We start from the raw sequence: 144,179 nt of genomic DNA, 5'->3' as shown, positions 1-144,179 counted from the left end.
ACACTGGTTTAATTTTACAGTTTAATAATGCCTCTAAACAAAAAACAGCTATAAAGCACAGTAATTTAATGGATCTTCTTGTAGACTCAGCAATTGAATCTGAAACTGCAGATTTAAGTGATTAAAGTTGTTCTGATGATTATGACGTATTGAATGAAATCAAACACAATGAAGTTTCCCACAAGAATTATGATTATGTTCAAGGTATGATTGTTATTTCTTACCCTTTATTATGAAATCATTTGCAAAGACTACTTTTACAATGTAGTAGTGACAAACACTTTTTTTTACTTTCTCCTGTAAAAGGCAATGGCAACAATGAAAATTTGCCAATACTGCCTACTACGCCACGAACATCACGCCCCAGGCAAAGACTCGTATTGAATCCAATTGGTCAGTCAGTAAGAAGAGATATGTACGTTATATGGACAGCTAATATGAGACGCGATAATAAGGTAGGTTCGTTTCAATGTATGATCATTAATCCTTTATAATTCTTTATATTTTACATTTTTAATTTTCTTGTAGGATATGAATGTTGAAATGATACATCTTGGAAAGGGAGTGTCAATATCGTTGGAAAAGTGGGAACATATCAAAATTATTTCGAATACAAGAAAGGGCTTTGTAAAAAATCTTCTCCGAAATATATACCGCACAGACCAAATTGCTAACAGATGCATGCGGGATACTGGAAAATTACAAAAATGCACGGCGCGTGCATCACCTCGAAAAATAGTGACTCCTAAGAAGTTATGGGTACTCAGGGGTAAGAAAATTGAACTATAATATTATTAACTGCTTCATCATTCTAATCTTATCTAATCTTGATACAATATGTTTTTATATGATTACAGAATCCCTTAAATTATATTTAACAAGATATAAAACATCTTTAGTCAAAAAACATCAGGATGTATTAAGTTGTCTTAAAGATGTTAATGCAGCAATATCAGAAGAAACCAACTTTCAAAATCAACAATATAAAAATGGGATTAATGAGGAGCCAGAAGATCCCATCTGCATTGAAGAAGACATCAATCTTTATGAACTCTAAAAAATAACAAATTATATTAGATTGTTAAATTCATTTTGTTTTGATAGTTTGAAAATACAAGCATAATCATTTATTAGTAAATTACAATATAGCTTAAGTAATACAAAGTTGTGACAAAGATAAATATTTATGAAAACAAAGACTATTAGATAGTTAACTTGATTTTTGCATTGAAAGTTTGAAATGCTATTTTATAGATTAAAAGTTAAGAAACTTAAGCAACACAATCTTGTGATAAAGATTACTATCTATAAAATCAAACAGTATTGAGATGTAAACTTAATTAAGGGTTTGAAAATACAAACCGAATCATAAACCAATGTGATAAAAAATAACCCAATTGATACAATTTTGTTGTAAATATAAATTTGATAAAATTTGAATTTATTATTGCATTCTGTATCAAGGTATACTAAACATTTTCAGAAGTTTGAATAAAAACTTGATGATTGATAAGGGAGTATAACAGAATTTGTATCAATGAGTTATTTTATAGATTAAAAAAAGTTAAAAGACCAAATGGTATTGGATTGTTTACTTACTTCGTTTGTCGTAAGTTTGAAAAGTTGGCAAAGTTTAATAATAATATTGACCAATTCAAATGTTCTTGTTTGTTTTTGAATAAAGATTAATAATCGATCATTGTTTTATTATCAACATTTTATTTTATGAGTTCCTATGCAGTATCCTCCATAAATGTAACGCGAATTAAAATATTCTGAAGATGAATTGTTGAATTTTAGATATAAATTTCACACTATTTTTACGTACATTTTACGTAAAAAACTTTTCAACGGATTTTTCTCGAAAAATTGTTCGGTACTTGTATACAAAATTTTTGTAAAATCCATATATATTTTATATGAAATATATGCATACTTGACGTCAATTGCATGTGCATTTCATATAAATTTTGCGCTAATTTCATGATATTTTTATGTAAAAATTTTTTCACCAAATTTTGATCTACATTAAAAAAATAGTTTTACATGGAATTTATATAAAATATAAATAAAATTTGCGTGCATTTCATGAAATATGGATGCCTATCACATATAAATTTTGCGTGAATTTTAAAAAAATTTCACATAAATTTCTCGAAAAAATAATGGTCACTGAATTCTTCTTGTAAAATCTTACACTTATTTTACATGTAATATACGTAAAATACACGTATATTTCATATACAATTTATATATACTTTACGTAAATTTCACATTCATTTCATATAAATTTTGCTCACATTTTACGTCAATTTCACGCAAAAAATTTTTTATTCAATTCCCCACGAGATATTTAGCTTTCGATAGACGTGAAATTCACATGAATTTTATATGAACTCTTCATGAAATCTATATAAAATTCACGTAACGAAATTGGACAATCTTCATGTGAATTTTACATACATTTCATGAAAAATCCTTGTATATTTCACGTACATTTCACGTAAATCGTTCATGTGAAATTCACGTGGATTTCATATGGATCCTTTCAGTAGGGCGTGCTCCAGAGCTCCATAGATCCTGTAGCAGAGAAAATACACGTCAGTGCTATCCGAAAAGGGAACTCGGGATCCATTTTTGTGGAAACCAAGACCCAGGTTGACCTCGATAAGCTCATGAGTAACGAGGAACTCAGGAAAAAGGGAATCCTGATGCAGAGGCAAGCAGGTCGCCTCCCGCGGATGGTAATATACGATGTCTCTGCCAAGCACACTCCGCAGCAGCTGGTCCAGGTAATCAAGCAGCAAAATGATGAGGTCTCATCGGCAGAATGCGACTTTGAGCCTAAGTTTAAGATAGGTAAAAAGGAACCAGAGGGAGATTTTGTCAACTGGGTGTGTGAGGTCTCGCCGCAGTTCAGAAATGCAGTCGACAGAACCAAAAGGCTCTACATAGACTGGAACAGGTGCAAGGTACGCGACCTCACGTCCATCAGCAGGTGTTTTAAGTGCCAGGAGTTTGATCACATTGCAAAGTTCTGCAAGTCGCAGGTGAACACTTGCGGTAAATGTGGGGAAGATGGTCACTCGTATAAGGAGTGCCAGCAACCGAATGAGCTGAATATCTGTGCGCCATGCAGGCGTGCGGGCACGCCCCATGAGCACAGGACAGACAATAAATGTCCACTATACGCCCTAGCACTAAAAAGACTAATTGATAACACAGATTATGGCGAGCTGTGAACTGAAATTTCTGCAATTGAATTGTCAGCGTTCTGCCAGTGTGATGCACGATCTGGGGGCGATGATTGTTGAGCGGGGTGTAGACTTTGCTCTCCTTCAGGAGCCCTGGCCGTACGGCTCTGTTCCCGTGGGTCTTCCTAGTTCACTGAGAAAATTTAGTAGCATAAGTGGAAAAGCGGCAGTGATTGTAGCCAACGATAAAATTGACTGCATGATAATTTAGCATTTGACCTCTGAGAACGGAGTTTGCGTCTGGATTGGCTGTGAATGGGGATCATTCTACGTGGTGTCACTGTATCGTCAGTTTGGTAGAGAGATCGAGGTAGATGTTGAGTATTTGGACGGTGTCCTGGATAGCACAAGTGACAGTAATCTGATTATAGCAACGGATGCTAATGCATGTTCCCGAATGTGGTTTTCGAAGAGTTCCCGCGGGCACTTTAGAGGTGTGGCCGGGAAGAGAAGAGCTGTGCTCGAGGAGTTCATTCTCATAAGGGATCTGGAAATTTTGAACCAGCCTTCTCGGGTCTTCACATTCTCTGGCCCTCGGGGGAAGAGTGATATAGACCTGACCATGGTTAGAGGTTGGGGCTCAGCGGTCTGGCATTGGGAGGTGAGGGACGATTGTGGTCTGTCGGACCATAATCCTATTTTCGTTAGCGCTACCCTCCAAGGACCAAGTGTTAAGAAGGCCATGGAATGCAGCTCTGCTTTCGTCATGAAAGCGAGCCGTATGAAGAGTGTTGCATCCTATGTGGGCTTTAAGGCCGAGTGGCTGGGATTTGGAGCTTTCTGGTCCCTGACTGCTGATGAGAAGGTTGAGGCCATGGAGGGCTGGATTAATGAGGGATGCCGAGAGTTCCTTGAACTGCGTAGGAAAAGAGGCACGAGCATAAAATGGTGGAGTCCAAAGCTGCAGAGACTCAAGAAGTCCGCTGGCCAAAGCAGAAGAGCATATCAAAAAGCGAGGAAACTGGCAGTCCCGGACTTGCCAGATAAGCTGGCAAGTTTTAAAAGATGCGCAAAAGCATACAAGGCTGAGCTCTCTAAGGCAAAGACTCTTGATTGGCACAAATGCCGGAGAGCCCTGGAGTATGGTGTACAGTATATGCAGTGGCAAAAAGGGCTCAGCAGATATAGCTCGCATTCGGCAGGCAGATAAGCAGGCATCAAACTGGCTGGACAGCGCGACGTTCTTGCTGGAGGAATTCTTTCCGGAGGACCGCCCAGTGGGAGCAACAGTGCGCTTCAGCCATGCGGATTATGATCCCGTGTGGTTGTGGTCCGAGGTCAATCGAGCGGTTGGGTCCCTGAAGTCGGGTAAGGCTCCGGGCCCCGATAGATTCCCGAGTGAGCTCATTAAGGAGATTTGGAAGACCCTGCCACATTACTTCAAGGAGCTTATGGACTACAGCTTGAGGACTGGAGTGTTTCCGTCCAGATGGAAAATGGCACGTATAGTGGTGTTGTTCAAGGGGGGCAATAAGGATCCCTCAAAGGCAAGGTCCTACAGGCCAATCAGTCTTTTGAATACCATGGCAAAGGTGTTAGAGTGTATGCTTGTGAGGCGATTGAACATCATGATGGATAATGAGTGGTGCGATGCACAGTACGGCTTTAGACAAGGACGCAGCACAGAGGATCTTCTCTGTAGGCTCCGGAACTTGGTGGATCATAGCTCGTCAAAGTTGGTCGCTGGGGTCCTTGTTGACTTCAAGGGAGCCTTCGACTTCTTGAGCTGGCACAGCATACTGGATAGGCTTGATATGGTCGGTCTTGGCAGTGAGGAGATGGGTCTTTGGAGCAGCTACTTTGCTGACCGATCTGTCTTCCTTATGAACAGGAGGGGCGATCAAATCGCCAGACGAGGCTTGGAGAGAGGGTGCCCGCAGGGCTCGATTGGGGGGCCAACTGTCTGGAATCTTGCCTTGGACGAGCTCCTATGGCAGCTTGAACGAGCGGGAGTTCCAGTTGTTGCCTACGCTGATGATACAACGTGTTTGGCAGAGGGTGAGTCGAGAGCTCAACTAGAGGCCAGTGTGGAGCGAGCGTTCGGGCTCATCTATGACTGGTGTGACAAGTATGGTGTGAGTGTCTCCGAGGAAAAGACCCAAATAATACTCCTAAGGGGTAAATTAGATACGAGTGGTAGAAGAGTCAAGGTGGTAAGAGGCAACGATACTAGGAAAATCTCCTATGTGAATGAAGCCAAGATACTGGGCTGCACCATCAGCGTGCGCTTCAACTACGCGTGCCATGTTAACGCACTCAGGGAAAAAGTTATATCCAGGTTGGGTGGCCTCAAAAGGGTCCTGAAAAAAAGAGTGGGGAGTCAAGGTTTGCGTCTGCAACACCTGGAAAAGGGCATCTTTGAGGCGACTGCTCTATATGGAGCAGGTGCTTGGGGGGATGCTCTGAGGTATTCCACGCTGTGTGAGGAAATTGTAAGGTGCCAGCAAGCCGTGCTCTCTGCATGCCTTCGGGTATGCAGGACGGTTCCCACTGAGGCAATGCAAGTGCTAGCAGGATCGCCGCCATGGGATTTAGAATGTCTAAGAAGAAGATCGGTTTATAAAATTAAAAAAGGACTGGACCTAGATGAATGGGACTTTGTGAGTCGAGACGGCAGCTCAAATGAAGCCCTTATAAACCGATGTAACCAAGAACTCCTTGTTAGATGGCAAGACAGATGGGATACCTCGCAGAAGGGTAGAGTAACCTACGGGTTCCTTCCCAATGTTTCTAGGGCGTTGATAGTAAGAGAGAGCATAGATATTGGTTGGTTGGAAGGTTACATCGTTACTGGTCCTGGTGCATTCAGAGGTTACTTAAAGAAACATGGGAAACAAATTAGACACAACTGTAGTTGTGGTGCAGTGGAAGATTGGGAGCATGTCCTGGTCGAGTGCAATATCTATGAAGACCTGAGAGAGGCCTGTGGCCTTAAATTTAACTTGAGCCTGAGCGGCAGCGAGAGATACTCTGCGCTCTTTAATGATGAAGGAAATATGAGGTTCTTAGAGCTTTTCTACTGCTCGCATTTGAGCGTAGAAAAGAGTTCGATTTAGCAGCTTAACCAGTTATGACCATAAACGCAGGGGGCAACAACATCGCCTTCGGCCTAGCGCACCCACGTACCCGAGCTGGCCAACCATGTGCCGGGGAGACAAGCCCCCAAACATGGGAGAGGCCCTTCGGGGTCTCGAACGCCGACCGGGCTTTAAACGGTACCGCGGGGTCGGGGAGCCCCCACGGAGGTTACACTCCGTGGCCCCGACACTGGGAACGGGCTCGCGGGGGCAGTGGTTACCACCCTACATCGCTTGGGGTAGTGAACGGGCAGAGTGAAAGAGCTGTGGGCGTAACAGCCCGACACAGCTCTGGATCTCTGCTTGTCCACGACGTGTGAGTTGCGGTCTCAACTCGGGTGCCGGCCTGCATAGCCCATAGGGGTAGAATAGGCCCCGCCCCCCACCGAGGGGTCCACGGGAGGTTTGTCTCCCCCGTGGACCCCTAGGAGTCTCGTGAGTCGGTAGGCTCAAAACAATGTGACACTACTAGTTAGACCAGGACAAAGACTTGTGTTGTATGCAAGTGAGCAGGGAAGTCGCACGAACACTATATGGATGATAGATGTCCAACTTATATCACCATACTCAAGAGATTTGCAACCAACACTAACTATGGAGAATAGCGCGTCAGGTCACTGGAGTTGCCTGCAGGCCAACCTAGGTAGAAGCGCAAAAGTTGCCCCGGAGCTCCTGCAGGCTGCCGCCAGGGACAGCATTCCAATCCTGCTGGTGCAGGAACCTTACACAAGAGGCGATGAAGTGGTAGGATTTGGAAAACTAACAAAATCCTGACAGGCAACAAAAAAGGTGAGACACCATGGGCCTGCATCGTCGTGACTGATAAGAGGTACGACGCGGTCAGGCTCACTAATATAAGCACTAGCCACTTTGTGTGTGCGCACGTTTCGGGACCGCAGGGGTGCTTTTATGTCGCCTCCCTGTACTGTCAGTTTTCAGATCCTATAGAGCCTTACATGGTCATGGTCACTAGAGCCTGCAGAGCAATAGGAAACAAACATTTGTTAGTAGCCGCTGACCTAAATGCGATATCGCCACTCTAGAACGACCACTCAAACGTCACCGATGATAGAGGTTCCGTGGTTGAGGACACTGCCGCGCTGCTAGACTTGACTTTTGCGAACAAGCCTAATGAACTCCCAACCTTCAGAAGGGGAAGGAAAACCATCGATGCTACGCTTATAAGCCAGAGCTGGGAAGAAAGCCTTCGCGAGTGGACTGTTCTTGACGACTGCATCACAAGCGACCATAGAGCTATACGCATAGTGATTCACTCCGAGGAGAGAGTTACAACGGTTCGGGAACCGAGATTCTGTATTAGGAGAGCTAACTGGGCTAAATATCAGCGTATAATTTCAGAGGCTAATCTTAGCCACATAGAAGCCACCAATAAGCACGAAGTTGACGAGCTAGTTACGACTCTCACTACCACAGTCTGCGATGCGGCAAACAGGTCAATCCCAAAGAAGAAGACACGCATTAGGCTGGTCCCCTGGTGGAACCAAGCTCTCACCTTGGAGAAAAGGCGCAGCCACAGAGCCAGGAAGATCTGGCAGCGAGAGCAGGACCCAACAAGAAAACTCGAGCTGGGCTTAGCATATAGGCGGTGTCTCAGAAAGTATACAAAGGGTATCCACGACGCTAAGAAGCAGAGCTGGCAGCGGTTTGTCATTGATACGTGCAATGAAAATCCGTACGGCCTGGTTTACAAGATGTTTAATAACAAGATGACCCTAGATAAGGCGGTTCACGGTCATTTCTCCGACTCCATTCTTCCGACGTGACCTTTTTTCCGATGTGGAAATTTTCCGAAAAAAAAAATTCCGACACCAATTTTCCGACGAGTACAAATTCCGAATAATAAATAAATACATGGTAATAAAGATAGATATAAAATTAAGTAGCAATGACACGTTTATTGAATAAATTAAAGGGTTAACGTATTGGCAAAATGTTTTATAAACTGTAACTCTTCCTGACGTTCCTGAGGTTGCTCTGGGTGTTCTGTAGCTTTTCTTTTTAAACTGGTCTTCACTTTTTCAGCTTCGCACAAACAACAAGCTGTTCTCCGGGGCCTGGGTTATTCGTTGTCGCTCTTGAGGTACACGTCTTGTCATTACGCAATTTTATGCACTCCCAGTGACGTTTTTCCCCAATAATTTTGGAATGGTAAAATTGATACCCGCGAACAATTAATTTATTATTTACGACTTTAAGCTCCATTGCTAGGCTAAATAGCTGAACTTAGATGAGAGACTAACGAAGTGTCTCTTTGTCGTCCTTCGCAGCAGCTAGCGATAGTCAAACCATAATATTATTGTTTCGGCGATATTTGAATTATTATGTTTGAAATTTTATACAATCGGAAAATAGGTACACTGAAAGAAATTTCGAAGCATATCTCTCTCTCACAAAGACCATAGCGCTCCAGACAAGCTGGTAGAAGAACTTTATGAGTTAGGGAACGTTACTGGCCAAGACTGGGAGCGTTTTGATCCCTAATGTAAGAGACCGTACTCGTCTTACATGTCGGTAGAAAAATGATACCAAGATTTTTTTTCACAGAGAAGGTTTATCATTTACCTTCCTTATATTACCTCCTGACAAATCAGTAGAGTGAACAGTAGTATTGACTGTTATATAACTAAGTAAGTGCATGCAAGTATATTATTTATTTTTATAGACTAATGATATAATTTTTTTTTATAAAAATGATGAATATGTGGGATATAATAAAAAATGTTGTACATTACAAGTACTTTATTTCGATCACAATGAATGTTTGAATGCTACGAATGTACAGTTCTTAATTTCAACTTTTACACCGGGTACAATACCAAACAAATTTTTTACATTAAAAAGTCTATCTTTTTGTTCATTTCGATCTACCCAATACGCCATGTAATGATCATCGAATGTGATTTCGTCATATATTTTCATTTTTATGAATACATCATTATTGTCATGGACAATGTCAACTATTTCTCCGAATTCAAATTCACTTAAAGACATATTAATTACGTATGTTTCTCCAACTCGATAGTGGTTTCCATTGACTTCTAACCACTTTAAGTCTGTATCATCATCCGTACGTATTTCTGTAGTATTAAAATCTAGCATCTTATATTCATTGTCCGTACTATTTGTTAGGCGACACATACTGAGGATCTGTTTGATGGCAATCGTGTACGGTAGGTCTTTCCAGCTACTTGTAGCTACAGCATTTGCCTTCACTCTTCTGTGGCGAGATTCGTATCTCGATGTATCACAATTTTTACACGGACCAAAATTTCTTAACAATTTTCCGTAATGCAAAAGATAGTGAAATTTAGGCTGCATTTTCCCATTTAACTTTATATACATTTGATGATGTTTTTCAATGTAAACGCATAGTCTTGTCGAATCTGTTTTTGTAATTTTTGGAGAACACAGAATGCCTAAAATTTTGCGTAAAACGGTATACATCTTCCAATGTTCATCGTTTTCAGGAATGAATTCACCAATAACGAGTCCTAAGTAACGAGTGAAACACAGAGATTCGGATGCAGACATTTTTTGCGGCAATTTTTCAATCAAACGCTGATAACTTATGAGTGGAGGCTTGTCAGACTTATTGGAAAACCCAAAATCAAAAGATTTCAATTTCATGTTCAATTTCTCAACAGAAAAATATTTTTTATCAACGACAAATGCATATAATAATGATTGTAATTCATATGTGCACACGCCTTCTAATACGTCATGGAGCATGTCTAAAGAAAAATTATCGACAACGTGAAAATTAGAAACTGAATTAAATACACAACACTCTTGAATTCCAGTTTGGCGAAAATCATCGATTTCAATATCCAATTCATAATTTTCCTTCGTACGAAATTTACTTTCATCTTCCACTATCATATATGATGATTCTTCTGACGTAACTTTACATATTCGACAAGAAAAATTACAGTTGAACGATGATACAAATCCTAACATAGTATTAAGTCCTTAATTATCACCAACAATTTAAACCAACTGGAATTTCACCAAAATATTTTCAGAATTATAATTTATAACTATACCTGTATCGCGAAGAAAATTAAGTTCGTCAATAAGGTGCTTGAAAATTTCGTAATTACCAACTTTTTTAGCTACTTCAGAACGAACTAGAAAAACGAAGAAAATTGAATTCAGTTGAGATGCAATGATAGGGGGTAAGCAGCCTAGAGAAGCATAAGTGCAGCCGAATTTGTTGGTTCCTGCATGAGGTCCAAGAGCGTTTCCGACTTCCAAGTCGTCATGATAAACATAAAGAGGTAAAATAAGCTCGTTCAGAGGTTCAACGAATTTTTTCCAAAATTCGGCTTGCATAACGTTCGATATAAAATTATTTTCTAATCAAAGTTCTGAAATATAGTTTAAAATGCTATTGAACATGTTTGGAATTTCTAAAAATGATTTTATAGTTTTTTTCAACGGTTCATACCACCCAAATAGGTGTATCTGTAGGATTTAGTTTATTGTGATAACCATCACTAATGGTTTCTAATTTAGTGGCAAAGTCAATTTTATCTGGTTCATAAAAACCTTTATATGCTTTAAGTAAATCAAATATTTTATACTCTGAATCGACGAAAGAAAAAATTGTACCATATGAATATAAAATATCATCACATTTTGATAGAATTTTGGATTCGATTTGATTATTATCAAGCGCGTTTCGAATACATTCAACCGCTGCTACTGGAACATCATTCGATTTCAGGCTTTTTAAAATATCATTGATGATATCGTTTCTTGAACTTTGAATTTGATGTTTCAACATTTCGATTAAATCTAATTTGAGATTTTCCAGAAAAATTTCCCTAATGAAATGGTCTAAATTTGTGATAATTGTCTCGACTATATTTCTTGGCAATGAGGGATTACCATAGAAAATAAGTATGAAATTAAGTAAATAATTCAATATTGATTTTTGGTCCATTGTTATTTATTTATTCAACAAAATATTAATTTTTCTCGTCTAGTAATTTTGATGAAATCATTTAAGATTTTAAGGGGATATTACGTTAGAAGACTTTAATATCTCTGATATACAAAGTGAAACTAAATTAATATCACAACATTGCGTATACGCAAAATATACATTCTTATAAAATATTTAAAACATTTAACATGTTACATCGATAAGTCGATTACTACTTAAATTATAATTAAGTAGGAATATAAAGAACTAATATACTACATTGATTTTCATAGAAAATAGCATATTTTTCAACTATGATTCATTGTAGGTCGACAACATTGAATATGTTGATAAAAATAATAGAAATACGATCTATTTTAATTTCAATAGAGTAGGAATAATTTCAAACCTGGAAGTATTAAAAAACCAAAACATTGAACACGTTACCTCTATATCGGGTTTTAAGAGAGTAAATTTATGGACTAACTTTGCTGTACTACTTTATAATTTTTTACTTTGTTCCAAAATAACCTAACGTTGTTGCAACTTTTAATGCAAAATGAGGGCGATTTTGCTGGTTGGATATTATAAATTGCTAGTTGAATGAAGAGGTAAACGTAACTGCATATGTCTGGCCAAGTGCGCAAAACGGCACAACACTTAAAACATGCTTCAAAAGCTTTCAATGGGTCTGAATATTCATATTCCTGATCATTCAATATGACAACTGCTTTTTTTATATTATGTAAGGTGCCACAGTATATTATGTAGCATAAGCTTTTTGTGGAATATCTATTATTTATACTACTTATTTCTGTTTTAATTTGTTGAAATTCTTTTTCATCCTACAAAAAAAAACATTTACATTTCTTTTCTATTATAATTATTCATGACTTTATAATTATATAGATTATTACCTTTGCTATTGGGAAAAAAAATTTCTGTTTTTGCTGTTTCTTGATTACAATAGTTTCGCCGTTGTTCTCCTTTAAAATTTTTGAATTTGTAATCATTAGTGGTAATATGCTTAACGCAATAAGACAACGGTTAGAATCTGTCGAGAAGAAAATTTTGTTATTGAAAATAAATAATGAAATAATCATTAAAAAAAAAATGAACTATAAAATACCGTTAATCTTATCTTCATTATCCCATATATTTTCTATGATTTCAGACATATATCCTTTGCTTAACTCTAAAATTATTGGAGCTAATTTTAGCCACTTAACACAAAACAATGTTTTGTATGATTTTACATCAGCAGCTGGTATAATTTTAGGTGATAATGAATGAACGATGCGCATAAAATCACTTTCCAGCTGAAACATTTACAAATGTATTATGTAATAAAATGAAAACATTAATTGCAAATTCAGTTTAGAAAAATTTAATTTACCAAGTTTATGCCATGGGGTGGAGTGATACAAGGGAAACTTCTAAGGTAATCTTCAACATTCAACGTATATATTCGTTTTCTTTTACGATAAAATTCTCCGNTCACGTTTTTACACGTTCGTCGCTGTATTTCATTGAGTAATTATCAAAAGTACGCTCTGAAAACTTGCATATCGATAGAAAATTTCCTCAGCTTTCGATTGGCACTATTTAAAAAAATCTTAAAAATGCCGTTTTTGAGATATTTGAGTTTGAAAGTTTGTGTCAAGTTTTTCCGGAGAAAATGGAAAATTTTTGAAAATCTGACCTCATCATCGGAAAACTGAGGAGATTTCCTATCAAAATCATATGGCACATATTTTTTCTGATTGCATTTAGGTGCTTTTCTAGCGAGTTACAAATTGAACAATTTCGATTAATAATGCCGCGCGGGCGCCGCGCTAGGAGACTTGACGTGAAATGACTCATATATCCTTTGCTTAACTCTAAAATTATTGGAGCTAACTTTAGCCACTTAACACAAAACAATGTTTTGTATGATTTTACATTAGCAGCTGGTATAATTTTAGGTGATAATGAATGAACGATGCGCATAAAATCACTTTCCAGCTGAAACATTTACAAATGTATTATGTAATAAAATGAAAACATTAATTGCAAATTCAGTTTAGAAAAATTTAATTTACCAAGTTTATGCCATGGGGTGGAGTGATACAAGGGAAACTTCTAAGGTAATCTTCAACATTCAACGTATATAATCGTTTTCTTTTACGATAAAATTCTCCGTGTCTATCATCAAACGTTTTTTGCCAGTCTCCGATGATTTCAATTATGTCTGGGTAGTTTTCCCTTACGGGGTCCAACAATGATGCAAACTTATTATATTGCAAACCTAAAACATAAGTTATTGATTATTTTATATCAAATCATATTACATGGTGTAAAGATTTTGTAATAATATTTTACCAGCAAATCTATTAGAAATATCTAGTGAATTTTCTGCAGTATCAGGTTTTTTATTTTTCAAGACTATAATGTCTGCGAGGCCTAGTTGTTTTCTAATTTTTTTGTACGTCGAGTACAAGTATCCTTTAGGTCCACTACCGATGCCTTGGTCATTAGTTACAGACGACTCATATAAAAGTTTAGGGTCTTCTGTAGGAAAAAGCTCAACTATTGAAGATTGTAGCTTTACAAAAACATCTTTGCAAATGCTAAAATATGAAAAATATGAAAAAATAATACATAACAGATTACAAAATAAATTTATTTAATATTAATTGTTTGGATATATTTTATAGTCTACCTATAATTCACTGTATTGAATTTCAATTTATCATAAATAACAATGGATGCCAATTTACTTCTATCAATGGTTCTATCTTTTCGGTATTTTCCTAGAACAATTTGCCCTGGAATCGATTCTTGTAATAAAAAATATAGGCCATTTTTACGAAAAGTGAATCTTGAATCTGCAATAAAATACCGGAGAGATTTTTCTGCTTAGTTAACACAAATGGAATTCTCCCATTTATTTATCAATGCATGATTATACACTCGGTAGCAAAATTAACGCAACAAAAAATAGCACAGAAATTTTGTCGATTTTTAATTGATTCACAACACTAAAAATTACTGAAAAAATTGATTGTTTAAACGTGTACCAGTACTACATTAAGTTTTTAATCGAAAGATAGAAGCATTTGAAAATCGACAAAATTTCGATGCAATTTTTTGTTGCGTTAATTTTGTTGCCAAGTGTATATACAAGAGTAAAAATTAAATTAAGGAAACCTATATACCGACCTAGTTTCCTTGGAGGGCCACCACTTTCATCTTTATCCGAAATTAAATCTTGATTATTCTCGTAACGAGCTTTTTTTCGTACAGGACTACAGTCTTCAACCTCATTCATAACTATGTCTTGTTCTGTTTCATCCCGAGGTTCAGAATGACATTTGGTTTTATGAGTTGTATCACCCGAACGTAAAGCTACCTCTAAATTAAAATTAGTTATAAAAGTGTTCATTTCAATTTTACTGAACTGACTGAGAAGCAAATTGCGAAGGTCGGGATTCATGCCGAAAAAACTTTCATCGTCAATTCCACATCCTAAGAATATAAATATCAAGTAATATACATTTATGCGGGAGATGAAAGTAAAAAAAAAGATGTATGAGCAAAATGAATAAGCTTCTAAAGAAAGAATTGAAAATATTTTCAAAATAACAGAACTTATTTTATAGTACTGTCCTACTACTTTAAACTTTAACAACTAGAACAGTTTGCCATAATAAAACCATCATGAATTGTCAAAAGCAGTATCTAGTGTGAAAGAAGTAGGTTGACAACTTTTTTGGTGTATTTAACTACTTCAAACGTAAAGACAAAATTTGATTCCATATAAGAATACTTGAAATGTCTAAAAATGACATTTCAAAAATTTAATTCATAGCGAGAAAACCAGTTTCATTCTCCGACAGTTAAACTATTCTTTTTTGAACTATATTTTAAAATTGTAAATAAACAAAGAAAATTTATCAACTTCTTTCTTCAACACTAGATACTACTTTTGAGAAATGCTTGTGTTTGTGACACAGCAAACTTGTTTGGTCTCTAGAATTCTATGTTTGGAATTTCATTTTCAGACAATTGAACTGTTCTTATTGAACCAAATTTTGTTTGTATCTTGTTGTACGTTGAAAATAATTAATTAAACAAAGGAAAGTTGGGGACCTATTTCCATCCCACTAAATAGTAGTTTTGAAAATTATTCAATGCATGTATTCTTATGTGCAGATGTAACTATCTCTGAGTAATTTATTTTGTAAAATTCATTTCAGAATAACTGATCTAAATCTTAATGGGCCCGAACTTTATATGAATAGTAACAGTAAAATTACGATAGAAAATCAATGTTAAATCATCGATAAATTTGCCTTGGCACATTCATATTTCCGTTAGTTTTAAAATATTCTAGGTTAAGTGTCTTTGTACTACAAATACAAATCCAAAAACTGTACTAAAAATTGTTATATATGTAATTATTATTGCGTACTTACTCAAGAATGAGTCTATGATGTTCTGTGGAGTACCGTATTTTTCAAAAAATGCATGCATTTTCACTTTTCACTGTTGTAAATTTTGATCTTAAAAGCAGTGTCTTGATGGTGCTAGGATATGGGCAATAATAATACCGGTAAGTTCGTATCAAAGTCATCTCACTAGAGAAGAGAGTGCGCTTGTTATGGGAGCAAAACGCTCCCTAGTGAGATTAGATTTAACCAAAAATGAGGAATGAAAATAGTCCGGCATTTTGCTGCGTAATGTGACATCGTAAGACGAAAAAGATCCGAAATTTCTTTCAGTGTAGGTACTGACGATCGACCATGGGCCTGTCTAGTATCTCTGAATGAAGATTACACGCTCACTATGATAAAACAAGTTTGCACGGTCCATTGTGTCTGTGCGCATGTTATTGGACCGACAGGGGAATTCTATGTTGTGTCGGTGTATTGTCAGTTCTCTCGAAGGAAAGAGGACTTTCTGGTGCAGTTGAGGAGCGTGCTTGTTGTGACGAGAGGTAAAAAGACAATTATAGGCATGGATGCCAACGCCATATCTGCCCTGTGGAACTTTGAAGGTCCTGTCTCAGAGAGTGGAACCAACTATGCGAATGGTCAACTATTGGAGGAGTTCATTATGGAGCATTGCCTGGTGCCCCTGAACGCACCATGGAACCCTAGCACCTTTACTAAGGGAAGATATAGTATCGATGTGAGTTTGGTTACAAGTGACATGGCCGCGAACCTGTGGCTGTGGAAAGTCTGGGACGCGAGGATACTCAGCGACCACAGACCCATAAAGTTCTCCCTGACGGGTGAGGAAGGTCTGGACGTCTTCAAATCAAGGCGCTTTAATACTGCAAAGGCAAACTGGCGTAAGTTCAGTAAAATTGTTGACCGCTCGACGCGCAGTCTTGTGGGCTGTGCGCTTGATGATAGAAGTGATATTGAGGCGTTTGTTGACCTGCTCACAAATGTTGTAGTTAAGGCCTCTGACTCGTCCATGCCTGTGGAGAAAATGCACAAAAAGTTGGTCCCCTGGTGGTCTAGGGAGCTGACTGACATGAAAAAAAGGGTGAATCGACTCCGGAGGAAGTAACAGAGGGAGGTTATCCCTGAGCTGCGGCAGAATAAGTAAGCATCCTACTTGCGCGAGAGAAAGGCATACACTAGGAAAGCGAGCTCAGCAAGACAAAGTAGCTGGAGAGCCTTCATTGAGAAAGAAAGCGTAAACGAGGCCTATGATCTGGTCTACCAAATTGCTACTGAAAGGGTCAGTGCTAGGAAGGCTCTTGAAACGGTTGTATTGAATGGTGTGGCCACTGTGGACTGGCAAGAAACTGCGAAAGGAATGTGGGATGGCCTACACTGAAAGAAATTTAGAAGCATATCTCTCTCTCACAGAGACCACAGCGCTCCAGGCACACTGGTAGAAGAACTCTATGTTTTAGGAAACGTTACTGGCCAAGATTGGGAGCGTTTTGATCCCTAACGTAAATGACCGTACTCGTCTTGCGTGTGCTTGACAATATTAGGTGAGTGACAATTACAATACCGATGCGGTGGTATCGAAATTATCTCATAAGAGACAAGCGCGCTCTTGTCATGGGATCAAAACGCTCCCTAGTGAGATTAAAATCAACCGAGAATAAGGAATGATAATGGTCCGCCACTTTGTAGCGTAATGTGACATCGTTAGACAAAAACAATCCAAAATTTTTTTCAGTGTATTCGGAAGCCAGGAGCGCGCCAGCGTTCAAGTGAGACCTCTTGCTCGGCCGGTATTGGAATACTTGGAGTGGGGACAGAGGGAGACTGAAATGGCCAAACGTAAGATGAAGAAAGGAAAGGCTCCTAGAGAAGATAGAATCGAGGTTGAGCATTTGCGGTATATTACCAAGAGTAGGTTGTTTGGTCAGGTAGTAAGGCTCTTTAATGCCTGTTTCAGGCTAGGCGTCTTCCCATCACAATGGAAATGTGGCTCCGTGCGTGTACTCTTGAAGTCTAGGGATAAGGATCCCGCGCTGGTGAAGTCCTACAGACCAATATGTTTACTGTCTGTAATGAGTAAAGTTCTGGAAAGGCTGATGAGCGAGTCTCTCAGATCTGTGATTATGGATCAGCGCTTCGCATCTGAACATCAATATGCGTACAGGAAAGGTAGGGGTACGGTAAATGCCATTGAGAGACTTCGAAATATTATAAGTGGGATGAACGATGCAATTGTGCTGGCGGTCTTCTTCGATATCTCGGGGGCCTTTGACAACCTTCGGTGGAAGGACGTTATGGATGAGTTGACCCTGAGAGGCTGCCCGGCGCAGCTGTGCAATTTAGTACAGGACTACCTGTCTGAGAGAAAGGTTGCCATTAATGAGAGGCACTGCAGGATTGTAAAAGAGCTGGACAAAGGCTGCCCTCAAGGATCGATTTTGGGACCTGAGTTCTGGAATATATGTAGCGAACGTCGTTTGTTCGTAACCACGTTCAGAGCCTGGGAGCGACGGTTCAAGAAATTATTATTGATTGCATTCATTAGACTCGTTGATATAGAGACGAGAGTATCTCAATAAACTCAAATAGAAAATATTAATATTCTATTTTATTATTTTCTATATTGGTGACCTCGACTACTACGAATACTTCGATTTGGCCTTGAAGAATTTTTCCTGCCGATTCCTGATTCTTTTACCGGCATCGTCTCAACATGTTTCGAAATCCGGCTGTCCTCCGTGAGCGCAACGAACAACTTCTCCAAGAATTGGAAGTTTTACGACAAGAAGCTGAGGATCTGCGAAATAATCGCGCAGCTATTCCAAATAATGCACCGGATGCTGCTGCCCTCGCTGCCGTCGCTGCTGCCCCTGCTGCCCCTGCTGCTCCGGCCGCCATTCATCGTGTAGCAGTTAAGCTACCCGCTTTCTGGCCCGATCGACCGAGTCTCTGGTTTGCTCAAGCTGATTCCCAGTTCATTCTCTCAGACATAACAGTCGAGTCAACGAAATTCCATTATGTTGTCTCGCAACTAGATGCACGCGTTGCATTGGAAGTAGAGGATATAATTACTAATCCTCCAGCTGTGAATCCTTACACCTTTTTACGATTGAAGCTTATCGAGCGCCTTTCAGCTTCCGAGGAGCAAAGAGTTCGTCAGCTCATCAGCGAAGAGGAGCTTGGTGATAGAAAGCCTTCACAGTTTTTGCGACATCTTCGCTCGCTTGCTGGAGCAACTATCGTGCAGGACAACCTGATGCGTCAATTATGGCTTCACCGCTTGCCGTCTTCAGTGCGAGCCATTCTTGCGACTCAAACGGATGCAGCCTTAGACAAACTTGCGGAGCTCGCCGATAAAATCATCGAGATTTCTCCGTGCACGCCGACTCTCAACGTGAATGCTGCGTCGACCGTACCGAGAACCAGTACTTTCGAGGACACGTTACTCAAAGCTATTACAGACTTGCAACGTCAGGTAGATTTTTTATCTTCATCTCGCTCTCGCCCTGGATCTCGTGATAATTCTCGTGACTCTCGTAATAATTCTCGTTACTCTCGTGATGATTCTCGTGACTCTCGTGAAAATTCTCGCTCTCGACAACGTAACACTTTTTCTTCGCAATCGAGAAATTCAAATTCATCCTCGCGTGTTTGCTGGTATCATACCCGTTACCCAAACAATCCGAAACGATGCATTTCTCCTTGTGCTATGTCGGAAAACACAAAGAGCGGTCAATAAGGACGGCTTCTGACTGCTCTACGTCTTCGAATAGCCGTCTATTTGTCGTTGACAAAATTTCGAAACAAAAATTTCTTATTGACACGGGATCGGATCTTTGTTGCTTTCCTTTTCGCTCTCTTCGGGAGCGCCGATCTCCAGTAAATTTTGATTTGTTAGCTGCAAATGGGAGTAAAATTAAAACATACGGTTTTGTTACTTTCAATCTGAATCTTGGCTTGCGACGTGAATTTATTTGGCGATTTGTCGTGGCTGATGTTGATATTCCGATACTTGGTTCTGATTTTCTTGCCCATTATCATCTTTTACCAGACTGCCGTACGAAGACAATTGTTGACGGTATTACACGACTGCGATCACCTGGATTACTGCAGCCGTCTTCAAGCTNAGTTAATTAAACAAAGGAAAGTTGGGGACCTATTTCCATCCCACTAAATAGTAGTTTTGAAAATTATTCAATGCATGTATTCTTATGTGCAGATGTAACTATCTCTGAGTAATTTATTTTGTAAAATTCATTTCAGAATAACTGATCTAAATCTTAATGGGCCCGAACTTTATATGAATAGTAACAGTAAAATTAAGATAGAAAATCAATGTTAAATCATCGATAAATTTGCCTTGGCACATTCATATTTCCGTTAGTTTTAAAATATTCTAGGTTAAGTGTCTTTGTACTACAAGTACAAATCCAAAAACTGTACTAAAAATTGGTATATATGGAATTATTATTGCGTACTTACCCAAGAATGAGTCTATGATGTTCTGTGGAGTACCGTATTTTTCAAAAAATGCATGCATTTTCACTTTTCACTGTTGTAAATTTTGATCTTAAAAGCAGTGTCTTGATGGTGCTAGGATATGGACAATAATAATACCGGTAAGTTCGTATCAAAGTCATCTCACTAGAGAAGAGAGCGCGCTTCTTATGGGAGCAAAACGCTCCCTAGTGAGATTAGATTTAACCGAAAATGAGGAATGAAAATAGTCCGGCATTTTGCTGCGTAATGTGACATCGTAAGACGAAAAAGATCCGAAATTTCTTTCAGTGTGGTAGATGGTTAGTTGGTTAAATGGTGGGTGGTTGAATGGTGGGTGCTTAGTTGGTTGGGTGGTTGGATGGTTGGTGGTTAGTTAGTTGGGTGGTTGAATGGTAGTCGGTTGAATGGTGAGCGGTTAGTTGGTTGGGTGGTTAAAAGGTGGGTGGGTTGTTAGTTGGTTGGGTGATTGAATGGTGGGTGGGTGGTTGGTTGGATGGTTAAAAGGTGGGTGGGTTGTTAGTTGGTTGGGTGATTGAATGGTGGGTGGGTGGTTGGTTGGGTGGTTAAAAGGTGGGTGGTTAAAAGGTGGGTGGTTAGTTGGTTGGGTGGATGGATGGTTGGTGGTTAGTTGGTTGGGTGGTTGAATGGTGGGTGGTTGAATTGTGGGTGGTTAGTTGGTTGGGTGGTTAAAAGGGTGGTGGATTGTTAAATGGTGGGTAGTTAGTTAATGGGTGGTAAGTTGGTGGGTGGTTAGTTGGTTAGTTGGTTAAATGGTGGGTGGTTGAATGATGGTTGGTTACTCGGTTGGGTGGTTGAATGGTGCAAGAATATTGAACCTTTTCGCATAAGCGCGCGTACGCGGCGTAATCCCCCTTTTTGTCGCAGAGTGCCAGGTTCAATATTTCTTGTAATTTTATATTTCTTGATACCCAATGATAAAATTTAAACGGGGTTCTTAAACACACTGTTAGAATGATTATAGGAAATTTTATCTTTATTTATTTTATCTTTGGAACTGTGCAAAATTATTAATTGGGTTGAAATTTCTAATTTGACGGTCTTTCCTGCTTCGAGCTGGTGATATGTCCTCACTTCAATTTGCGCTTATAGTACTATTGTCATGAATTAAGTTCGATTAACAATAGTTTTCTATAAGGACTTCGTTCCTGTGTAAAAGAATATCGGAGTCGCGAGTTTCACGGTTTCCCCCATATAGCAGCCGGTACGCGTACCTCCCGCGTAGTTGTCTACTACGCAGTTACTGCTCTGTACGGTGCGCGCAAAAAGGAGGGGAGGGCGCGCTCGCGTCTCTTTGTTCTCTCGTGTCTGTACGATGCCTTGTCCGCTAAAGATGCGCACGTATGTGTAACATGCGTGCACGCACGTGCTTATCTTACACACAAAAGGTTAGTCACGAGTGTATGCTGTAAAATCTCTCGACTGGTATCATATTGTCCAATATCACACGAGAGAATGTAGCAGGACGTATGCGTTTACGGTCCGACAGAATTTATGAAACAGATTTTAAATAAACAAGAAAAAAAACTTGCATTATATGCGCTGCTCCGTTGTGAACGGGGGTTGATATTGGCCTCTCGATTGCCGTGATCGTTGCCGATGCTGCCGATTCGTTGTACAGTCGCACTGCGGAAATAAATCACGTTGCTTGAAACGTCAACACTTCCTATTACTCCTCACGCTGATGCAGGCTTTTCGCTCGCATCTTTGTGTGATGGTATGTCGAGTTGAGAACAGAAAAAGCCGGAGAACCGACTTACTATTAACTTTCAATGCTTGTAAAGCATGTGCAAGTCTTATAGCTGTTCTCGACTCGTGCGACACTTATCTTCTGTCTGAATTAAATCAGATTCACCTTCTCCGGCCATTGAGGCATGGGCAGGTGTTTGACGGTCGATTAGAGTCGCCGAAAAATTACTTAAACTAAATAGCGAGCCCGCATGGGGTTAGCTTACCAAATATCTCGGGTTTTTGGTTTTTTTGTAGGCAAAATTAAGTGAGTTCCTCTCTTTGCGGCAGCTCCTTTTATACTGTCGCTGGGGCTGCCCCTTCCTTACCGTTACGCTCTCGGCGGCCCTATGTGGAGGAATTTTACGTGTGCCAGTGCGTGCACTTGACAAGGATGGTATAAGGCCCGTGGCACGGTGGGTGGTCTCCGGGGCAGGGGACGTATTTCGGCGCTGCTCGCGTGTGTCGTCGTAGCTCGCGCACGCGTGTCTACACTGTTCGTGCTTGACTCGCGAGATAAGCCCGCGCGCAAGCTCGCGTCTTTATCATTCGTTGAGAAATTAGGGAAATACCTTGCATAGCCCCCCTGAATCCTTACATAATTATAGCGATAATTGAGGAAGGATTCACTCAAGGTAAAATAAAGAGAGAGGTTGCCTTTTTTTTTCTTTAAACAAAATAAAAATCTTCATGTCAAACAAAAAACAAAATTTATCCTTTTTCCTCCTTTTTTTTAAAATTTATGCAAAATAACAGCTCTGACTTGTGGCGACTTGATCTGTCGCCGATGAGCAAACGAAAATAAATTTAAAAAAATATGAAACAAACTAAAAAAAATTTGACTAGTCAGTCTAAATAAAAATTTGCCTTTCATGGCTTGTCAAGTATGACAAAGTAATAATAAAAACAAAAAAACATGTTGGGCTCTTTTTTTTTTTCTTGTTCTCTTTCACTCTTCCTCGCTCGTTGCCGTCCAGTACCCGTGGTCCAAGTAGTCAGCCTCCCACACACGCTGCGCCATAACCAACGCGACCTCATGGTCGATCTCGTCGTCCTGGAGCCGCAGCTGTGCGTGGAGGCACTCGAGGTTGACCGGGGGAGCCGAGTCTTCCGATGCGTCATCGCTGCCGTAGTACCACTCGCTTGGCACTGACGATACGGGTGTGTACGAAGGTGGCGGTGTTGGCGTAAAACGCAGCGGAGATGGTGGGCGACTCTCCAGAGAGATGGGCTCGGATATGATCGAGGGCGATGCCGGCGACTCGACGGGAGGTGGTGTTGGTCGGCGGACGATTGTGAACCACGGATGGTATCGTGACGCTGGTGGTGTTGGTTGCGTCACGTGTTCAAAAACAACCCTTATTTCGTCCGTCGAGTCGTCGTCCTCGTGTTCCAACACTAGGTCGATCCTCGGACAGGGGCGAGGGCTCATTGTGGCAGCTGGTTGCGAGGATGGTTACATCCTATTTGCTGGATGGCTATGGGCGATGTTGGGCCGTACCGTGGCAATTTGTGGACGCAGTTCGCGCGAACTTACGTCGTCGGCTCGATGGTGGATTGGCGAACTGCGTCTCACTTGTTCCAACCACTCCTCGAGACTCTGCTGCTTCCTCATCTTTGCTCGGAGTTCCCCTTCGTCGTCACGGGCGTCGTGCTTCCTCTTACCTGCATAGGGCGGTAGAGGTACACTCCGTCCGTGATCGCCTTCCGGGTCTCTTCGTGACGTTTTTGTTTTTGCTCGTCATCTGTAAAGTATGGTCGCATATTCGATATGTGATGAGTTCCCCTTACTTTACCCGTTCGCGGATTTTTAATTTCATAGGTAGCTTCGGCCGCCTTTTTCGCGATTGCGTAGGGACCCTCGTACACCTTCAGTAATTTCGCGACTCGTTGGGCAGAGCTTGAGGGAACGCGCAGAGCTTTCACAAGGACTAAGTCGCCGATATCGAAAGTAGTTATACGGTGTTTCTCGTTCCATTTTTCGGCGCGTCTATTGCCCTCTCTCTCAATATTCGCTCGCGCTTCTTCACAAATTTGTTCGTGTGCTTTATGGGGCGGTCGTGTTGGTACATATTTCGTCCAGAAACGCTCGGGTTTCTTTCCGGTGTGAACTTCTAAAGGACAAAACCTGGTGGTTTGATTTACGGTGGTATTCATAATTTCCGCGATCGTACTACACCAGTATGCCCAAGAAGGATGGTCGTCTCCCGCGAGCGTGCGCAGAAATCGTCCGATTTCTTTGTTATATCTTTCTACCAAATTGGATTGTGGGTGTCGTATTGAAGAGAAAATGATTTTAATGTTTTGTCGATTCATGCAGAATGTCCATGGTTTCGATGTAAATTGCGATCCATGGTCGCTTTGAATAGTTTTCACGTGACCGTATTTCGGAAAATAATCCTCGACTAAACACTTCACAGTCGCTTGGCATGTTGCCCGTGGTATCGGATAGATTTGTGTAAATCGCGAGAAAGCGTACACCGTGATCAATGCGAAGCGCGCCTCGTTTTTCGACGGCGGAAATGGCCCGATGAAATCTATGGATAGTAAATCGTTCGGTTGTTTCACAAGTATTGGCTGTGAAATGCCCTGTATTTCAACAGTGTAAGTCTAAAAGATTGTCTAAATCGACACGGTGTTGCTCGATCGTCGGCGACGCAATTAACCAATCGTCGACAAACGCAATGACTTCATTTTTCATATTTCTTAGTATCGTTTCGGCTGCTCGATTTAGCGTGGCGCTACTTATTTTCAATCCAAATGGCACGGATGTGTACTGGTATGTGTAGCCCTGATGTGTAAAACCGGTGTATTTTCTTGAATTAATTGCCAAAGGTACTTGCCAAAACGATGCCCTAAGGTCGAGACTTGACATAACGTCGATTTCCTGGCAGCGTCGTAGAACCTGATCAATTTCCTCTGGGCCGTCGTGGTCTTTCTGCATGCGGTCGTTAATTTGGCGCGCATCCAAGCAGAGTCTTACCAACCCATCTTTCTTTGGTACGACTACCAATGGACTGATGTACGGTGTCGTCGATCTCTCGATGATTCCTTGTCGCAACATTTTGGCCACTTCCTGGCTTACTTGCTCACGGTATTTGTCTGGGATAGGATACGATTTCAAAAAGAACGGCTCGTCGTTCTTCATGATGATCGTATGTTCATAAGAACGGAAACGACCGGGCACTTTACGAAAACAGTCGCTATGTTTCACACACAAATTTTTTAATTGTATGCGCGTCTTGTCGTCTGCTTCGATACCCTGTACCTTTTGTTCTATCTCCTCCATTGAAATACCTTGATAGTACGGTTCGTCACGATCGTCCGTTATTACTTGTAGGCTCTCAAATGCAATTTTCTGTTGCGGTACGTTAATGATTGTACCATAGGAGTTTAATGCATCGACACCAAGTATGTAGGTTTTTGCTAATCTTGGAATTACGAGAAAATTGATTTCCGCGCTGATGCCTTGGATCGTCGTTGGTATTCTAATCTGTTGCTTAATACGTACAGATTTCTCTCCACGGAATCCTGTTACGACTGTATTTACAAGAGGAAGTATTGGTAAATTCTTGAAATTTTCTTTATTCGCCTCAAAAAATTCCTCTTGGAGGCAAGTTACAGTTGCGCCTGTGTCCACGAAAGCCTGTATTTCGACTTGCGAATTTAAAATGATTTCGACATGTGGGCATCTTATTTTCTCTGCCCCCCTCGCCTCGTCTCCGGGGTTTTCTTGCGTCTCGAACTCTTCGTACAGCGTCGCGATGTTCTCGGCTACGTGCGTCGCTTGCTCGCACGCACCCATTATTCGTTTCCCTGCTCGGGTTGTGGGAGTTCGGTCTCTGTCTCGTTACTCTCGGTTTCGCGGCAGTCGATCTCATGAACATGTGCGGGCCGATTCGGTGGATTATTTCTCCCGTTATCGCGCGTATAATCACGCTGATAATCTTCGCGTCGCGGGTATGTCGGTCTTGACATGATTCGATTCGGCCCGTGATTCTCCGGTAGACGTGTCCAGTACGGTTCGCGTCGAACGAAAGAAGTTCTTTCGGGGGCTTTTTCTATGTTCAATTTACCGGCATTGTCCAGACGATCGAGAAATTCGATTAATTCGTTTACGCTTGTTTCAGTCCGTATAGGCTTCGTTTCAACTTGCAGAAGAGTTGTGTTATCACGAAACCCCTCTGGCTGATACATATAAACATCCTCGCTTAAAACGCCGTTTAGAAAAGCACACTTTACATCAAATTGTTTAAATTTCATACGTTCACTTGCTGCTATTGATAAGAACATTCTTACAGAATTATGATGAGCTACGGGGCTAAAAGTTTCGTTATAATTAATACCTGGACGTTGTTGATATCCCTTTACAACGAGTCTAGCTCGGTAAAAAGTTTTATTATTATTATTTTTGGTTTTAAAAACCCACCTGTTTTTTAATATAATTGTGACACGGCGTACTTTTCTCGGCTCCCCGGCCGTGTACACCAGATAGGTCGCAGGCTCGTGATGGGGAGATGGGTTCGCGAATGGATTAGAAACAAAGAACAAGGCAATGAATGATAAAACGCAGGTTTTAATAATGAAATAGATTTATTTATTATAGTTCACGGCGCAATTTTCTGTCACACTCACCCACACTCACTCTTTACACGTCGCTATCACTTACACTTACTTTACTCTCCCAGCTCTTTCTCTCCGTACCTCGCCTTTCACAATGGTGCTCGCACTCGCTTTTTAACTCACAAACTTTATCTATATATTTCACACTCTCCGCTCACACTCGACTCTCCTCTACAACACGTTATTCTCTTTCTCTCTACTCGCTCTTTTTCACACTCTTCTCTCTCTTCAAAATTGATCGTAGATCACGCTCTCGTGAAGGGCAATCAATCACTGCCGCTCTCGCCGTTGCTTCCCGGCTCCCGCGCGCCTCTCCACGCGAGCAGTCTCGATATGTCGGCGCGGCGCGACGGTCAGTTGCGCGCGACATTCAAAGTCGTCGATATCGGCGGCGGCGATGTATGACCTAAAATAAAAAGAAAAAAATGTGATTACTCGTTCCATACTCCACTTGATGGTCTCGCCCAGTGATGATAGGTCTACACCACTTGTTCACCATGTCACAGACCTCCCTCCTAGGCTGAACTTCGGCAACGCAAATTCAGCCTACATATACACGCACACTTACCATTGTACCACATGACATTGACATGGTGGCTTTTCCTGACGCTATTTGATGTATCTGGCGCAAAATTATATCTTGACTCCGTTTTTCTCGCGACGCGATAATAACCTTCCCCTTTTATCTACTCCGTCCGGCGCTATTATATCTTGCTCCACTTATTGACGTGGATCTCGGGGAGGAACCCCGAAGAATCGGCGCAATACTGCGTCTCGGACATCTGGTTCCAAGTCCTTCGTCTCCTCCAAAATCCTGGCAATAAGTCCGGTGTCATCGTCGTTTGATGCGCCGGCGTTACGCGAAGTAGTATTCTCACTCGAATTGATCATGCTATGATGAGGAGGGGTGGTAGTAGATCTGGCAGCAGTACGCTTGGCTCCTTGGCTGTCGTCTTGGCGCGATGGGGAGGCTCTTTTACGGCTCTCAGTGGTATTCCAGCCTTCGCCGTAGCGTTGCGTCATGTAATCGTTGTGAGCGACCTTGCATCGGGGACAATCGATTAAGTCTACTCCTCTTCGCCCACAGTTGGAGCAGAATCTCCGCCTTGGCTCACGGCACCACGACTTATTGTGTCCTTCTCCCCAGCAGTTGAAGCACGCAAACGGAGGCGGATCCAAGGTCGGATCGGTGACGATCGGAGTCAGTCCGCCAAACTGTACTCCTCGGAGTTTTATCGGGAGTGCACTCCGCGGCGCGGTTACAGGGGCGTGAGTGGGCGCCAATCTGGAGCTAAATTTTGAGCGCAATCCTGGTGTTTCCGTCGGCTGGCGGCGATACAAATCTTGAGGCCCCAACAATCCAGGTGACGTTGGTCGGGGACGTAGGACTAAAGGCTCGTAGTCGTCCACAGTCCATTGGCGGCGTGATGAACGAACCGGCTGTTCGAGTTGACGTTTGGCCTGCTTGTCTTGGGATTCGGGCGTTTTGTCTACCATGGCACTGGCGGTTTCACCATCTTCGTCCCAGTTTTCTCGTCCGCGGTTCAAGGTGTTCACTGGAACTGGTAACCAGCGAGGGTCGGTTCGCTCACGCACTAGCGAGTGGCGTCGTGGCTTCTGTGAGTCGTCTACAATCAGCCGTAGCGTGGGTGTTACCTCCGATAGTGACGGTGTTGGCGATTGCTCCACAGTCCTTGGTTGTCTTAGCGGGGTCGTGTTGATTACCACTGGCTCACTTGACTTCGACGAGGCGGCGCAATTCAGTTCGACGTCTTCGTCGCTGAGGTCAATCTGCAGACAGGGCATTGTCTCGTCTCGTTCTTGTTGTTTTGGCAAATCGATCGCAAAAGTAAGTCGTTGATCTGAGCGGATCTTCGGGCGCGCTCCTTGTCGGCGATACATCTCTTCGACTGACTCCGATTGTTCCACAGAGTCTTCTCCGTGAGACCGTAACATCCTTAGCTCTGCCGCAGCAACACATCGTGCTCTTCTCAACGACTGTAATGCTTCTTCACGTAGGGTGTCGACACAGTCCTCTTCACCTCGTGGTTGAGTCGAATCATCGTTGTTATCGGCTACAGCAATTGGTAACGCCTCGATTGGCGCTGAAACAATGTCTCGGGCTGACGACGCATTCTCTGCCTGTCGTTCCGGCGGCGCGATCATACTTTCTTCAGCAGTATTATTCATCGGCGCAGTCATTGACCCGGTCAAAGCCCGTCGTACTCCTTCCATCACTGCGAGGATACTATCTGAGAACTCCGGCGTCTTGTTTTCGTCTCCGTCACGTGGGGACGACATGTCCTCGTCGAACAGGCGTTATCCAAATTCCTCGTCACTCTCGATTCCCAAGGGCTGTAACAGAAAATATATTAGTGCGTGTACTAAAGTTCTTACCTTTAATCGTTCCGTGTCGTTCGGCGCTCGACGTAACGTTTAAGTTCGCTCGCTGCGGCTTTCGATATTTTACGCGTCGTTCCTTCGCACGGACTAAGAATATACGTCGTTGGCGCTATCACACGTGAGATCAGATATGGCCCATCATACTTGGGCCCTAACTTTGAATTAAACTTTTTGCTCGCATCCGACTGTAAGTGCGTTTTACGCCACACTTTATCGCCGACGAAAAACTTCGCTTCTTTACGGCCTCTGTTAAATTGAGCGGCTTGTTTCGCCTGGGCCTGATCGATGTGCTTCGACACCAGGTCTCTTAATGCATCTAGTCGTCGCAAGCGGTCCAACCAATCTTCCGGGTTGATTTTCTCTATTGTGCACCCATCATCCATTTCTCGGCGCAAACTTTTTACAGGCGTGGGGTGGCGGCCAAAGTTTAAAAATGCCGGGGACACGCGCGTCGTGGCCTGCACGGCCGTGTTAACGGCATGTCGGAATTCATGCACGTGGACATCCCAGTCCCTGTGGTCATTTTTGACGAAGGCGGCGATCATCGGCTTGAGCGTTCGGTTGGTCCTCTCGACAGGATTGCTCCGAGGATTATATGGCGCTGTGGTGACGTGTTTAACCCCATAAGTTTCCAAAACATCTTTCAGCAACGCATTGTCAAATTCCTTGCCGTTGTCTGACAGGAAATACCTAGGCGCTTCCCAGCGGAAGAGTATCAACTCTTCAAGGGCTTGCGCGATGCTCTTCCCGTTGGCTTTTCGAATCGGCTTTACCTCAATCCATCTGGTAAATAGATCTTGAAAGACAATTAGGTACTTGTTTTGTCGCTTGCTTGGAGGAAATTCCATCAGGTCGGCGGCAATGATGATCCATGGGCGCTCGACGATACGACTGCTCATAAGGCCAGACTGTCCACTTTGTATTGACTTGTATTGTTGGCACGATTCGCAAGACTGTATGAAAGCTAAAACGTCATAGTAAAATCCTCTCCAGTAATAGTCCCTGGCAATGCGATCGTAGGTTTTATCTACTCCCAAGTGTCCACTAGACGGGGCGCAATGGGCGTCGGCCATGACGCGTTGACGTTGTTCGGCTGGCACAACTATTTTCCACCGCTCTTCCCTCGTCAGGATCGGATCCAATAAAGGATCTTTGCGCAATCGGTATAATCTCTCGTCGACGACCTTCCAATTCTGATACTTGTCCGGATACTTCTGTACGTCTTCTCGCATCTTACGATACCACGGGTCTGCAATTTCACCAAAAGTATCGGCAACTTCGGTGATCGACGCGATCATGTGTGTCTCAGCTCCTTGTAAGCGTGAAAGCGCGTCTGCGACGTACATCAATTTTCCCTTTCGATGGATGACTTTGAAGTTCCACTGTTGCATTTCGAGTGACCATCTGGCAAGTCGTCCCGTGGGGTCCTTCAGGTTTCTCAGCCAGGTCAAGGCGCTATGATCTGTTATGACTACAAACTCGTACCCCTCTACGTAAGGTCTTAATTTCTTGATTGACCACAAAATCGCTAAACATTCCTTTTCTGAGGTACTGTAATTGCGTTCGGCGGGGGTGAGGACTCGGCTCAAGTAAATTATCGGATGCTCGCCATCCACGTCTTCTTGTACCAATACGGCGCCGAGGGCCGTACCGCTGGCGTCGCACTGAATTATGAAAGGTTTTGTAAAATCCGGGCGCGCTAGTACCGGCGCTACCGTCAAGGCTCGTTTGAGTTGCTGAAAAGCTTGTTCTTGTTCCTCCCTCCAAGTCCAAGGTTGGTCTCGGCGCAACAGGCGCAATAGGGGGATTTTCATCTCTGAATCCTTCTCGATGAATCTAGCATACCAGCCAATGATGCCCAGAAATCGACGCAACTGTTTGACGTTAGTTGGCGTTGGATAATCCAGAATTGGTTGCACTTTCGTCGAGTCTGTACGTAATCCTTCCCCGTCTAGTACGTACCCGAGGTAGGCGACGCTATGGCAGCAAAATTCACACTTCTCTTTGTTGATTTCTAGTCCGGCGTCAACCAATCGGCGCAATACTTTGTCAATCCAGTCCAGGTGTTGCTCGAAAGTCTCGGTGACCAAGATGATGTCGTCCAGGTAGTAGAACACATATGGCTCGTATTCGGGTCCAAATAGATGATCTACTAAGCGACAAAACGTCATCGGCGCATTGACAAGGCCGAACGGCAACCTGGTGAACTGCCACAGTCCGGACCCGGCGACGGCGAAGGCGGTGTATTTTCTACTCGTTTTCTCCATTGGTATTTGATGATAGGCTGCCTTTAAGTCTATTTTGGATATGTATCTAGCCTTACGGAGTTTGTCCAGGACCGTGTCCAAGCTCGCTACTGGATAGGCGTCCTTGACTGTTTTCTTATTAATCTCTCTGAAGTCGATACACATCCTGTACTCGTCCGAGTTTTGCTTCTTGACCAGAACGGGCACGCTACAGTAGTCGCTGGCGGACCTCTCTATGATTCCTTCCTCGAACCATTTCTCGACAATTTGTTTGGCTACTGCCCACATCTTAGGCGACATTCGGCGCAACTTGAGCTTGATCGGCACATCGTCAATTAGCTTAATGTGATGCTCGATTATAGTTGTCTCTCCTGGCGGTGTATTTCGTTCGGCCAAAATGCGGTTCACAACTGTATGGATTTGTTCCTTCTTGTCGTCGTCTACTATCTGAAGGGCGGCACACTCTGCATACAAGGCTGGTGTAGGAGTAGTATTCAGTTCTACGCTCTCTCGCCAAGGGCCTTCGTTCACGCGCCACAGACGGCGACCTAAACGCACATCGACGTCGAAAACGCCAGCAAAATCCATGCCCAGGATAATCTCTTGATCGATGTCGTGAACGGCTCTGCAATTGATGGTAGCTGTGGCGTCGTCGATGCTGAAAGTCAACTTCAATACTCCGGCTGCTGCACTGATCTGTCCGTTGGCCATGCGCACGAATGTTCTACACGACACAAGGCGGTCTCGGTATTTCTTTGAAAGTGTTGTTCCTATTACCGATGCAGTCGCTCCGGGGTCGAGAAGTGCGTGGTAGGTGTCGTTTTCGATTTTGACAGCTACATATATGCGATTATCGTGTTGAAGACCGGCTAGATCGATCAGCTCGACATCGTGCATCACAGACGCTGCTGGCGAAGTTCGATGACACAGATCGTCGACCTCTTCTCTGTCATGACGCGAGTTGTCTCTTGGGTCTATTCTGGCACTACTGATTTCGGCGCACACCAGGTCTTGACATTCTCCATATGATGTTGTATCGATTGGTTGTATGTGTTGCTCCAACTCTGTTATCACCAAACATTCAGGTTGGAGTCCTGATGTCGACGAAGCTGGCATATCGTTGGGTAAGTCGGTCGTCTGCAGTTGGACTGTTGAACCGCTGGTACAGATGATATCACTCGGGAGAGCAGGCGCGTTTAGTTCTGCCCCCCCGCTGCCCCGTTTCCCTGGAGCTTATCTCGAAGCTCCTTGCAGTGTGCGCACGTCAGAAAGGTTACGTTTGGTGCGTTGCAATTCTGGCAGCTTGCTGTAGTCGGCGGCGCTCTTGTTCTTGGACAGTCCCGTGACAGGTGGCCTTGCGCGTCGCAATTGTAGCATTTCACCTCCGGGCACTCCGAGGCTCGGTGGCCAACACGCTGGCATATGAAGCAGGCTCCGACGAATTCCCTAGGCGTCGACACGTCCCCCGGATACGGGCTGGATGGCCTATGAGCGGCGGTGTTAAAGCGCACTTCGCTTCGCTGTCCGGCCGGGTGGCTGTTCCCGTCGCTAGTTGACTCTGGAGCTCTCGCGGGCCTTGACGCTGTCCCTTGCGCTGCTTGTTCAAGGGCGGATCTGTAACGGCGTCGAGAAAAATTTAGATTTTTGATTGCATTAATCGCGGCTACTTCGTCGACGTCCAACTCATCGTCTTCGTCGTCGTCCACCTCTACTGCAGCTACCCTGGCTCGTGGTGTCGGTCCTCTAAAGGCAGCACCTTGAACTCTCATCCTCTCTGCCGGCGGCGGAGGCGTGTACCTTAGATCCAGGTCACGCTGTCTCTCCCATTGACGGCCGTGCCTCTCAAGATCATCCAAAGTCGGTATGTACGTGTTCAACAGGGCACGTCTGTACTCCGGCAGTAGGTTGCGCCAGGCCATTTCCAATTGTTGCTTTTGCGATGGTGGTCTCGTGAATCGTGACACGATGTAGCGGTGGCTTGTCAAGAACGTCGCTATTTTCTCTCCTTTTCCTTGCGTACGGTTGCGCAAATCTTCCATGAGGTCTTCTCGATCATATTCTCCGACGTATTGATCTTTGAATTTCTCGACGAAATCCACCCACGTATCCAGTCTGTCTTTGATTGTTCTATACCAAATCGAGGCCCGTTTCGTGAGCAGGCACGGGATGGCACCAAGTGCGTCGTCGAGGCTCAATCCCGACGCGGCGATGTAGTCATTGACTTGGTCGATGAATTCCTCGGCATTTTCTCCTTTGTCTTCTCCTGAGAATCGCAAGCCCCAGCTCTTCACGATTTTCCATGTCTGCACGGCGTTATTCGAATTTCCCAGCGAGGGTGGCAGTGCACACTGTGTATCTCGTGCGCGTGGCGCTGTCATGGATCGACGCGACTGTCGACGGCTCTGTTCGTCTTCTTCGTCCGAAGAATATTGTATCGCTCTGCGTACTCCGGACATATTCCCCCGGCGTCTCTGAGGAGCGGCAGCTTGTTCATGTATCGAATTACCGTAGTGCAGACGATCATCTGTCATGTATCGGCTGCTCGGTTCCATCCGTCGTGGCAGCGGCCTTGATGCATACACCGGAGGCGTAAAGTAACGATCATCGTCTGTCTGCTCGACGTTCGTCCTACGCTTCGTTCCTCTACGCTGATCTGTCACTGGTGCGCCTACCTCAGCACGATAGCTGCCGTCGGTACCAAAGGCCACCTGTCTCGAGGTAGAAGCAGGTGTCATACGCGGTCGTTCTTCCAACAGGCCAGGAGTTTGCCATTGGTCATCGCCGCTCAGTTCGGTTTCACTGCTCGCCTGTTCGATTGCATCGAAATCGACTTGTTGTTGCGATCTCCTTGGCGGTGCAGGCAGATCGCGTGTCGGCTGCTTCTTTCTCATTTGGCTATGCTCGCTTTCGACAATGTGGCCTCCGCGAGGCCTATTTACATCACACGGCGCTACATTGTTATTCGTCGCTATGCCTAAGTTTGACGCTATTCCATTACTCGTACCACGAGCAGCAGCAAAATACTGGTACTGTTGAAAATTATTCCGATCCATCAACTTAATTACTTCTCGATTAATATACAGGTGAGAAGTTGGTTCTGATCCGCCACTCGCATTTGCTTGCGTCAAGTTATGCATGTGCGTTGGCATTTGACTCGTCGTGGTTATGCTTGGTGATGTCGTCGATGTGGTAACTACTGACGACACTGCCAAGTGCTGCGGTGGTTCGTGTACTGACGCTATTGTTTGAATTTGTCGGGCGCTAGTTTCTTCGTCCGACTCATCGAAGTGCACCTGTCTCCTCGCATTACGCGCGTCGCCCGAGCGAGGACCTTCGTTTCCGTCATATTGCGCGTTGTCTAAATCATACCACGGCACGTATTGTCGGATGTGTTCGCTCTCCCGAAGTCTCGCGCGCAACAATCTTTCCTGGAGTACGCTAAGTTGCCCTATTACGCTGCAGTTATATCGGCGCAATTCGGATATTACTTCCGATTCCAATAATCTCAATATGTCGCGACGCACTTGACGATTATCTCGCGAAGTCATTAAATAATCCATCGATTTTGCGTATTCGGTTTTAGGCGGCATTTTCGTTCCCGATACGTATTAACAGACAAGGCGCTGATCCTATCTACTCTACTGATGAAACAAAAGTCTGTTTTTCGCTTCGTTGCGTATGCGTATACAAGTGAATTTCCACGAATTCGTTCGGTGGTGTACGTTAGCTGCGTGGCGGCGCGCACACCGCACGATCACAAGTGTGCGCTGCTACTCGTATAGTCACGAAAATGGCGGCTCCCTCTTGTAATACTGACACGCGCGCGTTAACACGTCTCGACCCGAAAATGGCTAGGCACGAGCCTCGTGCTGGCGCACTGGCGGCGCAGCCTATGTATTCCTATGTATACGGGTTATATGCGCGATGTGTGTGTATGCCGCTGACTACACTGACTATGCTATCGCGCGCGCGCGATTCGCCGAACTCGGCTCGCTCGTTCGAACACGTTTGAACAACGGACGACCGGACACTTCTGTGTTCGCGAAAATTCTCGAACTACTCAAACGTTTTTTCGTGTTTTTGGCGCGAGTTCACTATTTCTGTCTTTTCTTCGATTCATACACTCACATTCATCCAACCGATATTTCGTGGCACTGTTTATGGCGCTAATTAATGACTCTACTCTTGTTCTTTGTTCTCGCGATCCCTACAAGGGTGATGCCAACTGTGACACGGCGTACTTTTCTCGGCTCCCCGGCCGTGTACACCAGATAGGTCGCAGGCTCGTGATGGGGAGATGGGTTCGCGAATGGATTAGAAACAAAGAACAAGGCAATGAATGATAAAACGCAGGTTTTAATAATGAAATAGATTTATTTATTATAGTTCACGGCGCAATTTTCTGTCACACTCACCCACACTCACTCTTTACACGTCGCTATCACTTACACTTACTTTACTCTCCCAGCTCTTTCTCTCCGTACCTCGCCTTTCACAATGGTGCTCGCACTCGCTTTTTAACTCACAAACTTTATCTATATATTTCACACTCTCCGCTCACACTCGACTCTCCTCTACAACACGTTATTCTCTTTCTCTCTACTCGCTCTTTTTCACACTCTTCTCTCTCTTCAAAATTGATCGTAGATCACGCTCTCGTGAAGGGCAATCAATCACTGCCGCTCTCGCCGTTGCTTCCCGGCTCCCGCGCGCCTCTCCACGCGAGCAGTCTCGATATGTCGGCGCGGCGCGACGGTCAGTTGCGCGCGACATTCAAAGTCGTCGATATCGGCGGCGGCGATGTATGACCTAAAATAAAAAGAAAAAAATGTGATTACTCGTTCCATACTCCACTTGATGGTCTCGCCCAGTGATGATAGGTCTACACCACTTGTTCACCATGTCACAGTCTTGACCGTGTCGCGCATGAAAATTGTCAGTTTTAGGCCGAATCGCAATATTTTTAGGCGAAAATCAATGGTTTTCTCAACTATTTTAATATTTTCCCTTACTACTGTGCACTTATAGTATGACCTACAGATTTTGGGTGCTTTGTTACGTATTCACTGTAATTTTCATGAAGATTAGATAAAAATTGACAAAGTTATCCTGTAATAACACATTTTTTATGATTCCAAATATTACGTTTCTAAGTTAGAAAGCTGGCGCATGCGCCTTGTGACACGGCGTACTTTTCTCGGCTCCCCGGCCGTGTACACCAGATAGGTCGCAGGCTCGTGATGGGGAGATGGGTTCGCGAATGGATTAGAAACAAAGAACAAGGCAATGAATGATAAAACGCAGGTTTTAATAATGAAATAGATTTATTTATTATAGTTCACGGCGCAATTTTCTGTCACACTCACCTACACTCACTCTTTACACGTCGCTATCACTTACACTTACTTTACTCTCCCAGCTCTTTCTCTCCGTACCTCGCCTTTCACAATGGTGCTTGCACTCGCTTTCCAACTCACAAACTTTATCTATATATTTCACACTCTCCGCTCACACTCGACTCTCCTCTACAACACGTTATTCTCTTTCTCTCTACTCGCTCTTTTTCACACTCTTCTCTCTCTTCAAAATTGATCGTAGATCACGCTCTCGTGAAGGGCAATCAATCACTGCCGCTCTCGCCGTTGCTTCCCGGCTCCCGCGCGCCTCTCCACGCGAGCAGTCTCGATATGTCGGCGCGGCGCGACGGTCAGTTGCGCGCGACATTCAAAGTCGTCGATATCGGCGGCGGCGATGTATGACCTAAAATAAAAAGAAAAAAATGTGATTACTCGTTCCATACTCCACTTGATGGTCTCGCCCAGTGATGATAGGTCTACACCACTTGTTCACCATGTCACATAATCGCGTCGTCTGGGGGATCAACAAGAGTCCACGTATTATTTGCATGTAAAGCGTCAATCTCTTTGCGCATAGCCTTTTTCCACTCATTTGATTTCATGTTTTTTATAGCGTCGTTGAAATTTTCTGGATCGCAGATCTCAGAGATAAACAACTCGTCGATGTCAAAATCATCGTGTGACATTATCGAAATCATTGGTTACTTATTTTTTTGAGGGGCGTTTTGATACTTTTACAGCGAGTTAGAAATTGAGTGATTCGGCCAAAAAATGCCGTGCGGCAGAGCGCTAGGACACTTCAGGAAATTTGCCCCATATATACTTATGACAGGTGGGTTGTTAGTTGGTTGGGTGGTTGAATGGTGGGTGGTTGAATGGTGGGCGGTTAGTTGGTTGAGTAGTTAAAAGGTGGGTGGGTTGTTCGATGGTTGGGTGGTTGAATGGTGGGTGGGTGGTTGGTTGGGTGGTTAAGAGGAGGGTGGTTAGTTGGTTGGGTGGTTAAAAGGTGGGTGGTTAGTTGGTTGGGTTGTTGGATGGTAGGCGGTTAGTTGGTGGGTGGTTAGTTGGTTGGGTTGTTGAATGGTTGGTAGTTAGTGGGCGGGTGATTGGGTTGTTGGTGGTTAGTTGGTTGGGTAGTTAAAAGGTGGTGGTTAAAAGGGTGGTGAGTAGTTAGTTGGTTAGGTGGTTGGATGGTTGGTGGTTAGTTGGTTGGGTGGTTAAAAGGTGGGTGGGTTATTAGTCGGTTGGGTGGTTAAAAGCGCGGTGGTTAATTGGTTGGATGGTTAAAAGATGGCTGGTTAGTTGGTTGGGTGGTTGGATGGTTGGTGGTTAGTTGGTGGGTGGTTAGTTGGTTGGGTGGTTGAATTGTGGGCGTTTAGTTGGTTGGGTGGTTAAAAGGGCGGTGGTTAGTTGGTTTGGTTGTTGAATGGTGGGTGGTTAGTTGGCGGGTGTATGGTTTTTGGTGGTTAGTTGGTTGGGTGGTCCAATGGTGGGTGGTTAGTTGGTTGGGTGGTTGAATAGTGGGTGGTTAAATTGTCGGTTGGTTAGTTGGTTGTGTGGATGGATGGTTGGTTGTTAGTTGGTAGGCGGTTAGTTGGTGGGTGGTTAGTTGGTTGGGTTGTTGAATGGTTGGTAGTTAGTGGGCGGGTGATCGGGTTGTTGGTTAGTTGGTTGGGTTGTTAAAAGGTGGGTGGTTAGTTGGTTTAATGATTGGATGGTTGGTGGTTAGTTGGTTGGGTAGTTAATAGGTGGTGGTTAAAAGGGTGGTGAGTAGTTAGTTGGTTAGGTGGTTGGATGGTTGGTGGTTAGTTGGTTGGGTGGTTAAAAGGTGGGTGGGTTATTAGTCGGTTGGGTGGTTAAAAGCGCGTTGGTTAATTGGTTGGATGGTTAAAAGATGGCTGGTTAGTTGGTTGGGTGGTTGGATGGTTGGTGGTTAGTTGGTGGGTGGTTAGTTGGTCGGGTGGTTGAATTGTGGGCGTTTAGTTGGTTGGGTGGTTAAAAGGGCGGTGGTTAGTTGGTTTGGTTGTTGAATGGTGGGTGGTTAGTTGGCGAGTGTATGGTTTTTGGTGGTTAGTTGGTTGGGTGGTCCAATGGTGGGTGGTTAGTTGGTTGGGTGGTTGAATAGTGGGTGGTTAAGTTGTCGGTTGGTTAGTTGGTTGTGTGGTTGGATGGTTGGTTGTTAGTTGGTAGGCGGTTAGCTGGTGGGTGGTTAGTTGGTTGGTTGGCACGTCGTTGATTGGGTGGTTGGTGGTTAGTTGGTGGGGGGTTAGTTGGTTAGGGGGTTGGATGGTTGGTGGTTAGTTGGTTGGATGTTAGGTTGGTTTGGTAGTTGGTGGTTAGTTGGTTCGTTGCTGGTTAGTTGGTTGGTTGGTTGGTTTGTTGGTTGGTGGGTTAATTTGTTGGTTGGGTGGATGGAGGTTCAAAGAGTAGCTAACTCTTGGCAAGAGGGATAGTTGAATATTAATTTGATGTATTGAACATTTGTGATTCGAATTAGTTTAACAGAAATTAATATAAAGTTTGGTTGGTCAGAATGAGTAGCTCTGTCGAACGGCGACAGAGATGTAACAAATAACTATTTATAATTTATTTAGTTCAACGCTTGTGCGTCAATAATGTTTAGCGGTAATTCTGTTACTTTTAACGGCAAGGTCAAAGTTATCATTTGTACGCATGAAACTTGTTCACGGGCATTTTTATACACAAGGAAAATGTGTCAAATATTTGAACACATAATTGAAATTTTTTTTGCATTGACATTACGATTACGATTATTTTTTTTAATATTTTGATTTCAAAAAAAAATTTCGATTATGTGTACAGAAATGCCCGTGTACAAGTTTTATATGTACGAATGATACCTTGCCCTCTTAACGCTATGGTAGTTAACCAAAGTTAACTAAAAATCATAATGGAATAAGTCAGCGACTTATAAGTCGATTGTTGCGGTGTTGCGGAAGCGGTCGAGTCTGGTACCGATTTACTCGTTTCAACAAATAGAATTTAATAGTTATTATATCCACATCGTGGTGTAATTTGTTTATGCTGTATAGCCTTAAACATTATTCATTAAAATTACATGTAAAAAAGATCGAGATTGTTCGGTGTTGAAAGTCGTTTTATCGGTAAACACATGGCTTCGGAGAAAGGAGTGAAAAGTAATAAAACTCCAAAAATAGATATAACAGCCGCTCGGCGCGTGAATAATACGCTCGAACTACAAGTTACAAACTATGTACAAGTAAGACGTTTGCCTAAAATTCAAATTGTTTAATAGTATTTAATTGGGAAAAAACAACATTATTCAAATTATATTGAACTCACCGATGATTTATAAAATGCGAGTGTTGCAAAGTTCTTTGATTCACACGAGTCCACCCAATCCAAAATATAATCGTTGTCTCTATCTGGACCACTATCATTCGGTTCTTCTTTCACTCTAAAGAATAATAAAGTTTTATGAATCTATTGCTTGAAAATTTACTAAGTCATGTACGAAAAAAGTTGAACCTAATTGTGTCGTCTCTGTTTTCCATCGCTCGCTTGATCACACGTTATTACGCTGAATTTGCACAATAACAACTGAGAAAATATTTGAGGTTAATTTTATAAACACTTGCTTGCTACAGGAATTTTGATCTTCGCCAGTACAATAACTGAATGTACTACGCGTACATTAGCGAGGTATACTTGCGATTGCGATTTTTTTTTTTTTTAGTTGCTTACGGCCCTTTCTGCTACTAGGCTAATTAGCCAACCTCACCGTTCTACCTAACGGTGGGTCTTGCGTGTATATATAAGTGTGTGTGTTAGTGTATTAGCGTGTACCTATAGTCGATATGGTTGCGATTGCGATAATTCTTTGACGACACTTTCCCCCTCTATCGGTCGTATGCAATAATGAATACTACGATACAATACAGAAGCACTCATGTGTCATCAAAAATAAGTACTCCAAAATTGTAATGAAAATTCAATCTATTCTTTTTGAAAATTTTGAATACAATTTGAACATAATGGTATTCCACTTGTGATATTAGAAGTGAATTTCAATTAGCCATCGGAGTTGTTGGTGGTAGTGAAATAAATACGGCGTGGTCACGTCGATAATTTTATAATTTTACATAATAGGCTATTTTTGACCGCTTAAAAAAAATCCCCTTGGCTCATTGATGTAAATTACTTATTCGCTAAAAGTTCGTTTTAAAAATACCTTCTTACATCGAACATCAAAATTTAGGTCACCACAGAGGCTCTTGGAGAAATATTCAGTACAAGTTTCAGACAACGGGATGGAAATTTTAATTTTTGGGCTGTGTTTTATGTCCCCTGGAAAAGTCTAGTTTACCTACCCCCGCAAAAGTAATGACTTGATTGTGTCTCTGGAATCGGCACCGAAAGAAAATAAACGTGAATATGAATTCCGGCGCGTACGAGCCGATCTTGGGGTCTAGAATTTCGGTTTTGGGACTCTTTTTTGTTATGTTTTATATCATAGTAAAATCACCTCTAAATCGTCGACTTCCCGGAATATTAAAAAAATATTATTTCGACTCGCGTATACCTGAGCTTATGCATATTTCATACGCTACTCATGTGCGTGTACTGCAGCCTCGCGGCTACTACTTACCAAATGACGAGCTGCACAGGCCTAGACTACCACTGCCCGTCCATTTAGCTCGCGTAATCTTGCCACAGTTTTTACGAAAAAGGATGAGGAGGAGGAGAAAAAGGAGAAAAATATAAGTAATTTTCCGGTGTATAATGTTGAAAAAAAGAAGAGAAGAGAAAGAGAAGGACTCGTGCTTTTATGCAAAACTGTCAAGTAGTATTACACGTGGTGGGAGGCTGCAAAAAATACGTCTCGCGCGCTCACAATGTGCTGCTATACACATATATCCTAGCTTCAGTGCGTAAGAGCGTGTGAGCTCGCAAGTACTCTCTTCCCCCTTTCCAGTTGCTCTAAAATAAAAGCTCGTTTTATTAGGCTCTCTCTCCTCTCACTCTCTCTCTCTTCTCGCGCGTCGAGATCTCATTTTTGCCGTGAGGTCAAAAGTCGACTGCTGGCGCTGTTATATGCGTTGCCAGGGAAAAAAAATTTACCCACCGAATCGAGTGGCGAGTTACGATTCAATTAATATCCCTCGCGCTTGCGACGAGGACGATCTATCGCGCGAAAATCTCTCGAAGTTGGCTGAAAATTTCCCGTAAAAATGCAGCCTCCTAAGGTACTGTTTGCTGTCACTACACACCTGCAGCTTCCAATTCAACGTGCAGTGCGCAAAGCTCGCCTCGCGGCTTGGCAAAACGAAGCAAAAGTCAGTCGCTGCGCAGCCTATAGCCCTCCCCAATTCATATTACGCTCCGACGAAACTCGTTTTTAAGTAAAATTACGAATAAACTTGACTCGAGCTGATAATGGAAACTTGTGCTCGAATATTACATTGCTTGGCACACTTGAAACTTTCTCTCTCTCTCTCTCTCTCTCTGCTGCTGCTGCTGCTCGCCTAAATATATAAGAACGTGCATCGTCACACGAGCTCCAAAAGTCATGTCACGCATAGCCAGCCCCTCTCTTCGAGGCTGTATTCTGTCGAGTATATATATATCACACAAGTCGCGCATACAGTAGCAGTAGCATAGATCCCGTATAGTCAGGCACGTTGAGCCTTATGCGTACATATATATACACACACGAGCTTTAGGAATAATATAAATATATAAAATAGAGAGGCATATAAGTGTAGACGCAGACAGGCGCGCGAGCTTCGCTTCGCATTCAGAGCCAGCCGCAGGCCGCCGCCGCCACCGCCGTCGCTTCATCCTTCTCCCTCCACCCCCCGCGCAAGCTCCGCGTGCCAGCTGCACATATTGCTTATGATTTTCGGCACATGTATAAATGCGCGCGGGCTTGAAATTTTCGTGCTGCTGCCGCTGCTGCCGTCGCCGTCGTCTCTCTTTCTGCATACGAGTACGAGACTTTATCTGTGTGCGACTGTGTGAGTATGTGCATGTTTGCGAACGCGAGCGGCAAAGGTCGAATGAATGGCAATGTGCAGGCAGAGACACACTTTAGATCAGTCGCTCGCACGGTGTCTTCTCGAGTAACACACACCACCACCCCTGTTACGCCGAGGTTTGCATATTCTAGCCTATTTCACCAAGAAAGAGAGAGACAAAGACAGAGAAAGGGAGAAAGCTCAGAAAAAAATTATTTTCTACCTCTTTTCTATTATTTTTTTTACCTTTTCTTTTCATCGGCAAAGGAGTACTTTTTTTTTCATTATTAACGTTTACTTTTACTTGGGTGTGTATGCATTGCATAAAAAAAAGAAGTGATTATTAAAAAGGAGAAAGTAATAAACAGAGAAAGAGAGAAGGTAGAGGGTATAGCTTGAGCTAAGCAGTCGTTGGCAAAGGCGAACTTACTTCTTCTTCTTTTTTTTTTCAACTAAAACAAATAAAAAGACTTGACTCCTTCCTTGCTCCCAATTTTTTTTTTCTATCTTGTGTCAGTAAATAACTTTGAAACTTATTAAAGTCTCAGAATTTAAAAAAGCCTTTGGAAAATTTTGCTCATTATTACAAACGCAGGAATAAATAAGTGTTTGTTTGTTTTTCTCTTTTCAGCAAAATTCTCATCGTCTCCGTGTCGTCGTCGACGACGACGACATCGTATTTCTAGTAACTCGTTTGGTGGGCAGGATCCCCTCCCTCGCCTCCCCGTCGACGAGGAAAGACACGGGAAAATATTAATTATTTTGCAACTTTTCTCTTTTGCGGCAAAACACACGGAAGCATAAACGGAGAAAGGAAGCGAGGTGGAAGGGGTGCTGCGGTGTAGGTGGGAAAGTCAGCAGTAGCGAGCAACAGCGGACTGACAGCTGCTCCGGCGCGTCGAAAAAAGAGTCAAAAATATAATGTACGAGCCCGAGCAGCAGGAGGAGCGGCGCCGAGCCGAGGAGCGGGAAACGGTTCGCCAAGGCACCGAGCTCTGGCGAGCACGCAAGGAGCAGTTGCTGCGCCAGAAACGCCACGAGCAATCGCAGGTGACTCGCCCGAGACATTTTTACCTTACCTTTACCTCTTTGCTGCTGCTGCTGCTTCATTTTTTACATTCACATCCGAGCTCGCGAAGGGCTTATACGTACAAAAAACTCCAATTGAGAGTTAGAACGACGAACAATAGGTGGGAGACACGAGCTGCTCACGTGGCTGCAGAATGCAATTATCGCGCTCGGCGTCGGCAAGTACGAATGACAAATGAATTTTTAATGCTCGCCGATGCGAGTGTCGGTAGTCGGGGGCTGCGGACGGATATCTCGCGCGCGCCGGATATCCACTTGCAAATAATGACGCGCGTCCGTTAATAATGAAGCCTTATAAGTCAGTACAGCTCGTCGCTGCAGCTACTAGCAAAGTCATATGCTCTCGACGCGCGTTATAATAATGCATATATTGGCTTGTGTCTGTGTGTGTGTTGCAGTTGCGTCGCATGCTGGCCAATTACTGGCCGTGGGGCCGAGCCGGGGCCGGTGCGCCCTGCGCCGCGAGCCTACGCAAGAGGAACATTCCACTGGACCCGTCTACGCAGCAACAGCAGCAGCGATGCCCGCTTCAATTCCCACAGGTACGCAGACGAGCAGCCGGCCTCCGTGTGTATGTACATAGAGGCGCGCGACAAAAATCCTATACGTATACGTGTATACACTGTACTATAGCGCTTCGGCTAAAAACGACCGGCTTGTGCTGCACTCGCACCCACGCACTGCAGCGCAGCGAGCGAGACTCGAGGCCTAGAGAGCATAGCACACACAAACACACACACACGCACGTATACACACCTGTAGTCGGTAGCGGCTGTCACTTGGGATATCAGCGCCCCGTGTGCAAGAGAGAGAGAGAGAGATCTGGCACACAAGGTTATACATTATTCAGGCTATTGCTCAGCAGCGAGCGCGCGAGGCTTGTGTGTAGAGTATGCGGGTGTGAAAACAGAAGAGAGCGAGAGAAAAAAAGGGGGAGGTGGGTGAGGGAATCTCGCGTCGAGCTTTCATTTTTAGCCGGATTGAATTTTCTATAGCAAAGTTGCTACTGGAGCGCTGCAGATTCTCCCTTACTTAATGTAGTAATAGCATTTTTAAGACGATTACTTGGGCAACTCCCTCCCCTCCCGCGTTTCCTGTTTTTTTTCTCCCCTTTAAATTCTAATGGTAGCAGGGGACAGGTATGGCTCGTCGTCGTATACTCGTCTCCTAAGCCATCGAGGCAGCGCAGGCACGTAGTTGTTCTCTCTCCGTGCGCACAGCCCCGCATGTATCATAGAGCTTTGCTTTCCTCGCAGCCATACATAATTCCCTGCAGCACCTCGACTCGGGGCGGGCGCATCGACAGAAAATCGAAGACGCGCAGATATCCGCGAGCTTGCAATATGCATACATGTATACGGGAGAGCCCCAGCCGCGCACGTATACGTATGCCTTTGTTTCTTCAGCTACTGTGCGGAGCGCGCATCTTTCTCCCCAAACCGTCTACATAGTGGCGTGTGCTGTTGCTATACTGCAGCTCCCTCGCACCTATACTCACCTACCACACAACACACACACATATATACATACACACAAGAGCTGTACACTCACGGAGCCGCTGACCTGGTTTTTATTTCTTCCTCGTGCTTGTTTTCTTTTTCTTTATTTCTTCTTTTTGATGCCGAGTATTCGTCAAGGCGCGCACGCGAGCGACACATTGAGTACATTTGTGTTTTCGGCTGCTGCTGCTGCTCTAGAAATGCCTCGAGAAGATCATGCCACGCACACGTTGGTGTACACTAGAGCCGCTCGAGTTACAGTTATTATAATAAATCTTTCGTACATACGTACACGTGACTGTGCCGCGAGAAGCTTTTTCTCTATTTCGCGCCGCGTGTACTATTTATACTACCGCGAAGAAGTAGCTATCGCGCGCAGGAAGAACAAATAGATTCGGAGACGATCGCAGCCGAGCCGTGGAAGAAACGTCGTTGCGGGAATTTCGCCTCGTTTTATGCACATGCACACACGCGCGTATACATTGTTGCGTTTTCTTACTTACCTCGCCTAAAGCGCACAATCCCAGTCGCGAGCTTTCTTTTATTCGTTTCCTCGCTCGTGTGGATTCTCGTGTGTGTGGCTCGGCTCTATACATTGTGTAAGCATGAATTTTATCGATCGATACAAATACTCGACACATATACAGACACAGAGATAGAGAGACACGTACACGAGCGCAGTTAGCTATGGCTCGGGACACGCGACGCTTGAGCTTGAAAGTTGACATGCTAAGTCGATGGATTATCCGTGTTTCATGTACGCCGTGCGCTGAACCACCGCTGCTGCACTACGTGTATACGTAGTTTACGTACCTTACATACGTGTAGCCGTTCTCCAGTGCAGAGCGCACGACGAGCCAGCGCACACACAAACGAGCACAGTCCCGGCCCAACCGGGCACTTCGGCTTCCACGGCCCGTGGATTTGAAATATCGAGTCGCTGCGAGCAAACTGGAGCTATGCCCGCGATCGTGACTCGCGACGCGCCCAAAGGCTCCTTGCCTGGATCGTTTTGAATTTTATTTCCACTGCAGCCGCGAGTTATAGACTCTATGGATGGCTGTTTTCCAGCTGTACGCACTTGCGATCGACTGCACCGCGGGCTGCAACTTTCAGGACTTACGATTACGTCGAGCCTCTGTAGCGCCACACCGATTCGCCGACGTATTATTAGTACGGTGGTAAAAAAAATTGGGGAAAAATTAGTTTTGGATTTCTGCGCCAAGTTTCAGCAATTTGGAGCGTTCGTTCTGGAGCTGCTCGCCGATACATATACGTAATACGAGGCGCGAGCGCGCGATTACATTACGTTATAATTACGCGCTGCGCTCAAACTCGAGCGCAGTATAACATCATATAATCTACACGCGAAATATATGTGCTCGGACGCATAATATACGCATACGTGAACGAGTACGCCTGCTTAGCGAAACAAAAACAGCAGTCGCACATACAAGCATATATATGTAGAGGAGCAGTTGAAATTCGAATGATAATTTCTCGGGCGTAATTCTAATTCTGGATAGAGGCTTTTACTCTCGTCGTATACGCGCTGGGGCAGAGGATCGCAGCGAAGCAGATATTATATACAACGTGTAACTTGAGCGCATTATATACATTTTATATATATAGGAGCTTTCTCGCGTTAAGTTTATTTTAAATTATGAATGATAATGTTGAAAGGTCCCGGGTATATAATTAAGGAAAAGTCCCGGACTCGCGCTCGAACTGACTGGCTGGATCAAAAGCAGATTCTACCGCCCTCCCTAACACAGTGCAACTTTTTCCAAAGTTTACTTTTGGATTTTGCATCCCTCGGTCTACGTATAGCACGCATATTTAGCAGACCAAAGGGAAAGAGAGAGAGAGAGAGAAGGTGTAATGATGCCACATCCAATTTGGATTTTTATCGACTGTTTAATTTTAATTGATCAATTTCCCGGGTAAAAAGTTACGTTGAAAGAGTATATGAGGTGAAATATCCGTGGAATGCGGACGAGTTGCGAAACGAGCATCGAGTAGCGCGTCGATGTTGTGCGGCCGAAGGGACACGAGTAGCAGCAGTAGCCGCGTGCGGTTAAAGTGAAAAACAAACCGTTGGCCGCGCGTATAAAGTATTTAATATATGCGCTCGGTCGTGTCTTTTTTAATAATTAAATCGGTTATGCTGATGGGATACTACGGCGATACTGCGCGCTGTCGTTGCAGGAGCTGCGAGGCGCTGTACCGCTCTGGCGGCGTTGTGCTCCGAAAGTCTTGATTTTTAATTAAAATCAGGTCGCGCGCGCTCGCTCGCTTGGCACAGAGAAATGCGCGCCGCATAGCCAGCAGCATCACAGCAGCATCTTGTGTGCATGTATGTGCGACGAGGCGAGGAGGCGATGGCTTGCTGTATATATATATGCATTAGCTTTGCTCTTTTGCATTAGCACGCGTTGCAGTGGTGGCAGCGGTGGCAGTAGTAGTAGTAGTCTAGGTATATAGCAGCAGGAGGCTGAAGCAGCAGCAGCAGCAGCAGCAGCGCCGAAAGACACCTGAGGGAGAAGGATGCATCTAATTGAACGATTCTCTTGCGGCAAGCGAGCGGATATAGCTCGCAGCGGTGCCGCTGCCGGATGAAAATTTAAACGGAAATTTATTAGCAGCTGAAGCTCCCCCTGCCCCCCCACCGTTCGGTATTCTTGGCTAAGCTTGAGCTGCTGCTGCTGTGTACATATACTTGCGCGAGGCGCGCATGCAATGTCCCATGACTCGAGCTGTCTGTGCGCTCTTCCTCCCCTCCACTCCTCTTCTCTCTCTCTCTCTCTCTCTCTTTGTTGCAATGTATTTGTGTGCAGTTTGTGCTTTATTCAGCCAACTGCAGCCGTGCAACTAGATAGATGTGTTCGGCAACGCTCGTCGGGCCTGCGCTCAATTCCTCTCTCTCTCTCTCTTTCTCTCCCTCAACATATATACACAACAATGACGTATAATACCCGGTGCCTCGAGTGTAGCTCAATAATGAACTTTTGCAGTTGGGGCAAGTTTCCTTCGAGCGAAAGTTTATCTATTATTGGAAAAGTCTCCGGTTAAAACGATAAATATTCATTGACCATATTGTTGCGCACTGCGCCGCAGCAGCTCGTACTTTTACGTGTATCGAGCTCGGTCCAAGCTATTCCCAGCACCTATACACACGTACACATACACACACACACACACACACTCCTGCAAGCTTTTACCTCTCTTAGGTACTGCATTAGTCCAGGCGCTTACGCTAGATGCACACCTATAAAACTTATGCGCGCACGCTGGCACGTACTTTGCTCGCTAAACTATTGCGCCGAGTGACAAACGTGTCGAAATTCGTGACGGCCTATAGTTCCGATATTATATCGACGTCTTTCCAAAATCGTTCGGTCAAAAACTTTTTGCAACTCAGAGGGGACGAAGAAAACGATGCGTTTATGCACTCTAAAGCGATGGATGAATGGAAGATTCCAAGTGTATTTTATGCGTCGTGATTAGTTTCTTCGGTAAGATGACGACGAAGACGACGACTTTCGGATTCAATTTGTCTGCGTCTGTTTGAGTGTCAAGTGCTTTTGATGAGCGAATATTCTATAGATATGCAAATCTCATCGCGCAGTCGTCGTCGTCGTCGTCGTCGTCGTCGTCGCCGGTCGTCGTACCGTTTTCAGGTAAATCCCCGAGATTTCGGCTAGCAAGATAATCTGCTCCAGCCAAGGAATCTAATAAAAGTATTTATTTATACAGTCGGAGAAAAATCTAATTTCCAAATTACCTTTTCCTCTTGCTTATTTTCTAGCCGAGCTTATAGCACCACCGCGAGAGAGGCCATTTTCGTCGCTCTGCGGCACGGAATTGACGCGCGCGCACAGAGGCATGCACACGCGCGGCTCGACCTTATTAATCCATTAGACATTTTTTTTCCCCCCCGAGTTCGGGCTTACAAATTGCTAAAATTAGCTGTTTTACTTTTTTCCCCTCTCTCGCTCAGTCACTCTTTATTTTTCTCTCTCTCTCACTCTAACTCACGTAAATTTTTGCAGAGCTGGCCAGGAGGTGAGCCGACGTCGACGGAAAATAATGCGAGTATCGATCCACGCTGGGAGCACAGTGATGAGATAAATTGCCATTGCAATTTTTGCAAAAGCAGCCTCGTACGGCCGCGTGAGTATATGGCCAATTCTCTGTGAAATCGATTGGTCAAAAAAAATTTTTTTCTGCAAATATGAAAAACTTGTTGTATTTGATGTCAGAAATGTCCCCAAATTTTATTAGAATTTTTGGGGCCTTCTATGACACTTTTTCAGAGGCCCAAAGTTGGCCATTTTAGGGTTTTTTTGAAATTCATGAAAAATCACAAATATTAAAATAATTCCTGGATTAAAGTAGAATGATTCAAAAGTAAAAGTGCCCAGCAACTTTTTTGTTGGAAATTGTCCAAATTTTCAGAAAAAAAATATGCCAAAGTGATTGGAACAATCTAGGTAAATGTAAAGCAAAAAAACTGCAAAAAAAACATAAAACAAGAAATCTACTCGAGTTCGAACCGGACTTTCATTTCCTAAACTATGTAAAAAGCTTCCCAAAGATGTCAACTAATGCCTGATAAAGTTTTGTAATGGGTCTTAAAGTTTAACGCAATGTAGACAACAATGTGTGGCGAAAAACATGCAAAAAAGGTCAAAAATAGGCCCAAAATGCCTAAAATCACCAAAAACAGCCATTTTCAGGCCTTTTTTGCATGTTTTTCGCCACACATTGTTGTCTACATTGCGTTAAACTTTAAGACCCATTACAAAACTTTATCAGGCATTAGTTGACATCTTTGGGAAGCTTTTTACATAGTTTAGGAAATGAAAGTCCGGTTCGAACTCGAGTAGATTTCTTGTTTTATGTTTTTTTTTTATGTTTTCCCACTATTATGTATTTAGGTGGCTCCAATCACTTTGGCATATTTTTTTTCTGAAAATTTGGACAATTTCCAACAAAAAAGTTGCTGGGCACTTTTACTTTTGAATCATTCTACTTTAATCCAGGAATTATTTTAATATTTGTGATTTTTCATGAATTTCAAAAAAACCCTAAAATGGCCAACTTTGGGCCTCTGAAAAAGTGTCATAGAAGGCCCCAAAAATTCTAATAAAATTTGGGGACATTTCTGACATCAAATACAACAAGTTTTTCATATTTGCAGAAAAAAAATTTTTTTGACCAATCGATTTCACAGAGAATCGGCCATATATATATCCCCCGGCATACACATAGTAGTAGTAGTCTTTTACCCTCCCTGGACTTTTATTAAAGTGAAAGAAGCAATAAATTTGGCGCAACGATGAATTTTTGCAGCTCGAGCGTCGCAGCAGCAGCAGCTCGGCAACTCGGCTCATCGGGTCCATCCGTTTCAGAGCGTCAACGCCAACAAACACGGCTACACCATCGACTCGTGAGCGTCTCTCTCTTTTTTTTTATGGATATACATATTTTCTCGCGTATAACAAAGCAACGACGCGTCGTTCGAGCTATGCGCGTGGGGGGAGTCGATCTTAACGCGACCGGGTGTGACTCGAGATAGGATCATCTTATCGCGTCGTCACAGGCGAGCACGCATATTCTTATATTGGCAATCGCGCCGACGCATGCAAGCCGCTATATCATTTAATTCTCCTTCGTCATTATCAAAGTGCAAATATATGTTATGCGCGCGTCAATGTTATTAGCTGTATGCGTGTGTATTGAATTCGGCTTGATTTGCTGCGGTTGCAATCGGTCAGCAGTTGGCGGGTGAAAATCCACACTCCCGCATATCCAAACGTATATATGTATGTAGTAGCTATACCCGCGCATACGTGTATATATAAAGCCTGCAGATTCGAAGGGATACATTAGCCAAATCTCGTGCTATGGCGTAGGGCATTATGTGCTCAATAATTCCTCTCTTATCGATTGTTGCATGAAGCGTCGTGCATCATATGTTATTATAACGGCGGTGCAGCGACGTCGACGACGACGAGGACGAGGACGGGCCACTGCGCGCCCACCCCCTCGCTTCTGCTAGTTGAGCCTCCCCCGCACCCGCACGTGAACCGACCAAGCGATTTCCTCCGGCTCTGCAGCAGCAGCGCGCATACGTACGTGTAATATCCAGCTGCAGCGGACCGACAGCTACGTAGCCGTTAGAATTAATAATAGCCGATGCATTAGTTGCGGAGCGACGAGCTCGACTACGCGGCAGCAACGGACCAGCCAGTCGTAGCGGATATTTTGGATAGCGATGAGACCGCTAATTAGCTTTGGTCGCACGTAGTAATACACGGGCCGCCGCTTGCCACGTGCCAGCCTCGATTCGATCTGCCCTTTATTTTTTGCTACTCGGATTCTTCGTCGGATAACAACGTGATCGATCGGTATATATATCCAACATCTTTGTAAACTATTGTTGAATTAGCCGTGCAGTTAATTATTTAACGATTTCTGTCGTCGTCTCCAAAGTTTCATATCGATTGTAGCTGAATTGTCGAACAACATAAATTATATCGCAATCATATTTACGCGTTCATTTTTCAACCCGAGTAAATATCTCATGGGAACCTCGTGACAATGAGTCGTAGCTCTCGTGAACAATGCAAAAGTACCCCTCCTCCCTACTCCACCCGATACAAGTGAGATACGTCAAGAAAGCTCGAGTATCATCCGACTTTGAAGCTTACGCAACAGCAGCAGCTGCAGCGCTGCAGAACACGACAACGCACAAACTGTTTTATAATTTTAGATAATCGATGACGGGCACAAAGTATACACGCATCGAGGAGTGAAGGAGTTTCGCGCGTACACGCCTCGTAACGGCTTAAATTACGACCTCTCGTGCGTAATATATAGACATGTATAATAAGTTGTGCCGGTGCAGGAGCCCACGCCGCGCGCGAGTATATATAGTCAACGATGCAAAGCTAAAACGTTTATAACTCCGTGTAGCTATATAGGCGAGCTTGCGGAGCTCGACGAGAGGAGCGAACGAACCGAGTGAGAGATGCACAAGCCGAGAGAGCAAAAGGGAAAAAATCCCTAACGACCTAAGTTGCTGACAGTTCGAATTACTAACTAGTTATGGATAGTATCGACGCTAAACCTTATAGAGACGACGTCGAGCGACTACTGCACGAGCAAAACTTTTGCCAATTTTGATCTACTTATATAGGCGTCGCCACTCGCAGTACTCGCTTGTATACTCGCGCCCCGGCTTAGCTTCTCTTTCATTTCAGCATTTTTTTCAATAAATTTTTCAACGCAGCGTGCGCGCGCCAGAGAGCCAAATCCGCGTGACGTTCTATAAAGGTATAAAGCTCGATCGATTCGTCGTTGCCTCATTCGTTTCGTCTTTTCCCCGGCGCGCTCACCGACTCGATTCACCTGCGACGACGACGACGATGACGACGACGACGACGACGACGACGACGACTGCCGCGCTATACACGGCATTCGCAATAACGTCATCACCCATTTTGCAGCTGGAGGACCGAGAGCTCCGCCAGTAGAGATTACATTACCGACTTAACCGAACAGATTCGCGCTAAGGAGATGAAGCAAATGGTAAGGATTCATTTTCCTAATTGTTCCAATGCTCGCGCGCGTACTTGCGATGTATAATTTATTCACTCCTTTTTTTTCTCTCTTTTTCTTCTTCTTATACCCATTGCGGCGCATTACTTGTCGCGCGCTATTTCGTTCGAGCGAGTAATCGCGCGCGAGCGTGTCTAGATTCGGTTTACGTAATTATCTGCGCTCGACAATTTTTGTTGTACCTTTCTTTTTTTGAACAGAACCTTGACGGATGTCTCGTCGAATTGATTGGGAACGAAATGTATTTTCCTCGATAAATGCTCGAGATCGAAAAAAGCTGCGGCTTTATTTGATAATATTAGTTCTCGCTTGATACGACGTCGGATTAAAAAGTTGTATTTTCGCCGGAAATACTTGCTTTCAGTTATAAACCAAGTGATAAGAAAATACTTTTTCACGAACGAAATTTTATAAATAACGCAAATTTTACTTTGACAAGAAAAGTCATGCGTCCGGAAAATAATTGACGATATTAACGAATCGATGTAAATTCATATCCTAATTCATTCGAATGAAATATGCCTGTAATGCGCATCAGCCGAGGAAGAAAATTGTAATTAATTCAATCGTGAGCGCGAGCATTTGCTTACAATAAATTATCACGAAGATTCTCAGTGAAAACGAGCGCACAGTTTTAGGCATTTACGCAGGTCGAGCTTAGCTGGCGGCTCGTTAAATTCATCGAGAATTCACAGTTCATTTTGCATTATAGCTGCGGCGCGCGGAATTATTGTAACGCACGGCGGCGAGGTTCGTGCTGCGTATACGGGTCGCGGCGCGAGCTAGCTCCCAGGCACACAATAATACGATCGCCACCGATACACAGTACACTCACACACGCGCACGCACACACGCAAGGCAAAATATTTATCAAGCTTCGAGTTGATTTCACATAAAATATGTACTCGAGCGGATGTATAGTAGCCACCGCGCGTTTAGCAAATGGACGCGCGCCGCGAGGGGTATCGATGGCTTATGTTGCGGTAAAATGTAACGCGCGCGCGCCTGGCAGTAGCTGTGCAGCTCGAATGCAAGCCGCAAAACATATACGCGCGGATTAATGCAAATGTAAAATGTGGCATCATCAAATATAAATAGGAAATGCATCAATATGACTTTTTGACACGCTACGCGCAGGAGGAGCGTCGCAGGGAGGGCGAGAGCTGCCGCCAACACATGACGACGTGGCAGCGACTTTGGGGCAGACCCGGTCACGGAGCGCCCATCGATCCGTTTCAGATACGCCGAAATAACTTGAACGACATTCTACATCGACCGTCGTGAATGCAACAACGCCGTATCGCGTAGTATTGGTATAGAAGTAGTACCTGCTGCTGCTTCTGCAGCTGTACAGTGGCACGTGTGTCTCGTTTTAGCCTTATATAGCTCGCTCGAGCAGTACTCGAGCTCTCGTCCGCAGCACGACGATATCTTGGCGCAGCGTCGAAAGTAGATGTTTTATTGGCACCGCCTGTGCATCGCAGCCGTTCGACGTACTTCGATGTATCGGCCTTGTCGAGCAACAAAATAACAAACCCACGATCACCAATAATAAAAACAATATGTCAAAAAATATGTCTTTCATTCTTTGCAATCCTGATATTTTTGTTTTTTTTTTTTGATAAATTTTTTTCTTTTTTCGCACTGAGCATTTTTTTTCACCCTCGTTTCTCGCCCCCACACCACAAGCCCTCCTTTTCGTCATATCGCACGAATATAGTTACCGGGATATCGAATTTGCTCGCAAACGCGTGTACGCTTTCGACTTCGAGATAAGTTTGAATCTTATAATACTCCGAGACCAGCTAGTTTCTCTCACCCCGCGTGCGACGACTACGACTACAACGACGGCGTTTTCTTTTCCTGTGCACGTCGTTTCGACGGCGGCGGCGGCGGCAACGTCGGGGCGTCGTGACATCAAATTTTCATGAAGGACTCGAGTGAATAAGCAATATCTGAGTATTCCCCCAAATTTTCCTCTGTTTGAGATTGTTAATACGTATACATGCACTCACACGTAAGCGTCTCTTGCCGTGTAGCAAGTTTCCTGCTGTATACTCAATTCAATATTTACATTTCGGTTATAAATATTTTTTAATAGAAAATTCTTTAAATAGATAATAGATTCATTCTGGCTGTTATTATTTTTGAGCCAATTTTTCTTGAAATTTATTCACCGATCATGGGCTGTTTTATAAAAATTGTACAAAGCATAGATATGAATGTTTTTACGGTGAATTTATTTATTTAATCTGGCACACTATTCGACACATAGCATTTTAAAAAAAAGTATTTTGAAAATGCATTGAGCATTATCGAATATTTCAAAAAGAACCTTTACAAACATTTTTGTTTTGATATGAAGTTGAGAATATTTTAAAATATCCCGTCATTTCGATCGCATTTTCATGATGATTTGCTGCGCAGCCACTCTAAAAGCTTACAATGTTTTGAATTTTTCCGCCCAGCGAAATGTGCATCTTTTTACCCGTGTACATGCATAAATAACAGATACAAAAAACCAGTAAGTGAGAGGGAGAAAGAGAGAGAGAAAGTTAAATACGATGGCCGAGAGATAAAGAAGAAAAGAGATGTGTGAATTTTCCACGCGCAGTTGAATGAGAAAGAGCAAAAAATTAGCTTATTTATCTTCATTAAGCTCCAAATCTTCCTTAGCTCATCCGCAAACTAAATCCCCCTTTTGCGCGGGCTCACGCCCACTCGCTTTTTCGAATATATACTGGCTATACGTGAGAGTAGAAAGGGCAGCGGCAGAAGCAGCAGCAACAGCGACTACTATGGCCATGGCGTAGCAGCTAGTTAGGCAAGCATTAAATTGAGATTATAGCGTCCGCACGTTTCCTGACGCAAGTAATTTTGACCCTCTCTCTCTCCCAGTCTACCTTTTTCTCTTTTTCTCCCGCACTGCACTTCCTCTGATTTCTATATATAATATAAATGGATTTTATTGCAGCGTTTATTTTGCCTTCAATTTTTTTCCACTTTTTTCCAGACAATACGGATATTATGCGATAGACGCGATCATTTTGTGATTTTTAAATTATTTTTTTTACCGACAAAAAATATGAGATATGTGTTCGTGCTATTGTTGGCAAGTTGATACCCGTCAAGAGCTTTTGCGCTGCTCTTGAACTGTGCAAAATCTTTCGTTATACCCTAAAATTGAATGTTCTATCAGCGATTTATCCTCAGGTATGTTAAAAACATGCAATATGCGAGCAATGTATTTATATTCTTCAAAAAAGAGTTACATGTATATATGAACATAGTACGAGTTTATTTTTGTACGGAAAATAAATGTTGCATCAAAACGGTGCATATGATTTTTTGTTGTTTGTTAACAAATGAAATACACTTTTTAAAATGAATATTCGCATATCGATTTATTCATCATTTAGGCCAATCAAACTAGCCTCAGTTTTTTTTCCTCTCTCTCGAACAACTTGGCTGTAATTTTAAGCTCGTTTTTAACTTTGGTACAATGTCAATAGTCAATGGTAAAAATTTAGCATTTCAATTAATCGCCGTCAGCAGGTGATTCAGCCGGCATTATAATTATACGCGAAAAAAAAAGCTATAGAAATCAAAGCAAACAACAGATTTCATTATTTTTTACCTTTTCCGTACGAATTTCTGCTGAAATGCACGTTAATGCCGGCTTTTAGATGGAAATATGCAAAAATAGAGTTTTCGGTAATGGTAGATTTATTATGTTGAAGTATAAAAGAAATTTGCGAAAAAGTAAGCACAGTCATAAAATAATGCGTTCGCTGCGCGCGTAGTATATAGACGCGCCGTCTATATATAATACACATACTCGCGCGTGCATGCAACTCTATATACGTATACAGAGGATAGAAGAAATCATAAACCCGCTTAAAAATCTACTCGCACCGCTGTGTGGTGGCCATACAGTATACAGAGAGAAAAAGCTCTTTTCGAGCGAGCGATACTTTTTCAAAAATGCCTGCATAAATAAATATATGCACGCGCGCGCGCTTTGCATTCTTGCCGAAATTTTTACACAGATTTCGAAACTCTCTCGGCACTATGGCACACAGGGGACACGAGCAAGGTATTTTTGACGAGGAGTACTTTATTTTCCAAAACGCAAGCTCGCGCAGGCATTGCGAGGAGGAGACGAGCGAGGCGACTGATACACACAAAACCCTGCGTGTGCACACATAGGCGGCGTGAAAAAAGTCACCGCCGCGCACGTAGTCGCGGGACCGTCGGAATACTTTAGTTTTCGAATTTCAGAAGTTTATACCCGTGTAAGCAATGCCAAGCAGCGTGTACGAGGCGGCGAATAAGGTCTCGTATAAGCGACTCGCGCAGTTAAAATAACGATAATAATAATAAAAACAAGAGGACGACTATAGGAAGCGACACGTGAATATTTGCAAGTGTACATGTCTTGTATGGGCGGCTGAGTGTGTCTGTGTCTGTGGGTGTGCGGCAAAGGGGGGGGGGGGGAGTATTATACGCGGCATAAAGCTGCGCCTGGCTTGGTCGGATGAAGTGGGCTGGGGGTGCAGCAGTAGTATAAGGTTAAACTATTATATATACACATGCATTAAATACACTCGGCGCTCGCGCTCCGAGCTGTTATTTAAGTTGACTACATACACATACACACACACACATACACATACAAGTGAAAAGCAGGCAGTAGTGTCTTTTACATAGAGGAGAGAAAGAGAGAGAGAGAGAGAGAGAGAGAGAGAGAGAGAGAGAGAGAGAGAGAGAGATAGAGGCCACACAGTGTATTGTCTGACTATTCTAATGGCTTACCACTCGCTCACCATTTCTCTATGTGCATGCTGTTTATGTGTACGTGCGCACGTTGGCCCGTGCTCCTCTACGCTGCTTCTGCTGCTGCAGCTACTGGTTTGCCTTATAGCGCGCGGCAGTCGGGGCGCTGCGATTAATTCTTCCTGAGAATATCAGTTCCGTTTTGCTGCTGCATTTCCCAGAGCTTGAAAATGTATATATCTTTGAGTGCACAAGATAGGAGAGGCTATGCGCGAAGTATCGTGCTCAAGCGCTCACATATACAGAGAGAGAGAGAGAGAAAGCAAGTTCGAAATAACGGTGTTTAAGAGCTTCGCTCTGCAGCACCTCTTTATTATTATTACTATTATTATTATCATTATTATTATCATTTTCGCGAACGTGGCTGAAAAAAACGGTAATTTATAGGAGATGTTGAGCTAACAAGAGGCGCACGAGAGAAAGGATGCGGATCGGCTCGAAGGCTTTCATTAAGGAAGACGAAGGAACTCGATATGTGTAGGGGGCAAAATTTCTCGCGTGGGTCATTTTCAATGATGCACGAGCCAATCGTATTACCGGTTCGCAGTGCTATTCGTATTATCTATCTGCGAGCAATATTAAAGTTTTGGCCATACGCGCAATATGCTACACCACGAGAGTGAGAAAAAGAAGGAAATATAGCAGGAGAGAGAGAGAGAAAAATAAAAAACGACGGCCCGTATAGCTAGCTTTCAGCCTAGATATATCTATAATTCAGTGGTGCGCTCGCTCGCTCTCTCTCTCTCTCTCTTTTTCTGAAGCTGCATCGCATGAAGCTGAATTCTGTTTTTTTCTTCATTCTTGACTTTTGCCTGGCACTTCCATTTCGACTTATTTCAAAGTCCACACAAGATTAGATCCTCGTCTGAATTATTTACATGACCTCTCTTACACTCGGGGGAGAGGGGAGGAGGTGCTTCCTCTCTCTTTCTCTCTCTCTACAAGCTACATCGTCGTGTACTTGCGGTCGACAGCTTTTCCAGCGCCCCGAGACGGATGTATTATTTATCACTGCGAGCAAATGAAAAATCAAAGTTTCGCCGAGCAGCAGCGAAGAGTATACGGTACACCGCGAAGAATTAATGCGTCTTCGACGGCCCTGTCAGGCTCGCGCTGCGCCTGGCTCGTCATCGCTCCTGCGCGTATACTGCATATAATACAGGCGCTCAAAAAAGTCATCGTAATTCATTGGCTTGTGCACAGTTATAGACGCGCGACGTGTGTAGCGGCGGTATCAGCGTTCGCGCACATGTTGTTAATATATAGCTTTGTATTTTACCCATATGTATATACGAGCGCGCCTGGCGGAGACGCATATCCTCGACTCCGGTGGCGGCTGCGGTGCTGGCAGCTACCTTGCTTATCTCGAGCTATATCGCACGTCGTACGTTGCATGGCTGCTGCGCCTTAGCCAATCCTTAGCTGCGCTATGTATAGGTACAGCAGCAGCATGCAGAGCCGTGTATATATACGTACGCTCCATGCACGCGGTGGGATAAGGCGTGTAGCAGCAGCCACCGACGTTTCCACGATGATATATTTATTTTTTTACCCGTAGCGACAGGCCCAGTTTTCCCTCTCTGCGCAGCCTAAATATACGTTTCAATTTTCGAGTAACTATTTTTCCCACGCTCGTTCTTTTTTTTTTACCTTTTATTTTCACTTCAAAGCCACTGCATAAAACATACTGCATGAAGAAATATAGTGCTACACACGTAACAGTCACATATGAATATAAATACTTTTGCGTGTGCAGAGGACGGATGTGCGTGGAGTGATGTGTGTGTGTGTATTTGTGTGTGCACTGCAAGCTGCGCGCTGCAAAACGTCGCGGTAACGAATGTAAGCTCATAAAAAGCTCAGCAGCAGCAGCCAAGAGAGAGACGACCGAAAGAAAGGAATTCCAGAGACGCGCGCGTGTATAGTTGCGGTCGTGCCCTTGCGCAAGTTTCTCTCTCTCTCTCTCTCTCTCTCTCTCTCTTCCACGGCAAAAAGCTCGAGAGAGAAGGAGAGATGACTGCAGCAAAAGAGAAGAAAGACATTTTCGTGCTTTCCTGCGGTCGATCGTCTGCTCGGTATTTCGGCTACGTTGGGATTTCGATTATTTTCCTCGCACGCGTGCACACATACACACACGTGTAGGGTATATATTTTATATAGCGACGGCAACTAGCTCATTTTTCTAAGTCGAGCCACGATGCTATGCTTCGCGTGTAGCAGCAGCAGCAGCAGCAACATAGCAACAGCATTGGCTGCTAATAGACTACTCGAGTCGTGCAACTTTGACGTATGCCGCATAGACTCGAATTAAAATTCTATTTCGTTTCGTTTTTTTTCCTTCCTTTTCCTTCGCTTGCTTCGTCTTTTCCTTCTTCTTCTTCTTCTTCTTCTGGTGGTGGTGCTACTGCTGCTTTTTTTTTGGCCCCGACATCGTACAGTTAAGCTCTGCCACGGCGGCGGCGGTGGCGACCAAAAAGCTGTATCGTAACGAGAAGTGACGGGCATGCCGAGATTGGCTTCTAGTGCTAGTCTCTCTCTCTTTTGAGCTGCTGCACAGCACCTGGAGAAAAAGGAAGAGAGAGAGAGAGAGAGAGAGAGAGAGAGAGAGAGAGAGTGCAAGAGAGAGAGAGAGAGAGAGTAAGAGAAAGAGCATTGGCAGTTTCGAACGAAGCTCGGAATTGAGGAATTTCTATCTTTTCTACTTGTGCGAGCTTCGAACCCCTCTCCGTCTCTCTTTCTTTCTACACGCGAGTACATATATACACACATCTGTATACATATACGTGTACACAGTGAGTGAGAGAGAGGGAAAGAACGAAAGAGCCCCAGACGTGTGGCACGCAAAGTCGTTTTTCTTCTATTTTTCTCTCCTTATGCTCGCTTCCGGTGGCGGGTTGCGCGCAGCTCGCGAGTGTATTTTCCTAGCTGTATAGAATCTTATTCACGAGACTTTCCTTTCTCCAAGTTTTTTCCTTTTCCATCAGCCAGGCTATACCATACACAGAGCATAGTCCTGTGGCGCGGCTGCACCTACACACTATAGTACGATATACATACATATACGTACACCAGCATGAATATACATTTTAATGTTTTATGTATAAAGCCGCAGCAACTAGGCGTATTTACCGCGCAGTATATATAAATTCAGGATTGAGTAGTATATGCTCTTTCTCTCGTCCGCCCCGTTCGCTCCCCTCCCACCCTCTTTTCGCGGCTTGTATACACAGGTATACGCAATGTGCAGCGCGCAAGGTCGAACTGCTCTGGCTACATCGCAGCGCTGCGCACCAGCAGTTTTAGCGATAAATTCTCTCTATAATCAAGTCAGCGCGTGTGTGACTGCTGCGCCGAGCGCGTCAGGCTGTCGAGGCACACGACGTCGAACGAAGGGAGGCAAGGGGGGGAAGGGCGCGAAGGTGTTAATTTGACGCTAATTTGTTGAAATTCGATACAAATGTTTCGCAGCTGATGGGGAAGGTAGCCCCCCGCGAAAGTACACTGTTGAAGTCGCGTTGATGAGCTCTAATTGCTCCGCCCTCTCCCGCACGCGCGCACGAGCGGCTTTTATGCTCTCGCGCTCCTCATCTTTTTGCGCATGGCCGTTTAATTGTTGCTAAAATCGCTCATGGAATTAATGACAAGGGATTTTTTAAACGACTTTGCCAAGCTTTTTCGTGCTTCCACTGATCTATATATAACTGCCGAGCTTTTTCTTGTTCCGTACCGTTGGAATAAAAACGTTTTTAGCTCGATCGAGGCGGAAAAGTAAAGCTGACACTTTTTCGATCTGTGCAGCAGCGGCAGCAGTCGAGAGCTGCTCAACGTTGCGCGAGCGATTTAACGCCCAACGTGTACACGCGGAGCTGCATAAATATTACACGCGCAGTCGATCAAAGATTTTATCTCGATAATAGCGAGCGAGCGAGCGGGGGCGCGACACACGACAGATCGAGAGCCGAGTTTTTGCTCAAACGCACATGTATCGCGCGTGTATCGCGCATCGATGTGTAACGTATAGTAGCTGGCACGGCATTTGCTAACTGCGGATCGAGCTTATTGCTGCTATATACGCACGGAGGACGTTTATCCATGCACGCGTATATAACATGCATATAAAAAGCTCAAACGAATAATTCAATTTACAAGCCAACGGAACGCGATTGCGATCGTGGACGAATTCACTTTGAAATAACAAGCGCTCGGGACAGACGGCTATATGTAGCTAGCTAGGAGGATATATTTTAAGGTAATTCTTTTTTCGCGCGCGCGCCTTTCGTTATACAATCAACTCGCAGTAAAATACAATTAGTCGGCCTCGGCCGAAGCGGCAGCTCTCTGTCTGCTTGCGCACCGATAAGAGTGTATTATATGTATGAGCACTTACACGCCCAAAAGCGCAAAAAAAAGGGAGCTATATATAGCCGAAAAAGAGCAGAGAGGAGCTGCCGATTCGTTTAGATTGGTGATAAATTCCAGAGGTGGCGGTGCGCGATTGCCAATTGGTATGCGTCTGTGCTGACCTTTAATCGATATGAACGCGCGAGAGAGAGGGAGTCAACTTGTGTACACATGCGGCCAGTCAGCCAACTCGACTCTATATGTATGTATGCTGGAGAGCTGCGCGTATAAAGATGTGTACGTATCGAAGGTTTGACAAATGATAATTACAAAGCGAGAGAGAGAGAGAGAGAGAGAGAGAGAGAGAGAGAGAGAGAGAGAGAGTGGTTAAGGAAATGAAGGGGGGCTAGTAGTGGCAGTTGGGGCTTTTCATCTGATCGACACGTGCGAATTTCAACCATTCTCAATTGAAGCTTGATGACGTGTTATTATCGAGCCTCTGCTCCACTGGCAAAGTTATTACTCTCCTGGCTAATTGAATTGGCTGCAAGCTGCAATATTATATACATATATAGATATAGAAAGGTGCTATGCGCATGATGCATATACACATACGCACACACACGCACATAGAGCCGATGCTAGTGCACGCTAATCAATTATATATACTGCGCCATGAGTGCACGCCTCGATTTCCGTATACGCCTACCCCCTTTACCTTTTTTTGTACTCGCTTTATACACCCGTTCATTTTGCAGTTTTGCTAATTCTACACAAACAAGCCGACGCATACTCGTGTGCGCGTATCGAAGGTGAAAAAGCCAATTTTCCTGCCTAATTCATCATATAAGCATAAGCGAATTAAAGCCGGCTTATATATGTGTACGTAAAATTTGCGCATCGAAGCGCCATACGCGTAAATACATTTGCTTCAATAGGCTTACGAATGATTTGCAAGCGCAGCCGGGAGTTTTATCTCAATTAACTCGCGCACAAAAAATGTTAACGGATTACTATTTCCTTGTCTTGTTACCTGCGAACGGGCCACTGCTGCGAAGCGTATAGGTGTGCGTATAGCAAGCGCTAGTCGGTGGAGTTTTCGAGCTGTGAGCGGGAGCTAAAAGTAAAAATGCCATTCCACTTTACGACTGTGCACAGGCGGGGCGGGAACCTGCGTGGATGCGAGAGAGGGCGAGAATGCATTATATGGACACCGAGCAATGATAATAAAAAAAAGGCACTTTTACAAAATGGACACGTTTTTATTATTTCATACTTTTCTTAAAGGTGTATCTTACTTTTTGTTCTATTACAATTGTGTACAAGATCTTTCATTTATTTTTATATTCTATATTGAATGTAGTTACCGATACATACTTTATAATACATATCGTTGCGGTTTTTTTTTGTTTTTCCTAAAAATTGATTAACGACGTCGCTCGAACATCGACGTACGACACACACATGTAAACGTTATCCAAACACGAGAGTCGAGAAGAAAAATTTTATACACAAAAGAGACGCCCATGAATCGTACACTCATTTTAAAACAATTTTACATATTTTTCATCTTATAACAATAAAATTACTTTAGTTACTTTATTTATTTATTTATTTATTTAATTTTTCATATCGCATTTTACTCTTTCGTCCTCCGCCAAACATCAATTCGATTGCAAAATTGCAGAGCAAATATTACAGTGATTAAGGAGGAAGCTATTATACAAACACAATCATCCTTCGTACTTTTATACTCGTCATGCGCGCGCGCAATATTATTAATCGCCGACTTATTGCATTATTTGCATTTATGTATGCAGAAGCGTATGTACGCGAACTGCCGCGTCGGAATGGTTTATACATTTCATAGAAAACGCGCGGCGGACACCCAGGCGAGTTTACATACACACACATCGACACACACGCGCTGTAAACTTTGCACACGATCTCGCCTCGCGATTATCACATTCTCTGTTTTCCATTCGTTTCCAATCGACGAACTAATAAAAGCCCTTTCCTCTTTTACCTTCTAACAACGCGTACAATGTATATTCCCGTATTGTCAATTGTGTTTACACGCGAGCTCGCAAACACAGCAACACCGCTCACCGACGCCCACGCAGCGCCTATACCAACCCACACACGCTCTCTGCTCGATTTTCTCACTCACGCGCACACACGCGTACGGAACTCTCAATTCCCATAGGTGTACGTGCTTACGTGTCGAAGCTGACCTGCACTGCGTCTCCGTGTTTTTTACCTTTTTTTTTTGATGTACAAAATGAAGGAAAAATATTAATTCAATAAATCGTGAGCCATTCATCAAGCCGGGGCAACGTTATTAAAAAATACCCGAAAAAATTGACGAACGGATGTATACATTTGCGAACGAAAACTCGAATGCAATTATAATTGTCGGGGGTGTGGGTCGCGCGGTATAAATATTGAAAGCTCCGGAACGCCGTGTACATGCTTGGATGCAGCCAGCTTCATGCGCATTCACACTCGATGCCTGCGAGGAAGCTTTGAAATATTTCGCAGTTACTTCTTGAGTGTAAAATTATTTTTTGTCGCCACGTACAGGTATATATACCTTATAGCTGAGAGAGAGAGAGAGAGAGAGAGACGCTACGAACGCGAACGAGATAGGTCGCTGTTATGATACACACGGAGCGCGCGAGGAGGAAGAATTCAGCATCAGTGGCAGCAAAAAAAAATAATAATAATACGAGGAGAAAAAATGCAGCAAAAGAAGAACGAAGCACCACTCCTGAACACTGGCGCGCTGTATACGTACTTGGAAGCTTCGCGTAAGAGCGTGAATAAAAAACAATCACAACAACAAGAGAGAGAGAGCGAAGGAGGAGGAGGACAAAAAGAGAAGAAGAGGAAGAAGAGGAGTAAAGAAGAAGCGTGAGAGGAGTGAGGTGTGTGTGCGCGCAGGAGAAAAGAAATAGTTGTAGCGGAGGAAGAGGGAGGGGGGGAGGCTGCATAGCACAGTCAAGCATAGCAGTAACCTATTCAAAAGCCTAAAGTAAAAGAGGAGCCGGGCTTTGCTATAGGGCGCGAGAGAGCGAGCGAGCTTGAGCGAGGAAACGCGCGTATACACACGTACGTGATAGGTACACTGACATACAGCTGAGTACACACAGCGAGAGAGAGAGAGAGAGAGAGAGAGACGAGCTTTATACACACATACAGGCTACACTTATACAGCTGATGAGGGTGTTCGCGTGTGCATGGAGCGCACGGCAAGGACGAGATAACGATAACGAAAACTTTCCTCGTTTTGCCAGAGCTGCACGCCGGCAACAGCAGCAGCAACCGTAGTAGTGTTACTATACTTGAGACGACGGGCGACATCGACAACGACGACGACGACGACCAGCTCTTTGCAGCAGCAGCACGTGACACAGCCAGAGAGAGAGCGAGAGAAAGGGAGAGAGAAAATTTAAGCTAACGATACAGTCGCTCTTTCTCCCTCTCACTCAGTCTCAGCTAGTTTACTTTTCTATGGGCGGAAACGTCTCCCCGTTTCCTATAGTCGTACTTGCACACACGTACACTCACTCACTCACACGAGCTCAGAGGGATAGAAAGAGAGCTAGGCTCTCCTCTTCGTCGTCGTCGTCGTCGTCGCAACCCCCTGTGAGCGCGTCCGAATACAGGCTATATAGGAAACCAAACTCTCTCTCTCTCTCTCTCTTTTGCTCTTGAGTGGTGTATACGACGCGCCGTTAGCCATTAAGAAAACACAATGAGGGAGGCTAGCTGCTCTCACTCGCTCTGTCTGCTGCTACTACCTGCTACAGTACTGCTGCCGCTGCTGCTAACGCCACAAATGGATTTTCTTTTCGTTTCCTCTTGAGCTTCTCGCGAGCTTTTCGCCACGATATGCTATATCTCTGCCGTACATAGAGTCGAGGCTGCACTACACCGATTCCGCTGCTGCTGCTGCTGATGCTGTTGTTGCTGCTCCTGCCGCTGTAACAGGCCGTATAATACGGGTATATCGATACAATATACATGGATTTTTTTGCCCATTCTCGAAGAACAAGGGATTGTGCGCCAGGCCAGAAGAGCGGGAGGAGAAAAAAGCGAGAGCTGGCGAAAAGCTGCTCTATGTAGCCTCCCCTTCGGAAATATTTACACAGACGTGCGAACGAGCCAGTAGAGTATTCTAATCGGCACGCTACATTATGCGCCAAATATGTTTCCACGCTATACCGGAGAGAAAGAAGCTGCACACCTATACACAAAACACACGCAACGCACAGACACGCAGAAAGAGAGAGGAGAAAAATTCCGCCTTTTCGATGCTCGTATTGTCCATTAAAGGGGCTTCTACTTTTTTGTCTATTTATATCTATAAGTATTTTGTTTTCTTTTTCCATTATGCAGCGCGCGCCCGGGCTATCCGCATTCGAAACATTTTATATACGCTATATGTACAGAAACTTTTCTCATCCACACGCCACGCGCGCCACACACAATCGTGAATTCCTTAGCTTCTTTTTATGCATTTACTTATATCGATTTGTTATTATCGCAACGCAATCGCATACATCTTAGGGTAAAATTTATACTAGATTATATTTACACAGTTTATTTGGTTCATTATTTTTTTTTTTCATCATGCTCTGACAAAACGTTACAACGATTACATTTTTCCCTCATAAATACACGCATGCATATCACACCAACGATGATGTATAAAAATTTTGGCCTTTTCGATGCTCCAAACTGTAATGGTCGATCATCGTATATCTTAGCAGTTATGAGTCTCGAGGACATACATATTCTACAGTTTTAATGACAATTTCAATTACGCATATGGTTAATTCCACCGAAACAGCACACCGCATCATTAAATTATTTCAAACAGCTCTTTAATAAATTAAAAACATTTCGAATATCAGATGATTCGTAAATTCGAATTATCGAAATGGTTTTCCGCGCTCGTTCATTGTTAATTTTTCCAATTGAGTGTGAATCAATTAACCCTTTTCCGATTTTTTAAATTAATTCTATCTAATATACACGAAGTCCACAGAAATCATTCGAGTTTTTCTTTAAATATTTACTCTCAGGATAATCGTTATAATTCGTTATTAAGTACTATTATAAATTGTTTAAAAAGTACTTCAATCGATAAAAATTAAATATTTATGTCAGTGGTATTCAAGCTCATAAAAAAATGATGTCCATCAATTTTAAAAATACCAATTTCAAACTAATAAAAGTAAATTCTTTGAAAAATGCTCATGTTTGAGGAATTTTTTTTTTCTGAAATAAATAACATGAAGCATTCTTCATCTAAACCAATGATATCCACGGTGCTTTAATTTGAATATTCAGCCCCACTTCGGTGGTTTCTAAGTTTATTTTATGAAATGGTAAAATTGTCAAAGCTTTTTTTGTGTAAACTTGTTTTTACGCCACGTACGCTGGAACTGAAAAAATTGACCTCGCGTCGGCGGAATCAACCGTACAGTATCTATATACACACGGCGCGTCACACACATACCCGTTGACTAATAGAAATTGATTGAAATTGGCCTGATGATGTAAACGCGCGCGCGCCTACCTATACACTCTGTCACACGTCCTCTCGCGCCTAGTAGGTATCTACTATGTGCGCGCACCAGTGCCGCCGCGCATATATTCCAAAACTATATCGCGTATACGTATATATAACTATATATAATTTCGTTTGTGCAGTTACAATATATACACGCACGTATGTATGTATACGTGAAAACGATCTGCAGTGCAAGGGGGGCCTGCGACTTGTCTAAATGTGTATCCATGGGTTGTACGTGTAGTCCTGAATATCCGTTCTATGTGTCAGGGTATCGCTAATGTGTGTGTGTGTGTGTATGTGTTAGTGTGTAGAGAAATATGTGCCCTATCTATAATACATTGTGTACTTGGGCTCGAACTTGGGGGTGGTGGTGCTTTTCGCACGCAATTAATACGTATGCAGCGCACCACACGTGCATTTATTTACAGCACAGGTATGCATGTAAATGCGTATATAGGAGAGTTGCTGCGCCGCGCGCTAACAATATCACCATCCTGATATATAATATAATATAGGTATATAATATGTACAACGCGCGCGCCACGTATAGTATAAATAGAAACTGATGCAGTCTTTGATAATTGCGTCATTTACTATGTATATGTACAAATGCATAGTTTCTAAAGTTTGCATTACCTAGATGTAGTGAGCGCGCGCGACTGGCGATGAGTTACACGAGCCATACGTCTGACGCGGCCAATATTATATGCATATCTATATATTTATAATTGTGTTTCTACATAACCACGGCGCGAGCCCGAGTGGTGCGCATTTTCATATTAATTCAACGCGGACTCTAATTAACGTCAATCAGGGCGCGCTCCGGCTATCATGTGTACACCCGTTATGTAACGCTATTTGCTGGGCTATATTTGACCGGCGCCAAAGTACACAGTAATAGATAAATGAATATACAATAGATCAAGTTGGTCTCATCTTTCGAGGGATTTTTTGTGGCTCGTCGCGGGCGAGGCTCGTCCGTCGGAGGATGCGCAGTGTAGCAGCTGTGCTGAGCTGGCTTTTTGTTCCCGAATGAATTAATTGCAATGCGCCCTCATTACCGGATGTTAATGGTAAACACAAAGTCGAATTACTTATTTAATAAGCTCAATAACCCAAGTACACAATAGACCATAAATACGACGTAGGATTGCCAGCACTTGGCTCTCGGGCGGCCGGCCGGCTATAATGTTATGTAAGTCTTGGGGTTGTCGACGCGTACGGAGCATAAAAGTTGCCCGTCGCCGTCGCTCGTGTGTATCTGGCTGTGTAACAATAACAGTGGCCCCTCCTTACACGTAGGTCGTTGGCTATATACCGTGCGTAGCTCCGGGACAGCCGGTCGTTATGAAGCTCGGCGCGGTCTGCTGTTGCTGCTGCTGCTGGTGCAGCTGCAGCTGCGTCGTTTGACTGCCGTCGAGGCTCGAGGTGACCGAGGCCGTCGCCTGGAGCTGTCTGCCCTGCGAGTCCAGCGTCGTGTTGTTCGTCGTCAGAGTCGTCGTCGTCGCTGCGCCGGCCGCTCCGCTCTGCAGGCTGAACTGCCTGTAGGATATGTACTCCGGTGGAACCGCCTGCTGATCTCGCTTGGCTGCCTCGCGCTGTTTCTTCACCTGCAATTTTTACATTTTTTTCCGTTCATCATTACAGCTTCTTTTTCGATTCGCTCGCTTGGCTTGTCAATGATTTTTTATCTCGTCTCCGCCCCGTTTTTTCATCTTTTTCACGTGTCAAGAGAGACGACGAAAAACAAAAGTTGTAAAGACTATAAAAGAGAATGATTCATATTGACATTGAGTCTCTGCTCGAGGGGAGTGAGGTGTAGCAGTAGCAGCGCGCGACGAGCCAGTTATACAGATGTATCGCCAAGCCGCCGCTGCTGCTGCTGCTGCAAAGGATACCGAAGCTACCTGCGATACCGTATCTCTGCAGGGACTCGCAAAGAAAACACCGAGTCGATTCGACGCTTGTTTTTTCTACCCCCTCCAGCTCTGGCCCGTGCGCGCGCGATGCTGCTCGCTCTTCGTGACGTACGAATCGAAAGCTTTGTTTCAATAAAATGAACGATCGAAAATAAAAGATAGATATTTCGAGCTGTCGAGCGATATGGACAGGGTATTGGATTTTGGCGACTAGGCCAAAACTAGTAACTGATTCTCTGCGCGAGCTTTGCACGTACAGCTTGATACATATCTTTCTCTCCTTCTTTTTTTTTATCTTTTTTATTTCTCCCTCTTTTTTGTTTCTGATAAATAAAAATGGACAAGGGTCTTTTCGACCGATTCACGCAGGTTAAAAACATACGTACTACTACGTTAATGCGCGTGCTTGGGTGATATTTTATGTAATTATATTGTACGGTTAAGAAGATTCTAATGAAACGTGCGCCGTTTTTTTTTATTATGAACAAAACATTGCGCTCGACAAGAGGCTTAGCTCAAAATTAAGTTAAAAGCTTCTCGAGATTAACAAAATAAATACGCGAAGAATAAATATTCGCGCAAAGTATTACCATTTTTTCATCAATGGTCTTTTCTTATTAACATTTCACATCGGATTTCGCGCAAAAAATACGAATTTGATATACGGTCAATACGACAGTACTTGGACTTGTTATATATGCGAACCTGTTTCCGCCGTGAATTTCATCAAAGTAATTCGATTTTTTTCAACAATATTATTGAAAAAATATCTTTTCTATTCATACAGAAGATAATTAAAGTGTGTGATATAATTGAATTTGAAAAAGAATAGAAATAAGAGTGAGGACGTAGTATTCTACTACATATTCTCGCAATAAAATTAAAAATTTTTAGTAGACTCTAAATTTACAATAAAATAATTTCTAGCAACTTTTGAAAATTTACGTGAATTGCATGAAAAAAAGTTCTCAAACACTGACAAGTACGTTGGTTTTCGGTTCATTCGATCCAGTTAGTTCTCCTTTTCCCTGCGTCTCGGGTGTAAAGAGAAAAAAGAAGCAGAAGGAAGAATCTAGAAAGATCCGGTAGAAAGATTGAGCCGTTGGCCGAGGTATCGTCTGTCCGCGTGATTAATCGTCAAGGCAAATATTCTCTTAATTCTGTCAAGGGTATTATTAATCTTTTGATAAATGAAAAATGTTGTCGATGCAGCGGTAATTGGAAATGTGTCACGCTCCCCTGATTTAGTAAATTGTTCAGGCTGATATATACATGTATATATGTATACGTGCGAGTCAGATAGAGAGAGAGAGAGAGAGAGAGAGAGATAGAGAGAGCGAGAGAAAGCGAGTACAGCAGGGTTTGCAGCAGCAGTGGCGCGCACACATCTGCAGACATATCGAAAGCCAGCGATGAGTTAAAATTCAATTGCGGCCGGGCAGAGCGAGAGAGCATCGATCATCTGGCTGATGCGCGTCGGAGCCGCATGCCACACGTAACCGCGCGCGCGCCCGAGAGATCCATGGCTTCGAAATTCACCGCCGAGCGAAGGAAAAGAAATTCACTCCCCCAGAGAGAGAGAGAAAACGTACACAGCAGCGTCGTGTATCGTGATGCGCGCAAAGTAAAGTAAAAAAAAGTAGAGTAAAAAAAGTATAGCAATTTTCGACGCGATGGACGATGGGAAAAAAGGTGGATGCGAGCGTGGGATGATTTTTTATACCTTGAGATAGCCGAGCACCGAGATGAGCAGGATAAAGACGATGAAGCCCATGCAGCAGCCGATGGTGAGGCCGAGTCGCCTGGTGAGGACGTTGCTGGCGCCGTTGGGCGCGGCGGCGTCGCTGCTGGTGCTGCTGCTGGGATCGGTCTTGCCGAGGCTCGAGCTGTCGCTGCTGGCCACGGCGGCGTCGGGCATCACGAGGGTCAGGGCGTCGGTGCAGCGGGTCGTCGGCGAGTCCGACAGGTCCGGGGCCAGCGAGCGCTCCATCACGACCTCGTTGTGCGAGCCGTTGAATCGGCTCCGGTGGTACTGCTGCTGCTCGTCCTCCGGGTGATTCCAGGAGCCCAGGCCGAGGATGCAGATGCGGTAGCGCGTGTTCGACACGAGGCCCTGCAGCCGCAGCGAGCGCGCGCTCGGGTTCAGCATTTTGCTGTGAATCTGGCGAAAAGAGGGAGATGAGAGATTAGCATCGCGAGACACGGCTCTCGCAAGGAGAATTCGAGCTTCGATTCAGCCAGTACCTCGTCGGAATTATCCAGAGCGTAAAAGGCGATCTGATATCCATAGAGGCCCGAGTGATTACGGCTTTGCCAGGCAACGAGGACGGAGTGAGGCTGTACATCCTGAATGGCTAATTTGGGTATGAGCGGCGCCGAGCAAAAGGTCCGTGTCTCCAACTGAAGGAAGATCATACCCCGAAGTTCGAGCGGCTGATCGCAGCGTATTTGTTTTGCTTCGTTGGGCAGGCCAGCGGCGGCGGCGGCGGTTATACCGCTGCTCGTCGTGGAAACTCTTCCGACGCTGGCCATGCGGTTGCGCGATTGACCACCGATGAGCTTTCTATGGTCGTGTAGCCATTCCCATAGCTCTTGTAATTCGCAGCTGCAGCTTAGCGGATTCTCTGCAAATTGAATATTTCACACGTCCGTGAGGCGCTGCGCGTTCGACGTTATTATATTCTCTTTGACTATACGCGCGCCCGTGTATTTTCCGAGCGCGCCCGACACCCGAGAGCCTCTGCCTCTGCCTCTGCACCGGAGCTCTTAGCACGTGTCCGTAATTACAGGTATTTTTGTAACAAATTCGATTCAACTAATCTCGTTGAATAATTTATTTCGCTGGCCACGAGCCGGGGATTACCGCAATGAAAGAATGTTTAAATTCGTTTGTTTTATCCTTTTTCATCTTTTAACGATTCACTGCGTTATTTTTTTTCTCGTTCGAGTTTAAATTCATTCGATATTTTGTTCAATTAAGGCTTGCGATATAAGCACTATAAAATACAAAATATTTCCGTGCTCTATAATATAGAAAATAATATTCGTACCTTCTGCTCGTAACGTTCGAATTCGTGTTTCCAGCGTTTTGAGCGCATTGAGCGGCAAATTCGTGAAAGAATTATCGCTGATGTCGAGGAAGCTCAGTTTTTTCAGGGGCTTGAACGCGTCGTGATTGACGACGGTTATTCGATTTCCCCTCAAATAGAGCTCGGCCAAGTTTTCCAGATGCTGGAAGGCCGTCTTGGGAATCTGGCCGATTTGATTGCGCGACAAGTCGAGCATCTGCAGATTCTTCAGGTCCTGGGTGAACTCGTCGAGCTCGCGCAACTTGTTGCGAGTCAAGTTGAGCAGGCGCAGCTGCTGAAGACCCCGGAGCCGATCCGGGGGTAGGAACTCTATGTCGTTGGAGCCCAGATCGAGGCTGAGCAGCTTCGGCAGGGGCTGAAACGTGCCCGGCAGGATCCTCGCGATGGCGTTGCCGCTCATGAAGAGGTGCAGCAGCTGCGGGAAGGCGAGAAAGTCCTGATTCGTCAGCAGGCTCAGGTTCGTCCCGGTGATGTGGAGCTCCTCGAGGCCCGGATAGCTCGACTCGAAGCCGATCTCGTAAACCTGCTGGAGGGGATTCCTGCTGACGTTGAGCCAGGTGAGGGAGGGCAGCTTGTCGCTGCTCATCATGGCCGTGGGCACCTGGCGCAGCTTGTTGCCCGACAGCTCGAGCCTGCTCAGCAGGGGCGAGCGCATGAACAGATTGGACGGCAGGTCGCTCAGCTGATTGTAGCTCAGGTCGACGTTGACGAGCTTGTTGAATCTCGTCATGCCGAAGCCCGAGAGCGACATTATGTGATTGGCACTGAGGTCGAGCTCCCTCAGGCTCAGCAGGCCGTGCAGCCGCGAGGCGTCGCTGTCGTGCAGCGAGTTACGCGCCAGCGACAGTATCTCCACGGACGAGACGTTGCCGAGGGCGTCGTAAGGCAGGTCGAGGAAGCGATTGGCGTCGAGGCGCAGCTCCCGCAGCGAGTCGAGCTCGTGGAACAGACGCTCGCTCAGCTGGTGCAGCTGATTGTGGCCGAGGAAGAGGCGCGCCAGGTTCTTGGTCCGCGAGAACAGGTCGCCGGGCAGCCGGTACAGCTGGCACGACTCCATGGAGAGCTGCTGCAGCGAGGGCAGGCCGTCCAGCGACTCGCTGCTGATGAGGCTCAGATTGTTGTGGGACAGCTTGAGCTGACGCAAGCCCGGAATGTCGAGCCTGACGAGGGCCGCCGCGGTCAGCCGGTTCTGCTCGAGGTTCAGCTCGTAGAGGTTGTTGAGGCCCCGGAAGGTGCCCCGATCGATTATGCTGATGGAGCAGTTGCGCAGATTGAGGCTGCGGATGGGCAGACCCTCCTGGAACATGTTGTCGTGGAGGGCCGTCAGTCGATTGTTGGACAGATCGAGGATGCGCAGCCGCTTGAGGGCGGTCAGGGCGTAGGCGTCGATCCGCACCAAGCCGTTGTCCTGCAGGTAGAGCTCCTCGAGCTCGTGCAATTCCGAAAATATCTTCACGGTTATGTGCATGAGACGATTGAAACTGAGATCCAGCAGTTTTAGCGCCTGCATCGTCTGGAAGGCCGTGTCCTCGATTCGCAGAATCGAGTTATTGGTCAGGTAGAGCCGCTCGACGAGCAGTAGGTCCCGGAACAAGGGTGCCTGCAGCCTCGTTAATTTGTTGTGACCCAGCCACACGGTGCGGATCGACGCCTGGCCCTTCAGCGAGTCGTTGTGCAGCACGCCCAGTCCGTTGCTGTCCAGCTGGATGGACACGAGGGAGCTGACGCTGCCACCGTTGCTGCTACCGCTACTCGACGAGGCGTCGTTGGCCAACTGGAAGACGTCGCCCAGCACGGCCAGTAGGTTGCCTTGCAGGTTCACCTGCTGCAGACTGTGCAACGACTTCAGAGCTCCCGTTTCCATGTCCGTTATGGCGTTGTTCTGAAGATGCAATTCCTGTAGCGAAGGTAGTGGAGAAAAAACGCCTCTCCTGATCTGAAAATCAAATGTCGAGACGAATTTTCATGAAGAATTTTTCATTTTAAATTCATGTGATTTTGATCAATTACAACGAGTTTTTTGTGAATCGCTACGCATTAAACTGAATGTAACACTTTTGAATTTTAATTCAAATAAAAACATAAAATATCATCTTTCTAAATTTTCATCTTTCACTGTCAAGAATACGGATAGCTAACATTGTATATTTTCGTGATATTAAAAAATTTATTTTAATTTTTCGTGTCCAAAATCAAAGTTAAAATCAAAAATATAAGTCAATTTTAAGGTTTGTACAAGAAAGATTAATCATCATGAATTAAAGCTCAGAACTCAGTGCAACAAGATGATAATTCGGCTTCTGAATTGTCCGAATTCTAAAAGCTTAGCGCACAGCACAAAGCAGAAATCTCATCGTGTGCACCGAAAGCTCAAATCTCATCGAGGTGCAACGAAAGCATAAATCTCATTGAGTAACACCGAAAGCTAAATTCACATCTAGTTACACTGAGCTCTGAGTTTTCACCGATAGAAACTGTTTTTAACCATCATGTTTTTGCGCGCGTCTTTGGGCATGCATTGTATGAATAGCATGCATTAGACATCATAATATTCTTAGATTTAAGCTTTGAAAATTCTGCTTCAACTTATACAATTATTCTCACTTTGCTACTTGCAGATTTACAAATAAAGGTATTCGGCATCTAGCGGTGGAGTCTGAATTTTATTATGTTTGCCTTTTCATAAATTAGAAAAAATAAATCAGTATTAAAACATTAATTTATAATCAACATTTTTTAAATTTAAATATAAAATTAAATTTCTATTTTTTTATTTTTGCTATAAAAATAATGATTTAAATTGCATTTCCGTTATTTTACTCTTAGTTAAAGTAAAAAAAAAAAAAATGAATTAGCTCTGTTACATTGTATTTCAACGAAGATTTAATGTAAAAGTACCTCAAATAAAGTTTAGTATCCATTACTGCATTTTTTGTAACAATTTCCTTTAAAATTTGTATTAAATTTAATATTTTATACATAATACAGTGTGTAGTTACCTCGGTGATCTGATTATCTTGCAGTCGAAGTTCTCTCAATAATTTGAGTTTGGCAAAGGTACCCAACTCCAAGTCTCTTATGTAATTGTTGTCCAGCGAGAGTATGGATAAATTACTGGAATGCTGAAAAAAGTTGCGCGGCACCACCTCGATGAAATTGTCGCTAAGGTGCAGCTGGCTTAGCCTCTGCAGGCCCTGCAGGCCTCTCACGTCCAGCCGAGCTATCGCGTTCTGCTGGAGCTGTATGAGCTCGAGGCTGACGCTGCCGACGAAGGCGTCGGCCGGGATCTCGAGGATGTTGTTCTCGGCGAGGAAGAGCTCGCGCAGCTCCGGCAGCCGGGCGAACACGAAGCCAATGTGGTGCACGTGATTGTGGCTGAGATCGATCGAGCGCAGCCGCTGATTCGCCCGAAAAGTTGCCGGGTCCAGATAGATAATGCGGTTATGGCTAAGATCGATGCTCTCGAGCTCGCTGAGAGATATGAAGGCGTCCTTGTCGAGTTTTTCGATGGCGTTGTAGTAGAGCGATAGAGTCTGTAGGGCCGGGCAGCAGCGGAAGCAGTTGAGTGGCAATACGAGGAAATTGTTGCTGCTGAGGTCGAGTAGCTGCAGACCGTCGAGGAGCGAGTAGCCGTCCTCGGGTAATTGGGAAACTTCGTTCCAGGCGAGCTTGAGCTCGGCCAATCTGTTGAGGCGGCGCAGGGCCGTCATGGGAAACGTGCGTATCTTGTTCTCGGCGAGATTGAGCTCGCGCAGCGTGTCCTCCAGCCCGGCGAACGCGTACTCGCTGATCTTGCTGATCTGGTTGCTCTTGAAGTTGAGCTTGACGAGGTTGAGGCCGTAGAAGGCGAAGCTCGACAGCTCCTGGATGAAGTTGGCCTCGAGGTCGAGCTCGCGCAGCCGCACCAGGGCCGTGAGGGCCTTCTGGGGCACCGCGGCCAACCGAGCCGAGCTCAGGCCCAGCAGCTCGAGGCTCGTGCTGAACTTGAGCAGGGCGCCCTCGGTCAGCTCGCGGATGCCCGAGTGGGCGATCTGCAATTGGCGGACGATCAGGCCGCGCGGGAACACGTTGGCGCGCAGCTCCTCGACTTTGCGATCGAGCTCGTACACCGTCAGCGATTGGATTACGGCTTCTGCAACAGACGGCAAATATCATTTTGGAGATCTCGGAGAGAGCGAGAGAAAGCGAGAAGCCGAGTTTTGCATTATTAACGACGGCAACGAGCTGCTGCTGCTGCTGCTTCTACGCGCCCTCGAGTCTGGCACGGCGCACTCGTCACGAGCTTGTGCGTATGGCGGCGGCGACGGTCTCCCCTGTATGCGCGAGTATTAAGAAATTCTATACTCGTAGCACTAAAGGTTTACGCTGGGATTTTCATGAGCTTCCTGAAAGACGTTTTACGTGTATATGAGAGAGAGAGAGAGAAAGAGAGCCGAGGCTGGCGTCGTTGCCGCTGCTGCTAGTGCCGTTGCCGGAGCTCGAGCTAACTGTCGTATCTGCGAGTCGAGTCACGATTGCCGCGTAATATCGAATATCAACTATGGATTGCAGTCGCACCGACTCGAATAACGATGAGCATTTTCGAGTGAAAAATTTACAATAAATATGCTCAGGGTAAACACGAGCTTTCTCTCTTATATACGCCCAGCCGCTCGTGCTTTTTTTGTCCTTCAGCAGTTTGCCCTTAAATTTATACGCGCGCGATACAGTTGACATGGCTCTTTTTTTCCTCCTCTTCCTCCTTCTCTTCTCTTCTTCTTTTTACTTTTTATTTTTTAATATGTAACTCGTTGCGCTCGCGTAAGCTGTGCGCGTGACTCTGTGTGTATTATACGCTCTCGAGTACGTCTATAATAGATGTAAGCGGAAAAATTGATAAAATAGCTCGCCCGTATATTATAAGCGCGGGTAAAAGCTGCGAGCAGCAGCGGCCACGTATACAAGAGACTCGACGCTGTCGCGCTTAAACATACCTTTTTTTTCTTTTTCGTTCGCTCTATACTCTATATGGCTGATTCTGTGTTAAATTGAAGTTGGAAAAAAATGCTTTTTCCTGATGGCATGTTAAACGCGCTGTTTTGATTTTTGAACTGGTATTAAAACCGTACAATAATTACAGAAAATATACAGAAAGTGGAAAGTTACATTAAAGTAAGTGCGAATACCCCTTCGCTGGGTCAATGCACTAAAATATAAAAAAAAACCGTACAATGCCTTATGTAATTATTTATACTTTGCCACTTGCAGTTTTATTAATTAAGGTTCTCGCCGTCTAGTGATGGAGACTTTAAGTGATATTATAAATTTAAAAGTTCTTGAAAAATAATTAAATTCTTTTTTCAGGGCATTTGGAAGGCGCTTAATTATTGTAACATGCTTATATGAGAAAAATCGTCAAAAAAGTCAATTGATAGTATTTCACTTAAAGACATTTAGAATGGTCTTTTTTGATCTATACGTTTTTCATGGCACTAGGAAACATTTTTTAAGCTATTCAATTTAACATTGAATTGGCCATATACGGGTTAGGGGGCCGAAACACGAAATTAAGCACTACTCGCTCAACTAGTGTAAAAAAACGATTTATCAAGAGTTCATAAGTCGTTGTGAGCGAGCAAGTGCTAATAGTGATGCTGCAGCAGTAGTAGCATGCTCAGGTATACATAGCTGAAAGTTCAAGCAAGCAAGAAACAAAATGTGTATCGCGGGGGGTATATAAGGGAAGAAAGAGAGAAAGAGAGAGAGAGACAGGGCAGTGTCGAGATGGAAGTAAAAAAGCGAGTGGTTATTAGACACAAGTGGGTAGTCAGTAGAAAAGAAGAAGAGGAAGAAGCAGAAGAGAAGAAAGAAGAAGAAAAATTACAAGACAAGCATTGAGCGAGAAAGCGAGAGGGAGAACGAGAGGGACGACGATGTAGGTGGGTGGGAGTTCATATAAGACATGATATGGGTTTAATTAATGGAGGGTTAGCTGCGCAGAGTTTCGACTCATTCTCTGCAGTGCGCGCGCGTATGTGTGTGTGTATACTCACCGGAGGGCTTAGACTGGTCGAGAACGCGCGCGAGAGCCGTCTTGAGTGCCTCCTCGCTCGTGCTCGTGCACTCGAGAAAGAGGCCGTCGACGAAGCTGTAGCACGGGCAGCCTGGCATGACGTTGGCCGGTGGACACTGCTGCTGTTGCTGCTGCTGTTGTTGCTGCTGCTGCTGCTGCTGCTGCTGCTGCCTGGGATGGTAGACGACCGAGGCAGCAGTCGCCTGTAGCCAGTGAATTATTAAGACGAGTACGAGGCTCTGCTTGTGCTTAGCGCGTGGCCCAGTCGTCGTCCACATTATCGCTTGGACCCGAGACGCTCTTCGAGCATCCTCGCGCAGTTTCCAACGGGCGCAGCGCTGGCTTCAATTCGAAATATCGATTCAGCCAGCCAGAGGAAGAGATATCTGCAAAATCAAACGATACGCCGATTCGTTAGCTAATTTTCATTGTATTATATTTATTACCATCGAATTGGATACGACGGCCGATCGCCGCCGCTATTACGTTCATTGTTTGAGGAAATTCAAATCGAAATTTTATCTCGCGGAGCTTCGCTTTCTCTCTCTTGGTCAAGAGCTCCTCGCGCAAAGAGAGAAGCCAAAGCTCCAGTCGGGCGAAAAAAAAGAAGAGGATGAAGAGAAAGAAAAAGAAGAAAAAAAAAAAGAAAAGTCTCAAGTGCATGTTTATGTATATACGTATATAGCAGCTACGCGGGGGTGTATACTGCGAGAGATCCCTGCAGAGAGGCAGCCGATATGACTTTGTGCGCACGCGACTCAGGAGTTTGGCATCATCAGCAAATTACGTTTAAGATGATCTTGGAAGAAAATTATTATGCTTCGTCAAAGAAAGTGCACCGGCCTTGCCTTGCCTTGCCTGCCAGCCTGCGTTCCACCTTATACTACTCGTTCTCTCTCTTCATCTTCTTCCCTTTTTTGCTTCTTTTCCTAAAGACCAAGTCGACTCTTCCCTCGTCTGTGAAGATTTTTCCAATAATTACCCCGAAGGAAATTTTTCTATTTAATTTTATGACTGCTTGCAAGGATTTCGATGTATATACACGCGTCCATAGACGCGTATTCAATATAAACACTTAAAGTACGATTCTCCGCTTTTTCTGCTCTATAAAGTTAATATAGCACGACGCGAACTGCGAGTAAAGAGTTTACTTCTTATTGTGGAATTCCAATCAGTCAGTCAGTTTGTTTGGAAGCCGCACACGCCAGCGAGCTACATCGGTGAAATCCATCGTCGTGGCTTCGCCTTTTATATATATAGGGGTATATATAGCCATGATGCGATGCGCGCCTCGAGTGAAATTTCTGTCGTTCTTTCGCGAAACAATAGCGCGCAGGAGGGGGACGCGCGCGAGCTCCAATGCGCCGGGCCAAGAGAGAGAACTTGGCTCGATCGATTCTCAATAATGATTATCGCGCGTCACGACGACGACGTGTACTACTACGATCTTTGCATGTCGGGCCGGGCCAGTGTGACCTCGTCTCACGAGTCAATTAGTCGATAATATATGGGGTTTCCTATTGGTTTGGTGCAGAGCTGCGGCTGCATCCGTGCATACAGGTAATTGCTCGTATAATTAGGCTTTAAAGAAAAAAAATCAGCATGTCTTTGTGTAATGATACGCTGCGAAGGTATAGTAGCAACGAACGCAAAAGAGCAAGAGAGAAAATATAACGCAAAGGTGCACATATATATGCTAACGTGCTCGTGGATCGAGTATATAAGGAGAGAAGAGAAAAAAAAGCTTATGCAGCGGCATGAGCTTGCATATAATGAGGCTACTTTGATCAGCGATGCACGCGCGCGTGTGTACGTAGAGGCATCCTACCCGTCCGTAGGTCAGTTATGCAGTCGCAGCAGTTGCCTTTCATGTCGCGCACGACCAGCGTCATAGCTACTACTACTACTACTACTACTACTACTACTACTGTTGCACTTGCGGCAAAAGCTTTTGCTCATCAAGTATATTATCGCGTCGAGCTTTTTCAGCGTCATCGCCTCGTCATTATCGACGATAGGCGGCTATGGCGATGGCCACGGCTATTGGCTTCTAATACGTGAGCAGCGTATTCAATGTGTGTACGCGTATACATGTTTATACGGGGGTGGGGGGATCTTTTGGATTGTAATGCAGCGACGTCGGCATCAACTCGGCGCTCTACCTCTGAGCTTTGTTGATTCGATTCGCAAGAGTATCGGCTGCCTATCAGACGACGACGACATCGGCTCGCTCGCCATATACATAGCTACAGGCGCTAGACTACAGGGATATAAACACGGGCTGTACGGATTAAAGTTTAGCTCGTATAAATCACCGACTGCGCGAGCCTTTAAGCGAATAACGTCGCAAACGTCGTTTTATTGTTGAGCTCTCGTTAATCAAAGAATTAGACGCTTCGAGAGCCGGGGCCGATGCTTCGATTTCTTGGCTCTATTTTTTCAGCTTATGTATGACGCGCTATATACTCCGATACGGGTCCGGCTCGCGATGGATCCTCGCGTAAATGTTTGTATACGCTGTTTCTCTATCTCCCTCTCGAGTTTGACCGAATTTAATTTAATGGGAGAGAGAGGGAGCGATGAAAGTTTGGGCCAATACACCAGAGAGAAAATCCTTGCAGAGGCGCGTGAGCGCACGGGTCCAAAATTTGGTTAGTCGGTGCAGGCTGTACTATACGAGACAGGTATATATTGCTGTACGCCGTAAGGTAAACCCTCCCATTGGCCCGTCCGCGAACTTGTTCATATTATTACACAGAGAGTGTATTAGTGTTCACTTTAACATAAAGTCGAGCGAGCATCAAGTAACATCGCTCAAAAGTCGATGCGACGTTGTGCCGTGCGCGCCTATGTATGTATATCGCAGTAGTAGTAGTAGTAGTAGCGGCAGCATAAACAGTCTTGCGGAGCTTCATCGCCACTCAGCACACGTGCATACTTCGTTGCAGGCAAAACTTCTCTTAGCCGAACTCTCGATACTTGCATAGATTTATATCTGTGTGTGTATGCAGCGGCAGCTATGTGTGGGGCGTGTGTTTACACACAGAGCTAGACGTTGGTATAGACGCACGTGCGCAGTGCATGGATTCGATGTTCGAAACTATGTTTCCAGAAAATTTGGCTTGTTACGCAGCTCGTGCTAACGGCTGCTCGCGCGCGCACTGCAGCCGGCTGCAGGCTGCTGCTGCTGCTGCAAGCTCTGTATGTGTGTGCTTGAGAGGCACAAGATTTTGTTTGCACTAGTCGTGCAGCGCGAGAGGTGTATAAGCTCGGTGGAGATGCCTGGGCTCAAAGAGAGAGGAAGAATCGAGAGAGAGAGAGAGAGAGAGAGAGAGAAAGATGTGCAAGTAGGATCGTATAAGCAACAGCACCCACGTTATGCCGCAACTGTGAAATTGCGGCTAAAGTTCGAGCGTCGCGCGACACTATACTCGCGAGCTGAACGAGCTCGAGGTTGGCGCACGGGGGTGGCGGCGGCGGCGCGCGTTTGGCAATTTTCAAATGCACTTCCTTTGTGGGCTTTAAATCAAAAGGAAAAGTTTCCTTCGCGAGTTATTGTTAAAACGCAAAAAGTCTTTGGTAGCGTACGAGCGCGCGAGAAGCTGTTTTCTCTCTCTCTCTCCATCTCGCTTCCCCCCCTCCCTCGTGCTCTCTTGCAAGCTCTCTTGCAAGCTCTCTATCGCGTTCCCTCTTGGCAGCGAGAGGTAATGATTTGAAAAAAAGTTTAGCGCGCGCACAGGCACATAAACTCCGCGAGGTGCAAAGTAAGACGGGAGAGAGAGAGAGAGAGCGGGAAGGATAAAAAGTCTCGGGGCTTGAAACACAATCACAGTTGTAACGTTGAAACTTTCATGCGCGCGCGCTCTCTCTCTCTCTCTCTCTTTTCAGCTTGCCTTCTTTTTTTACGATCATAAACGATCAAAAAGCAGCTCGCTTCTACTACTACTACTACTGCTACTACTACTACACACAAGAGAATGCGTTGATGATTCCACGCGAACAGAGAAAAACTTTAATACTCACATACACATAAAGACGCAGCGGGAGACTGCACACAATATCTCTATATGTGCAGTGTATGCTCTATTTGTCTATATAGGGACAAAAAAGCGTCGCAATCGAATTATTTCGACGGTGCAATATAGCGTAACTTTGTGGCTGGCAATCCTTTGGGCAAGAAAAGCGTCTAGCTACTACAAAAGGACAAATGAAGTCTAGCTAACGGTGAGAGTATAGTAGCTCGTAGCGGCTGCAAACTACCTCTCTCTTTCTGTTCTCTCTCTCTCTACTCTCTACTCTCTACTCTCGCTCCCTTTCTCCCTATAAAGTTTTACCTTCAACGGATTCTTCAAGCCTCGGAGCTCCAGGGCTGCGCTTTTTTCTCCTGATTTCTCCCGACGGTATGTACAGCTGCAGCTCGAGCTTTATACTGCAAGCTCGTAAAGAATATACGCGCGGGTGAGTGTATGTGTGCTCGCTTGTCTGTTGGTGTGTGTATATGTGCAGCAGTAGCAGCAGAGTAGTACAGTGGCAGTGGCAGCAGCGCCAGCAGAAGGACGTCCGGTGCCAAATTACGAAAACAAGACGCCAGGGATCAGAGACCTTTGTCTCTTTATACGACCCATATACATAAAGCAAAGGGCGCGCGTGTATATGTATGCATCACATATACATGGCTTGGGAATAGCGTCTGTGTATGTGTGCGCGCGTGTGTGTGTGTGTGTGTGTGTGTGGCCGCTCTCTCTCTGTCTATGTTTACGTGCACGTGTATAATGTATGCCCTGGCCTTATAAGAGTCTTTTCTCTGCCTCGCTTTCTCTTGTGTAAAAACGGATTGCGTTCGGGCTGCACATGTATATTACGCGCGCTCAGCTGTAGCAGCAGCAGCAGCTCCGTCGCTGCCAAGACGCGTAGAAAGGCATAAAGCATAAAAAGAAAACGAAACAACAACAAAAAAAAAAAAACTAAACTAAACGAAATGAAAAAAAAAAAATTATCCGACCGCACGTATATAGTACTGCGGCTGCAAGTTGCACACACACATACGTACACACACACAGCTATCGCACGCGCAGGACGTGCAACAGAAGAAAGAAAGGAAAAAGTCGTGTTCGGGCGCGCGGATCCGTTCTATTGAGTTACCGATCGGCCATAGTCTTACCTGCAGCTATGTGCTGCCAGACTTATACGCGCGGCGCACAGCTGCGCAGCCAGCTCACACACAAGCTCGCGTGTGCTTGATTCCTTGTAAGGGAGTCGAGCGGGAGCGAAAGAGAGCCTCATCGCGTAACCGAACCGTATATGGTTGATTCTCCCGAAATCTGCTTTTTCGGGTATGGAAAACGAAAAAATGGTGAAAATTTTTTTGTCATATTGAACGGCGCGAACTAGTTTACCCTTTTTTAAACCATAAAATATGAATAATTATTGAATCTGGGGCTTTGAGATTTCGTTTTACGAAAACTATGTCCGATTTTATGCTTAAAATCGACTATTTTCGGTTACGGAGGTGACACACACGGAGGTGACAAATCGCTGCTTTGATCAACTATGTAAGAAAAATAAGAAACGCACAAAATTTTCCGCACAACCCGAAATTTGGTCATGAAAAACGAGTCTTTTGACGGGGCGAGCGGTTAAAAAGAATGATCATAGCTCGAGATATTCATGTCCACGGAGGTGACCGTTTTTTTGACACACGTGAATTTTTCAATAGAATAATTATCGCAGCATCGATAAAATGTAAAATTTGAACCCGCAACCTACACCAATCGAAAGCTGGGCTATAATACTTGACATTTACGTATCTAGCGACATCAAAAATGAGTTAGCGACCCAAAGCAGGCGGTATGTTTGAAATTATTCAGAAGCATGATTAAAATCCGAGACATTTTTCAATTGCGTGGGAAATTTTTTTAAAACATTTTTCAAAGCCCTATAATAGACTTAAACTTTACTCTGGATGTATAGAAGCTGGTCTCATAGTTATTATAGGGTCAGGTGCTAATGAGAATGCATGGTACATGCAAATAGAGTTGATTTTGAGATGTAGACATGCCACGGAGGTGACATTTGGCATGTATATCTTCACGGCAAATTTAACTGACCCTAAAAAATTGAAATATTTATGTCCTATCATGAAGAATACAACAATATTGAATGAATGACCGAGCCAGTTTTGGCTCATCTTCACTAGTTTAAGAATATGGCATAAAGACATGCAAAAAGCAGATTTCAGGAGAATCAACCATATACTATATACATATATACCTATAGTTACATGGAAGGCGGACTGGCAAGCGAGAAACGTCGTTAGGGACTTTGGGGGCATAGTCTATATACCGGTTGAATATTTAAAACTAAAGTTTCGCCCGAGCGAAACGAGTCTTGTTCTTTCTTTCTCCTCTTTTTTCGCGCGCGTACATACACACTCACAGCCGTTCGCGCACTCGCGCTACTCTAGCTGCATGCAGTCGGCAGCGGGGGGCTCTGCGCCGCTGTAGGTTCGATAATTTTTACCTCGGCGCGCTATACACAATCTACCTTTAGCCCCAGGGGGTAATTCGATAATGCGAATGTTTGCACTTGATATTCAAGTCAGTCTTTATTTCGAGAAAAAGCTCGTGGCTATATATATACGGACACGAGCTGCGCGTATAAGAGAGAGAGAGAGGGTAGAGGAACGAGCTTTAGTTCGCTCTCGTGAGCTTGCCTAATCTAATAAGAAACTTCCAAGCTTCTGCTTGGCCGATGTAACATCGTTAAATTGCCCCTGGGACCATCATCGCGTGTGCCCAGGTATACGGAGAGAGAGAGAGAGAGTACTGCGCCTTGTCCCAGCACCGGAGAGAGAACCAGAGAGAGAGAAGTTCGTATATTGAATCGGCTTTTATTTTTCATCCGACGCTGTACCGTTTCACACGTGGGCCGCAGATGGAGGAGAGCGGATAGAACCAAATGAATCTTATATATGTAGATGTATGCGCCTGGTGTGCACCACCAAACTCGAAACTTTGTCAGCGGCTGATTATTATTTTTATCTATCGCTAACCTTTTGCGGGGTACTCTATCATCATCGCTCGAGAGGAAGTTAGTTAGAAAAAAAGAAAGGCGAGCTGAAATTATAAGGAGGCCATTTTTTAGCGCTATGCGTCATAAAGAGAGAAAAAGAGGGAGGAGTACGTAGCGGAGGCCGAAAAGAAGACAAAGTGCGAAGAATAAAGCTTGTACTGTTGCGTTGCGTGTATATAAGTTAAAGGAGGGAGCGGAGCAGAGAACTTGTAAAGGAAACGGCTTCGAAGAGCACGTGGCAAGATGTGATGTATGTGTATGTCTGTGTGTACAATGTACATACACACGCAGGTACACCCAGCCGCATACATACGACACATACAAGTTTGAGCGAAGAAAAGTACAGAGAGTTGACGCGTGAACAAGCTCCCACTGTCTCGGTGTGCGAGCTCGGCAGTATCTGCAGTATGGATGTAGTACCACGGTGCAGTACAGTCTCGAGACAAGAAGAGAGGCTAACTTCTTCCCTCTCTCTCTCTCTCTCTCTTACTCTCTTTCTCTATCTATCTTTTTTTCCGTTTTTTTTTTCATCGTCTTTTATTTCTCTTCTTTTCTTGCTCATCGTTCTTCAGAATTTATTCTACCTTGGCTAATCCGTCAAAGACGCTAGTTTCGCCTTCTCTCTCCCCCTCTCTTCCTCACTCCCCCTCGTATATACCTATTTACGTCTCTATCTTTTATCTAACAAGGCGTCTTGATTTTTCCTTTGGCTTCTTTTTCTTTTCATACTCACTCATTCTCTTATGTAAATACACACGTAGAGTATATAAGATTCATAACGATTTCTCTCTTTCTCTCGCGTAAGTGATAAGAAAAATATGCTTTTTTTCTTACCAACACATCGGGTCGCAAAAAAACGTCGAGATTTTTTTCACCTCACGATACGGAGTGTAATTGCGCGCAGTAGTACTGTCTCTTGTTGTGTATCGTAACTGGATCGAATCTTGCTTCAAAGGGATTTGTCTTTAATGGATGCAGGGAAAAGCGGAAAAAATGCGCTTCATCGTAATCAGTGACAGTAAAAGAGAAATGAGTCGAGTTAAAAGTTGCAAATGTCTCCCGATTAGTCGACCGATCCGCGTTCTCTAACTATATCTATTGCTTGTGACTCGCTGCGCGCATACATTCTCGCCAAGCTGCAAATGAGGTAGACTCTTCGTTTAATCTCTCTAATCATAGTAATTGAGGGTGGGATACGAGCGGCGTATAAAATAAATGAGAACAAGCAGTTGGGTATAATGTGTGATATTTAATATGATAATTGCTGCGTGCGCGCGAACAGCCCCGGGGCTGCTGGGCTGTATTAGAAAGGTATGACCCGTATATGGCGTTCATACGTTAGTCCATTCAACTCGTCGTGCGGTGTGTGAATTATATTTCCTCACGGCTCGAAAAGTTACTTTTATAATAAGCCAATAAAGTATGACCTAGGCTTCGTGTCATTGCAGGATTTTTCCCTCCTCGATGAAAGAACAAAAAGGCATTATCTCGCTCGTTGCAGTGTAATGAGAAAAAAAAAGTAATTATGCGTGTATGGGAGAGATCCCCGACCGATAATGCAATCATAAAACGGCCCTACGAAAAGTCCGCGCTGAACGGAATATTCATGCGAAAGGCTCTTTTGTTTGCTGCATTTGATAAGCGTATACGAGTGGCACCTACATCATTCAAAGCATCGTTAATCATTTTTTTTTGCACCTTCTTTTCAGCCCGAGCTTTCGAGCGGAGTTCGGTGTATATATCGACGAGCGCGAGTCGAGCGTTGGGAAAAAATGAACTTCGAATAAATAAATAAATTAAATTTACAATATTTTTTTCGCTCACGACTCGCGCGGATAGTATGTATTTTTTCGCTCGGAAAAAATAATTTTTTATTAAATGAAAATTTTCGTCCGGGAAAGTGGCGTTAAAAATTTCGCGTGATATCGTCCAGTTACAGGTCATAATATGAGCAGCAGCAGCAACAGCAGCAGCGGCGGCGGCGGCGACGGTGGCTGCTACTTTATGTATAATGATGAAATTAAGCCGATGGAGCAGCGCACAGTGCACGTGCATATAGTCCAGCCTGGCTGCTACGAGCATTAAAGTGCTATTTGGTTGCTTTAATTGACCGGTCACACGATTATTTAATGATTTCGCCCTTTCGCCTCGGCCATTGCGCCGTTCGCCAGCAAATGATGAAATGCAAATAACGTAATAAACAGATAAAAAGCTCATAAAGCGACATACATACTAGAGGCTACACGTGCCTTTTTGTTTCCAATGCGACTCAACGCAACGCAGCCCCCGCCCAAGCCGTTGAATAATGTTTGTCGAAAAGTTTTCCGATATTATATATACAGTTTCAAGTTTTATCTTTGATATATAAAGTTGCCAGCGCACTTTTTTTCATAAACTTTCCTTGGCTGGAAAAGCTCGAGCTTTTCTCGATACACCCAGTGCGCGCCCACGAAGTAACCGAGGCTATTCCACGGAATTAAATTGAAAATGAAAAAAAAAGTAGAAAAAAAAGAGAGAAAATCTGAAACTACACGAGCAAAGTTATTGAAACAAACCAATGGGATTATGGAACGTTTAACGAGCTTAGCGTCGGAACTTGAGGATCCGATCGCGTTGTGTCGCTCTTCCTCGCCCACTCGAGCTAATGACGCATGTTTTCATTTAAACTTGTTTATTATATAGCGCACGTCGGGTATTTTTCACGTTTTATAAAAGTCAACGAGATAACGCGTGATAAATGTACACGAGGCAGCTGTTTGCGCGCATTTTTATCCTTTACTTTTTTTCCCCTTCCTATAGCACTGCAAGCTCGGTAGATATATACGTGCGCGCGCGGGCAAAGCGTAAAAATAATCGCAGTAAAGCATTTTTTTGCGCGCGTACGAGCGTTGCGAGTCTTTTACATAGAGACGATCATCATCATACTAATTCGCAATTATACGGAGAAAATATGTTACGATCGTTTGGTTGGCTGGGCTGGCGGTAGTAGGTGGTGGTGGCTCTCTGCTGGCGACGCAGATGGCCGCTACCGAGCGAGCGAGCGGCGAACAAAATTAAGGCTGCGCGATCGGTGTATTACGATAATGTCCTCTAGGCTTCTTGAAACACTGTACAGCTCCTTTTTCCTCGGTGTGCAGCTTGACTTTTACTACTTACTCTTTCCATATATTTGCGTATAGTACGTATAAAAAAGGGCGTGCAAGTAAAAATAGAGGGAGAGGGAGGCGTGTACGTATATAGTTCATTAAAAGGTTGCACGAGCAGGAGCGGGCCAAGTAGTACGTGGAGTAGTAATGTAGCTGCGAGCTACTAATTAATGCGCGACCAGCGGTGGCAGCTCTATATGCCACGGCAAATTAGCTGGCGTTATCTCGCGAGAAATGGCCCGTAGCACTGCAAAGAGAAAGAGCAAGAGAGAGAGAGGGAGGGGGGGCTATATAGCTCGGCTGCATGTGCACTATCGTATACTCGAGCTTACGAACGAGTGAGCGAGCGAGAGAGAAATGAATTAAGAAAGCGCGTGCTGCTGCTGCTGCAGCTTGTACACGAGGCGGAGAGCGATTAAGCTTGCAGGGGAGAAAGACGCTCCCACCTTGCTCCAAATACTGCTCCGTGTATACGTGTGTGCGGCTGTGCGGCTGTGTATAGTAACCTGCTGCTACTCGCAAAATGCTCTTTTTCACGGACTCTTGAGCATGGGTTTGCTGCTGCTGCTGCTGCTACTTCCTTATACTCTCGCTGTGCTGCACCCTGTGTGCGCCCTGCGCGCGTATACATACCGGACGACTACGACAAACTTTCTTCCAATTTATGCCACTTTCGAGCAAAACTGCGCGCAGCTTGCTTGCTTTGGGGGCTTCTCCTTGTTTCTTCTTTCTCTCTTTATCCTTTTTCTTGGCTCAGCCAAGCCCCTCGCCTCCCTCCCTCCGTACGACGCGATCTTCTTGCTTTCCATTTAATAAAAGAAACTGAGCGACTCGCGGCGAATTGGGTCAAGAGAGCCCCGCTCGCGGCGCTGTGGCATAATTTGCCTGACGAACTCCGTCTAGTACGTGTACTGTATTACGTTAACCCTGACTCCGCATCGCTGAATGTCAATCCGTAAAAAGCAACTTGATAACGGAATTAAGCTGGAATGCAATAGTAAACTCGTTGGTTTTTCCTCCTCGGTCTCGCACTTTTGGTCGGCGACACGGTCCGAATAGAGAATGCAACACGACTCGATTTCTACTTTTTTGGTTTATTTTTGAAAAATTTACCCATGTTTGACGTTACTCGCCCACTCTACTTTTAAGTGCAAACCTATGTAGAGCTTGTTTTACGCGTGACTTAACAAGTTCTGCTATTCCTTTGTAATTACTATGCTCCGCACAAGAATTAACACACCCCAATAAATTAATGTCATTTAACGCGCTTCGTTTTGGATTTTATCTTAATTCTTTGATTTTTCACTTGTGGATTTGAAAGAGGCATCTAGCGGTAAAACTTAAAAGTAAACAGAATACTGTGATAACTAGTATACCTTTGCATCAAAATACGTAAGTATGATAACGTTCTAAAATAGAAATTTCGGGTCTTTGAAGCGAAAAAAGTTGAACTTAAAATCAGATCAGGGAGGAGTTGATCAATGGTTGGAGAGTATCCGATCCAACGTATTTTGCCTGACCAAAACTTTCTTGTAGGTCGAAAAGTCACAAAAATTCTACTGATGATTATTGATTTATAACTCATTGTTATTAACTATTAACATATAACTGGCGTTCGTAATGCTATAATGCTCTAATCCCAAAAGTAGAAAATTTGCTTTAAAAAAGTTATTTCTAAAATTCAAGTAATTTTTTTAATATAAATGGGTTAACTTTACAGTCTGTTTTTGAGTAACGAATTTGAAGAACTCTTAAATTTTCATTCAAAAACTAAAGATATAAAGAAATAATTTTTTGATTTAATCCTTGAATTAACCCATTAAGTCCGAGATGGACACATCTTTGATACTTTTTTGAACCATTGTACTTTTGCTGATAATGGGGTCTGGAAAACTTGCGAGTAAGTTTATTCTACGCAAAATTTAATGAACTTTTCGAATTCAGTATCTGATTTTCAATATAACAAATAGGTCGAAAGTTATGGATGGTTTTATAAAAAAAACGTGATTTCGAGAATGAAAATTGTTTTTTTTCGAATTTTCACATGAAAATCCGAAAAGAAGAAAAAAGTTTTTTTTCGAAATCACGTTTTTTTTATATAAGCATACATAACTTTTGACCTATTTGTTATATTGAAAATCTGATACCGAATTCGACAAGTTCATTAAAAAACTATATGAAAGTTGAAATAATTCATTTTGGTTTGAACCCCACTAAAGTATTACAACAAGTAATTTGAGAATTTCCAAAAAATGTCGCTTGAAATCGACTTGATGTACTTTTTTAGTATTAGTAATAAAAACTACTTTAATCGTACTTACGGATACTTGAGCCTCGATCAGTTATACAATTTACGGTATTACAAAGCGTCGAATTTTTCTTAATTTGGCATGAATATTCATGTAAGTATTTGTATAAATTTATAGGCATGCGTGCCTATGCTGAGCTCGGGGTTAAAGCGTTTGAATGAATCACTCGACTTGTATACTAGGCCAGGAGCTCGCTCGCCGGTATAAGCAGTATTCATGAGTGCCACCGACTTTAAAGCGAAATTTTAATTAGTCGTTGTCTCTCTCTTTTTCACTCAGTCTTTCGTAAACATAAAAAGACGACGAGGACGTCAACGACGACACGACGACAACTTTGGGTCGTTATGAGTTTACGTATTATTCGCGCTTCAAAATACTTCAACGGAAAAAATGAGAAAAAAAGAGGAAGAAATTAATAAACGTCGTCACTCTTTTATACTGAATAAAAATGTCTCGGCTCGTGCACGTGGACACACCCACGCGCATTCATATGCATGAATATTTAGAGGGGTGTGCATTATGAGCTGTAAAATTGTTTATTTTCGCTGCTAAAAGAGTGGGCTTGATATTCACAAAAATAAAATATAAATAAGAAGTGGAGCAATACTGCAACGGCGATGACAGGCTCGAGATCATTGTCAATGCCACAGGTGATGAGTTGATCATGATTAATACGCCACGCACGCATATCGTGCGTGCACACGTGCCCGGTACTTTATATATCAGATCGTATACAATATGACCTGAGGTTATACAAATATTGTAAAATGATGTTTTTTCTTTGCGTTTTTAAAATGTTTCCCGTCATTATATAGTGCCGCTGTAAAAGCCGCGTGGTATATGGCTCCCGTTGAATATTATACATGAATAAGCGACGAGAGAAACGAGTGAGTGAGAGTGCGAGAGAGAGAGAGAGAGAGAGAAAGAAAGCGGATGTCGATCGATGATTGGCCATTTTTCAAAGCTATTGCAGCGGCGGTGTGCGAGCAGCTTCTGCGGTACCTGGCCACAGCGCCGGTGCTCATATTTTTTGTCGACTTTATCGGACAGCTATGAAATGCCGATACACGAACACATGCGCCTTTACCTTCATATTCTCTATACCTCTAAACCATGGACCCGACCCCCTTCTGCATATATACCTATGTGCTGTAGCTAACCTATAGCTATATACAGTCACGTATGTGTGCAGCTCTGAAACAAGTATGACACTGGATATATGCTGCGATATTTTAACGACTCCCAGTGGAAAATTTTTAAACAAAACCCGAGAGAGAGTGAGAGAGAGAGAGAGAGAGAGAGAGAGAGAAGCGAGCAGGGGAAAAAAGGGGAACGATGGAATGATAAATGGTGGAATTTTCTTCGCGTTAGCTCTTCTCGATTCAGTTATATTTGTGAGCGGAAAAAAATGGAGACGGAGAAAGAGAGGGAAAAAGAGGGAAAGAATAGGAAAAATAGCTTCTATATCGGCTTGAATATTTTCTTTGCGTTAATATTGGCTGGTAAGACGTACGATTTTATAATTTACTTTCAGTTTACGCAAATATTCCTCTCATAATGCTTACCCTTCTTTTTTTCACTCGATGAAAATTGCAATTTAATTAGAACATTTTGTTGAATCCAGTTAACTGCCGTTATATTAAAGTAACCAGTAAAAATACACGAGCCGCACCCCGTACTCGCGCGTTAAATATCTCGACTCAAAATTATATGATTCTTTTTTCCTTTTACGCCCTCCCCGCCAAAAAACAGTTTCAACTATAAGCTCATTAATTCAGATGAAAATTGCTCATAAATTCAGCAATTAAAATTCAGGCAAGTTTTACCGAGACATCGCGCGCGGATGGGATGCAAAAATAGATCTGGAGCAGCAGCGAGGACGCGCTCGCGCGCATGTGCACCATCGTGCAGAAATAATGTCGATTCAATTTTCACTGGACCGAGAATAAAAATGACTCGTTTCTTATACCTGAGGTTCGAAGTCGAGAACGAAATTCGACGATAAAATACTCGAGGAGTGTTTTCACGACTGCAGTTCAGCAGCAGTGTGTTTGCCGAGCATCAATCTGTAGAGCGCATACAGGCGCACACATACACGAAGCAATAATTTGTAAACTCAGAAGTCCCTTTGATGGTAAACAAAATTTGCAAGCACACGACGACGTTGACTACGACGACGACGTCGACGACGACGATGACTATGCAAGCTTGTTAAGTAGGCGGCTCGTTCGCTCAAACCCTCTCTTGCAATCTCATATACATACATTTGCGTGTGTACGTGTGTGTGTGTGTGTATGTGTGTATGTGTGTGTGCGTTGGGGTGTGGATGTGCTAGCTAGCACGACTACAAGCGCGCATCATTAATTCGATATATATGTCGTTTCTCTAGACTCTGGAGAGCAGTGCAAGCTTGCTCATTATTTTTTTTTTTTTTTTACTACGAGCTGAATCCCTACCCTCCGGATGCGTCATTGAATTAGCCTCGATTTCTGCTCACATAGAATCGCGTACGCCCTAACACACTGATACACACACACACAGACTCACATAGAACACATGCGCGCGTATACGCACGTATGAGTGCTGGAACAGGATCGCGCGAGCTCCGCGCACGACTGATTTTAGCTATGTCAGCCCTGTGTGCAGAACCGTGTACTACATACCTCGTGTATTTGTGTTTCTGTATAAAGAAGCCGGTGAGCTTGCAGAGGATACAGGCTTATAGCATTAATTCGACTCACTGGATTCCTCTTCCTCTCTTTTTAGCCTCTTTTTACAACTCAATTTTCTTACCTGCCCAGCAGAACTACATGTACGTACACATGTAGCTAGATAAGGGGAAAGATTTTTAAGTACAGCAGAATGCAGCGACGTAATCAAATTAGAACTTGCAAGCTCGTACCTGTAAAGCTAGCGAGCTCAGCTCCCAGGATATATTTAGACATTATCCCTTTGAAGAATTTATTATTGAAGCGTGTATAGTATGCGGAGCTCGTTGGACTGCAGTGCAGCACAGAGTCCGGACTGCAGCCAGAGAGAGAGAGAGAGAGAGAGAGAGAGAAAGGGTCTGGGACGATATTCCGAGTACGTGTATAATCCCTCGTACGAGCTGAGCGCTAGAGCACCGGGGGAGGCAACGAGATCGTATTTTACATTCTGTTCGGACAACAATGATCCGATAATAATCTGTCTGAGAAAGTTTGTACAACTCGCGGTACTGGTGCCATAATATTATCGCTATCGAAAATCATCATTAGGCCGTTAATGGCTTATTTGATACAATACACGCAGGTAAACTCGTCAATTTCCTCTCGTGGCCTCGGCCGCTTGGCAACATTATAGCACATTTGCAATGAATATTTTCGCCAGTTTCCATTTCTCTCGCACTCCTCTCTCTCTCTTTACCATCGGCAAGCTCCTCAATCGCATATAGAGGACAAACTTGCAAATTTCCTATGCATGTAAATGGGTAGAGAGAAGTTCAAACTATATATTGCGAGAGCTAGCTCTCACCCCGCTATTCGGGCTTCGCCTCATAGTTTACATGCGCAAGTCCCTCTCTCGCTCTCTCTCTCTCTCTCTCTCTCTCTCTCTCTCTCTCTTATAGAAGTGAAATGATTCTATACCTCAAGTTATAACCAACGACGAATTTGATTATTCCGCCGGCTTTACTCGGCACTTAGGTTCCATGGCATAGAGAACGGAGCGAGAGAGAGAGAGAGAGAGAGAGATGGAGAGAAGAGAACCGAAGATGTCTTACACGACTTAACTTGCGTATAACTAAATTACGATTTCAGCTTCTATATATGTGCGCGACCTGAGCTCAAGTAAGATCTAAATGTATGTGTGTGTAAGGGAAGGTAACGCCGCAGCGATGAGTAGATAAATTTGTCGCTCCTCGCTCCCGAGCTCGGCACGGAAAACTTGGCTATGCTTTTCTCCGGGACACGTCGTCGTCGTCGTCGTCGTCGTCGTAGTCGGTTTCTTGCCGTGCTCGCAGCTCTTGTGTTTGTTGTACTAATTTCGTTGTCTTACCCCGCGGGATATGTAAGACGTCGCGCGTCGAAAGTATATTACGGCGCGCGACAGCCTGAAAAAGATCTCATTATGTTGCCACAGCGCGCGCGCCCAGCTATATCACAAAGCTCGGCCTCTCACTGACGTTTGCTGCTCGAAGAAAAATAGACGAGACTTATATAAGGTGTTCGAATCATTATTCAAGTGAATTCGGACGAAAAATGTCTTCACTACGTTAGAAAAAAAAACTCGAAAGAGAGGGAAGAAAAAAGACCACGTCATGTCGACGTCCAGTACTTTGGCCTTTATCTTTTACAATGCTCACGAGCCAGGAGGGTAAAAGAGAGAGAGAGAGAGAGAGAGAGAGAGAGTCGAGTCGAGAGATGGTAGCTGCCTCCACGCGTTGGGTGTCCGTCCTATCTTTTATTTTTCGACCTCTTATCCTGCTTCTTCTTTGTCGTGTTCTACTTTGTTCTGCGCTAACTTTTTTATTATTTCATTTTTGTGCCGCTAACTCGTTCACTCCCTGCTCCTCGGCCTTCTCTCTCTCTTTCTCTTACGTTTGTGCTTTTATACGCGTCGCACAGACTCATCTCCCTTAGACTTTTTTTTTTCTCTCCGCGCAGATTCATTCAGTCTTGGACTCTCAGCTCTTTGATGCAATTGTCATAGCGACGATTCTTACTCCGTTCCTCGGGATCATGTGGTTTGAGCTTCCACTGAATTATTAATGGCTAACGCTTAATGCCTTGAACGTGCGGCTAATGTTTCGTATATTTTAAGAGGCTTTCCGGAGCTGCCACGATTGCCGAGCGTAACGACATTAGCGTTTCGCTCGAGAACACCGTATGAAAAGATGAAAAAAAGAAGGGAAAAGAAAAAAAAGGTAAAATAGAAAAAAAGACGCACTTACGATGGCCTAGAAAATTGAAAATTCGTAGCCGAAAAAATCAACGCCACGAGGATGGCATAAATTTTCGTCAAAAAAGCTCGACGCGACTCGAGTACTGCGCGCGTTACGCCCGTACAGCCGATAAGTGTCGCGTACAGCACAGAGAGAGCGAGCGTCGACCTTTTTTTCCGCGTTACGTCGAGCGACGAGCGAGAGATTTATAATCGAGCCAGTTGTTTGTCTCCGCGATAAGAATTCACACGGCTTGGTCGGACGACTCGTTGTTTTCTTTTGTCAGCTGCAGCTTGTCATCGGCCACGATCCGCGCACTGATTATCGCGGCCTGCATACCGCGCGATCTATATACGTATATATAGCCGAGCCTCGAGCCAAGCGAATTGCGAGACACAGCGTCGCTTCGCTTAACATATGTCTGGTGCGCGCGGCGGAGATTTATCAAGCTCCTTATAGCGCCTCTCTTTTATAGCTTTTGCCGCTCGTGTAGCGCGCGAGGCGAGCTTTATACACGAGCGTAGCCAGCTAGTGCAGCACGGGGCCACCGATGCCGCTATCGGAAAATGGCTTACACTTGGCTTGCGCTCGAGCGAGGCCGCACTGCTACAAGCCGCGCATACACGTAGTAGCATATACGCGGGTGGCAGCCTTTTTTCGGCTTCATAAATTTTTTCCAATGCCTCTTCTGCTTCTGGCTAGCGGCGCTGCACCCACACCCTCTTTACCGGTGGCCCTGCTGCGCCTCTCGAATATGCTCATGATTTTTTCTCCTTCCCCTTAATACATAATCTGGCAGATTGTAGCGAGATGCATTTTAATTAGTCGCGGCGGACGGTCGTCGGCGGCGGCAAAACGGCGTGGTGGCTCTGTATATTATACAGTCGACGCGCGCGCCGCAGCTCGACTCTCTCGCATTCTATTTCACTTTTATAACTCCTATCAACTTGCTATCTCTATCTCTCGTTTCTCCTCCTTCTTCGTCCTAGCCCTCCTTTTCCTAACCACATTGCGCGCCATTAGGATCGAGATTACTCTTCTCGTTCTCTCTCTCTCTCTCTCTCTCTCGACTAATTATTTTAATTACGTCGCTTGGCGTTCTCGAGTTTTTTCTTTCTATGCGCTGCACGGCGTAGTAGTGGCGACGGCATGATGCACCTTGGTGGTGGCGGTAGCGGCGTCGTCGTCGGGCGTGTCCCACAAGTAGATTTATACATCGTGAAACTGTTTTTATTTAACGAGAGCGATGAGGTGGGCTAAATTCAGGATATCTAATTTGAATAATTGTCCGCTGCTCAAGGCTTTTCATCCGGCGGTCTCGAGCCGGGGACACGGGTCTAAACTATACCGTCTCCAAGGTGCCGCCTGCTGCTCTTTTGACCTTCGTTTGCATCGGCAATCAGCGAAGCCATTCGCGTAGCTGCGACTCGTAAATTCGGCAAAACAACAGCATCCGCGCTTATACTAACGCACACAAGCAGTCGGTATATATACTGTAAAAAGGATATAAAATAAACACTTTAATATAGAGCGAAAAGGAGAACGTTCGCAAGTGCACGAGATTCGCGTCGAGAAATACCAAACGAGTGGAAAACATAAGAATTTCATTTTCCTACCCATCGCCTCAGTTAGGAATGAAACTTTTTCTCGATTGGAAAATAATAAAATAACGTATTACGTACGTATACGCTCGCGTAAATGAGAGAACGTGAGTAGCCATGCAAGGCGTATGAAAAATTTAGAGCAGCCAGTTGGGAATGAGAATGGGGAACTTTCGGTATCGAGCGAGCCGTATACGGAGGTAAAAATAAAAAAGAAAAGTAGGAGAGAGAGGAACGCAACGTCCGCCGGGGCCGCCGGGGAGTAGGAGTCAAGGAAGAAACACGAAAACGAAGATAGTATTCTTCCTTGTGGCCAATAGAAAGAAGGACTAACCTCCCTGCGAGGTTAATTAGAGCCGTAAACTACGGGGAAAAAGCGCCGAGCGACCCGGAGAACGACGAAAAAAGGGCGTTCAAGAGAAAAATAGAACGAGAGAGAAAGGGAGAGAGAGAGAGAAAGAATCAGGCGAATAAAAGGAAAGGGGAAAAAAAGGCTCGCGACCGATCCGCGCGTATAAAAATCGAGCTAAAAAAAGATAACGACTATCTTTCGTTGTACAGAATTCAATGCGATGCACGATTCATTGTTGCAGTTTCATAGCACCCCTTCTTGCTACAGTGCACGGTATACTTCTTGAGAGTTGTGGTTAAAGTATTATTTTTGGTTAGTAAATATTGGATCTCCCTGGGAGAGAGAGGAATAAACGAGGTAAAATCGAATATTGGTTAAAGCTTATATAAATACCTTCTTTTTGAGCTTCTGGGTTTGTTGCGCCGTTTCTAAACGAATGTACACACCTGCCTAGCTGTAAATTTTTTATTGAAGCCAGCGCAAGAACTAACCCGTAAAATTACATCTGCCCAGCCGACCATGGAGTATAGAATAACAAAGTCAATATTATATCGAGATTTGAATATTCAACGACGAGCCCTAGTGTTTGTATTGAGCTCTAGTGGGGTTGCCTGCCGAGAATTGGTTTGGACTATGGCAACTCGCTCTCAGCTATCTTCGTTGAGATAAATATAAAAAAAAATTTCTTTTCATGCCGCAAAATTATGAATTTTATGATAGTTTTTATTACGGAGTCGAAGTATATATTCTCGTCTGTTTCCAGAAGATTTCTTTTTTCACCGAATTAATAAAACTCGGTAGTTCCGAGTGCCCGCGCGCATATTGTTTGAACAGTCGCATTTTTCTATTCCAGCTGTAGCATTCTCGTTTGAGAAATATCGTCTCAAAGTCATCTCGCAACATTTGCTGCCACGCCAACAAAGCGAAAAAGAAAATGAAAAAATGAAAAAAAAAATAAATAAAATAAAAATGATCACAGAGGAAAGGGAGAGCTCTCTTTGAGTTATATTTCGTGTATTAATTTTTTTTTCCTCTCCGAAGAGTACCAATCGTGGACAATGATAGACGATGTGTAAAAATGAAAAAGGCAGCAGCACGAGTAGCAGGGCCAGCTATTTGTAGAGCTGTTCACTTGACTCGTAATAATAACGAACGCCCCCGCACACATACACACATACACACACGCACACGAACAGACATGAACTGGCAGCTGGCAGCCAGCAGTACATTCGAATAGCAGCAGTAGCAGCAGTAGCACGAGGCAGAAGAAATTATACAGCTATTATATCACAGCCTTGAAATCTCATGGGAGCGCAGCAGCGGACGAGAGAGAGAGAGAGAGAGAGAGAGAGAGTGAGAGAGAGAGACTCGTTGCCTTTGGCAGAGCTCGCGCGCGGAAGGGAAAAAGCTCGCGCGAGAAGTAGCGAGGGTGAAAATGTAGTACTCTGCGAGAAGTTAATTGCGGTATTTCAGCAAGGTGCTAGGGCTGCAATTATTATTTCTCGCGCGCCGCGTTTTCTCCTCTGTCTCTCTCTCTCTCTTCTCTCCTCCCTTACACACTCGCTCGCGCCTTTCATTCTTTCTCACGCCTCTTGCAACTATACATTTCCTGACGTATGCATAAAGAATCATTATATTATCTGCATGCGTTGAGTCAAGAGTGTATTATTCAATGTTGAGGGAATGGCCCCGAGATTACACAAGTTCACTCCTGTGGGCGTGAGAGTTTGTATGTGTGTATGCATGTTGGTATACAAGCCACAAAGAGAGAAAGAGCAAGAAGCAGAGAGAAATAGCCCGGACAGACAGTGCGAAAGTGATGAAGGAGATCCCCGCCTGGAATATACATAAAGTTTCTTAGCTGCAGGTGCATGTATATGTATATTCAAGTATAAAGAGCTTTCGCAGCTCAGGTAATCTCCATCGAAGAGCAGAAGCAGAAGCAGAGGGAGAGGCAGAGAGAGAGAGAGAGAGAGAGAGAGAAAGTCAGACAAGATTCGTCCGACCCCTGGAGGCAATTACGAATGTCGTAATAAGAGCTTTTCAAGTAATTTTACTCAATTATCCTTTTTCCACTTGGCTTTGCTCGTAAATATATACACCTATATAAAAGACCTCAATATTGTCGAATAATCGGAGCTTGAAATTGTCCTTAGCCCCATTGTTCGAAGCCCGAGCGACGCACGCGCAATTTGCTTAATTGTAATTGAATTATGGAATCGGGGAAAAAAGTCGGTAGTGAGTAATTTGTTATTGAATGTCGATAACACGATATTGATTGCCTCTCTCGCAGGCTGATTGTAAAGATAAGTCCGAAGAGGAAAAGATTAATTCTTTATAATTAACAAAGACGAATGAATCCACTATCTGCGAGATAATGCGATCGAAAAGGCCAAAGGAGACGTTGTAAATTCGATATCGTGCGCGGAATTGCCGCGGATCGAATTTTTAACGTTTGACAATTTTCGATCGTGCCGCTCGATAAAAGGGGCTCAATGCCGTTGTCATCGCGCCTGTTGCTCGCGGTGCAGTGTTTTCATCGGCTGCAGCCCGAGCGTTTGCAAGTGCACGAAAGAGACGACGAGTAAGGAGGCGAAAAAATTGCCATTGTGCGATATCGTGTTCTCGCTGCTTGCGGCGTGCGCGCGCGCCCGTGCCCTGACACGATGAAAAGTGTCGCAATTTCCTTGCTATTTTTGGCAAGCTTCGGCCGGGAGGTTCTCCCTTGCCAAGTGCAGCCGCCCAAGCAAGATCTCGACTGGTGGAAGACGAGCGTGCTTTATCAGATTTATCCGCGCAGTTTCAAGGACAGTGACGGCAACGGTATTGGCGATCTGAAAGGGATCACGAGCAAGCTCCAGCATATCAAGGACATCGGGGCCGACGCGCTCTGGCTGTCGCCGATATTTACAAGCCCTCAAAAAGACATGGGCTACGACATCTCCAACTTCACGAACATCGATCCGACTTTCGGTACCCTGGCCGATTTCGACCAACTGATGGCCACCGCTAAGCGGCTCAAGCTCAAAGTATTGCTCGATTTCGTACCGAATCACAGCTCCGATGAGCACGAGTGGTTCCAAAAAAGTGTCAAAGGTATCAAGCCTTACGATGATTACTATATCTGGAAAAATGGAATCAATGTCAATGGCGTGATGCACCCACCGAACAATTGGCTCTCGGTCTTCGGTGGTTCGGCCTGGACTTGGAACGAGCAACGTCGACAATATTATTATCACGCTTTTCTCGCGGAACAACCCGACTTGAACTATCACAATGCTAATTTAAAAAAAGAAATGGAAAATGTCATATCGTTCTGGATGCAGCGGGGTGTGGACGGATTCAGGGTTGACGCCGTCAACCACATGTTCGAGGATACGCTGCTGCGCGACGAGCCTCCGTCGTCCAACGCAGCTAGTCTGCCCAGCGATGATTACGAGTCTTTGAGTCACGTTTACACGCGCGACTTGGATGGCACGTACGAAGTCGTCGATTCTTGGCAAAAATTGATGGATAACTACGTGAAAACTCACAGAACCGACGGAAAATTCATGATTCTCGAAGTTTACTCGACGGTCGAAAGGGCCATGAAGTATTACACCGTAGGAGCGAATCCCTTCAACTTCATGTTCATTGCTAGCTTGAACAACGGCTCGAAGGCAGTGGACTTCAAAAACACCATTGACAATTGGTTGAAAGAAATACCCACGGGTAAAGTAGCCAACTGGGTCGTTGGAAATCACGACAATCATCGAGCCTCGACCAGATACGGCGAGTACGGTCGCTCCGACCAGACGACCATGCTGTGCTCCGTCTTGCCCGGTATCACGGTCGTCTACAACGGGGACGAGATCGGCATGCGCGACAGACCGTTCACTTACCAGGAGACTGTCGATCCTTCGGGCTGCAACGCAGGTCCGAATCGATACCAGGTCAAATCGAGGGATCCCGAGAGAACACCCTTCCAGTGGGACGGCACCACAAGTGCCGGTTTTTCCAGTAATCCCAACACTTGGTTGCCCGTGCACCCCAACTACAAGCAGCTCAATCTTCAATTGCAAACGGCACCGCTGCTCGTGTCTCACTACAACGTTTTCAAAAATCTCACGGCGCTGAAAAAGCAGCCAGTTTTGCAGAAAGGTACGGTGGAGTTGTTGCTGGTGACCGACCAAGTGCTTGCTGTAGTGAGGCGGCTTCAAGGCCAACAGAGCGTAGTTTTGCTAATCAATTTCAATAACGATCGAGATTTTATTTTGGATCTCACTGAAAGCATTAAACCTGTTTCTACCGAGCTCAAAGTTTATACAGCTAGTGTCGAGTCACAAATCATACCTGGCACCATCTTTAAAGCGAACAATTTACATATTCCTAAAGCCGCTTCCCTTATTTTGCTTTCCAGCAATTAATGCCTATCATGGCGAACGTAGTTATATAATAAATTGTAGCTACAAAAAATGTAGAGGCTAGTTTATGCTATGAAAATTATTGTGATTCCATTTAGTTAGAATAATAGCTCAAATACAAGTAAATGATAAACTAAAATAAAATAATTATAATTAGCTCATCGATTATGAGATAAAACTATTCCTTAGTACTTAAAAAACCAAGAAAATTGTGAAAATGTTATTGGAATAAAATAGATATCAATCTTATTTAACTGTATCAATAACTTTCAATATAAGAAACCTATCCTTTTTTTAATAATTTTATATGAGTAATTGCATTACTAAACTAACTCCATATCTTCGAAGAATGTTTTATTCTTCATCCCATGCTCGAAAGTACGTCCTTTCACCTTCGAATTCGGGGACGAAAGTAATACTTTTGCTCCCCGTCAATATCGCGTGAAAGTTACTATCTCCATGACTACGGCAACCTACATTTCAATTATCGTTTGGTTTCGACTATGCAATAGATGAATTATATTGATTTAGTTTATGACGTACATATGCCAGATTGAATAAATATTAAAAGACTAACAATTCTATGAAGTATCAAAATTGAACAGCCATAATTTGACGTACACATTTCATTACATTCAATTCCAATCCGAAATTTAAATCGTTAAAGATGGTAGTTGGAATAAAAAATGAGATGTAAGAGAACAAAGACAGTCAAAATATGTTAATTTTTATAATATATTTTGAAAAATTCTTTCAACTTTAAACGTTATTCTAGGTCACTCAAGTTTCTACTCGTCTACCTCAGATTGAGTGAATTACTTAATTGAAATTTTCATAATTTTACAAAATAAATGTTTAATTGAATACAACTTCAAATCGGAACAAGAAGAAAACATACGGTACTAATTCATGCTTATACTTTACGGGATCGTTTGTATTTTATTAATGCCATACTTATCTATGATTTACAATTATTTATTAATAATTTAAGTTATGTACTAATAAATATTATTATTGATGGTATTTTTTGCAAAGCCCGCCGTCGACCAGCAGCCCTCGCTGCGCTCGGGCCGCAAATGTCGGCGGGCTTTGCCATGTAAGCGTAAATTCATGGATACAATTTTTTTTAATAAAATATTTCTTAACTATGTTAAGCAAACGTACTTTCGAGCGGGGATAAAGAAAAATCGTATACGCGACTCGGGACAAAAGTCAAACGCCCGTCTCTGCGAGCTTGCACCCTCGGCTTCGCCTCGGGTGCATAACCTCGCAGGGACGGAAGTTCGACTTTCGTCCCTTGTCACGTAATATACTTTTTCTTCATCCCATGCTCGAAAGTACGTACTTTCACCTTCGAATTCAGGGACGAAAGTAATACTTTTGCTCCCCGTCAATATCGCGCGAAAGTTATTATCTCCATGACTACGGCAACCTACATTTCAATTATCGTTTGGTTTCGACTATGCAATACATGAATTATATTGATTTAGTTTATGACGTACACATGCCAGATTAAATAAATATTAAAAGACTAAAAATTCTGAAGTATCAAAATTGAACAGCCATAATTTGACGTACACATTTCATTACATTCAATTCCAATCCGAAATTTAAATCGTTAAAGATGGTAGTTGTAATAAAAATTGTGATGTAAGAGAACAAAGACAGTCAAAATATGTTAATTTTTATAATATATTTTGAAAAATTCTTTCAACTTTGAACGTTATTCTAGGTTACTCAAGTTTCTACTCGTCTACCTCAGATTGAGTGAATTACTTAATTGAAATTTTCATAATTTTACAAAATAAATCTGTAATTGAATACAACTTCAAATCGGAACAAGTAGAAAACATACGGTACTAATTCATGCTTATACTTTACGGGATCGTTTGTATTTTATTAATGCCATACTTATCTATGATTTACAATTATTTATTAATAATTTAAGTTATGTACTAATAAACATTATTATTGATGGTATTTTTTGCAAAGCCCGCCGTCGACCAGCAGCCCTCGCTGCGCTCGGGCCGCAAATATCGGCGGGCTTTGCCATGTAAGCGTAAATTCATGGATACAATTTTTTTTAATAAAATATTTCTTAATTATGTTAAGCAAATGTACTTTCGAGCGGAGATAAAGAGAAATCGTATACGCGACTCGGGACTAAAGTCAAACGTCCGTCTCTGCGAGCTTGCACCCGAGGCGAAGCCGAGGGTGCATAACCTCGCAGGGACGGAAGTTCGACTTTCGTCGCTCGTCACGTAATATACTATTTATTTGTGTATAAAGCTTATTAAATTTGAAGTTTTCGAACAAAAATTTTCATATTTAAAATTTTAATCATTTAAGAATAATGTTACATATAATGATTTCAGCTGAAGATCTAGCAGTTAATTTGAAAGAGAAATTTTTATTTAAAAAATTTCATATTTAGAGAATGTGTTTTTCAATGATTTAATCAATCATATAATAATTGTCCTTAAAAGACATTTAAATGTTGTACACTATGAAAGCAAACCCTTCCAATGTGACGTTTATCTCGAATCATTTGGATACAAGAATAACCTCGAAGTACACATTATGACAGTACATCGTAGATGTATGATCAGTCGATTGTAATAAACCGTAGTGTGAGATTTTTCAAAAATCATTTGGATACCAAAATAAACTTAAATCTCACATACTTATGGTTAATAATTATAAAAAACTTTAGAAATGTGAAATTTTTCTAGAGAAATTTCGTCGTAATGAAGACAATCACATTTTGGAAATCTTTCACATACATATCCTCTAATTTTTTATTGATTAATAAAGTATTTAAAATTCTTATCTACTATAAAATTCTTTTACCTACTTTTCTTACAATAATCTTTCTCAACTACCTACTTCCTATCAGTATGGTGGCAGATAATCCTTGCCTTAAAACATGAATTATTCCTGAAATTCGAAAACCGACTCCACACTTGATTTTCTGAACGTACACGGTACACGAGGTAACGGTAAAAGTTTGATAAAAAAATTTGAAAATAAAATCTCGATAACAGTAAAAGATTGAACAACTGCAATCGTCGCTAAAAAAAACTCAGAGAATCTTAAAAATTCAGCCTACTCGATGCAAAGTATATTCATATAACTAATGATATATCATATAACTAATAATTGAAAGACATTGTTTCGTAATAATCGCTCGACTTCGATTAATTATTACTGTGTGTTACTATTGTGTAATAATTGGTCCTTGTTAGCGATTTGCAAAAGTCGTTATGGTTAGTAAGTAGCTTATTTTTTTTTTAATTCCTTCACAAAACTAGAAGAAAGCATTTCAGATTTTACAATGAATCTTCATTTTGAATATGAGTTCAAATATTATAGAGTTACATAAACTCTACCAAAAACTGTAATTAAAACTTGATTCAATCAAGTAAAATTATTTTTCAAACAACTTTTGATAAAATTTGCACAATATATAGGCAACCTTTCAATGCATAGAAGAAAGTTTTAAACAAAGGAATACCAATAACTTGAAATAGTTGTGCAATAAAAAGTAAATATTATAATTCATTTTTAGAATTGATTGATAAATAACCGTTCGTTTTTTAAAAATTCACTTATCTTAATTGTCATTATTATTGGCAGTATCTTGAATCTAATCATAAATATATCTTATAAATATTGTAGATAAGTGATAAACGTTTAATTTTTTACTAATGTCACATGTCCGGAAGTGTGGCAAGTGTTATTGGGATCTATCGATAAAATACGTTTCATAAGTCATCAGTTTCATTTCGTATGATATAAGAAGACTCAATAGTCTTATAAGCCTATCATAATAATGAGGGCAATAGTAGTGATAGTGAATTTATTTATAATCCAGTTTGTGACACTAACTTTGGCGGCTACGCCTGAGTCGTCATGGTGGAAAAATATTCTTGTCTATCAAATTTATCCAAGGAGTTTCATGGACAGTGATGGTGACGGGATTGGTGACCTCAACGGCATTACCAGTAGATTAGAGCATATTCGTGAAACCGGTGCCACAGCCTTTTGGCTTTCTCCTATTTATCGAAGTCCTCAAAAAGATTTTGGCTATGATATTTCCGATTTCACTGCTATTGACCCACAATTTGGTACCATCGATGATTTTAGAGCACTTGTTCGACGAGCTAAATCTCTTGGATTAAGAGTTTTAATGGATCTAGTGCCTAACCACAGTTCAGATCAACATGAATGGTTTAAAAAAAGTGTAAAGGGGATCAAGCCTTACGATGATTATTACATCTGGCGAGACGGTAAAATCGTTAACGGAGTAAGATCACCTCCTAACAATTGGATTTCAATTTTCGGTGGACCCGCATGGACATGGAACGAAGAAAGAGGCAAGTACTATTATCATCAATTTGTCGCTGAACAACCTGATCTCAACTATCGAAATCCTGGATTAAGGAATGACATGAAAAACGTTTTACGTTTTTGGCTCGAGCAAGGCATCGATGGTTTTCGTATCGATGCTATCATTCATCTATTTGAAGACGAAAAATTACGAGATGAGCCACTTTCTCGTCGACCTGGATTCAACTCTGATGAATATGAGTATTTAGATCATATCTATACTCATGATCTTGATGAAATGTACGATGTGGTAGATGAGTGGCGTCAACTTATGGACGATTTTTCTCGACGGAATAAGTCTGCAACTAAATATGCTATAGTTGAGGGTACAAGCCTGAAGTTTTTCGACCATGGCGTAGACCCATTCAATTTTATGATCACCGGGGAGTTTAACAAGAATACTAACCCAGAGTATTGTGCAAGGCGCATAAATGAATACTTGAGCCAGATACCATATGGTAATATGCCAAATTGGGTTGTAGGTAATCATGATGGATCTCGAGTAGCATCGCGTTTCGGCAGGGCTGATCATATGAGCATGTTGGCTTTGATGCTACCAGGACTCACGGTTATTTATAACGGAGATGAAATTGGCATGGTCGATCGACCCTTGAGCTGGGAGGAAACCGTCGATCCAGCGGGATGTAACGCAGGCCCAGAAAAATACAATCAACGATCTCGCGACCCTGCCCGTACCCCTTTCCAGTGGGATAACACTACAAATGCTGGATTTTCCTTTGGCCGCAAGACATGGTTGCCAGTTCATGAAAACTACCATCATCTTAACCTTTTGGATCAACAGCAAGCTCCGATTTCACATTTCAAGACTTTTAAACGCATGATAAGGCTAAAACAATCTGAATTGGTGCAAACGGGATCTACTGAAATAAGTACAAGTGATGACGGACGAGTACTGGGACTCGTGCGAAGGTTACCACATCGATCGCCACTGGCTTTGTTGATTAATTTTTCTGAAGATACTATTATCCTGAATCTTATGAAGTGGATGCATTTACCGGAAAGATTAAATATATATGCTGCCAGTGTAGAATCGAACTTCCGCGTTGGAGCCATGGTACGACCGGGTAATTTTCTATTACCTGCTGCAGCCTCCGTAGTACTTGCTGGAGATGATCTAGACATCTAAATTTTTTTTGTTGTAATATGACTCAACCCAAAAGTTAATATTAGTGTGTAACGATAAAAATGAAATAAGTTATAAATTACTGTATATTATAAGAAAGAACTAAATATAAAATTTTTATCAAGTTATTTTTCTAATTTAATAATCATTTTACAAAGTAAGGCTTTTATCTTATACAATACAGCAACGTGATTAAAAATAGCGATACTCGACATCTATCCAACTTAGTTAAAACTTTAGTTAAACAATTTATCCTCTATATTGTTTTGAGCAGAATTCTCTAAAACATTTTTCGATATTGCTTGGCAACGTGTAGCCGAGAGCTTTGTTTTATCTACTAACGGATGGTTCTAAAAAATCGGCGTCACTTGGAATTTTCATGTCACCTATAGTACGTCGATGTTTTACACTTAAAGCACGATCTCTCAAAATATCTTTCCGTGGCTTCATTTCCTTATTATCACAATATGTACAAATTACAATCGACGGATTTGAATCACTATATGCAATCCATTTTTTGAATGCTGGTACATTCAACCAAGATAGCTTAAATTTTCTTTGGGGAGTTTTGATTATCTTTTTGGAGAAAAAACTCATATTGGATGTATTTAAAATTTTGTAAAAAAGAAACTTATAGTTAGTTAAAACTGTAAATCCTTGCGTCAAAGTTGCAAAGAATATTTTTATTACGTATCTAAAGCCTATCTTATAATGAATTATGCAATACTATAATGAATAAACATTGAATTATATTACGCTTAAAAAGTCATTCGTTATATTGGGTAAATATAGTATATCTAATCAAATGAATAACTGATTGCATAATTATAGTTTAGTCATTCTATTAAAAACAAAATTATTTTATCGATTATTTGCATTGACCTGTATTGAATTTCAAATTGACTCCAATTACTTTTACATCGTTATATACGGTACGTTTATTTACATCTATTGCCTCAATATTTTATAAAATTTTCAAAATAGTGAAATTGTATTCAGATTTTTACAAATTTTTGAAATAAATCTATAAAAATTATATATCAGTAAGGAACTTGTTGATTATCTTATGAGATTGAAAAGTTGATTAAGTTTATTGAAAAAAACTAAATAAATAAATAAATTAAAAACGTGCTGACTGTCGACCATCTGTTTTCTATCTTGTGACCTACTACAATCATATAAATCTGCTACATCCTGCAGGCAGAGATTTGATGTAGATAATTATATAAAATTACACAGTGATTCGCTTGTTTTTTGCAAAGGTAAAGCAGTGTGACAAAAAGCTGTCTATGCAGACTCATTCATAAAAATATTAGCATCCGCATGTTTATTTATAAAAGTTATTATTCTCGAGGTTTACAAGTACGCGTAAGCAAGTATTATTTCCGATAAGATAAAGAGCGTGACAATGGTCAACAATTCATTATAAATTATGAGAGTAACTAGAAAATATCGCAGTTAAAACAATACTATGAGGTTCACACTATCATCAGTGGTCCTCTGCTTCGTAATAGTGGCCGTAACGGTCACTGCCGTAGAGCTTCCTGATAATCCATGGTGGAAGAACATTCTTATCTATCAAGTTTATCCGAGAAGTTTCATGGACAGCGATGGCGATGGAATTGGTGATCTGAATGGCATTACCAGTAGATTAGAACATATTCGTGAAACCGGAGCTACAGCCTTTTGGCTCTCTCCTATTAATAAGAGTCCTCAAAAAGATTTTGGCTATGATATTTCTGACTTTACTGCTATTGACCCGCAATTTGGTACAATTGACGATTTCAGAGCGTTAATGAAACGAGCCAAATCCCTCGGGTTAAAAGTTTTAATGGATCTAGTGCCGAATCACAGTTCAGACCAACATGAATGGTTTAAAAAAAGTGTGAGGCGCGTCAAACCTTATGACGATTACTACATCTGGCGAGACGGTAAAATGGTAGATGGAGTAAGATCGCCGCCATCTAATTGGCTATCATCTTTCGGCGGATCATCTTGGGAGTGGAATGAAGAAAGAGGACAGTACTACTATCATCAGTTTGCTACTGCCCAACCAGATCTCAACTACCGTAATCCAGCTCTGAAAAAGGAGATGGAAAAAGTATTACTGTTCTGGCTGGAGCAGGGTGTCGATGGCTTTCGAATCGATGCTGTCGTTCATCTATTTGAAGATGAACAAATGAGAGACGAGCCATTGTCGAGAAGACCTGGATTCAATTCAGACGAATATGAGTATTTGGATCATATCTATACCCGCGATCTCGACGAGACTTATGGTGTGATAGCTGAGTGGCGAAAACTTATGAACGATTTCGCTCGTGAGCACAAAACTCAAGCCAAATACGGCATTCTCGAAGCAGGAAATGTTTTATCCCTGAATATGAAATACTATGATTCAGGAATGGATCCTTTTAATTTCATGTTCACTTTGGACATCCACAAAGACACTCCACCAGAAGAATACGTGCAACGTATTCAAGAATTGCTCGCAAATATACCCTACGGACAGCTTCCGAATTGGGTTATTGGCAATCACGATCAACCTCGTGTGGCTACTCGTTTTGGACGAGCCGATCAAATGAGTATGTTGGCTTTGATGCTACCAGGTCTCACAGTTATTTATAACGGAGATGAAATTGGCATGGTCGATCGACCCTTGAGCTGGGAGGAAACCGTCGATCCAGCAGGATGTAACGCAGGCCCAGAAAAATACAATCAACGATCTCGTGACCCTGCCCGTACCCCTTTCCAGTGGGATAACACTACAAATGCTGGATTTTCCTTTGGCCGCAAGACATGGTTGCCAGTTCATGAAAACTACCATCATCTTAACCTTTTGGATCAACAGCAAGCTCCGATTTCACATTTCAAGACTTTTAAACGCATGATAAGGCTAAAACAATCTGAATTGGTGCAAACTGGATTTACCGAAATTAGTACTAGTCTTGACGGACAAGTATTGGGACTTGTTCGAAGATTGCCTCATCGATCTCCACTGGTTTTATTAATCAATTTTTCTGAAGATATGATATTCTTGGACCTTGTAGAATGGATGCATTTGCCCGAACGATTGAACATTTATGCGACCAACGTTGAATCGAACTTGCGATTGGGAGCTACGGTATTTACAGAAAATTTTCTACTGCCTGCAGCAGCCTCCGTAGTACTTGCTGGAGATGATCTTGACGTTTAAAATTGTCCCTAATACCAAATTTGAAATAATTTATAAATCTGTATTTAATATAAAATTTTCTAGTGGGTTGTTGACTTTCAAGTTTATGTTTTTTTACTTCCAAGTTATGTTTAACTAATGTAAAATAATTAAACTATAAAAATAGTAATTGATTTATAGTATTAGAATAAATAAATGTTTTTTACGAATCCTGAATTTTTTCGAATCTATTCATAGATAAACTTTTATTCACACAGTCACGATAACACTGTGATAAAGTTTTTTACAGCTCATGCAAGGCTTACATGAGAATGTATGAATCTTTTTCACTCAAATCTAAAATAGAATCAATGTATTGACATAAACTTTTAATTTTTCAGCCACTATCGGATGTTACAGAATATTTAGCACTTATGCATTATTTAATTATAATCCAACGTAATAAAAAAAATGTGTGCATACGGAAGCGTTACATCGCTGACATAAGCACCGTAAAGCATCATTCAAGTAAGTTTACGGCAAAAATATAATTGGTCGGTATCGTGCAGCATTTGCTAAACTTACTCGGAACTAACGGGGGGCAGCACAATGTAAACTCGAATAAGGGCACGTTACAACCATGTTGTTAAAAAGCTGCTGCACGACGTAGTTTAAAGAAGTTGGAAAAAGTACCTTATAAGTATATAGATCTGCATGTAGCTCTACATCACACCGACATACTTGCACGTTCTCGTACTCGTGGCTGAAATAGCTCGACTTATATGATCTATCTTAAAAAATATAAACTTCTTTATACGTGCATGTGTACGTGCGCGTTCATGTATCAAAAAGTCAGTGGCAAGTAGTGCGCAGTAAAGAAAGTATAAAGTCAATGCACGACGAAGCTGTCATTTCTTTCATACATTATTCGTGTGCGCGTGTAAGTGTGTCAAACGAAAATAATAAAACTTGAGAGAAAAGAGTGTAAGCCACTTATCGTCGCGTGGACATATTACACTGACATTTTTATAAATCTCAAACGTGCACGCACCATCCACACATGATCAATCTCATTGAAAAAGGTGAAGTTCGCGAGTCTATACATATTAATGTTTATATACCTCGTATGCCCGTGTATAATCGTTAAAATCGTGTGAAAATTTCTCCCCGGGTACATTCAAGTGAAAAATGTATAGATATACAGTCGCGCGAAACGCTACCAATCACTTTGAGTGCACATTCTTCAAACATCATCCAGCACGGGAAACTGTCTCTCTCTCTCAACCCTCGAGCTCTCTTGTCGCTTGCACACGTCTGCGAGCACGATAAAAACAGCTGAAACGTGAAAAAAATTATGGAGCATATATAAGTTTCAACCTAAATATTGCAAATGTATATATCGCCTGATGCAGAGTACGAAAGGTACACTTGCTTCCATTTCATTCTGCAAACCCAAAAAATTTAAATGTAGGAAAATAGCGGCTATAGCGTAAATTTTTGCCATTAGTAAAGCATACTTTAATATTAGGCAGACCATTTCGGCGCTATGAATACGTTTTCCCGCGGGTACAGAATTAACAAAGAATCGACGTATGTATTTTCTCTCTTTGCTTCAAAAATTGATGGCTCAAAAGTGCCATTGAAACAAATGAGCTATAATTAGTGACTTGACTTGCTCTGATAAATCTACAAAATTGCTTAAGCTTGACACACATTTTAAAAATAAGTAAATTTATTTATATCAACTGAATATCAATTAATCTCATATTGCTTTTTTTGCAAGTTCTTTTAATTGTAGTCTTTCTTTGGAAATTTTCTGTTTTGGCATTTAAGCTAAAACAATCGAAACATCTTTACATCTATTTATCGTGAATACTATTGACAGTTACATTGGAAGCTGCACTTCGAAGAGTTAACTACTTGAGTAATCCACGACTCTAAAAAAGATTAACCGAAATGAACTTCAAAGCCAGACTCTTGTTACTTAACGTTCTCATGGGAAATTCAAAAAACTAACGATGGTCTTACCTTATCTGCTAGTGAAATCCCTTGAAAAAATATGCCAATAAAATTTGGTTCGCCAGAAAAATGTCATTAAGAAAAGTATGAATATTGGATATTTTCATAAAATTCAATTCAAAAGAAAAACAAGATTAATAAAAAATGGTTCTTTTTCGCAGTAAAGTTTTTCGCTGCAATTCATGTGCAATTGGTAAAGTAAGTTTTCATTGATTTTTTTCTCTTTCGAATTTTGTAATATGACTTGGATGACTAGAATAAAGCTGGAATAGCGATATAAAAAGCAATATTTCGTAGTTGCACGACGAGAAAATGAAAATTGCTCGAGGGCACGCGTTTGTCGTTCGTATATAGTTATAGAGTAGGTAAACAAGGGTGAGAGAGAGAGAGAGAGAGAGAGAGCTCCTCTCCCGAGCGGTGACGACGACTTGTACCTTGCACCGGGAAAATTATAATTTGTGAGTTTTTGATTAATCCTTGTTAGAGTCTATATATTATTACGCGCGTGCACGTATAGCTCTGGGGGTGAAACGAGGTATATCGAGTGGGTCTTCGCAGAATTACACGGCTACAAAATACGCGATCTTTCAGCTCCCGTTTTCCCATTTTCCAGCTACTAAGCAAGCAAAATCTCTGGTGCAGAGTCTCGTAACCTCATACAGGACGATATATTACGGCTCGTTTAGCTATGTGCTTGCGAGCGCACGTGTGTGTATAAGAAGAAATCAGTCTTGACTCGGGAGGCAGAGAAGGAGAGAAGGAGAGAAAGATAGAGACAAAGATGAAAGATATGCTATAGTTCGGCCGAGATATATAAGTAGCACTTTCGGTAGCAGAAAGTAACGGCGAAAGATAGGTACTTCAATGAAAGTTTTATGGAGTTTTATTCCGACTTTTAAAATTACCTTCTCCGCCGTCATTGCTACTACTGCTGCTGCTGCTGCTGGCCCCGCGCACGCTATCGCGCACCACTCGAAATTTTGAAAGTATACATTACGAAGCTTGCAAGCTCGAACTCAATATACTTATATATAGCATCGTGCTGGGGTGTTGATGATCATGCTGCGGCAAGGCGCGGAGCACTTCAATAAGTTTTATAATTATCAAATAAAACGTGAGAGCGCTGCACCACTGGACGGGGAGAAATTTTTATCATTTAAGCGCGCGCGCGTCGCTGAATATTCGCTCAAACGAGCGAGATAGTCTACTGCTGCGAGAGTGACGAGCAACGATTACAGAAAAAAGCTCCGCGAGCGATTTTTATGCATTTTTATGAAAAAAATAGTAGAAAAAATTGAACAAATCGTTGTGCATCGTATACATATACACACATATACAGACGAGCGCTACAGGAGTTGTGCATAATAGTTGAGCCTCAGCCAAAAAGTTTTACGTGTATATCCTCGAAACTAGAGAAAGGTTTCACATGTCATATTGACATTTCCTTTGAATTTCTTTTTCTATCTCTCCCTCTTTCTATATATATCGTACGTACAACTATATGTATATATTTTTTATATGTAGGAGGTGCATTTGTGTGTATGTACGCGCGTGGGCGAGTGTATTTTTTATTTTTGTAGAGTACAGTAGGATTTGTTGAGTGCAATATAATCCAATAAACTCTTATCCCGTGAGCGCAGCTAAACTCGGCGCGCTCTCTATTTTCCTCGTTTTTTCCTCTCTCTTCGCAAATATTAGCGACCCGCACCAATAGCTACTACGGCAGAGATTTTCAGCAAAATTATATAGAACAAAATTATCTTCCAACGCGATAATGGAAGCAAAAAAAAAACGAGTCGTCTCCGCTGCATCTTTCAACAATTTTATTGTTTATCCAGCTTCGGCTCCTGTTTCTCACTCGCCTGCATGCGCAAGCACACACATATACATAAACGTTCGTCACGCACAAGCAATCGCGCGTGTTTTGAAAAAAGCTTCGTTTCTGTCGCGGTTGCCTCTTGCGTCATTGCCGGGGCCGACGCTGGCTGCGAACTACTACATCTACTCCGGGGGCTGCTGCTGGCTAGCCGTGGGGCGTACGTATAGGCGCGGCTGCTTTTTGTTAAGCCGCTTTTGTACCGGCCGATTGTTTCGCGGCTGTTTGAGTCCGGAAATTGCAGAACGACAAGAGCGGAATATTGCTGCTGGCCGTCTATTTCTGTATACATAGAGTACACCTGTGTGTACGTGCGTGCGTGTGTGTAGTGGACGCACGCGCGACTCCACCGGCCGCTGCGCGTCCCTTTCTCTCTGCTCTCTATGCGGCACACGTTTCAACTCTTTATGTACATACATAAATACGTATGTATGTGAATGCGAATGTTTTTATGCTCGTTTCTAATGGTAATTGTATATATATACATATATCTAGCTTGTTTGTGTCTGAATATGTATACGTATATGTGGCATTATAATCCTTAATGTAAAGATTCGACGATGCGCGCCTACGCCATGGCTACGGGCCGGGCGTACGACACCGCTATAATACACACTTTGTAAACATGAACATTAATTTCAACTGTTATTACATTGAAACGCGAGCGGGCGCGCACGCACCCACCAAGTACGTCGACTGCAACTTTTGTCCTTTACTCTTCTCCGCCCAACCACCCAACCCCCCATTTAAAAGAGGCAATTCCGGAAAATTTCGTTTCCCTTTTATATATAATGCATAATGCACGTACTGCGCGCGGCTATACACATTTTGTTCTCGTTCTCTTTAATCCTGAGCGTCGACCGTAAAGTTTACCGTGTTAATAACGGAGAATACGTCCACCTATCAATGTTGATGCAACGACCGAGTCCCGCTCGAATTTTTGTCAATTTCATCGTGCCACATTTAGTTGTAATGCGCTTAATATAAAAATCAGGCAACAGTTCTCAGATTGTTTGGGCTCTTTGGCCGTCACAAAGGCGCGTGTACTGTGCGCTCGGCCGATGCCGAGATTCGAGATTTATATTCTGGGCTCTTTTGAGCTTTTATCTAAGTTCATTAACATCGTTACGTGTATACGTAAATATCAAAGGGCTTTGCTCCGATGTACATTCAAATCGAGGAAATTTTAAATATATATAATGTGCAGGAATCCTTTTTGCTCTTGTTGTTGAATTATCGATTTCTATGACGCATGTATAATATCTCTCTTTTTGCTCTCGGAGAATCCACCGATGCTAATTGCGCTCAAATAGTCCATGAAATATCCAAATCTATTTGAGCAGAAGTACGTAAGATACAAGTTGGAATTCGCCTAATTAAGCGGGAAATTTGGCATGATAATAACGTTGAACAGTACTTAAACTAATTACGCGAGACATTGCTTATGCGTGACAATTAATAATTACGCTCAGCCGATTTATCAAAAGTTTCGGTGAGATTGACGGGGACGCTCGGACGCTCGAAGTTAACGATGGAATTATCGAGCCGGCAGCTGCTAGGGACGAGAGCCGATGTTACGATGGACGAGTCGAACGAAGATCACGGCATTATATTGCGTACGAAACGCATAAGCATAAATTAAAAAATTGTGTAGACGTTTGGTGGACAAGAGTAGTATACGAATTCTCGCACACACATACAGATGCAGAGCTGCGCGCACGCACACATAGCTACGTAGCTACCTAAAGCTATACACAATGTCCATCATCTGACAATTCGCCCCATGGGGTTGGGCTTCAACAGAAGGATACTAATTGAAAGCTGCGATGCACAAGCTTGCAACGTCGCTTGGCATGTACTGTCCATGCCTATATAGCTACGTAGAACGCGCGATATATACAGGTATACGCTTATGCGAGTTCGATGTGCAGCCATACCGCCGTGTCTATGTGCGGGTATCCGTGTGTGTGTGAGAAATTCATCATAGCCCTTCTCTCGTACGAAACCTATGTACACCGTTAACCTCAATTCGTATCTGCTGTCTCAATGCAGATAATTGCATTAGCTGCTTCGCGCATTACGCATGCATCGGCTACCTATATAGCCGGCGGCCAGAGAAGTGGCGCAGTATAAGGGCGTGCAATCTCGTCCCTTCATTCCTTCTGCTGCTACTACGTCGTCGTCGTCGTCCGAACCTTTCATCCTTGCGGCTTCCACATGACTTTTCGGTTATACGTCCATTTTTTATGGAGTGCGCCGACGACGCTGCACCACGTCTCGCTTATACAGCCGACGATGTAATGAATGGTAATTGCGCCGCTCCGAGCTGTCCATAGCCAATTTCACTCCTACCCCCCCCCCCCCCCCCCCCCCNCCCCGGCCCATATGCGGCTCTAAGCTGCTGAGTGAGAATGGAGGAAGAACGAGAGAGAGAGAAGAGAAAAAGACAGGGAGGCGAATCGTCGTCGTCTATACTTTCTGATAATATCGACTTTACGTCAATAAATCGGTCTTTTCTTTTTTTTACTCTCAGACAGTGACATTTGAAAATTTAAATTGCAAGCTTACATTAGCTCGGCGTAATCTATATAGACTTAAGTGTGCGCGTGTGTGTGTATAGGTATCTATTTTGACAACTTGTAATGTAGCGTCGACTTGACAGTTCGATCTTCGTTACAGTGTACGGTGAAAAAGAAATTTGATAAGGTGCTAAACATTTGGAACGACCAAATAATTGACACGTTTCGGGGGAAAAAAGGACAATATTCAACAATATTGAACAATACATTTAAATGGAGATGGAGCCGCAACATTTAGTGAGATGTTTTGACCTAGTTGATTGAAATGATCAAATAATTCACCTGCAATTAGTGGAATTAAATTAGCTGATATTGCGTATAAAATTTAAAATAAAAAGAGGGTTAAAAGATAGAAGAAAATTATACAGCAGCTGTAGCAGCTAAAACATATAATCAAAGTGGTAAAAGTCTGAAAGTTGAGCTGTTTCAGCGGTTCGCTGGCGTACTCGCTGCCGTGTGCACACGGGAAGTAATTTAAAAAAAAGGGTAACTATATCAGACACGAATTGGTCAGGTCTGGGGAGGCAATAACGAAACAATCGATAGCGAGCTATAATTAAATGGCGAATAAGCCAATAGACTTTTCCAATCATGCAGCTGTAAATTCCTGTCTATTTGACCTGTGTGTGTGTGTGTGTGCGCGGCAAAAAGCGGAGGAAAAGAAAACAAAGAACGCAGAGGCAGCTACGTGTATGCAACAAGAGAGCTACAGAGCGAGAGAGAAAGAACCGCACGCACTGGATGCGCTGCGGGGGTCGCAGCACCGCGCCAAAGGTAAATATAAATCACTCGATGCACGATCGCTGCAGTGCAATATAATGCGCTTTAGCTGACAACGAGAGCTGAAAACATACGTGTGTATACACACAGGTGAGCTGCTGCTGCTGCTGCTGCTGCTGATGCGTCGCCTGCCTCTGCGTACGTATATTTAGCTAGCTATCGGCGGATTACAGCAAGGGTCGGGAGGCGTTCGCGCGTGTATAATTATTTGCGATTGATCGGCGAATATTTGTGAGGGCTGCGCGAGTCACGCGTAGCTCTGCATGCACACTGCCGCACACAGTTGCGCCTCTTTCTGCCCTTCGTACGCGGCTCTTATTGCACAGCCTATAGCTGCAGCAGCCTCGTGTGTCCCTTTTACCTCGAGCTGCAATCGCTTCTCGGTGTAAGCCCGAGCAAACACGACCGCCGATCATCGAGCGCCCTTTTATTCGCTGCGTAAGCAACGAGCCTAGCTCGCTTACTTTGTGTCGTAATTATCGATTGTGCGAGATCGGTCGATCTATCCTCGCTACACGCCATTTTCAGGGTAAATTATTATTTTTTACACGTGTGTCCCGTACGCTCGTATAGATTGCTCGGTGTCGACCGGGGGCGCGTTACGAGCCCTACACCGCGTGGCCCTACGGCTTCGTGCTGCATTTATATTTATGAACGAAGGCGCGATCGAAGCTCGTCGATAGGAGAGCTATGGTCGCGATGCACTATATACGAGGACGCGTAACGCAGATAGATCGTAGTAGCCGTGCAGCTGCGTAGCTTCGCCAACGCGGATAGGATGATCACGCGCAGCCACACGATTGCGTTATACCCCCGCGCGTATATAGCTGCGAGCTGCTGCGATTGCCGGGCGCGACGCGCACATACATCCGACGAAACGACTGATACTTTGAATTCTCCGTGACGCACAGCCACACACAAGCGCCTACACGATCGTACAACATACCTTCGCATACGTACGTAGATTCGCAATCATGTAGCGCTGCATATAGCCGCCGCATGCACTCTCGTGGCTCATCGCCCCTATGCATCGGTGATTGCTATGAAATCATCGTTCGTTTTTCCGGTGTCTGCGTGTCAGCTACGTGGCGCGTACAGCAGTAAACACACCCCCACACACTCACATCTACGCGTGCAGTCGCGAGCGCGCCTCACTCGACGATTGATTTTACGCGCGTAGCTTATTGTTCTTTAATTGTCGTAAGCTCGCGCGGCGCGCATAACACGTATACATAGGGGCGTACGGCCGGATCGAGCTTGCAGTACGCGGGGACGAGACAGCTATTCATTTTTCATCCAATCGACGGGCGCCGGCCGACAGTACGTTGATTTTTTGAGCGACAAATATTTTAACGTTATTTTGACATTATCGAATTTTCGAATAATAACGCGCGCGCGGCATTATTCGTTGTTATCAAGCTCGAGAACGGCGTGAGCTGCAATAACCCAGCCAAGCTCGCGACTATATATAATCCACGCGGACGTGTATACGTGCGAGGGCTCAAAATGTATATAAAAATCTCCAGAACTATTTAATTTGGACGCGCTGAATAAATAATGGACGAAAAATCAATGGACCCTGGGCTTTCGCGCGCACGCATCTCGGGGGCTTTTTAACATTAATCCACCGGTCAGCTGACATGGATAATTTTCGCCATCAGACGAATATTCCGAGCGCGAGAAAGGAGGAAAACATTGACATCGTTTATGCAGATTCGCGATATATATGTCTCACGATGTCGCGTAATTATTTTATACAATTTACTCGTGTGCGTAAGCGCGCGCGCGAGCTGCTGCGCTCGTTCGAGCGAAAACGACGCGATGATCATCGATACGCGCCGCGATGAAGTATTGAACGAAGTAATGGCCGTATTTTACATGGGGAATAGCGCAGCAGCTCGTTCTTTTTCCTGCGCTTTTTATTCCTTTTTTTTTTTACCCTCCCTTTTTTTTAACGGCTCTCACAAAGTGCTTTCTGTATACACTCGCAAATCAGCTTCGCGCGATGAAATTGTAATCGTCGACGATTGCAAGCTCCAACACATTCTCTAAATAGCTCGAACCGTCAGTTATTGCTTGATGCGAAAAGAGGGAATATAATAAGGGAGAGGAGGACTAGAAAAGAAATGAATAGTCTGATAACTGTGCGCAGTGAAATGTATGATGTTACATGCGCAGTTACATGTGTGGGTTTCGAATGCTCGTGCGATTAAATCTTTGTACTTTTAACAGCCGAGTCAAAGCGAAAAAGAACCAAATTAGAAAATTTGCATTTGCCAAGCGTCCGTTTATACATAAGTGCGTATGTATACGTAGAGGAGGCAAAACTATACACTGCAATTTTTTTCCCTACTTTACGATCGCCAGCCATAATTGGATGCATTAGAGCGAGTTGTAGTATTTGTTTAAGTGCATGAAACTTCCAAGTTTATTTTCAACTTTTAAGAAAAAGACAATTTAAATGGTTTCGACTATCTCAGAACTCGAGATGCAGCCCAATCAACACGTTTTTAATTGTTTTCTGTATATTATTCTAAATCTTAATTTTAATAATTAAAATATTCTAAACATAAAAATAAATGAGGATTCAATCATACGCAAATTTCAGTTTCTCGATAATCAAATATTCTTCTATTTTGTGATAGCATCTGCTGAATGTGCCTTTTATTCTTAAAAAATGTTTGAAAAATGCTTTTTATCATTTTTCAGCACCACGTTTATAATCTTTGTGATCTTTATCTCGAAAAGTTACGATTTAAAAAATGCAAAGTACAAAAAGAACTTGCAATTAGTCAAAAAATACCTGCAAGTATTCTCTAAATGTTTTTTAAATTGTGAAAATAACGTTTTTTGTTTGCGTTATGGATTAAATTTTTTCATTTCGACTGTACACAAATTGATTAGTTTGATACTTGAATGTTTTATGTGGGGAAGTAGAGACAAATTAGTAAACATACGTTAAATAATTACTACGTTACAAGCTAATACGTTAAAAACCAGAAAGCTTTACTTTCTATCGATCTACGATTGATCGTCCCTTGAGCCGCGATGTGCTTTTCAAATATACGTCGAGTGAAACGGAATACTCACAATATTAGAAATCGCGAGAATTGACAAATTTTTAATCTCATGTAATTTTTTGAACTAAAAACTTTTGTACTATATTTGAAAGTAATAAAAATTATTGCGACCCTGCTTTCCTTGTCATGAATATGTGCAGACTCTATTATTTGGTCAGAAAAATTATTTACAAGTTTTAACAAACGTAAATGAAACAACAATTTATTGCTATTAAATTTATTCATTGTAATGAATCGCGTTTCTGTCATAAATTGGAAAAATTATTTAAAACATTACAATGCAACATAATTGAATATATTTGTTTTTTGGAAGCTCATAGTACGTTTCTGTCATCATTTCAAATAAATTACTCAATATCGAATGAAGAAATAAATACACCTGATATATCTCATAGTATTTAATAAAATTACTTTATATTTTTATCCTGCTTATTTACTACATTTGAAAATAAGTGACCCTACTCGTATTATGTGCATTGTTGATAGTATGAAATACTAATAATCCTGAAAAATAATATTTTTCCGAAAAAAAAGTTATATTTTATAAGAAATAGTTGAGTTATTTGATTATACGCCAGTATGACAATCGACCTTTAATTAATCAACTTGGATCCAGTTTAATCAATGAAAATCAATCACAGTCTCATAGAATACCGATGAATAGAGAATCATACATGTTGTACTATATATTTAAAAAGTGTTTTTAAACTTGCCATTTGTAAATATTCATCTATTGAACCATCAAAATGTTTTTAAATTTCAACTTGCAATATCGAAATTCATAACTTTACCTTGAAATGAAAAAAAAAAAAAAACAAGAAAAAAGTTGTTGAGGTTTTCCTTTATTTTCTTTTTCTGAAATACGCTAGTCTATTAAATAGTCCCTTTTTGGTATTTTCAATCACTCGATATACACAGGCTTTTTCTCTCTCCCTCCATAGAGCAAGGTACAGCCGGCAAAAGCAATCAGAAATTTAGTTTCGGAAAAGGATTAAAAGTACCGATTCACCTTTTTGGAATATAGTACGTGTGCGCGCGCTCGAATGATTTTTTCCATTCGCACAAACACGTTGCTCCCGGTGTATAACATCGAAGAGCCAAACCTCAAAAAAAAAGAAAAATTTTTCCTTCGAAAAAAATTTAGAAAAATGCTCGAGGCACGTTATTTAGCGCAGTGAAACGCAGCTCCATTGAGGAATGCAAATCTCAGTAGGCGCTGTTTTTTCGTCGTCGAAAGTCATTTCTCCATTGTCGACCGGTGGCTTTTATTTTATTTAGAAGGGCATAAAAAAGAAATCCATTTGACAGGCGTCAATAACAATGCGCAGACGCAGATTTATGCGAAAAGAAAAGTACGTGGCGCAGAGTTGGAAAAAAGGGGGAAAGAAAGGCGAGCTACCAGGTACGAAGCACTCACATACGCAGCACCTATACACAGAGAAACACGTACATACAGAAGTGCAGAGAAGAGAGTAACGTCGAAGCGGAGTCATCGTCCGTCGATCGATTAGATTTTCAACAAAAATTACACTCAAACACGAGGCGTGCGAGAGGTGTAGTGTAGTATATATAGCGCCGTGCGCGCGCCAGCACAATTGCTGTGTGTGTGTGTTTAGCTGGCAGTACAGTGCAGGCCTCGCGCGATGGATGAAAAACAAGCTCGTTTTACGAGGAAACAAGAGTGCTCCGTTCTGGAACTAGCTGCGAGGCGCATACAGTACACAGCTCGAGCGAACTCTCGTCGTACTACATCGCAGGGCCTCGAGTGTGTGTTAATGATTTTTCGCGGCTTTTTTTCGTTGTGTTGGTTTTTCCCTCATTCTCATTCTCATTCTCTCTCTCTCTCTCTCTCTCTCGCTGCCGACTTTCTCTCACTTTTTTTCGTTGTTGACTCGCTCTCACTCATATATATGCACACACGTACGCCAGGTACATGCTACACGTATATAGATATAGGGGGACGCGCGCGCGGCCTGTATCGCGTGAGTCTACCGATTGCCTATTTTTGTTGTATAGGCGTCGTCGTCTATACGTGTGTGCTCATGGGGTCGCGTGTGTGTACCTACACATATAGGTTGCGCAGCGTACGGTGCACTCACACGAGTGCACGGCGCAGGTATTATACGAATAAATCATCGTTACGTGCCCGAGTACTTTGGCCTCGGTAACAGCACTCGCGTTCGCTCTTTCACTCGCTAGCTGCGCGTTGCTGCCTATTTTAAAATCGAGCAGAGAGAGAGAGAAAGAGCAGAAGGTATTACCGCGGCGCGCGCGAGCATGTGCGTGCCCCTGCACATATAGCCAGCCAACACTTCCATTGCAGCGACCGTGTGTGCAGATATGTGTGTGGTGTGTGTGGGTTTACACACGTATACGATATAATATTTATACGAGCTCGCTTATATCGCTGCTGCTGCTGCTGCTGCTACTGCTGCTACTGATGCTTCGCGGCAGAATAAATAAAGAATTCGGAGTCGGAGGCAAAGTTTCGCAGAAATATTCCCGGCTGTCTTGCTTGATGACGTTGCTGCTGCTGCTGCTGGCCTGGCCTGGCCGGAGGATATCGTTTAAAGCTCGTCTACATATATATATACGTACTCTAGCTGCTGCGCAAGCCGGCAGCTTTGGTGTCGGTGTCGCGTGTGCCGAGCTGTTACTGCCAATATGATAAAAACTTTTGCTCGCACTGGCTCGCGCGCGCTAACGTTTAATACATTTAGCCATCCGCTTATATTATTATTATTCCACCAGCCCGCCCTTCTCCTCCTTTTTATGCAAGAGTTGATAATCCTCTTTCGGCGAGTTGGGCCGAGCTGCAGCTATATATAAGCTATAGCTAGCTAGCTAGCTAGCTCGCAATGATCTTGTTATTAATGCTCGCTTATTACTTCGGGCCAGCTATTTTCGAGCGGCGGCAGCGTACGAGCTAGCTGCAATGTGCAGCTCCATGAGATGTGCGAAAAGTCGATTAATTAAGCCCCCCTCTCGGATTAGCCCACACATATATCCTATCGTATATATCCTATCAATCAAACTGACTGCTAGAAGTCAAAAGTTTTTTTTACGATCCTTTACAGCTCGTCCCGCTCGCGCCCGAGCCCGCATCACGCACTCGATTTTATTTAATGCAAAAATCGTACTTGTGAAATTTATCATCTATTATTCTCTCGCCGCACCGACTAGTTTTTGCTCTTTCTATCTTCGTGTCAGTCTTTCACGCGTGTAACAAGTTTCAAAAATTTTCCTGCTCATATGTACGAGTCCGAGCTGGCGCTGCCCGCATCGAAATATGCGCATACAGCTCGGATTCGTATATATGGTCAAATCTCAAAATAAAATTCCGTTTCTTTAACAAAAAAAGATGAAATTTTTTTTGGGGGGGGGGGGGGCCCAGCGGCCTGGACCCTCGCTAATTGTTCCTATGCGCGTGAACATGAAATTTAAAAATAGGTAATTTTTTTGGGGCACTTTTGTGTTTTAGACGCCGAAAAGTCATCTTTTCACGCAAATACGATTTATTACTCGATTTTCAAGTCGTTGAAAAAGTATCAGAACTTATCTAAAAAATTTAACTGACTACTGTATTCGATAGGAAATTTCCTCAGCTTTCCGATGGTACTATTCGATTTTCCGAAATATCCACTTTTCACCGCGAAAATCGCCATCAAACATTGAGGGCTAAATATCTCGAACCATTCAGTACAGAAAAAGTGAACTTTTTGGTTTAATTGTGATTTTTTTCTCATGAAAATTGAATATTTCGGACAATCTGATATTACCATTAAAAAACTGAGGAAATTTCCTATCGAAAGCGTATCTTTATTTACTTTTTTTAGATTGATAGTTTTTCAATAACTTGGAAATCAAGTAATAAGCCGTATTTGCGTAAAAAGATGACTTTTCGGCGTCTAAAATACAAAAATGACCAAACAAAATTACTTATCTTCAAATTTCATGTTCACGCGTTTTTTCTCACTCGTTGAACCGATAGGAATAATTCACGGGGGTCTAGGTCGCTGGGCAGGCAAAAAAATGTCATCTTTTTTTGTTAACGAAACGGCAGTGTATTTTGGGATTCGACCATATACGCATACAATTCTCTTCCATACGTACGTAAAACCGATTCCCCGGCCAGCATGATAGATGAGATTTTAATGATATATACGCGAGTGCGTGCGAATCCGTTAAACATTCCGAAGGATCCGCGCGCGAGTACACGTCAACATTCGGAAATTTTTCGCAGTGCTAGTACTGCAGCAGTGCACGGTGCCGTGCAGTTCTCGCGTGTGCTCGTGGCTTACGTATATACACGGCTCCGACGAAGCTCGGAGTATTAATTTATAACGGGTGGGAAAAAAATCTCATCAATTCGAGTTACGTCCAAGTCAAGTTTACAGCACATACGTACATGTAAAATGTATAATCTCTGAAGTGTATGTTAATGCGAGAGCGGCGGCTGCTCCTGTACGTATAAGCTTTCGGGGGGTATACGTACGCTGCAGCAGCAGCAGCACGGAAACTTTTTCAACGCGCCCGACGCTGCTGCGGCTCACCTAGTAATTTTGAACGTCGATCACTCACTTACTTAAAAAGTTGTACGAGCGAGTGAGCTCTCGAGTTTTACCCTCTTTGCTCGCGCGCCCGCGCTCCGATCGCTATATCTATATAAAGGGCTCGAGGAAGGGTGGGAGGGACGACGCAGACACGCGTACGCGCAGACAGCTACTCGTGTTGGAAATTTTCTTCGATAAATTTATAGGCTACTCGGCGAAACTTTTTTTGCGCGCTCCTCCTTATCTTTTTAGCGTCGCGGATAATTAATAAAAATGTGTGTCACGCCCGAGGCTTTGTTACGACGACGGTGCGCGGCGCGGTACAGAGCGCGTCTGCGTCCGAAGCGTATATAGCGCTCCGAAAATGCAAATCGAACGAGCGCTCGAAAGAATGCAAATTATTGAGGTGGCGCTGCACTGCTGCTGCTACATACCTAGCTCCCATGCCGCGCGGGACGCGCTAGAGTTTTAATTTGCTATTTTATATTCTCACTACGGATATAACTTCATCCGAAAGGTAAACATTCCATTCAATATAGAAGAGTCTCGAGGCAGCCGAGAGGATGCAGCTACCCATACCAGCTATGGCACTGCGCGCATTATATATAGCGTATACAAGAAGAAGCCGCGCGTAGCTATGTGTATAGAAGAGAGGAGCTGCGACGAGACAGGCTTGAGCGAGCGTCGCGTATAACTTGCGGCAGGTTAATCGAGCGAGTTGTTTCTCCCCGTGGAGGCTTAGCGGTGCTGTCGAATTAGCGCGCAAGCTCGAGGTAGGAAGCGGCACTCCCCCCCTCCCCCATCCCCCATCGGACTCGTTCTAAAAAGCTGCACAGTGCAGCACTCACTACTGCCGTGCGCATGCACTTCTCCTCTCTATTATGTCTTCGACGAGCTGCGTTGGCTGATTTAATGGAAAGTGAGGCAATCTCAGACAGACTGAACGAGAGCTGCGAGCGCGCACTATGCTACCCACTCTCTGCGCACCCTTCGCTCTACCTTCCACTACCTTCCAATTGCAGCTGTGTTTTGTCTCCGCTTAAAGCGTAGAGCGCGCCGCGCAACAGCTCCTGCTCTGCGGATTCGAGCCAATTAATGCGTGAACGCGGAAAGCGATTAACGATATTACTTCCAGCCGAAAGAGACTTATCAGTTTTTCAGTCTCGATTTATTGCACTGGAGGGAACGAGAAGCCGAGCAGCCCCGTCGCGTGGATAAGTGAATCGCGCGCTCCTACTCGGGCCGGCCTCTTAGATCAGCTCGGCCCCCGTATTAAGAAAGTTTTTTTCCTTTACAATGCACATTCAAAAGTGAAATTGAGACGTCGGGGCCGGGGCACGCGCAGCGAGGAAAAAAACTTGAATTTTATTTGTAAATGCCGCGGATAATGTATACACGTTGTTGCGCGTTAGAGGCAGGGCGTTGGTGCAAATATACGAAGGCGCGCGCTCGCGTATCGCCACCGAGTACAGTTGCGAAATTTATAAATGCCACGAAGGAAAAACAAGCAAGACGGAACTTTTTCCTAAATTGGAAATTTTACTCGCGCAGCTCGTGTTGTTAGCATTACGCCACCGAGGCGCGAGTAAAAAGATACACTCTCGCGCGCGTACGTATAGCGGTAAGTGAGCGTATATTACGCGCGCGCATAACTGTGCACGATGGTGTATAAGTGCCGCCCGCACCCCCGCACCAGCTCTTATACAGCTGCAGCTTAAAGTAAAGCGCAACTCGGGCTGCTTCCTTCATTTTTTTCTCTCCTTCCTCTCTTCTATCTACTCCTACTTTTTTTTTTCTCTCCGAGGAATATTTAATACACACCTTGATGTATTCATTAGGTATGAAAAATACAAGGAACGTTGAATATTTATGCACTGCTCGCTCGAAAAGAGCAATTTGAGGCATTCTTTTGCCTTTTCGCTTAAACGCAAACAATCTCGATGATTCCTGACCTTTTTTCCTCGTTTTCTTCCAACGTAGTTTTCCCGAAACCCCTCGTCCTCCTTCGCGAGAGCAGGAGCTCGCGATCTTTCGAGCGAGCAATTTCAATGGATTGAATCTAGTTGCTTTTTTTTTTAACTGTCAGTTTTCCAGCGTCGTGGTATATACCGTGCCCGCTTTAGTTGAAAAATGTTATATATGATTGAACATAAAACCAAGTTTCATTCAAGCTCGCGGTATAAAGTATTTACACTGTAAGGAGTTTAATTCTGCCACTGCTGCCAAATGTAAATACAGCGAAGTAGGGGCTCCGACTACGCTGGATCGTATACCATTGCCATTATTGCCGTTTACTTTAACACATAGGCGACCCCTAGTACTCTGTATTTACATTTTGAGCTGTTGCAGTTGCAAACTTCTTATAGTGTACATGCGGCGCATTGCATTGCTCTGAACCCCCAACCCACCGCTCTTGCATTGTCCAACTTTCGCGCGCTGGTTCCAACTTGACTCGGACTTTATATACCTCCTCCTCGGACAATAAATCTACTTTTCCTTCTTCTTCTTCTTTCCTTACTTCTTCGTTCTTTTCTGGCGCTCTTGCCACCACCGACTTTCTTCTTCCGTGGCCTGTCTTGTTTGTTAAGAAAAACAAAAGTCTCTCGTATTTTAATTCGAAAATTAGCGAGCTACGGTCCTTTGAGCCGCGAAAGGTGAAATCAAATTTAATTTCGCGTGCCACTAATCGTTACGTCAGTCAGCCATCGCACACGAAATAATCACAATTACGATGATGCTTATAATAATGACGACCGCCACGATACAAGAGACTTTGCGGAAACGTACAGCCAACTACTACAGAGCGATATACTTATAGTAGAGTTGAGCAGTAGGACGATCGAGGCATGAATAATTGTTTTCAATTGCACGCACGCTTCCGGCGAGGGGGGGGCTCACAAATTTGATACGTGCTATTTTCTCTACGAGTGTATGCACAAGCTCGACTCTTGCCTGCCGTTGCTGCTGCTGGGACTAAGTACGGGGTTGCAAAAGCAGCAAAAACTCCGGCGTCAATGGCGGCGGCGGCGGCGGCACAGGCCTCCAAGAACCCGCCCGAGAGGACCTATTAATGCAAACAAGTGTTTCGTTTTGCTGTCGCAATTAATGGCATTCTCTTGGCTCATAAATGCAAGAATGCTATATTGTACGAAAATGCATATGATTTCAACGACCAATTACTAGAAACATGCAAATTAGGCGTTTCGCTTGTTATATACGTATACACACCGAGACCGGGTAACGATTTTAAGAGCGCCGACGTACAAAAGCGAATTCAGTTTCGAGCGGGTGGAGCCGCAGTTATCGTTACGGTACAAGCAAAAAAAAAACATCCTTCGTTCATTTCACCGACAATTTTAATCTCTCTTGTATAAGTCAGTTACATGAAATAACGCATAGATAACACAAATATTTTTGTATGACTCTAATTTGAATGTAATTTCATTGCTACTTTTCAGGCTCTCGCCGTGTTAAATGCATCACGCTACTGGTGCAGAAAATAAGATTTCTTTTATTTTTTGAAAAATTTGTTACTGCACTCTAGCTGCCATTACTTTCTACTACCCCTGAAAGGTATCTCTGCATTAGTAATGTTCGCGTACATTCTTTTGAACTAAAATAGAAATTATTTTCCAGTTACTGTTATGGGTTTGAACGATATTTAATATATATTTTAAGCTTTTTTCTCTCTTATACGTAAAAGAGTTATCCTACCATATTTATGTACAAATAAAAGTCGATATTTTCTTTAGCAATTTATAAATCACTGATGCGCAAAATGAAAAAAATAAAAGCAAACACGAGGCACATTGTCGACGACGCGGACTTTCATACAGAGAGCACGTATTCACACAAACTTTTTTTTATTTTAAAGTTATATGGCTAGTTTTTCAAAAAGAGCTCGCGTGCAGCGACGTATATAAAGTAGCGAAAAGTGGAGCTTTATTATTTATTTAAAATCCCATGTACGCGGTATAAATACGGCGAATAAATGGTAAAGTGCATATAATGGTGCAGACATTAGAGGATTTACACCAAGCGACCGGTTGAATAAATACACGTCGAAAATCTGAGCGACTGATTAAGCTGCCGGTGTCGCGCCGTGGGTATAAGTTTTTTTTTTCGTGGCAGTAGTTCGAAAAATATGAAACAATGATGAACGGCCGGTATATTCCAGCGTAAAGAAAGAGAGAGAGAGAGGAAAGGAAAGAGAGGGAGAGGCAGTTTCAGGAAAAGGCTGAAATATGCATAAATTCGCGATGGCATAATGCACACCAGCGAAGGGCGAACGCGTGGGAGGTAGGTAAAACGAGCCGCTTGTATCAGCTCGTAATGTATGTCAAACGGTCAAGATATATGTCAGCGATAAATATAATATCTCGCCGCGCACGCTGGCGTATCGGCTGTCTATAGATACGTACGCCGGGGATCTGTGCGCGGCGCGTCGACCCTGTGCAGCACGCGGACTTTGACTACGACGACGACGAGGCCTCGTGCAGCGCCCGCCGCGAGTAACTATTAATCGGTCTTCGAAACACGTATATATAGCCCAGCTTCTACACACAGACTCGCATAGCAGTTCTCGCACACGAGCTCGCGGTAGAGCGATTCGTGAGCGCATACACGTGTACATGTTTGTAGAGAAAAGTTGGCCGTAATGGTTCGGCGAAAAGCGAGTAAACGCCAGCGGGAGAGGGAGAGAGAGTGGAGTTAGAGAGAAAGAGCTTAGCCGTGCTTTCCGCTATATTACGTAGGCTCACGTGATGTGCCTCGGTGCGAGCGAGCCTCGAGTATAATCGCACCGTTATTATATATACACACCCACACACGCCGACGCACATAGCACACGTGCATATACACACACACACAAGTATGATGTATGTGTTATATATAAATGCATGTATGCGCGCTGCATGGGATACGGCATAAGACCATTTTGTGAGCGCAGACAGATTCGTGCATGGATAATACGTCACTCACGTGAAATATATTCCGCGACGAGAAGTTGTTTCTCTACATTCGAGCAGCTTTTGTTGGTGCACTACGTGCTGATGCCGCCTCTGCCGCTTCTGTGCGTGATAGTACGTATGTATGCGAGGTAGTAAAACACACGAATGCGGCTGAAATCTGTGGCTTCGTTGCAGCGTGCGCTCCCCGGTTGCGTTGTGTTTTTTTTCTCTACCCTCCTTTTTTTCTCTTCCTTCTCGCAGCAAGAGAGAGAGAGAGAGAGCACTGTCGACACTATATTCGATGACACACTGCGAAGCACTAGTTTCTCCCAGCTCTTACTCTTTCTTTTTCATTTCCTATACGCTTTTTCCTTTCTTTTTTTTTATTACATGATTCTACAATAGCGAACTGAATAACTTGGCACAATGGTAGTGCACGAAAAAACCCCGGCACCACATTCGATTCGATGAGCAAAACACAGCACGTCACTTTTCTCGTTGCAAATATAAATGTCGCACTCGTTGGCAATCGTCGTTGTTCGCACTCTTTTTTTATCTTTATCTCCCCTCGCAATCGTTGTCAAGTTGTCATTTACTGTCGTTAAAAAAAAAAAACAAACGTAAGAAGATGAAGAGGGAGAAATCGCTGCAAGCGACACTGACCGGTTCGAACTCGTGTAGGCCACTGCTCCTGCGTTGCCTGTATATAGCGCGGGGAAAAATAGCCGCTACACGAAAAGAGGCGGGCTCGCACGAGATCGGTACGACGGCAAGTCTCGCGCTCGACTGAAACTGCTGTGCTTTGGCGCGCAGCGGGCCGACGACTCCGTTGGCTGCTGCGGCTGACTCGAGCTTGACGCGCTCTACTGCGCGAGCGCAGCGCACTACACAGCTGCATACGACGACGACTACACCAACTCTCGGCTACTATGTATACCTATACGGGTAACGGGCTCGGCGTACACGCGTATACACGTATACAGTGTATGGTATAGCCGAGTGTGTACGTCGCGGAGTCGTCGACTCGAGTCGGGCGGCCGCTACGACGACGCCAGCATACAACAACATCATTTCTGCGCCCCGCGCGCGCATATACGAGCGAGCCAAGTATTGCGCTACGTGATTGCTGGCTAATTGGCTGGCGTATACCGATTTGCAGCGGTTGTGTATCTGATACCGCGACTTTCTCTCTCTCTCTCTCTCTCTCTCTTACTACTGTGCACTGCAGCTTTCGACGCCGAGTCGCTGGCTTTACTTTATGCAGACGCGCATATACGTATATGCAGTCGGTGGCTAAATCTTACGAGGCGATTTTTTTTTATTATTATTTTCTCTCTCTTTCTCTCTCTCGTCGCTCGGACTTGCTCGATTGGCACTTCCGTATACATATATACGTAGCGTTGCCGAGCGCCACGCGCACGCTCTATACCATACTGGCATCGAACGAACCAAGGCCCGGCACGGCGGCTACGTGCCTGCGCGTCGTTAGCGAGACTCTTTTTAGCCGAGTCCTCGTTTTTTCTTTGTTTTGTGCCTTCGAAATTGCGTGCAGCTATGCAGCCGCGCCACTGTTGCACGAGCGAAAACATACGACCATGTGTGTATATAAGCCCTTGGAAATCCGCGCGGATATATACGTACTACTAATACTAAGTATACGCGGGAGTCTTTTGACGATTATCGTGATTTAATTTAATAACGCGCTCCTCGCCTTCGAGCTACTTGCCTGTCTCTGCCGAGCCATTACCACGTGTTTCCACCCAACTTCGAGCTCGAGCTCCTCTAATTAATAATCCTTTTTACCAATTTTAAGCCATATACATCTGCTTTTACCGCAACCGAGCTAACTGCTGCTCATGAAGATTTCATTCACTCGTGGCTCCGATATACGATGAATTTTCCATTGACTGCATCGATCGCACAAAGAAAGCACTGCACACACAACTTTTTAATTTCATCCCAAAGTCCAAGGTAAACATGTAGGTGGCAATTTTTACTTTTTTTTTTACTCTTTTCTTCTCCTCCTCGCCTTTTTGCCGCGCGAGAAAAGAGAAGAATTGCGAAGAGAGCGAGTTGCGTGCGTGTATATATGTAGGCGAAGAAAGAAGGCGAAAAGAAAAAAAAATGAGGGAAAAAAAAGAAGGAAAAAAAAAATGAAGAAGAAGTCGGTACGCGCGTGGTAGTCGCGATTGAGGGTAAAAGTGGTAGTCGCAGTGGCAGTCGTAGCCGAGGAAGCTAAAAGGCAAGTTTGCACGTACCTGAAGTGGTTATATGCATATATGTATACATATAGAGAACGGTTATATAAGCGGAAAGCGGACAATGTCACGTAGTTTACCATAGAGAGAAGTCGACCAGAGGCGCTTGTCGTCGTCGTCGTCGTCGTAGCCGTCGCCGTCCTCGTAGTCGTCGTCGTCGTCTGTGTGTTAGAGCCCCGTGTACAGTAGGGGCTGCTGGTCGTGTAGACGCGTGGAAATGCAACGCTTTATGTCGCAAGTGGCGCGATTCACGAAAAGCAACAAAAAAACGGGCGAGCGAGAGAGAGAGAGAGAGAGCGAGAGAAAAGTGAGCGTGCGTGAGTGCGGGAGAAAAAAATTCTAACCACCGCACAGCCGTTTAGTACATTCTTATTTTCTCTCTTGTAAATAACTACATGAATTTAGCTTTTATACACATGCACGCAGGCGTCGTTGCGGTGACGATGATATATGTATCCGGAAGCTTTGCCTCGGCAAATTGCCTCGTGCGCAGTCTCTCGGGCTGTCTTTTTGCCAGCTTCGGAGTCGGAGCTCCCCCTTGCTCGCGAGTCGAGGTCTAATGAAAGCGTCGACAATCAAGCGAGCTTTGAATTTTGATTCTAGACTCGCGCGTTGCGAGCAGTCGAGCGTATCTGACATGTATACTTTGTCGGCGAGAGAGCTCGGAGCGGTAGCAGCGGGTAAAACTCGATGATCCAAAATGTACATGATAAATGTAAAAAATGCTGCACTGCTGCTGCTGGTCATTTTTTCGCACGACGACAGCTCCAGCTGCTGCGCGAATATGTATAATAAATAAAGGAGGCAATTCGCATTCGTCGTCCGCTGCCAAGCAGAGTGTCGCCAGCGATCCTAAGGCACTTAATTTGCATGCGACCTCTTCTCTAACTCCATAATGAAATATGCATTTTCCGTTGCGAGTTTGTGAGAGCTGTACGTGTGAGTGTGTGTGTGGGGGGTGGGTGCGATTGCGACGACGACGACGACTGCGCGAGGACGATCGCCACCGCCGCCGCCGCCTTCTGCCCTACACAGCCCAAGAAGGATGAGCAACCGTACGAGAAAGGTAAAGAGAGCGTGACTTCTGCTCTAATTACACTCGCGCCATATACATATATAATTCCGGCAGGCGCAATACGTACGTGTGAGTGTCTGCAAAGCGCGTGCGGACTCCAGTGTCGCTAAAGCAGTTCAAGCTTTTATACATATGGCCGATTCTCTCCAAATTTTAATCGACTTTTAGGATCGTCTATAACACCATCGCTATTGAAATGAATTTTTTTAAACCAATGATTCGTTGTCAACAACGGTATTTGTTTCTACTACTTGGAGGTTTAAAAACACTAAAATGACGTTGATCAATTATTTTAAAAAACCGACCTCTTATAACTTATACAATTAAGTTCATTTTGTCACTTGCATATTTATAACAGACATGGGTACTCGCCATCTAGTATTGAAAGCTGGCACTAATTACAAATGGCGGCAACTAATTTAAAATATATACTTTTTTTGAGCAATGCAAGTTGGCTAAAATGTTGCCGTTTGGATTTTATATCAATGTAAATATTTCAAACAGTATAGAAGAAATAAGTGCTTAGACCCTTTTGGAGTATTTTTTCTGAAAGTTTTGAAAAAAGCTCAATCGTAATTTTTTTCTCAAGTCACTTACGACTAAGCACGAGATTTCTTAATATTAGTAATAAGCATGAATTTCGGAATGATTCCAATTTCGAGTTTTTGTAAGTGATCATTACTTACAAAAAATTGTAAAAAAAATTTGGAAACATGTATGTAAACAAATACAAGTTTCTTATAATAGCCGAAAAATAAATTTTTGGGCCATTTCATTTTGCAGAGTCAGCCATATACATCGACCGAATATTCCAGCTGCTGAATGAATGCAAGACCATTGTAATTAATCGCAAATGCTGAACGACGACTCGCAGTTCCACTGGTATGTTGATATTTAAATTGCGTATCGTTTGGAATTAAGGTCGAAAAGAGATACTAGTGACGGTGTGGTTGAGCGATATTCCTGCATTGCAGCTTATACCCTAAAGTATTCCAGTGGTTCATCATTAAAGAGCTGCTCGGCCATCAAACATTTCCGGAACAATCCATCTTGATGTATTCGCGAAAACGTAAATTGAGTAATAATATAAAGCTCGGAGGAAAAAAAGAGTGTTCGCAGCTCTTGGGATACTCAATCGAGTTAACAGCTAGCTGAGAGAAAAATTGAAAGAGTTCGGTGGTTAGTTCAAAAAAGGTGTAGATCAACTAGCCTGGCCCCTCAGTGAACTCGGCTCTTCTGTATGCAAGAGCTTTGCCAGATTCAAGTGGCGCCTGAGAGTAGCTGGTAGTAGGGCAGCAATTTTTCATAACTCAAATTTCCAATCAAGTAACTATAGCAAGTAATATCGGCGGTCAATTTTTCTCGAAAAAATTTTCTCTTCGCTCTCGTAAAGCAAAAAAAAGTTCCGAGAGTCTAATGAGAAAATATATGCTAATTATCATTTTCTCGCTCGTCTTTTTAACCGAGGCGTGAAATTAATTCGCTGATATTTAATATTACGTATATTTTACCAACGGAAGGGCTCAGAAAGAGAATAAAATATTCTTAATCTACATATTTTGAATACATATCCGAGCTGCAGGCGTGTCGAGCAATACGCGCACTTCTACTATACTTGAAAATACATTCACAGAGCGCCATACGCGTACACACATACACACATATATACAATAGCTGAACTCGACTATTCACGAGCAACTTGGGGAATCAGATATAAAGCGCAGCATGGCACGCAGCCGAAGCAGTAGTAGCGCGAGGTAGCAGATTTCAAGTTTGTTCTTCTGATGATTTCTATCGAGTCAAAAATTCATAATCTTGAGTTTCGTGAATAAACTAAAGGCTGTGGGGGGCAGGGATACGCGTTCATCTTGCAAGCTCTTTTCTCTCTCTCTCTCTCTCTCTCACTCTCTGTTTTTCATTGGCGCATGGCCGGATACGCATGGCACGGAATATAATACACAAAAAGGTTAAAAGATATATAAGGTGCAGTATTTATGAGGGCTTTTAGTCTGACGAATTCCGCGGCCAGCCAAGATAAACGGTCGTTCTCTCTTGCACGAGCTGTGGAATGGTGAGCTTGCGCGCTTACAAAAGCTCGCCTCCTCTTGCTCCTACTGCTGCCGCTAACCAAGGCTGTTCTGAGATATCTGACTTTTAGATGCTACGCTGTGTGTGGGTGGGCTATGTATGTGTGTGTGTGTGCGTGAGACTGCTGCTGGGCGAAGAGCGGTGTGCGAGAGTGTGGCCGAGAGGGAAAGAGCGAGACGACCGATAGGAGAGGAATGGCTGTGCTTTTGCACCCATGAGCAGAATCTGCTGCCGACGAAGGAGCAATGCCACCGTAAATTACCCGACGGGCCTTGATGCATTGCCCTCGTATAGTCCACCGCGCGCGCGCTCGTTGTTGCGGACCCCAGACCTAGCTCGAGGTACCTATACCTACAGCGCAGAACAGCTCAGCCAGCTTAGCTATATACCGCTCGACGCTTCGAGTTCACTCTCTCTCTCTCTTGCTCTTCCTCTTTCCCTCTCGTTCTCTGGTACAGTACGCGTCGGAGCATGCACGGGGCTGCTGCTGCTGCTGCTGCTGCTACGCACAGATATATAATACAGACACACATATGCACACACGAGCTGAATCTGAGATTGGCAAAGCTTACTTGGCAGTGCCACGTAGCTTTATAATATGTACACGCGCCAGCAGCACGCCGGCAGCCCTACGCTACGTACGCTACGTACGCCTATGCGCTAAGTTTGTGTCAATCTAACTAATGAGTCCTCATCTGCCGGCGTAGCCTGTGATTCGGCGCGGCGCAGCTTATAGTGGCGGAACGGGCGAGCTGCCACTATACCCCACCACCAGCAGCACCCATGCGCTCGACGCTCCGACGATCGCTCGACGCCGGAGCTTGTGATCATGCCGACTGATTAATTTCATTAATACGATGCACCTCCCGGCGGCCCGATGGCTTATTTCAACACACGCGCACACGTAGACTACACACACGAGCGAGTCAAAATCATTAGCGCTGTGGGTAGTTCGTCGACTCAAACGTTATAATATTAAGGGCGAGGCTACAGTTTCGCACTGTTTAATATGCCGAAGGTACACACGTGTGCGCGAGGCCCTTACCCCGTGTGTACGCTCATCCAAGGTTAGTAATTTACTTGCCTTATAGACCGCCTGCAAGTACGTATATGCATGTCTGTGTATACCGTCTCGATCGATCACTGTTGGTTTTGCTCTTGTTGATCCTTTTCATAGTGGTGGTTACAGCGAAAAATTGCCGAGGTTATAGCCGCATGTGCATTTCTTTTGTTCAATCGACTGGAAAACTTTCTTTGATTGCTCACAGGTAAGGCTTGTTTAGTTAACAATTCTTTTTCTCTTCGTTTTTTTTTTTATCGTGTCATGTACTCGTGCAACGTTTTTAACAATTGAAAATTAAAATGTGACGTTTGAGCTTTTTATTTTGTCATCTCGATAAAGTGAACTAAAAGTATGTGACGTATAAGACAGAAACTTTTTTTCAGTTTTATAAATTAACAAGATTTCATTAGCTGTAAAAAATTCAACGATCACTTGCGAAACTTTTTCATTCAATCTACTGAACTGCATTCATATACAAGTATTTTAAAATATTTTGTTTTCGTGAACGGCTGTTATTATATTTTAATTTAATTTTAATAACAAGTAATGAATATATATTTTAATAATATAATAATAAGAAATGAATATATTAATAATAAAATAATAAGTAATGAATATTTTTAGTTTTACTATAACATCATCTCCAAATTCTCGTCTTATTGTCTTTTAATAGTATCGTAATTTAATAGTCTATTTCTAGTTCTTCGCGTTGAAGATTCAAAACTCGCTTCGAGCCATCTTTGAAAATTAGATAATTAAGAAAAAATGAAAACCTCATCCGGTCGCGAAACGATTTTTTTCTGATCAAAAAACACGAGCTTAAGTACATTTCTAATTAAATAAGAGTTTAGTACTCATTGACATTCATTAAACGATAGATGACTTTTTTATCGTATTTTTCTTATAGAGCAAACACAGCGCCTTTTTTTCGTTTTCTACCCCAACAATTGTTCGTTGCTTTCGCTATTCACTTGCGCTTCGATTATCTTTTTTTTCACCGTTCGTTGCTTTTTTGACGTCTTTCACGGGGCAGCAACCGTGCCAGTTCAGCAGCAGCCAGAGTACAGCACAGCCGATTGCATAGTCTGAGTATTCAATTAGTTTGTTTATATACGCGTATTCGAGTGTAGGCGAGTGCGCCTGTATAAATATACATGCATAAAGCAGCGCTAAAAATCTACTGATTCAATTTCATATGCTTCGAAGCTTTTGCAAGAGCTAACTTTGCGTGTACAATTATATAAATATTATTTGCTTTAAATAAACTATTGCGCCGGGAATCGATAAAGCTGCTCTATATATCGAATCTGCGTATTTCCTCGCGCGTCCGACATCAACAACCGTAACTTCGTAAAATATCAAATGGATCAGAAAGATTATTCATCTTGATCCCAACTCTTCTTCTTCTTCTTCCTCTCTCTATCACTTTTTTTTATTTTATTTCTTTCTTACGCTGCGTATAAGATATTATTATTGGTATAAAATCGATTTCTTCCGTTGCCCAGGATCCAACGTCAAGAAACCTCTGTAAGCGTTCAGTCGAGTAAATTCGTTTTTCATCCAAGAGAACGGCAACTGATTTTTTCGCGTGTAAAGCTCAGCGACGAGGAAAGAGAAAAGAGGAATTATCTATTGGCACCGTGCGGTGCAGTGTGCAGCCCTAGCGCGCGCGTAAGACAGTTTTTTGGAGAGAGAAAGAAAGACGTCTTGTTCTGCCTCTCTCTCTCATTTTCCTTCTTTCATTTTCTTTTCCATGTGACGTTTCGTTTATATACATCTTTTACGCTTCGGGCAGAAGAGAAGAGGCAAAAACGTCGCGATAATATCCTAAGGTGCGAGACAGCTCTTTCACTCTTCGTTCGATTACTCGATCTCGTTTTATCCAGCTTGTCATGTTTTATTACAATTAAATGGATGCCTTCGGGTTGGATATCTTTTCCTACCATTATGCCCTTTATTTATAAACAGAATTTTGTCATCTCATTAATGTTATGCTTTATATTATACCTATGTAACTACTACTTAGATCGGAGTAAATAGTTGATACGTGGGAAATATTTAACTCATAGTGTGACCTCGATTCAATTTATAAAAGCTTTACTTAAGGTTTTCGTAGCATATGTAAGTTGGCGCATTATAAAAGCGCATAATACAGTTTTCACGTCAAAACGCGAATGAAGGGCTGAGTCGGCCCAGTTGTCTCAACCCCATTTTTAAGATCTATGAGTCTAATTAATAGCTCTCGGGCCGGCAGTCTCTGTGGAGAGTGAATTTTCCGCATAGGTTTTAATTATCTCCCCGAAAATGTTCTCCATGCGCGCGCGCGCGGCCCAGCTGTTTTTTCTTTTATCCTTCATCTTTCTAGACTTTTCACGCTTTTTCATTTGCTTCTTTTACGCCCATTTATTACGCTTCCGGTTTGCTGCTCCGCAAGTTTAAATATCAGATTGCCCGAAAATTTATTAGATGTATTATGCACTTGATATGTTTATCTTCCGGCAAAAGTGTCCCTCTATTTTCAGCGTCGAACATGAGCAAGTCGAAATTTGTTTCCTCCCAGCCAGCTTCCCGCCCGCTCCTTTCTCTCTTTCAGACTCTCTTTCTCTTTGTAATTTTACCCCGAATTTTCTCACGTATTATATAAAGTTTCAACAAGACAGGATTAACTTGGGCAAATATGGGACACGTTTCCGGCGTTTGCATTTATTATGATAATATAAAGGTATTTCCTCCCAAAAGATGAGTATACACGCACACACGTGTGGGCTCGGGCTATTCTATATTATATACGTATAATCTCAATTCATATTCATGACCAAGACGATATTATTATACTGCAGTACTAATATAGCTTCAGCCTGATTGGTCTGTAGCGGTAGCATCAGCGCCGGCAGTAGTAGAGAGAGAGAGACCCCCTTTGTAGTGAGTCAGGCATAATGGCACTGTTTAAGCGTATATATACACATCTATTGTCTGAGCCCAAGATATTCTATTCTATGTATACGTGTCTATGTGCGTGTGGTTGTGTTCGTATAATAATCGTAAACGGAATAAACCCTTCAGGTGCAGCGGAGCATCAGTCCAATAATTAAATTTCATATATTGATTTAGACTAAGAAAATTACATCAAATGTATCACGAAGAAAATATAGTGATAAAATGAACGAGGAAAAGATCAAAAAGACACGAGGTGCAGTGCTTCGATCGAAACACTGGGTAATTGATGCAAACACACAAAAAGGGCTAGTTTGAATTTACGGTCTGAAACATTCATATAAACTTGGCTGCAAACGATCTATGCATAAGACACGCTTACGCGGCGTTGGATCGACAGCGGCGCCAGAAGCAGCAGCGTCGGAAGCGTCATCATATAGATATATTATAGACGAACTCTCGTGCACAGAGCCATAGCTAGCTCATACAAGCCGCGCTGCATATATAGCTATAGGTGGTGCTGCAGGTGTAAGGCTCGCGAGCGACGGTAATTTCCCGAGATACGCGTTTTCGTCACGTGCGCCGTGGGAGTGAGTTAGGGAGAGAAGCCAACCATCTAACTGACACCGAATCCCCCGCAGACAAGCAACTGTGCGCACACACTCGCGCACAAACACACATACATAAAGCTCGTATAATAATATTTGTGCCAAGAGAGAGAGAGCGAGAGAGAAAGTCGACGGGAAACTATCGCTGGCTCGAATGGAGTATCAATCTCTCAGGTGGAGCTTCTTGAGTATATATAATATATAGAGGGTGTGTGTGGGTGTGTAGGTGTGCGTGTACGCGAATCACCGATGAAGACGTCGGAGTTGTGCACGCCGCGTTAATTCCGTGACGAGTAACTGCGCCGAGCAGCGAGTGCAAAGTTTCCGCGCTAAGAGGCTGACTTAACGTTGATTTGTTTTACTTTTAAATTTCACCAAGCAACTACTTTTACTACCAACACTACTGGTATTGCCACTACTACTACTACTACTAGCACCACGACACTGTCTTTTGCCCTCGCTGCCTCTTGGTAAAAGAAACTTTAGCTCGCAGGTGAAGAGGGGGTCGGAAAAAAGCTAACGACTCCGATATATTTAACTCGACGACTTCATCCGCTCTTGACTAATGAAATTACGCGAGATAAAGGAGGCATAAATCATTCGACGATGTGAATTCAGCCCGACCGTCGTATAGCTATACATAATACTCGTATACCCGTGCGTATATACGTATATACGAGCGGCGTAGGTAAAATTTTGCACACAGGATTTCTGAGCTATATAGCATAGACGAGAGCGAGCCGAGAGCCGAGGCCTGCATATACATAGACGCTCATGCTGCCAGACTAGTGCACTGCAGCAGTGGTAGTAGTGCTCTCTCTCTCTCTCTGCTCGCGAGCGGTAACACGAGTACTGACTGCACGTTGGCAGATATACGATTATCTGCTACATCAATCACGCTTATCAAGATGCGGTGGGGCTAAACAGAGGCGGCGGCCGCCATCGCCGACTCGGAGCTTTCCGTACCCCAGTCAGCTGAGCGCTGCTATTACTTGTTCATCTTGCGCAAGTCACATATAAGAAGTTTTTTTCCCATCTTGATTCGCGTGTACTTGGATCGTATTAGCCACGTGGATGTGAATAATTATTGCAGTTGTGCAGAGCTGCAAGGACAAAGCGCGTAGAGTTCGCATTTTCTACGCGTTGCTGCTGCTGCTGCTTTTTCCACGAGACACAAAAATGTCAAAACAATCGTAAATAGGATAAATATAAAAAAGTCCCGGGACAAAGAGCATTTGAAAGGGTAGACGTGAAAGCTTTATACATTGTTTATATACACGTTTCACGCAGAGCTTCAAGACCGCTCTAGTGTGTAGGTGTGCACGTATGTATGCGTGCTAGTACGTCGGTCGCCGTACTAGCAGTCGACGTCATTGCTCGGCATTGTTTAGGCAACTAGAATCGGTAGACCGTGCATTGTATCAGCTGCGGAAAAAGCGGAGAGCTTCGGCGAACGAGGAAAGCCAGAGGCGCAGCAGGGACAGCAGAGCTAGCTGAGCTTGCCTCCTCCTCTCTACGTCTCCAAAACAATCGCTCGTAATCGTAGCGAGCGCGACAGTTTGCGCGACGCGACGTACAATGGGATTTTGACGAGAAAAAACAAGCATACAGTGTGCCAGCCAGGTAAAGAATTTTTGTTCCGTGCAGGACGACGCCACGCCGCACCTACAATCACACTATACCTACTCTATAACAATCGACGAGCGATAACAGAAAAAGATAGAGCGCGGCCCCGAGTCCGAAGCGATCGCGCGACTCTCTCGCGTATCTCTGGCAATTGATTGTAAAAACGTTCGTTGACACTGCCGCGTCGAAAAAAAAAAAAAAATAAATAAATAAATAAATGCATCGATGTTGCCACGCTGATTTGTCGTTTATCGGAGCTGATTATCACGTAGTGTCGGTGGTGGCCGCGTCGCGTGCTCCGCTGTGCGTATAAAAGCATTTATCGAGCGGTGTCGTCGGCGCGTGCTGACTGCACCGTGTGCGACGGCCGGGAGGCAGCAGAAGGAAACGTTTGTCAGCGACGTGTACGATTAAAAATAATATTTGTCGGATATAACTGTAGTCGCTGCAGCCGACGCACGCTGCGAGAGATCGTTCGCGTGTGCATTCGTATACATATAGAACGAAAATAAAACTTGATATTTTTATCGCTTCCTCTGCGGCAATGGCAATTAGAAGCCCAAAACACTTGGCCGAGCTGTTTGCGTTATAAATGCACCTCTAGGCTGCACATATTGATTCTTCTGCTAGTTTTCGTGTACATTATGTAAGCCGCACATCGCGCACGTGCACGTAGACAGGTAGAGACACGAGTGCGCGTTGATTGCAAGTGCGCAAGGTATTAAACAAGCATCGCGATCTACACACACACACACACAGACGAGCATGAAACTCGAAGCTGAATAAATCGGCCTTGGCTCAACATCCGGTTTTCTACCCATACACATGCACACACACACTCAAGGGGTTGCACGTCCATAGGTAACTTTGAATATAGTTGCGAGGGCTCGTAAGTATCGTGCTTGCAGTGTGTTACAATGCGCCCAGGAGAGAGAGAGAGAGAGAGAGAGGAAGAGAGGGAGAAGTGCATCAATGAAGATTCACGTGCACGCAATCATTATAATATACGGACAAGTGCATAGGCTATGTAGCGGTAGAGAGAAACACGGCGAGAGAGAGAGAGAGAGAGAGAGGATCACATCGTTCAACGTTGCAAGACATAAAGCTGCTTTCATTACAAAAACACACGCACGTGGGCATCTCGTATACGCGATGTATCGAATCCCAAAAACGTATATATAATACAATACACATTCGTGTACTTGGCTAAGTGAGCTTGCGAGCGTGTTACCAAAAATATTTATATACACACAGCGGTGCAGCTAGCATTGAGCTTTCGTTCTCTCTTTATGGAAATATGGCATATCTATATGTTTAGAAGCGCTGCCTCGTATATCTCATATTGCACTGCATATCTATGCAGTTAACTATGCTGCAAAGCAAAGCCATAATGGCTGTTACAGTATTGTATTCTACGTGTACACACACATACAGCTCATATACACATAGAGACGGAGACAGACAAAAAGAGAGGGGGAGAAAACGTATGATATTACTGGTCGCCGGAAGAGTTCGTCCACCAACTACCACCACTACTATTACATTCGCTTTAAAATGAAAGACAC

General features: G+C 43.4%; 6 protein-coding genes across 6 annotated transcripts; 5 read left to right on the top strand and 1 right to left on the bottom strand.

The window, feature by feature from the left end:
* The first annotated feature begins 275 nt into the window (after positions 1 to 275).
* LOC106657975 lies at positions 276 to 1,057 on the top strand. Its single transcript, XM_014379713.2, has 3 exons — positions 276 to 455; positions 529 to 769; positions 858 to 1,057. Exons 1-3 carry the CDS (start codon positions 414 to 416, stop codon positions 1,055 to 1,057), a joined length of 483 nt encoding a protein of 160 aa, XP_014235199.2. The 5' UTR covers positions 276 to 413.
* Positions 1,058 to 43,581: 42,524 nt separating this feature from the next.
* On the top strand, positions 43,582 to 54,360 carry LOC106656792. The gene is made up of 6 exons (XM_014377943.2): positions 43,582 to 43,654; positions 44,092 to 44,235; positions 49,245 to 49,365; positions 50,548 to 50,644; positions 52,707 to 52,788; positions 53,956 to 54,360. The coding sequence occupies exons 2-6, from the start codon at positions 44,101 to 44,103 to the stop codon at positions 54,100 to 54,102; spliced, it is 582 nt and encodes a 193-aa protein (XP_014233429.1). The 5' UTR covers positions 43,582 to 43,654; positions 44,092 to 44,100; the 3' UTR covers positions 54,103 to 54,360.
* A 12,961-nt stretch (positions 54,361 to 67,321) lies between these two features.
* LOC106656788 (protein artichoke-like) lies at positions 67,322 to 131,453 on the bottom strand. Its single transcript, XM_023462599.1, has 7 exons — positions 130,994 to 131,453; positions 78,620 to 79,025; positions 75,587 to 76,719; positions 72,549 to 74,523; positions 71,743 to 72,122; positions 71,222 to 71,659; positions 67,322 to 69,189 (listed from the first exon to the last, which is right to left on the bottom strand). The coding sequence occupies exons 2-7, from the start codon at positions 78,915 to 78,917 to the stop codon at positions 68,890 to 68,892; spliced, it is 4,524 nt and encodes a 1,507-aa protein (XP_023318367.1). The 5' UTR covers positions 78,918 to 79,025; positions 130,994 to 131,453; the 3' UTR covers positions 67,322 to 68,889.
* On the top strand, positions 100,536 to 102,691 carry LOC106656789 (maltase 1-like). Its single transcript, XM_014377938.2, has one exon. It carries the CDS (start codon positions 100,706 to 100,708, stop codon positions 102,443 to 102,445), a length of 1,740 nt encoding a protein of 579 aa, XP_014233424.1. The 5' UTR covers positions 100,536 to 100,705; the 3' UTR covers positions 102,446 to 102,691.
* On the top strand, positions 106,211 to 108,103 carry LOC106656786 (maltase 1-like). Its single transcript, XM_023462600.1, has one exon. It carries the CDS (start codon positions 106,275 to 106,277, stop codon positions 107,976 to 107,978), a length of 1,704 nt encoding a protein of 567 aa, XP_023318368.1. The 5' UTR covers positions 106,211 to 106,274; the 3' UTR covers positions 107,979 to 108,103.
* LOC106656790 (maltase 1-like) lies at positions 109,435 to 111,242 on the top strand. Its single transcript, XM_014377940.2, has one exon. It carries the CDS (start codon positions 109,447 to 109,449, stop codon positions 111,166 to 111,168), a length of 1,722 nt encoding a protein of 573 aa, XP_014233426.2. The 5' UTR covers positions 109,435 to 109,446; the 3' UTR covers positions 111,169 to 111,242.
* Positions 131,454 to 144,179: the final 12,726 nt, after the last annotated feature.

This window comes from Trichogramma pretiosum, unplaced genomic scaffold (genome assembly GCF_000599845.2).
Source record: "Trichogramma pretiosum strain Unisexual culture from Peru unplaced genomic scaffold, Tpre_2.0 scaffold8, whole genome shotgun sequence".
Lineage (NCBI taxonomy): Eukaryota > Metazoa > Arthropoda > Insecta > Hymenoptera > Trichogrammatidae > Trichogramma > Trichogramma pretiosum.
This window is presented reverse-complemented; position numbering and strand designations above follow the sequence as displayed.

Coding starts and splice junctions, on each gene's coding strand:
- LOC106656786 (XM_023462600.1), top strand. CDS start 106,275: ATGAGGGCAATAGTAGTGATAGTGAATTTATTTATAATCCAGTTTGTG.
- LOC106656790 (XM_014377940.2), top strand. CDS start 109,447: ATGAGGTTCACACTATCATCAGTGGTCCTCTGCTTCGTAATAGTGGCC.
- LOC106656788 (XM_023462599.1), bottom strand. CDS start 78,917: ATGTGGACGACGACTGGGCCACGCGCTAAGCACAAGCAGAGCCTCGTA. Junction 74,524..75,586: donor AAGATAATCAGATCACCGAG/GTAACTACACAC, acceptor TTTGATTTTCAG/ATCAGGAGAGGCGTTTTTTC. Junction 72,123..72,548: donor TCGAACGTTACGAGCAGAAG/GTACGAATATTA, acceptor TTCAATTTGCAG/AGAATCCGCTAAGCTGCAGC.
- LOC106657975 (XM_014379713.2), top strand. CDS start 414: ATGTACGTTATATGGACAGCTAATATGAGACGCGATAATAAG. Junction 456..528: donor ATATGAGACGCGATAATAAG/GTAGGTTCGTTT, acceptor ATTTTCTTGTAG/GATATGAATGTTGAAATGAT. Junction 770..857: donor GAAGTTATGGGTACTCAGGG/GTAAGAAAATTG, acceptor ATATGATTACAG/AATCCCTTAAATTATATTTA.
- LOC106656792 (XM_014377943.2), top strand. CDS start 44,101: ATGCTGGCCAATTACTGGCCGTGGGGCCGAGCCGGGGCCGGTGCGCCC. Junction 49,366..50,547: donor AAGCAGCCTCGTACGGCCGC/GTGAGTATATGG, acceptor GAATTTTTGCAG/CTCGAGCGTCGCAGCAGCAG. Junction 50,645..52,706: donor CACGGCTACACCATCGACTC/GTGAGCGTCTCT, acceptor CCCATTTTGCAG/CTGGAGGACCGAGAGCTCCG.
- LOC106656789 (XM_014377938.2), top strand. CDS start 100,706: ATGAAAAGTGTCGCAATTTCCTTGCTATTTTTGGCAAGCTTCGGCCGG.